We start from the raw sequence: 139,223 nt of genomic DNA on the forward strand, positions 1-139,223 counted from the left end.
GGCTGTATTAAAATCCATATGTGCGTAACTTGAGTAGTCCATTTGCTAGTATATATATATATATATATATATATATATATATATATATATATAATTATACCTCAAGAATTAGGTTACTTGAACTTTTACTGCAACTCTGAGTTTCATGCCTCTTGCGAAGCAATCGTCAGGCAACTGCCAGAAATAACGGTTACAATTGTAACCGTTATTTCTGGCAGTTGCCTGACGATTGCTTCGCAAGAGGCATGAAACTCAGAGTTGCAGTAAAAGTTCAAGTAACCTAATTCTTGAGGTATAATTATCCATAGCTCTAGCCCTGCTATTGAGCACTTTTTAGTAGATGATGATCTCATTCCGCTATTTTGGTTATATATATATATAAAACCAAATAAATGCGAATCTGCTTTCATCAGCTTCGATGTTGTAGAATTCTACCTCTCCATAACGAAAGATCTACTCGGACGTGCCCTCGACTTCGCGTCTAACTACACGACCATCTCCCCAGATGATCGCCAAATCGTCCTGCTTGCTAAAGAATCACTACTATTTAGCAATGGGACCTCTTGGCAGAAGAAAAATACCAACGGCCTTTTCGACGTCACCATGGGAAGTTATGATGGAGCGGAGACATGTGAACTAGTCGGCTGCTACCTCCTATCACAGCTTGCGACTATACCAGAAATTAACATCGGACTTTACCGTGACGACGGCCTTGCAGTTATAAACCAAACACCCCAAAAAGTGGAGAGAATTAAGAAACAGATTTGCACGATATTTGCCCAAAACAACCTCAGAATTACCATCGAGGCAAACAAGAAAATCATCAACTTTCTTGATGTAACGCTTGACCTGATAACCGGCAGATTCCGTCCCTATTCCAAACCAGCAACTACCCATCTATACGTACACAGCAAGTCTAACCACCCACCTTGCATACTACGAAACATCCCAGAAGCAGTTAATAAAAGACTTTCTGAAATCTCTTCTGACGAAGACATGTTTAACAAAGCCGCACCTCCCTACCAAGACGCGTTACACAAGAGTGGCTACACATACAAGCTGCACCTCACTGAACCGGAACCGCACCGACCGCAATACCAAACCAAAAGGCGAAGAAACATAATTTGGTTTAACCCACCATTTAACAGAAACGTTCAGACCAACATTGGCAGAGCGTTCATTAACCTTATTGACAAGTGCTTTCCAGTCACCCACAAACTGAGGAAAATTTTCAATAGAAACACCATTAAACTGAGCTACTCATGCACACCAAATATGAAACAGATCATAGACGGGCATAACAAAGCCACAATCAGGAACGCAAAAATGTCCGAAGATAGCCGCCCCCAAAGATTGTGCAACTGCAGGAACGAAAACGAATGCCCTTTAGGAGGGGAATGTTTGCAAAGCGAGGTCGTCTACCAAGCCACAGTCGATACCAGGGAAGAAACTGAAACGTACGTTGGCCTCACAGCGACAGATTTTAAGACTAGATGGCGCAACCACCAAATGTCGTTCAACCACGAGAGACGGCGAAATGACACAGAGCTGAGCAAGTACCTGTGGAAACTAAAGGAGAAGAGGGAAGACTATTCGATTTCATGGAAAATTATTGCTAGGGCTAGATCATATTCCAATGCCACAAAACGCTGCAATTTATGCCTCACTGAGAAATTTTTTATCTTGTCTTATCCACATGAAGCCTCTTTAAACAAGCGAAGTGAAATAATATCCAATTGTAGACATCGGCGAAAATATATTCTCAGGTATTCTTAACGCTATTATCGGCGCGCGCACGGTTTTCAAGATTTGAATTTTTTAAACAATGTCATGTGATCACGTTGCTGAGTTAGAGTTAACCGTCACGATGCCTCAGTGTGTATGGAGTTTAACCGATGAGTGGATCAACTTTTGTTGGTCTACGAAACAGGCTGTATTAAAATCCATATGTGCGTCACTTGAGTAGTCCATTTGCTACTATATATATATATAAAATCTGTAGACGAGGGAAACCCTAACCCAGTACACCCCAGGCCAAGTAATCATACTTAAATAAATGTTTCAAAAGAAAATTTGCTCTGAGCGGGATTTGAACCCACGTCCCCCTGTTACTAGTCAGGTGTGATTTTTTTTTTGTTTTTTTGTTTTTTTTGTTATTTCTACTAAGACAGCTCAATATGAGCTGTTTAATTACAGCTATCTTACATGACATGAATTAACTAGTTACTAACTGTTTTACATACAATCTTGTTTTATAGTGTGTTACGCTGTGTGGCCGTGGAGGTTGTCTTTAGGGACTTTACGCAACCATGACGGCGACGGCAACGAGCACGTGGAAAAACAAAAAATCTAATTGGCAGAACAATAGCTCAGCAGGTGCATTTTGAAACTTTGCACATTTCTTAGCCTTCCTATGCAAAACAACAACGAGAAATCGACAAAATTTGCGTCGTCTGCGAACCGAAACCGCGACGGCAAATTATTTTAATTTCCAGTTGGAACTCAACGCTACTTTTATACGTCATGCTTAAGTTGAGCTATGGCGCCGTATAAGACAGTAAGCTCCTGCAACCATTTTTGAAATTCTAACTAAGAGTAGAAATTCATTTTTTAATCGGAGTCTTCCTTGGCGTTGCCGTCCTGATTGCGTAAGGTCCCTTATGTACTTATGACTACGGTTGTTTATATTTGGAGGCTGAACCGGTCGTTGCTCACCCTGGCTATTATATCGTTTATGCACCATTTCTGTTTAGAAAGATGGATGGTGCCTCTGGCTTGTTTACCGACTTTTCGGAGTTCACTTTTTGCGGGGTTAATGAGGCGGCATTTAGGGTGGTTGGCGAAGTTATCTTTATGGTCTTTTAGGGTGATAAAGCTTGTAGTTTTGTGATCTGTTCCGCGCTGTCGTCGATTTTGAGCTCTTGGGCGATGAAGTTTGCTTGTGAGTCAATGATGTTAGCGGCGTCGGTGCTGGCTTTCTTGTAGGTGGTTGTGATGCTGTCCCTCTGGATTTTGTCGTGATGCGTCTTGTCAAGCTTGTAAAAGTTTGAGGTCTTGTCCGCAGGGATGAAGGCTTTTGTTGATTTTTTGATTTTGTTGATGTCTTCGTTGAGTTTGTTCTGGAAACTGTTATTGACGTTTCTAAACTTTATGCTGTGTACCATGTCGAGAAGATCTGCTTCAGACTTGTCTAGGTCGCTGTTCTGCGGTGGGCACTTCCTTGATTTAAAACCAAAATTATCGTTCTTTGCTGCATCGTTGTTGCTTTGTTCATCGCGGTCGAAGAAAAACGCTTTCCATCTCATTCGTTTGGTGACGCTTTCTACTTTCTCTATCAGTCTTTTCAAATAAATTTTCCTAGGTGGTATCGGTATGTTCTTAGTTGAATAATCGAAGCGGACTTGGTCCATCTTTGGGTGTCGCGGTTAGACTACTGTGCTCAAGTAGTCGTTTTAGAAGCGTTATAAATGTGAGAGTAGAGCCCACCTTGGCATAAAGTGCTCAATGCTGCATTAGCAGAGCTGGGTATACATTAGTTGAAGAATTAAAGAGGACGCATCGATTCTCTGTTACTCTGAGTTTCGCGCCGAAGCGCTCGTCAGACAGAGTTTTATTCAATAAAGAACATACCTCCTTATAAATAGTGGTTAATTAATTCGTACCAGCGGGTGTCGCGGTAATCTCGTGCGTGGGAAATTAACATCTCCTGCCCCTAACCCTGCAGGAGACGGGACCTCTATTTATTCGTCCCTATCGGAGAAGACCAGAATATCTAACCATTTCTTGATGTTATAGAAAGGTGGCATCTTCTTCTCAATTATTTTAAGACCTTGAGTGTTGGTCCGGCCGGGGCTCGAACCCTCGACCTCCCGCACAACAGTCCTGCGCTCTATCCATTGAGCTAACTGGGAGGCCAATGGCATTCTATGACGGTGATCAGCTGACATCATTTGATCTGATTGGCTAAGAAAGAAGACCAACATTGCGCAAGCTTGCGATAATGTGATTGGTTAAAAATGGATTTAATCCGCGTAAGTAGAAAACGCTCTCTGCTCTATACGAAATGAACAAAGTTTTTAGTATTGTATGCGCAGTTTCTCACGCCACGCGCGTTGCTTGTAGTTTAGTTGTTAGTTCAAATTTTTAAGCTAAGGATTTCGAGGCTAGCCTGTAAGAAGCATTAACTTCGAATCGTCACCGGATAGATCATCGTATGTAAATTGTTGTGGTCGTTGTTTACAAAAATACAAGGAATCTGGACGCACACAAGTTGTTGTGTTGTGTTTATTTTCGCCAGAGGTAGCTGGCCCTTACAAGTATATTGAAACGAGCAAAATCCTATACAGCAATCGCTGTGCAAAGGTAATCATTGTTCTTCGGAGATGGAGCACATCTCTTTTCCCTCCCACATCGGTGTAATCACAATTTCAGGCTCATCCTCTTCATGTTCGCTCACAATTTCCTTCTCTTTCCATACGTACTTTCCAATTTGCTCGCACCCCGAGTCGAATACGTACCTTCCTCGACCTCTTGGCTTGTTCTCTTCAAAATCACCCACATATCTGTGGTTTGAGTGAATGAGTTGGCCTTCCTCGTGCATTTTGCCTTGAAACCATCGCCCATCGTAGCGCGAGCCAGTTTCCTTGTATGTATAAACCCCTTGGCCGTGTCGACGGCCCTGGATCCACTCCCCTTCGTAAGTGTCTCCATTGGGGTAAGTGTAGGTACCAAAGCCACTTCGTAAATCGTTAATCCAGGACCCGTCATACTTGGAACCATCTGGATACAAGAACACGCCGTCACCATTTTTCTTGCCTTCCATGTAGTAACCTACGTACCGCGCACCATTTTTGAATCTTCAAGAGAGAAATATTTTGGTTTTAATCTCTGTAACCGTGACTGCCAATTAGACTCGAGTTGTTAAGGGAAGGCTTTTAACTTTGTGAGAGAAAGTTTCTGACTAACACGGAGTTCTCTGTTACCTCTTAACCCATCTTGGAGGGATGTAGACAAATTTACAGCCTTAAATATTTAAAGTAGATTTTTTTTTTTAACCTGCAGCCGGAAGTTGAAAGAAAAAATTTAGGATTTTATTTTGCGATGATCTGTTGATGTCTATGTGCGCGTCTCAAATTTCTGCACAAAAGTTCCCTATTCATTAACTTCCATTGCAAAATCTATGGTCTTGCAGGTCTCGTTGGGGTGGTTTTAGCTCCTCATCATTCCTAGAATTCGAATGAACTCAGTGTTTTCCAAAAAATTGTTTAATAACATGTAGTAACGACGTTCAGGTATAAGGTGTGGAGGCAACGCTTATATCTTAACAACTTGCTCCATAGCACGTACAGTAGTTAAGTAGATTACAACGAGAGGATTTCTTTTGTGGTTAAGATTAAGAATATGGCATGAATAAATGGCTCGCACCACTGCATTCTCTACTCATAATTTAATTAAAAACCAAGCACTTTAATAAACATTAGCCAATTCTTCCTTTAAAAGAACCCACAATTCCTCTATTCGCTCCGACGAAGGGCTAACGCTCGAAACGTCAGCTTTTGTAATCGTTACGGAGGCCAATTTACCATTTCAACTTAGTTGATATATCCAAATTATTTCGTTACTCCCACCGACGCAGCCCCAAACAGTTTCTTACGGAGTATTATTCATTGTGTGAGCTCTTGCGCATGACTGAACACAGCAGTGCGTGACAGTTTACAAATATTGAATTTTAAATAAACCTTGCGTGAATTGAATTTCGAAACATCGCCACTTCGCTACTATTACCTGCCTCTAGCATTAGAAAGCTACGCCTAATAACACTTATATCTTCTCCTTTCTCCCAAGAATTCTGTGTTGGTAAACAAGAAAATAATCTTTTCATGTTCTGCGACAGGAGAAAGATCAATTTCGAGAAAAACGGGACTTAACTGAAGTAGGAACCTTAACTGAATGTTGTGCCTGAATGAGCAATGCGACTCAGTGATATTTCTTGCACCTGGAAGTCACGATACCATTAATTAATCACCAAGTCAACATGTTCAATGTAAATATAAATATTTAGTTCAAAATTTTCAATAGAAATACAACTAATGAGTGGCAAAAATAAGATAAGAGAAAGCATTCGACCACGGCTGTGTACGTAGCTGAATGCGCCCGAGTTCGTAGATATTAATGCCCTTGGCCCTTATTATATTATTAAATTGCGCCTTTGCTTAGTATCGAAAGATGTTAATTTATTGCCACGCAAATATTATCTTCACTAAACAATCGCTTTTCTTTCATGCATCAAAGTCAATCCTGGCATAGATCAATAAGACCATCCATTGAATTTTTTCAACTTCGGTAGCTGAACGGAAGTTCAACTGACTTCACTGACGAATTATTTTTTGTCATCAAGAAAGGCAAAAGGACACCCTGTCAATTCTGAAAAATCTGCGATGTGAAAATATGACTACTTGATGCTAAAGAAAGGCCTATATTTCTACCTGTAAGTTCCGTTGCCATGTCGCTTGCCATTTTCATAATAACCTTCATATGTATCCCCGTTGGGAAGCTTCGCTCGCCCAAAGCCATGTCGTTCATCAACCTCGTTCCTTTCACCGTCATATTCTCCCAGATATGGCAGACCGTCGTCATCTGGAATCGTTTCCTCATCAGACGACATCTTTATGCGGGCAAACTTTGTTGACACTCAACTTTAAGCGTGAACCTCCGAGGTTAGAAATGGCGGTAGCAATGGATATTGTTGACTTCAACCGATTTCGTCTCCAAGAGATACAAATGAGCAGTCAGCCACGACATGATATCCTCGCGGTATTATGTTACAAATTCATGCGGTATCCAAATTCCTAGACCGTGACAAGAATTGCACGCGAGTGCGAGTAAGCTAAAATAGGACCGTTCGACGGTACCAGTTAAGACTGTTATACTCAAGAATTTTAGGCGTTAATCTCCTTCTTCTCCATGGAGGAGTTCCTTTTTCGGTACCACTGCGCGCGGCAGAGATAATATTGGAAGCAAAATTGTGACGTCAGTAAGTACAAAGGGGGAACTATGGAAAGTTGATCATTTTGATTACTTCGTGAAACAACCGACAGTATGGTCGCTACCACGGTGTTTTCGGTATTAATTCTCTTTGAGAATACCCAGAATGCTAATTATAACATAACCAAAGTAAAGCGCGCGCTCTGATTGGTCAATTTAGCGTCCCCCATTTGCTCAGGGTGTACGCTGCTGACGTGAGCAAATGCAAAGACTCTTTTTCCGCGCGCGCTTGTTTTTTCTGGTCACGTAAGATTTGTTAAATAAACGGGAACTCTTTAGCTACAATGTATCAATGTTATGTTATAAAACAAATGGTAAACACCACACCGTACACTATTGAGTTATGGATGCACTTGGGAGGTTTGCTAAGCACTCAAGAAGCTAGAGTCGCTCTCGGCTATCGCCTCGAGCGACTCTTACGCTTCTTTCGTGCTTAGCAACCTCCCGCGTGCATCCATAACTCAATAGTGTACGCTGTGGTGTTTACCATTTGTTAAATATGAATTGAACCAAAGAATGGGGCGAGTAACATGGTACCCCTTTTAACTTGTCCTGGGTTCACTGTAATTTGCGAAACGAAACGAAACGAAAATCTGTAATTTGCGAATCAGAAATATGTGTTTTGCAAAAAGGAAATCTGTTAATTGTGAAACAAGAATCTTCGCCGAAAACTCCACCGCCTGAAAGAATGATTCAGTCAGTTCACGACAAGTGTGGCTCACGGTGGCCGGATTGCACTCGCAGTCTATCAAATCACAATAACTAAGGCCGTAAGAAATAAAACATATGCGTGGTGTTCTCGGGGAAATCTCTACTACGTTCGCGAATAAATCAATGCGTCGTTTATGTGAAAGAATAGTTGCGTCATAAGGCCATACAGGGCAAATGTACTTTGAAATATTAGCTGGCGCTGTTGTTGCACTGTATAAAAGGTATAAGCAGCGTGCGTTGTTGAATGTTTGCAATGCGTGACAAGACACTTTCCAGAGCATGTTTCTAGATCACGTTTGCTAGGAAAATGGAACCGACTCAAGCTCTTTATTATTCTTGAAGTTCAGGTATGTTTACGATCTTTTTACGGATTTTCAGTATTTCACGAATTACAGATTTTATTTAGTTTCTTTTCGTTTCGCAAATTACTGTGAGGCTCGTCGTGGACAAAAGAATAATTGCTTACAGACATTATAAGATTATCATCCAAAGTTATATTGTGGCTGTGATTGGGGTTGGTGTAGAAAAGTGTTCATTTTTGGCGAAGCATCTCAGAAAGAGCTATCAGTCAACGGTTTCACGTGGGTTGCTTCGCATGTAAACCAGTGAGTCGGCCGTTGGGCATGAGGTGTCATCTCCGCCAATATTCTGTTTCAAATTCTGTTCTAAAAAACCTGTATGCTATTGCTTTTTATCAAATTCTTTTCTCAAAAAAGTACAACCGAAATTGGACCAACAGAATAGAATTTAGGAAGTTTGAACAGAAATTGAGTGAACAAAACGGAATTTAGAACACCCCAACAAAGCGAAACAGAAATTGGCGAAACAGAACGGAAATTGACGAGGTCTCTATTTCTATTCTGTTTTTCCGACGAACCGAGTGGAACCTGAGTAAGAGCCAGTTAAACATAATTTATTCTCCCGAGTCCCGCTCAAAGAAAATTTATTCTTGCCTGATGACCAGTCTGTTTACTGACCGTAAATTAACTATGTAAATAATATCGAGAATCCGCCGACAGTTGCAAAATTTTGTAATTCGTTTTATTCTTTCTAAAGGACCCTTTTAATGAACCTTTTTCGAAAATTATATCAAAAAGTTCTATGCGCTTTTTTTTCTCCGAAAAAGCGAAAAGTTCGAAATACGCCTAAGTGGCGTTGTCCTCCCCGTAAAGTAATGAAAAATGATACAACTTTGGCAACTTCGTTCGCTACAACGCGATGCAATCCCGTTTTTAAATTTTGTGTTCTAGCAGATGGTCCTTTTATCTCTTAAGAAATATTAATTTCTTGTTATTTTGTTACGTTCAAGTCTGAATAGTAACCCGTTGAAATAAAGTACGTTGAACGGCTGTCACGCAAGAGGTCAAAGCCAATCTTTCAACTTGGTCAGGAATGTACCAAATACACAACCTCTCAGGTTCCACTCGGTTCGTCGGAAAAACAGAATAGAAATAGAGACATCGTCAATTTCCGTTCTGTTTCGCCAATTTCTGTTCTGTTTTGCCTATTTCCGTTCTGTTTCGCTAATTTCTGTTCTGTTTTGCCAATTTCCGTTCTGTTTCGCCAATTTCTGTTCTGTTTTGCCAATGTCCGTTCTGTTTCGTCAATTTCTGGTCTGTTTTGCTAATTTCTGTTCTGTTTTGCCAATTTCTGTTTCGCTTTGTTGGGGTGTTCTAAATTCCGTTTTGTTCACTCAATTTCTGTTCTGACTTCCTAAATGCTATTCTGTTGGTCCAAATTATAACGAGAGAAGAGCTTTGTATCCGTAGCTTTACTATTAGCCTCTGAGTGCAGCTCCCAGAGAAAAACCGAACATTCTCGTCACCACACTTATTGAGCCCGTGATTCCTCCTCGCTGCAGTCAGTAACATCTCACTAAATGAATTTTTCTTCTTGTATCTGTAGTAAGTCAAGCAGCGACACCAGAAGTGAGATAGCGGGTAGTTTCCTCACAGAATTTCGACCGTCCAGTCCTGTTTCTAAATGACACGAAGGGCACTTTTGAGTAGTTTGTCCTTCAGTGGTCGGTTTCGAAGTAAACCATATGATCCTGCATATGGCTCTGTAGTATTCTGATGAAATCCCTCATTGGCAACCAATTTTCTATGGTCCTTCCCCCCTTAGACTGTTGGCGACGTGCGATCTCCCCTCCGTTCTCCCCTAAAAAGAGGGTCTCAATCATGTCAATGGGATGATCGATGGTAATTATGGCTAACGGTTAAAATTTTGGCCAACAAAGGCTAACGGTTGATAGTTTTTCATTGGGGTTGCCGACAAAATTTTTACGGTTAATTTTTTTTTTACGGTTAAAAATTTGTCAACTTTTACGCCTAACGGTTAATTTTTTTTGGCCGTTTTATGGCGAACGGTTAACCCGGTTGAAACCCTCTGAAAACCATGTGATCCCCCAAAATTCCTTTACCCCATTCCCCCCTCTCTTGGGCAATGACTGGTCCCTAATGCCTCTAGGACCGGAGACATTTATATCTTTACGAGTTAACATTAAAATGTTATTTGAAACAGATTTTCTGACTGATGTATAACGTCATATCAATTTTAAAGTTAAGGGGAGAGTCTGGTTACATTTTGCGCACAATTAAATTTGTATGAGTATTATTCAACCTATAAATAGCAGTAATATGCGACAGTCATTTAGGATTTTGATCACTGTTATTAGAATTAAAGTAAACTTCTTAAAATATTCGAAGTGATGCGAATAACTAGTTTCTTCGAAGCTTAAAAAGATAACGCAGATACATTTTGTACAAGTAAAATGGCCGATATGTTATGGCAAGGGCCTTGGAATAACCTACTTTTAGTAACCTTGACTTTTGATATATGCTTCTGAAAATACTGAGCGGCCTTGAAAAAGAAAACTGCGGCTGATATTACCAGAGATTAATGAGTGCAGTTAAATCTCTGAAACTCTGAGTTTACGAGCCGTTATCTGCACCGTCCCCTCTCCCCAGGGTTCCAACAACACCTACCCAATTCTTCACCGTTGAGTTTTCGGCCACCCGATAAATGTTGCTGTTGTTCTTGTTTTATTCAAAAAATTTCTTAGTTATTATTTTGATGTCTTAATTTTTCAGGCAAACGATCGACCTGAGTCCAAGAACCAAATTATAGTTAGTATTTGGGAACGAGTCATAATTTTTTGCCTGAGAGGGGTGGGTGGAGTTTATTTTGTGTCATAATAAAATTTACCTGATTTCCCAATTAGGTTCTGAAATACCCTTATGACCCCCTCCCCCCCTCCTCATCGGCAGTCAATTGGCAGCCAATTGTTATAGTCCCTGACACCCCTTAAAACCACGTGATCCCCTGCAAAATTCTCAGACTGGTTTTTATTCCTACCTATGCACACGGGGGAGTCATTATATCAGAAAACTAACGATTCCTAAAGGGAAAAATTCTGTAGCTTGCCGCTCTAGCAATTAGTTAAATGTTTCTGTTTTATTGATATTTTAAACACCGGCATTAATGTCAACAAGTCCCTTATTTTAACAAGATGACCCTATTTGACAGTTTGATGGAATGGCGAAATATTCTACAATGCAGAATGCCTTGTTGTATGATACAAAAGTCCAACATGAAAGGAAAATTACTATTATTAATACTATTGTAATCATTAAATAAAATAGATAAATATGTTTATTTGTTATCATTTCCAAATGATAACAAAAAAAAGTTATTGTTTGAGTGTCAATTTCTCACTATATTCTTGAATCATCTTTCTCTTGTGGAATAGGGTACTCATAAATATGTTGGATGCCAATCTTCCATGCATTTGGATATTTCTGATTTTGGAAACTGGTGGTCGATTTTGGATTTTGGACACTAGTGGCCAATTTCTGACTCTGGACACTACGGCCGATTTCTAATTTTGGACATTAGTGTTGGATTTTGGACTCAAGAGGTCGATTTCCAATTTGGGACACTTGTGGCCCATTTTTTATTATGATCACTAGTGGCCGATATGTGATTTTCGGACACTTGTAACCGATCTGTGATTTTGGACACTAGTGGCAGATCTGTGATTTTGAAGACTAGTGGCCGATCTGTGATTTTGGACACTTGTGATCAGTGAAAGACTCCGACAATTCTACTTTTCGATAAAAAAAAAAAGAACTCTGATTGCTTAAAACAGCTGAGAATCTGTGTTTCGTTTAGCAAACAGGCGCTTCCTTTCGATGACAGATATATTTAATTACAAGACTCGTGATTGACATTAATTCCATGCAGTGATTTCAAAGTGTTGGCTTATCATGTTTTAAACCAGTTTTCAGAAGAATCAATAAGAGAGAGAAGTCGTTTTTTATAGTTTGTTCGCTTACCTAAATCTACTAACCTGAATAGAGAAACCTGTTTTTACGACCCGCCACAGATTAAGTTTCCAGTCACGTTTTGTGAATGTTGATACGAGCATAAGACTTTATTTGCGTTTTTCTGATTTCGAATTACAAATGTAGTTCTTTTGGATCAATTGATTGGATTGATACAACCTCGTTCCCAGGGCCTTTCCCCTTAGTTGAGGGTGGAGTTGCCAACCCCCAAATAAAGGAAAAGGTCCTGGGAACGAGGTTGGGCGGATTCATATCATACGGTTTGAAGTGGTCGTCTGAGCTGTCGACCAGTTCCGAGTAAGGAAACAATCTGAATTACCGTGTTCCTGGATAGATGCTTTAGTGGACAGTAGCGAAATTGATACTTTTTTCTCGAATTGTTTTGACAAGGAGGAACTGTTGAAAATAGGCACCTTTTCTTCAAAGAAATGCTGTCCTTTTTCAGCTTTAAGGTGAAAAAATTTTTTGTCAAAAGCGCGAAAAGGGTACCTTTTTTACACTAAGAAATGATGTCATGAAAAGTGTGAAAAAAGGTACCTCTTTTGCAATATTGAAAAATAGCGTTTTTCACTTTATTGGAATTGACAACCCATTTAAAACCCTTCTGATGTCAGCTGTAGGCGCCATTTGATAAAAATATTTGCAACTCCTGACAGTAGCTTGTATTTCTCTCTTCGCTTCTCAGAAGTATTGAAACGCTTTTTGACTGACACCTGTCATCCATTGGAATTCACTTAGTACTCGTTCATCCGTCTTATCCCACATTTCGCTCAATGCAATCGCAGAATATCAAACATTCTTCCCGCATGCATTTGAAACAGAATGTTCCTAAAGAATTATCGTTACTTAACGAATTTCGGAAAAAAAGGGAAAAAGTCGTAAAACAAAATTTCATTTATTCTTGATAATTTTTTTTCCTAGAATTTGTTTGACGGACAAAATCGCCGCATCCCCACCCAGAGAGTTAGCGTCAACATCTCGTTCCAGTCTTTTCGCCGCTCTAATTCAACATGGCGGAATCGGCAGAAGAAGAGATCGATGTCGAAGATATTTCCGATTGTCAGCAAATATCAAATTTAAAAGACTTGGCTGACGACGATCATAAAGATAAGTGGTACGAAAACTTTTTTTATTATATTTTGTTTTACAGTGACTTTTTTTAGCATGTCTTCCATTGATTCGTGATATTATTGGTACCATATGTACAGTCGAAGCCAGCTAGAAGCTGTTTAATCTGTTTGTTTATACATAATGTGGGCTTTATATTTAAATATTGATTCATAACTTTATAGGTATGATAAGGACGCTAGCAATCAGAGTTTTCTTAACCCTTCTGGAAGCCCATTCTCTTCGGAATATTGCGATCCAAATTCGTGGCTTTTAGACACAAACTCGGTGAGGAGTTTACATTTTGTGTTTTTTATTTGATTTATGCAAGATTGTCAGTGTTTAAGCCATCGATCTTAATTTAATGAAATATTTGCAAATGGTGAACAAATGAAAGATTGATATTTCCGTAAAATCATTCGCTGAATTTTTGGGTCATGTTTGAGATTCAGTAATCTTAAATTGAATTGAATTGAAGAACCATCTTTTCCAAAATAGCCATTGTTATATTCTCGCGAGCCTCGAGTGTCTATTTCAAAACTCATATACGCAACAGAAAATGTACTCAGCAGGGCTTGACACTGACGGTAGCCAGTCATAGTCAACTAGCCACGGTACTAGTAGAGATTCAGTTTTGGCCAGTGGTTTTTTTATTTCTACTGGCTAGTTTGGCTTGTAAACAAACTGAAATTGTCGTAACATCTAAGATGTCAATAGCCACTTGGCTAGTAGGTTGAAAAGTTAGTGTCGAGCCCTGCGCAGCCATAAAAAATACAGTGTACAAATATATAAAGTGTTTAAGTTGAGTTCATTGGTTTGATTCTTTTGTTTATGACAAAATTTTGTTTACAGGGAATATTTTTTATTCAGAGTAAAATTGAACTCAGTGTAGTTGCATTTGTAACAGGTTTGGTCCTTGGATTCTTGTACTGATGACAAGAGTCGCTTGGCTATTGAGAAAATGATTCTGGAAGAACAGTATCCTTATTATAGGTGCTTAAAAATCTGAAGATAGTATCTGCTTATAGTTCAACGTACCAGATTTGTGGTACAGCCGAACCTTGATTATCTGCACCTCGATCATCTGCATTTCTCAATTATCTGGACTTTTCCTTTGGTCCCAATTTTGTCATGAATATTTATTGGTCATGATCATGTTCCATAGCCATACTCTTTTCAAAACTACAGCATTGAAAAGTGATTCGTAAAGGCACGTTTTTTTTGCTTTCAAAAAGAAAAGCCAGTGCTTGCATGTATTGTAACTAATGAAGAATGTTCAAATGAAGTCTGATTGGCTTAGAGTTGTATTGTTGCTAAGTGAGATTTCACACTCTGTTGGCTTGTTTGATGACCATTTTTTTTTAAATACAAATTTTTAAATGTTGTGTTTCACATTTAAGGCCCAGGTCAAACACCGCACTTCACATGAGCCGAACCTAATGACAGTTTGGGTCGACTCAAATAATTAAGAACGCCTGTTTGAGTCAAACGTCGAACTTAATTCAGTCGAACCGAACTGCTTGACCAAACAAATAACAAAAGCGGTCTTGTTGGTCAGTTGTTATTCAAGGTAAAGTCAAAATGGTGCCTTTTCCATGGCTTCTTTCCCTTCTCACCATTTACTCCAACAGCATGTGTTAAGCACTGTGTGCCTTGCTCGAGCAAACTTTCCAGCTTTCCAACCTGGAATATCATCATTTTCTTCTGGAAGTGAGCATTTGTTGCACAACGGCTCTCTGCAACGAAGGCAGCAATATTTTGTCGTGTTCAAACATGACATACAAGAATCTTCATCATCTTCAACACCAGTGTGATAGGCAGCCATGTTGGAAAAAAACTGTGAATGAGGTTCATTGATACATTTAAGGCTAATTCATCCATTAACATGACTTAACTTTGATTATCATTTAATTATGCGTTTGGTTCGACTCATGTGAAGATCGGCATTTGACCCAAAGTCGTTCTTCAGGCGTTCTTCATGGCTGGCCAGGCATGAAGAATGCCTCAGCCGCTCCAAATAAAGTTAGTCGAACTTAATTGGGTCAAACGCCGACCTACACATGAGCCTAATTCGTTGAATTAGATTCGGCTCATGTGAAGTACGACGTTTGACCCGGGCCTAAGTATCACTTTCTTAATTTAATCAGTTTTGTTCCTCATTATTATTCATATTCTGGATTATCCGGACCCTTGATTATCTGTACTATTTCATCAAGCCCCTACAAGTCCAGATAATCGAGCTTCAACTGTAGATAAGTTCTACTTAACCCTTTCATAACCAGAAGTGATTAACTTATAGTTTTTTCTAAACATGTCATTCTCCAACCGACAAGTAATGAGAAAAACCTAAACCATTTCAGTGAAAGGTTGTTTCCTGATTATCACACACAAACATCCCTCGACTAATAAAAAAAAAAAAAAAAATAAAAAAATAAAAAAAAAAAAACCACTTAGCTGGTGGGAGGAAGAGTGGATAAACTGGAAGAGTTAACCCATCATAACTCAACATCAGTATGCATATTTCTCCATACAGCGATTGCTGTAAATTTCCTAAGCTGCTCCAGGTCTCAACATTAATGGTAGCCTCCTAGCCACAGACTAGTACAAATTCAGTTTTGGCCAGAGGTTTTCGATTTCCACCAGCCAGTGTGGCTAGTTAATGAACTGAAATTGTTGTAACATCTAAGTTGTCACCAGCCACTTGGCTAGTTAGTTGAAAAGTTAGTTTTAAGCCCTGTGCTGACAAAAAGAGTTTGTTTAATTAATAATCAAGAGTTTCTTTAGTTGGTGATCATGCATTTCCTTTATTCCCTTGACCTTAACGGGGATTTCGTTAATTTCTGAAGTAGGTGTATATTGGAACATAAGTAGGCAGAAGACAGTTCAGTGGTAACAAAGGCAGATTTGTCGTCAGTCTTTCTCTTCTATCCATTCAACATGGCACACAGCAAACTGATTGTGTTGTTGATTGAATTGTTAGAACTCATTACAAAAATCACCCAACAACCAAAAGGGAGAAAAAATATCAACAACAAAAAAAACACCTTTATTGATGACTGCCTTTAGAATGTATTGAACGTTTTCCAAAAAACACGCAAAATCTGGGAGGTGAAATGGCTATAATGGTAGCTGGCTCCATTGTAAAGAGTAGCCGCTGGAGTTCACCTGGTTACCGGTTTCTTAAGCCTTGTCTACATGAGCAATTTTTATGTGGCAACTGTATGTGGCAATTTTCATTTGCCCATGTAGATGGCTCGACAAATACTTGTTGTTAATTTGCGTCAGTAATAATTTTGCACAGCGGTGATGCTCATGGAAAGGAAAAAGCAAGATGGTGAAAGTCAGAAGACAGGCCAGACGTGTTGCAGCTTTGGGTGCGTTTGTCACATTTTATGTGGCGTCTCGTCTACACGGACAATTTTTTTATGTGGCAATTTTTATTTGCCACATAAAACTAACACGCCAGCTTTTCAGCAAATGCAGTTGTCACATAAAGATTGGTCATTTTTCATCATCTACATTGGACAAATAAAAATTGCCACTTAAAAATTGCCATATAAAAGTTGCTCGTGTAGACGGGGCTTTATGAAATCCCTGCCTTAACCCGTTACACCCTAACATCAGTATGCATATTCTCCATACTGTTCTCCAGAGATTTCTTAAGGAGCTGACAAGGAGAATTTGTTTAACAATCAAGAGCTTCTTTGGTTGCTGATAATTTCCTATATTCTCATGACCTTAATGTTTAATTCAGGGGTAATATTGTAAGGAGAATTAAGAGGCCGGTCACTCTAATGGGTCTGAAGGTTAGGGGGGAGGGGAGGGGAGGGGAGGGGGGAGATGTACGGTTCTGAAGTAACTTGTTGTTTTGATAGAATGGACTTCAATTTTTTAGATATGAAGAAAAAAATGTTTAGCATGTAGAGTCTGTGGCTTGCATTGTAAATATTTTATTCAACCAGAAACAACCCAAATTACCTTCATTTTTCTTATTTTTTTTCCCTTTGTTCCAGGGAATGCAGACTTTTTAACATCCATGAGATGCTTCTTTTTGCTTATCCCCTATTGTTGTACAGTGTTACCCCTTAACTTGAATTATAGAATGTATGCTTACAGGTCAACACCAGTAAAACTGGAAGAAACACCACCAGGTAAGTCTTGTTATTAGTTTTGTTATTGACTTATAATCTGTTAATTTTAAGCAGGCACATAATTTCGAAGTAAGGGGTTTTGGTTGATGTTGGGGCAAGGACATTTATTTTAATTTTTTTTTTTTTCGGTTATTGTTAAAAGCCATTAATGTACAGCATTTAATCTTGTAGGGGAGAAGAAAAGGCAAACTTGTGTTGGAAGGTATCGAATTTATATATCTTATTAACCAAGCACAAGGGCCGTACTGGGAGAATATCGGCCCGAGGTCTTGACAGTATGGACCTTGCTGCACTCGGTCCGTACAAAAAAGACTGAGGGCCGATATTCTTCCAGTACAGTCCCGAGCAAGCTTGGTTAATAAGAGATTTATTATACAATTGAAGTTCAAAGGGACACAAGTGCGGTATCATTCGGGACCATTCAGGACAGTGCCCAGTTTAATTCTGAGAGAATATTGACCGGCATTAGAGCATTTTGATTGATTGATTTTAGTTATTGGCCCTCTAACTGCCTGATTTGTGTAATAAATTTGATTATTTACCATTATAAAACATGACAGATACTGCTAGATTGTGGTATAGATTTTTATTATCTTCTTTATTCATTCATCTCTGGCGTGTACAAAAAACTATATTTTCTATTTTTGCATAAATTAGCAAAGTACTGCTTTATCTATGCATTCTCATATCTAGATTTTTAAAAAGTTATAACAATATTCAACTTTTGATAACTTTTTGGAAGTTAATTACAAGATAAACCAATAGAGATTAACAATTATTGTAAATGTACATTTGTTTGCCTCTTTTTTTCTACAAGGAATTCAGATTCAAATGTAAAAAAAGGCATCACCAAGGTGAACCTCAAAAGGTACAAATTATAAAATTTTCGGACAATGTCAAGTATCAAAGTTATTCTAGGATATTCTGATTTAAATGTAACAAATAATAGTTGATGAAACTTTTCATCTTGGTGTTTTGAAGTTGTTGAATTTCATTACCACAAATATGTTGATCTTGTGCAAAAACTGGGCTCAGACAGAATCCGCTTTTCAGGCCTGTTTCAGGAATTTTTAGAAACAGTTACATTTTAAGGGAGCTGAACTTTGTGATCCTTGGAATCGTTAGGACATTGGGCCCTCCACATGAAGTAAAGTAAAGTCTGTTTACGAGCCTAGTGGCCCATTAGGCCGGCACTTAACTCCAGTTTCTGTAGCATGAGGTGACTAGGGGTATTTCTACTCCCCCCTGGATGGGATGCCAGTCCATCGCAGGGTTACCCCCAGCATTAAATTGCCGGTACCCATTTATACACCTGGGTGAAGAGAGGCACTGTGAGAGTAAAGTGTCTTGCCTAAGAACACAACACAATGTTCCCGGCCGGGGCTCGAACCCGGACCACTCGATCCAGAGTCGAGCGCACTAACCATAAGGCCACTGTACCTCCACACCCCTCCACATGAACAGGGCTTTATTTTTTTGAATTGTTGTATGTAGGGAGCAACCTTCAGCAACTCACAGAAAACCCTGGACAGTTGAGGAACAGGAACTTTTCGAACAAGGATTGGTAAATTTGATCTCAGTAATCCCCCCTTTTAGATACAGACAATACTATGAGAATTTGGTGCCTCATCAGCGTAGCACCTGTAGTTGATAATTGTGAGTGCTTAATCAAGTAATCTTTCATCCTTGTTTTTTCATGATACTTTGGTGTTTTTCTACACTCGCTTGCCGTGTGTCCAAATGTTTTATCTGGAGTATGATCTTTGCATTTGATGACTCACAAAATGATTTGATTCTGTAGGAATTGTATGGCCGAAGTTGGACAAAGATAGCAAGCATGATCGAAACTCGTACGGCTCTACAAGTGAAAAACTACGCCAAGCAGTATTTTAAACAAAAGGTACAATACCGCTCGCGTGCACCCGCTTGACGTGCGTGTAATTCCCACGCACTGCACGCGTGAAACACGCGCACTACGTGTCATTACACGCACCTGCCTGGAACAAAATATGCACACTTCAGTATAAATCAGTCCACTGAAACTACTTCAAACTGTATTTTTTCTGAGGTTATCTTTTTTTAAAAACATTTGTAAAACTACTAAAAAACTATTCTTCTAACAGACTTTCCGATCCATCTTCTATTAAGTTATCACCCAGAGCGCAAGCGGGAAGTTGTTTTTTTTTCTTTCGCTCCGCTGTTGACTTTGCGCTTCGCGCTTTGTAATCGTTCTACACTTCCTCGCTCAACCAAAAGAACACCGTTCCCTTTTATTTCTGCAGAATAAGACACTTGCGCAGTCAGTAGCAGCGAAAGAAGAGCAGTCCAATGAAACAATTTTCGTCTCTGAGGTACAAATACAGCAAGTCCTAGATGACAACATCATTTCAGAGGACGATCAAGTGATTCAATCGACAGCTGTCCTTCCTTCTGTTGTCGAGGAAAAAGCGCAGAATGAATCTGATGACGAAGACATCGAGGTGGACGTGGACGGATCTGATAGCGAACAGTCAGACATTCACTTAATTCCCGGTAATATTTGATATGAAATTTCCTGATGAAAGCAGTGTTTGTTTTTGGTAAAGGTAAAGATAAAGAATCCGATCCTACCGACGCGTCGGCCAACGCGTCGGTCGACTGTCAGCCGACGCTTTGGCCACCGTTTATCTTTATAACAGACAAGATGCGTCGGTGCTACTTCCCCATCTCCTGTCGTCTTAATCTGTTTTTGTCCCCACCTCCCCTCGTCCTAATCTATTTTTGTCCCCATCTCCTCTCGTCCTAAGCTATTTTTGTCCCCATCTCCTCTCGTCCTAATCTATTTTTGTCCCCCTCTCCTCTCGTCTCCATCTATTTTCTCCCCTCGATTTAATTTGCTCTCGTTCCCATTCCTTCCAATACAAATATTTTCTATTCGTAATGTCTCTCTGTCCTAATCTGGTCGCGTCCAGTCTCGTCCTAATTTTTTTACCCCAGTATTTCTCGTCTCAGTCTCCCCTCATGGTAATATCTTCTCGTTCCAGTCTCATCTCGTCCAAGTATTTCCTCGTCTCAATTTCCCCTTAACTCTTCGTTTAACGACATGTGTGAGACAGCGCTATTGAAACATTTACGAGCTTTTTTTAAGGTTACCGTGCACCTTCAGGGGTGTCTCGCGTGCAAGCGATGTAGCGCGTCCTGTTTAAACTGTAGATATCGAAACCCCTATATCAAATTAAAGCTTATAGGACTGGTTATCAGACTATACCAAAATTTTGAAAAAAAATGAATTGTCGAATTTTTCACGACTTCTAAATGCGAGCACCCGAATCACCTTTTAAGAGCTGCAAGTCAAGTTCGATTGCTCTCAAATTTTGACAGTAGCTAGTTTTACATATAAACAACAAATACGTGTCTCCGAATTTTTTATTTCTAAATACCTTTTTTTCAAAAGCGATTTTTGTACGATCACTCCAGGTTTTTTTTTAATCCTATCTCAAAAACGTTCTGTAACTTTTCACTGAAACTGAATATGGCAAATCGCAGACACGAATTTTAGCGCTTTAGCCCCGGAAACGGAGGAACACATTAAATAAACAAAAAACAATATTCGCTTTGACATATAACGTTCAAAAGGTGATTCGGATGCTCACATTTAGAAGTCGTGAAAACTTCGAAAATTAATTTTTTTTAAAAATTTTTGGTATAGTCTGATAGCGCGGAAGTCCTATAAGCTTTAATTTGATATAGGGGTTTAGATATCTACAGTTTAAACCGGACGCGCTACATCGCTTGCACACGAGACACCCCTGAAGGTGCATGGTAACCTTATGTTCAATAAATTCTCTTCGCTCGAAGGTCAAACAACATCATGTCCCGATGCTGTTTATTCAGCCCTTGTTCGCGCTGCGGAAGTGGAAAACCAACAGATTAGTTTGGAAGAGAATCCTGCCAATATTCCGCCAGAGAGTATCTCGCCGAACACTTCGAAAACAGAGGCCAGCATCTCTGCTATCGATGAGAGAAGTTCTCCGAATGTGGATAAAAAATCGCTCTCTGAAAATAGAGCATCTTCGTCTCTATCAAACTCATGCCTAGAAACGGCTTCTTTAAACAAAACTATACTAAAAGAAAGGATGACCCATGATGGTCGATGCTATGGTGTGGAATATGGAAACCATTTGCTAAATGAATGCGAAGAACAATCATTTTCTGAGAAGCAGTGTTTTCCAGACCGACTCGCTAAGAGCTTGAAAGTAATTGCGGAAAACGATAGTGTTCAAAATGAAAATACAGGCCCCTATTCTCGAGAGCCAGTCGCACGTGAAAAATCCAGCGATGTATCTGATAGCGGACTGAACACTGCATTACCTTCGATGGATGACATAGAATGGATAGCAGCGACAAGTAGCGAAGTGACCAGCTCTGAGTTGATAGACTCTTTAGAACGAGAGCAGCCTGGGGCTGACGCGACTTTAATTCAACCAATCACTATCGACAGAAGTGTTATACAAGACTTAGAGAAAGATCACAATATGGAATTTTTCATGGGGCGCGCTCTGAAAACACCAGAGCGTTATATGAAAATTCGTAATTACATTCTCGACATGTGGGAAAAAACTAAACCGAATTTCCTTTTCAAAACAGCCGTGCGAAGCGGGCTTCGAAATTGCGGCGATGTTAACTCTATTGGAAGGGTTCACGCATTTTTAGAAGATATTGGGGCCATAAACGAAGGTTGTTTCGATAGACCAGTCCCCCGCGTCCGACAGCAAGACGAGACCACAGATGCAAAGGTCAACGTTCATATGGAATCTTGGGTAAATTCACTCAGACCAAGAAGAAAGCGACAGAGGAATGAAGAGGGAGACTGGATCGACCCGAGTAAAGCTGAAGGGATGACGATACAGGTATAATGTAGTAGAACTCTACTGTCCGCTTCACGAATCTTTATTTAGTAGCGGTGGCTAATTAATTAGCACGAAAGGTCTGGGTTGGAGACCTGCTCGAGCCAATACGTTGTGTTTTTTGTGTTCTTTAGCTTCTAAGATGGCAGTTCGTTTGTTTAACTGAAAACCTTAATTTTCAGCACTTGTCTCCGGACGAAGAAGCTTCACCTAATGGGTCCCTAAACGAAAAGGGCTCCCCGTCGGTCCCCAGGAAAAGGCCCTCTCGAAGCAAACCCTCTTACGATCCATTCTTACTGGTTCCCTGCCGGAAGTTTCCTTCGCAAAGTGCGGTGCCTTTCGACGTTCACATCCAATCAGAGACCTTGGTGGTCATGGACACGCATGCGCACATGTCAACCACTGAGGTGATTGGTCTACTTGGAGGACATTACTCACATGACTCGAGGGTATTGAAGGTAAGTTGTCAGTTATGTTTCTTACTTCCGCTTACGTCGGGATTGAGGAACAAACTTGAAAACCGATCGATTATGTCTGTTGCGAAAATGGTCTCAACCGTTTATTCATTGTTTGCTTAAATAGGTTTCCAAGGCGATCCCTTGTCGTAGCTTAAGCACAGGACTTCAATGTGAGATGGACCCCGTATCTCAAACGCAGGCCTCTGAAGACTTGGCACTCAGAGGATTGGCTGTGGTGGGCTGGTACCACTCTCATCCAACGTTCGCTCCCATTCCTTCTGTGCGAGACATAGAAACTCAAGCAAAATTTCAGGTTACTTTTCCGGAGTATTCTTAATGTCATGAATTTGGTGGCGGTAGGTGGGTAGGTGGGTAGGTGGGTGGATGGGTGGGAGGGGAGAGGCAGGGAAGGGGTAACAACCCCTCCTAACTTTTTCCATCTTTTAAAGTAACAGTTAGCTCGAACTGATTTATAATCTTGAATAAAGGTAGTGTAACCTTTACGGCTCATTTAATGAAACAAACAAACGTACCTTAAGCACGTTAAAGAACTGTTTTACCCTGATTGGGAATACAACGACCCATACCAGGACTACAACATACGTTAACGAAGCGACTTCAAAATCCAAAAGCACGTGGTAATAAGTCACGTGATATTACGTAACGAAACAACCGGAAATAAAAATAACAAAACGGAATTAAAATGGTAGCCACAAGTAGTGGAACAGTAAAATGTTTGGGATGGAAGGGGGAGGGGGTAGGGAGAAGAGAAAGTTATGTCTTCTCTTCTTTTTGCTTCATTCTCTCGTCCTCGGTCCCCATGGGAGTCTACCTGCAGGGAGAGGCAGGTACTCCTTTTTGCTTCATTCTCTCGTCCTCGGTCCCCATGGGAGTCTACCTGCAGGGAGAGGCAGGTACTCCTTTTTGCTTCATTCTCTCGTCCTCGGTCCCCATGGGAGTCTACCTGCAGGGAGAGGCAGGTACTCCTTTTTGCTTCATTCTCTCGTCTTCGGTCCCCATGGGAGTCTACCTGCAGGGAGAGGCAGGTACTCCTTTCGAAGACCTGACATTGCTAAATGACATACATTTCGCAAACTCACTTAGATTAACGACTTCTCCTTCCAAAACCAGCAAAACGGGGTTGAAAAACGATGTTATGAAAGGGCATCAATCACCCCTCCCCTCCCCTGCCCTCCCCAACATAGACTCGATCCTTGACCGCCCAGCCAAACGTTTAGGGTCCAGTGGTGTAAAGGGCGAATAACGCTGTCCAACGGATAAATCCCTATCCAGTTGATAAGTGATAGCAAAACGTGCTGCGCTATTTACTGGATAGAGATTTGTCCAGTGGATCGCGTTATTCATCCTTTGAACAACCGGCGGGACCAGTGCATTGATTTAGTACACAACGTGATGTCTTTCTATCTCATTTCTTTTTTTTGTTTACAGGAATGGTTTGCTAAGGGCGGAGCACCTTTCATTGGAATAATTGTCAGCCCGTACAATTACAGCAATCTGTCCAACCAATCACAGATAAGATGCTTGACAATCAGTGACGAGTGGGAGTCGGCTGGCCAGTATAGATTGCCGTATCAGTTTGATTACGAGGTGTTCAGAAACGAGGCTGATGAAGATGAAACGGTGGAACAAGTGAGAAACATAGCAGACGACTACAGGAGATATCCATTGTGAGATATATTTTTGTTTTTTCTTTTTCAAACTGCATTTTCCGAGCTGAAACAACTTTACACTGTATGGAACTTTCTAGGATTACCAATTACAGATGATTTCATGAGAACAGGTCGTATGCAATACAGTTATTTGATAAAAATTTGTGTTGGGATTGTATTGGTGTAGCTATTTGATTGGTTTAGCTATTTGGTTGGTTTAGAAAACTCGCGCCACACTCTCAGCCAATCAGATGCGAACTGAAATCAATCTCAGCTTGGTCGCAGCATTTTCCCGCCCTTTAGCCTCTTCCTTCCTTTCACTTTGAGTTCTCATTGGCTCTTGAGAATACTTTCCTTTCTTCTGATTGGCTATCTGTTGCTTGCGCTGTTTTCTTTTGTTCTGATTGGCCGGTTGTGTCAACTTAGGTTTGCATTGCATTTACAAAATGCGCCCGAGTGAGATCTGTCATCACTTATCTCATTTTCAGCCGTGTTCAACTCAATAGACGATTTGGTGTATCTACAAACTTGGACCTTTTGGACAAGCTTTTAGACTCATTACACGCCCGTATAAGTGCTTCATCCGATGGCGCAAGAGACGCTTTCTTAACCAGGTTAAAGAACACGATCTCGGAGAATATCAAAGCTCATACGCCAATTTCAGACAACCAGCCGACAAGAAGCACTCCAGACGACTCGTAATGACCAATAAGAGAATTTTCAGATCGTTCCAGCGCGGCAAGTACTAAGAAAACGTTCGTGCATCTTGGCCAGTCCATTTTGCTTATTAATTTGAATATATCAACAAAGTTGAAATGGTAAATTGGCCACCGTTACGGTTATAAAAGCTGACGTTTGTTGATACATTCAAATTATTTCGTTACCCCCACCGACGCAGCGCTAAACAGTTTCTTTAGAAACTATCAGCCTTTATAGTTCACTACTAAATTTTCTCCGGTTCCTATTGGTTTAAATCGATCACGTGACGCGATAGTGTTCATCCGTGGAGAGACACTATCAGCCCATAGTGCCCGCTCGCGGAAAATACCCGGATGGATAGTGCCCGTCCGCGGAAAATATCTGGATTGATAGTACTCATCCGTGAAAAGTTTTGAATAGTTTGACGGCCGCGAAGTTAGGCAGATCGGAAAAACAGTGACTTTTCAATTCTGACAGGTATAACGTATTATTTAACCAATGTACGGTTGCAAATTATTGACATTTGTGAGAAGCTGTAGGCGCGGAAGAAAATTTAGTGGTTAACAATAAAATCAATAGAGTGTTTATGTCTCGGAACTATCGGTCTGATAGTTGCCCCTTGGAAATTTGATGTTGTTAAAACTAGCATATTTGTTTTAAGAACATCAAATTTCCATTGGGCAAATATCAGCCGATAGTTCCTCGACAGAAACACTCTATTGTTTAATTATTCATTCTGCCTATTGATTGGTTGAAAGTTGACAAGTGACAACGCTTTACTAATCAGATGCAAAATTGTAAACAATTCTTTTCTTGCGAGGCCGACCACTGGTCTTTGTGTTTAGTTCGTTTCGTTGATGATTATTATTTGGTATTACTAACACTATTATTATTACTTATCATTATTACTATTATTATTATTATTATTATTATTATTATTATTATAATCACTAAAAATGACAAAAATCATGTTAAAAGGCTTAAAATGTCTGATAAAAATCGAAGAAAAGCTATTGGATACACGCTTCGGTTAGTAACGATGATGACAACAACAATAATAATCATAATAATTCGGTTCTCTAAGATCAGACTCGTATCAGACCCAAACTAACTTTGATAACAAAAACGACCTAAATATAAAAATCGCGAAAGCAACTACTAGTTCGTATTGAAATAATTTCAGAAAACGTGCATCGAAATTATCCTTGTAAAAGTAAATTATTTTAAAAAAATATATGAGAAGGGAAATGACACTCCTACTCTAAAAACTGTAAAAACAAGTTTTACAAATGTCTAGCCTATATTTGCCATAGCATTGTCAATTATTATTATTATTATTATTATTATTACTACTACTTCTGCGGTTGATCATTTTAGTGTTTTGCTCTATTGTTCTTGATAAGAGTTTTTCCGTAGGTTTCATTGCTCTGTTCGTAATTAATCTAACAAAATTTTTACAAACCGTTAAGACACAGGTAAATTTTGTGACCACAACATTCACGGGTAACGGTCAAACTAACCTCTTTCGCCTGAACGCATTTGGAGACGATATTAAACGGTTCCCTATAACCAGTTTGAAGCAAATTCCTTCACATGTAATTTTTATCTTTGTTCACTGAAATATTCTCTTCTCTGCTAGGGTATATCCTTAATACTTCGGAGGATTTGTTGATCTTAACATTAGTTTGACTCATAAAGGAACGTGTTATGTAAAAAATGTTAAAAGAAATTTCATTGATGTAAATATTTGTGGTGTATAAATTCAATGCTTAAGAAATATCTTATTCGAAAATCTTAGATGAAAGGGGAAGTGTTCATCGCTTAGATTTTAAATATAATGATGGCTGTACATGATTGTAAATAGATATTTAAAGTCGAGAGAGCTATTTAAAGAAAGAATATCTGAATAAAAGATTGATCATAAATTGTACACCTACACACCATTCCAGTTGTAAGGGAAAAGGTTGATACTATGCTTTGTTAGACACAAGGATTGGAAAAGTTCCCTGTTTACGGGTGTAGCATCCCTATATTGTAGGAATTTTCTTCCCTCCCCACACATCCGAGCCGGCTTGTTTGTTTCAGTTTTTGGACTATGTTCGTTGTTTTCTCTCTTCTTTTTGTTTGTTTGTTTTTTGTGTTGTTTGTGTATTCGTTATTTGTCACAGAACGGTTTTTTGTGGTGCTATATCTTCGGATTTTCATTTTGTTCTGACTTTGTGTTAAATAAATGTATGAGAACGAAATTAAATATAGCGGACTTGTTCTAAGAGAATAATTTGTTCCCAAGCCTACAAAAAATGGAAAGAAAAAAAAAATGATTGACAAAAAAAGAGGCAGACCGGTTGTGTGTTGCTAATCTGATGCAACACTCTTTACCCGTTCTAAGTTTGTTAATTTGGAGTGACCCAGTTATTTCTCAGAACCTTAAATGGCAAAAACTGTTCGTTCCTCTGATCCCTTAAGAAGTTGAAGTCACTCTGTTGAATCTTTCCTTTCCTATTTCTTGTGCTTTTCGAGTCGACGTTGCTTGCTGATCTTGGACCCCATTCGACGTGAATTATCCCTTCCGCGACAAGTAGGAGGCCCGGAGGCAAAGAGACAGAGTGGTAGGTTGGCATTCTCTTCATTTGGGTGATTATTACGTTGCCCGTTTCTACTTCCGAAGTGTCGATGTGAGCAGAGCCCCTGGGTGTTGTTGACCGCGCTGGTACCCCAGACTCGGAGCCCAAATAAATACGTTTTCGCAGCCGAGTGAACATTCCAGCCCGCTTCTTCTTTTTCGTTTGATCGTCGGGAAAATGCTGTAACTCCTCCTGGCGATCATATGATTCGGCTTGTCCCCTGGGAACACTTCGTAGATTGTCGGAATTAAAGTGATAGGAATGTGAGAGCTGTTCACAACTGGGCGCTTTGTTCGTCGAAGGGGCGTTCTTCCCTTCGCTCATTGTAAAATTTTAATGAGAACCTCCTCCTAAACTGTCCCAAAATGTAATCCAAATGTTTCGTGACTCAATTTAAATTTTCCTTAATTGAAGAGTCCCCTCTAACTAATTCGATAGCCGCTAACTAATTAGTGGCCGGTAACTTTAAACTCAAAGGAATATTTTTTTTTTTAACTGAAAGAAAAAACGTTGACTTCATTTTCTTTGTAAAGTGGGGAGAGGTTATTCAAGTCATTTTTTCTTTGTTTGGTACTTGTAAAGTACTGTTAGTTTTCGCTGTAGCTTATATTTTCAAGTGGGTAGAGAGATCCAAGTCGCTGTTACAGGAATTGAGACTTCTTAAACAACTTACATGACGCTTTTCACAATCGTTGTAGCAATATGCTTTGATCGGTTCAGCAAAATGTACTTTCAAATTTGTCATATTTGAATAAATTGTTCCTAATTTAATTAGTGACCTTCGCGGTTAGAAGTCTAATAATATATTATCCTTGTAATGACGTTTGTAACCGTTTAAGCAATAATTGACTCTATTCATTACATCAATTAGCGGAAACATAAAGGATAATCAACGCCAAAAAAACAAGCTGTTAATTTTAAAGCAATTACTACTTCGGCTTGAGTTTCCTCCGAACAGAGAAGGCAAAACACAACGCTGTAGTTCGACGAACAATTTTGAAATAAACCACACCATCGAGATCAGTGTTATGTATAAAATTTCGGGGAAAATGTTCACTATTCGCTTGCACGTGCGTTAACAATGAGGTCCTGAAAAAATTAGTTTCAAAATTCTCCAAGGTTCGACACACCCTGGTTAAAATAAAAATGATTCACTAACATGTCAAGTCTAACGAAGGTTCGAGATGTCAACAACACACTGTATTTCAAACTGTTCAAATTTATTTGCGCGATGCGCTCATGCCTATAATCTGTTCCGGTTAAAACAGAAAATGTACTCTACCAACCATAATTGTTATTATTATCACCACTTTTAAGTGTGAATATGAGATTAACTCCTTACCGCGTTTTGAGATTTCAAACAGTGACTCAAATGATCGAAATTGTTTTCTAATGCGCTTAAATTAGACTATGGCGTCCAAATTTGGAACACAACTTGGTAAGTCACAGCGCTAGGTTCACAAACAGCTGCTCCTTTAGTTATTGAAAAAACTAATAATAATAATAGTAATAACAGATCATAATCGGCAGTTTTAGATGCCTCTCTGTGTAGCTTCTACCTATTCAAACAGATCAATGAAAATTGAAAACTTGATTACGTCAGAGGTAAGAGGTTACGTTGCTAAGCAAAGTGAAAAAAATGTTACCCTAGGTACTCGAATTTTGACCTTATTTGAAAACAACTCTCGAAAAGCGAGGTTACTCTTTGAAATCACAAAAAGCAGTAAGTTTCATAATTTCATAGATACTACAGGTTTACAAATAATCTGGTCTCTAGTGCATGCGTCCCCTTTAAACTACCATACAGTTTCCCTCACTAGAAGAGCTATCTTTTCGCTGGTACGTTCGTCGAAACTTCTCGTCCACATACACCAAATAATAAGTCCCTGGAAACAAATCTTCCTTTGAGCCTATCGGCGTGTAGCTATTTTTGTTATGAGTATGTTCGCGTGTTTTAAGAGTTTCAAGAAACTCGGCAGGCTCAACTTCTTTTCGGGACTCCAAGCGTGCGGGGATATCCTTCAATGACGTGATCAGTGTGTTCAGCGGAGAACTGGGCCCAAAATCGTCTGAGATTCGAAAGGAAAACATAGCTGACGCGAGTCCAGAGCCATAGGAGAACAACATCACTCGTTTGCCAGCCAATTCTTCAAGTGACTGGCTGAAAAAAAAAAAATAGCAGAATGGATAAGGTAGAGCGTGCAATCAGCCTCACAATGAAGATATGAACGAACAGAGACGCAGGAAAGTTTAAATAGCAAGTTAGTTGCTGGCTGCAATAATCATAGCCTGCTTTCAGGTGGTAGTTGGTGTGCGCGAGATTCAGGGCGACGAATATATGGGTCGCCATATTGAACGGATGGAAGATCTGGGACGAGTGAAAAGGCAAGGGGGAGGGGGGGAGGGAGAGCAAAAAAAAAGAAAACCCAATGTTTCTGGCAGTGACAAAGCAAGGGGGATGGGGAAGGGGGAGAAAAAAAAATGTTTCTAGAAGATCCTCCACCCGTCCAATGTGGCGACCGAATATATTCGCCACGCTGAATCTCGCGCATACCAACTACCACATGCAAGCAGGCTACAATAATCACTTACAGTCACAAGACAAATGGGCGAAGTAAAGCAAAAACAATACGATCCCAAATTTCTTTCAACTCCCTTGAAGTTACTGATATAACACCGGCCAATACCTGAACAAGAGAGACGCGAGACAACCATAAAGTGAAGGGGTGTACATATTTCCAACGTTACGAGAAATACACAACGAGGACGCCGTTTTCTTGTCGTAGGCATCTTTACTACACTTCATTGACGCTTTCTCAATTTCCTTGGCTTTGGCCTCGTCTTGAAACGTTTCTTCCAATTTGACATCTCTGTATACAAGGGAGATAAACAGGGAAGTAAGCTCTAGTTGATTGTTTCTGTTAACTACTGACTAGGCATGTCTGCTTGTCGTTGCACTGTACAATAAATGAAACAAAGTTTAAGAAATATACGATATTTTCTTAAAAACATATTTCGACACTTCTTCCGTCATCCTTAGCTCTAAATAGTCCTTTTCACAGTTGTGGGCTTGGTAGCCAAGCCTTTGAACAGGAGTGAGGCTAGGGGTGACCCTGTTGTGATAGAGACCTGTATCTAGTTAGCATGATAACAAAGAAATTTGCATTTGAAAAGCAGCAACATCTCTATCATAACAAGGTCACCCTTAGCCTCACTCCTGTTCAAAGGCTTGGCCACCAAGCCCACAAATGTAAAAAGGACTGTTATACAAAGTACAAAAGTTGAATTGCTTATGGTTAGAAAAAATGTTCATGGAATATTTTAAATTCAACTTTGTACCTTAGGACTGAAGATGACAGAAGAACTGTCGAAACACGGTTTTAAAAACTGTCGTTTGCCTTTTTAAATTCGCGACATATCTGCTGCTATCCATACCTTTTGGCAATAAAAAAAAAATTGAAATGAAACAGATAACGTAAAGAAAACAAATAAGAGAGAAGATCAATTTTGACGGCAGTCTTCAAATAATGAAAGATGTTATTCTCAAGAGGGCGCTTTGCGATGAAGAGTCGTAAAAACAAAATTAAATTAAGTACAACAGCCAATCAGAAGAAAGGAAAGTACCCTGAATAGCCAATGAGAACTCATAGTACAAACAAACAAACAAACAGCCTAAAGCGCGGGAAAACGCGGCGATCAAGTTTTACATCTGTCTTACATCTGATTTGTTGAGAGAGTGGCACGAGTTTTCTGGACCAATCACTGGGCGAAGTAAAGCAAAACCAATGCATTCCCGGATTCTTTTCGACACTTATTGAAACTTGCCCTATACTTCAGGTCCTAGTTGTTCGAAAGGTGGACAACGCTGTCCAACGGATGGATCGCTCTTCAGCGGATAAATGTTCACAAAACGAGCTGCGCCCTACACTGGATAGAGCGTCATCCAGCGAATAGTGTAATCCACTCTTCGAACAACTTGGGCCAGGTGTTCATGGTTTTATGAGTTTGACAGCGACATGTGCCAGTGACTCACCTAAATTTTGCCAAATCAGCAAATTTTTCTCCCAGTGATCTTTCACATCCGAAGTCAGAAACGAAATCCTGGAACATCAACCGTGCCAGTGATTTCTGTACGATACGACAGAATGGGGTGTGGAACACAGCATAATCAATATCATCCAAAGTGAATGATACCTTACGGCAAAACTGCTTTCCTTTCTCTTTGTACCTCTTGTAACACTGGTCCAGCGCATTAAAATAGCACTGTACTGAGAGTTTGCCATCAACAACAGGATATTCAGAGGACATATTTGGCTTGTAAAAGTCGTACACATGCTGCATGTGCACTGATCTCATTCCTGACGGGATGAGGGAAATGATAAAGCAGTCAGTTATAAAAACAATAATATAAATATATATCTATTGTGGGAACCCAGCTTGCCAGGAGGTTTTCACTGGGGCTTTCAAGCATTAATCGATTGCCTAGTTGGTTATGTAAAGATGAAATTAAAAAAATAGGTAAAGTAAAAAATTCTACAAAAATTGTTTAAAAATTAAAATTTAAAAAAATAATAAAAATAGAAATAAATAAAATTAAAGTAAAATATTTTAATTTTTGATTCTAGTATTATTAATTAAACAAAATTAAAATCAGCCCTTAATGTAATCACACTGTACAATGCAACTCTCCAAGGCAAATGACAAATTAAATAAATCCAATAAGAAATCAGCCATTAATCTCCTTAATTTCTAACTCTACATGGTACAAAAAAATGTTTGTAAAACCCCTTTATTTCTTTAATTTATGTTCAGTGTATTCAATTTCTATGACGAATTAACTGCTTCAATAAAAGCCTACAATATCGGACATTATATAACAAGCTGAATAATACAAACATTTCTATTGATGACAAACAAATAGATGATGTTGCTATTTAGTTTTTTTTATTTACATATTTAACAAATAGCTTCCATGTTTCTGCAAATTCTATGCAGTAATAGATCACATAAGATGCACTCTCACCAAGTTTCTTTTCCTTCCCTTTAGTGGATTTCTCTAGATCCAACTGTTTCTGGCAAATTAACAGCAACTTTCCCTGCATCTCCCTTCAATGGTATTCAATTATCTAGTCCTAAACCAAGACAGGGTTAAAAGTCACCTTACCTTGTTCCATAACAAGAGGAGCATTTGGTCCGACCAGCATGGCAATTGCTCCCGCTCCTCCAGTGCTGCGTGCATTGCCAGCTGCATATACAGCAATGTCAGCTGCAACAACAATGGCTAGGCGACCTGTTGATCAAACCAACAGTACATATGGAATGCCTTACCCCAACATGTGTGCAAATGAATTAATGAAATTTCAAAAGGACACTGTACATATTAAACAATAGCCACCATTCAGTGCAGAAATATGACAGGATATTTGTATGCAGGATTACCTGTTCTGAGCACAAACTCTCTATTTTAGTACCATGTGGAAGCCTTTTTCTAGTTACCATTTCTGCCAGTTTATTACATTCAAGAAAGAGTTGTAATATAACAATTACAAAACAAAAAACATAATAAATACTACCAGTATATACTAAGAGGGGGAGGGTTAGACAGGAAAATCTTTGGCTCAAAATCATTACATTGGATTAGATTTTAGGATTAGAACAAGAATCTCACAATTTATACAAAAAAAAGAAGCATTATTTTTTTCTCATTTCTGTTTTCCTTATGTTTTTGCAACAAAGTACTGTGAGTGCAAATTAGCCAGATGGCCTTTTTCCAGACCAGCTGACTTCAACTAATCTGGCACCACACATCAGTTTTTATTATGGTCTGCCAGAGAATTGCCTGTGCACAAGGCTAGACAGGTCATATGTTAAATTAAAATTAAGAAAAACACATAAAATTGGGAGATTAAGGAGGATCAATACTTGCTCTACTGAGTTGAATCATAATGATTTGTTCTAAGTTAAACTCCCAAGATCTGATGGTTAATTCTCTTCTCTTGCTAGTACACATATCCTTGTAAATGAGTTATGAGAATTTGGTGTTAGATCAGGATAACAACTTCTACTTGATAAGTTTGAGTATTCTCATTACCTGTCTGTTGGATAATGTAGGGATATTATAGGGAGAAGTTACAAGTTAATCACTTCTGGGAGTTGAAGAGTTAAATTGGGAGAAAATATGGCAATCAAGATACTTAACAATTATTTGCCAAAGGCAAGGTGAAAATCGTCGAATAATCCCCTCGACTTCGTCTCGGGGACAATATTCCCCGAACCTGAGGCAAATAATTGTTTTAGTACAATTTCAGAGCTGAACAACAGAGAGATATTTCTAAAATCATAACATTTTAGTACCATTTATTAACATTTTATTTTAACATTTTATATAAACCAAGTGGAGCGGTTTATATAGCATCATATAAGGAACCGCTCGACCAATCAGATTGCTGGAAACTCTTTGCTCGGCTCTGAAATTATACAAATAACTGCTATTGCTTTCATCACCCCTAAGCACGCATAAACAGCTTGCTGACAAAAAATTTATATTTTTAGTTTATGGAGTGCATACATTTCAGCAGAAATTGTGTACAAACAAGTTTGTTTCCTCTTCTGTAACAACAGCAAAATACCCTCCAATCTTGAATCAATGCAAAAGTAACACTTTCATCACATTGAATGAAATTACAAGGGAATATCACAGAGGGAATGTCCGCTGGTGTCCCTCTGTTTTAACTGGGATGCGTTCAGCCATGTGATGCATTTGAAAGCAATTGCATACCATCAAAAATATCAAATAGATCATAAGCACGCATATACACATAGATGCTGATGAACTGAAAAAAATACATTAATTTAATTTAATACTAAAATGAAACTGAAAATCCTGATTAGCAATCCTTAACTAATAGACCTTAAGCATGCCTATACACTTAGATGTTGATGAACTAAAAAAATACATTAATTCAATTTTATACTAGAATGAAACTTAGAATCTTGAATTACCATAATTTCCAGCCATTTACCCGCATGGCCAATCACCCACACAGGCCGATTATTGCATATGGTGAAAAAACAAGTCGACAGATTATTTGCACCAGTTGGTGGATAAAACCTGCACCCTAAAAGCAGAATTCACAACGTTTCATACTTGACAGAATGTGAATTCGTGGCCACATTTTGTGTGGGCAATCGTTCAAAGCCATGTTGACTTATTGACTTCTCAAAAAAAATCGATATCTCCGGTTCTACTAAGCCTAACAAGTCCCTTAAAAAATGGGAAAATTCTCTTCAGCTCAAGCTAGTGTTAACTGGAAATTTGTTACTGATGCGCCAGATATAACCGCCTCCCGGTTAGCTCAATGGATAGAGCACTGGACTGTTGTGCGGGAGGTCGAGGGTTCGAGCCCCGGCCAGACCAACACTCAGGGTCTTAAAATAATTGAGAAGAATATGCTACCTTTCTATAACATCAAGAAATGGTTAGATATTCTAGTCTTCTTGGATAGGGACGAATAAATGGAGGTCCCGTCTCCTGCAGGGTTAGGGGTGGAAGACGTTAATTTCCCACGCACGAGTTTACTGTGTGATGGATGTCCTCCCCTGGGGTGGGATGGGCGGGTTAGGATTGATTGTAAAGCGCTGTTGATCTGTCATTGTAAATAGCGCTCTATAAGTGATAAATTGTTGTTGTTGATATCCTTGGATCATTTTTGTCACCATCAAGGTTTTGCTTAGACGTGTGCAAATAAAAATTTGTTTGTCACACAACTAACCGTGCATGAAATAAACTCGAGTTGGCATCATGTTTTTGTGCTGCTTTGTGGAACTCTTAATACAATAAAATTCATTTGAGAGGTGGAAGAGCAGGCAGGTGAGAATTTTTTTTCAATTCAGCTACCAGTAGATTTCTAAATTGTCACAGATAGATAGATACCTTAGATAGATAGTTTCATTAAAAATCACATGGCAGCCAAATAAGGCTGAATTGCATGATTATTTACAATACAATACTGGCTAAAAATATAAATTATATTTAAAGAGCATATTGTTTTCAAGAATAATAAAAGGACAATACAGATACCTATTGTGAAATATGACGCAGTTCGCTATGTAGAAATGGAACTCTTTTTATTAAACTCTAAAATACGATCCTCAGTCTGACCTCTGCTGCCACACTGTGCATGCATGTCCATGTTACGTCACAACACTACACCTATTGTCTGCACGTGGCTGGTAATTACATCTGGGAGAAACACTTGGTGCGCATTATTGGGTTAACAAACTAAAGTTGATTTCTAAGATTATAAGTAATAAATTATGGTTCTTCAGTGGCAAAAAGTGATAAAGTTTGTGCTCGGTATTGGACACTACTGGTTCGAAAAGTTTATTACATTGCTTGATATGTCTATCCTTCAGTGAGTTTAGGTTAAACAATGATATAACAATGACATAAACCACACCTCACTATTACCTGCATTGGCACGTGCTTAATTAAGAAAAAATCAACAGATTACCTGTGGGTAAACTGCTGGAAATTACGGTAGCAATCCCGAATGGATTGCATAAACTTCCTAATACTGAATCTGAGAAGTCTAAAGAATAATTAAATTATCACACGCAAAGAATAATTAAATTATCACATGCAAAGAACAGTTCAATTATCACTTGCAATGTTTCAAGATTGGGGAATACTATTCAGGAAATATCAGCTGATGTTCCTGAATGTTTGCAGGGGCATATTTGGTCAAAAGAAGATGAAATAAAAATAATCAGCGATAGTCTTTGTTTGATCATCAATCACAATAACACACGCGCAAGTCCTTATAACTGTACTTATCTTCTATTAGGTAAGCTCAGTTGTTTCAACTTCGTCCCGGCAATAGCATAAACGTAACAGAGGCCTATTTAGGGTTTCCCGAGGCTTTTCTCATATTAAGTAATTTGCTCATTTATTTATTCTTAGCGGGACGGTCTCCTCGCTTTCTCTTGAAGCCATAATGCAACATCATAACAAAAGCTGTAATTTTTAAATTTGTGACCTTTGAATCTGTAAGGACTGCGAGTTGAAACCTGTCAACTAAGAATGAAATAATCGACCTTTGTACTTAATATAAGTCCGAAGCTCGAGCGAACAAATTTCTTTCTTTTAATTTCCAATGCTAAATAAATATAACACTCACCGTCCCACGAACTGCTTTCGATCCACGCAACTGAGTTAAACAGCGCTTGAGTACCACCATAACAAGCATTTGTTGTATCAATCCCTTCAATGTTTGTGTTCCCACTCTCTTCAAACAACTGCATTAAAACACTTTTCACAGATTTAGATTTGTCGATCAAGGTCTCTGTTCCAACTTCAAGCCGGCCGATATCGTTTGGATCGATAGAGTTTCTCTCCATCAGTTTGTGAACAACCGTGAGCGACATCGAGTTGATGTCTTCGTGGTCTCCACAGAAACCCATGTTTCGTTGCCCCAAACCAATCGTATATTTCCCCTTACTAACGCCATCAAACTCTTCCAATTTCTCCTGGTTTACACACGTAAAAGGAAAGTAAACCTCCATCGCAATAATGCCGACATTTTCTGGCCATTTTTGACCCGCTTCGGGGATGACACTTTCGACCGGCATTTGAGATAGAATTTGATGATTAATGGACATACACGTGTAGTCGCTTTTTAATATATACCGCTGACAAGCCTGAGATAAAAATAGATCTGTCGTCTTACTAGAGTCCAGAGCTCACCCATGGAACTTTCGACAACACTTTCGATTACCGCGTCTAAGAGATTATTATTTACTGTTAACAATCTCTTGCCGTGGCGTTATTTCAAGATTGAAAGAGGAAGATGCGAATTAAAAGAAATCGTAAGAAATAAACATTTCAAGTATTTTATCCGTGACAGTCTCCTCAGAAAAAAACGAAAGAGACTTACACCAAAAAGCAAAACTTCGTCAAAGAAGAAATTATCTCAGTTCTGTGTTTGTTTTCTGTTTACATACATGATAACTCAACTTACAGTTAAAATTTTGCATTTAATCACCTGCACCGTTGAATAACAGTTTATCTAGATCAAATTCTCTTTCATGGCCGGTTTCTGTGAAGAGTTATCTTAACTTATTGTCCACTGTGATGATATCGTGTCAGATGTAACCATCTTTACCGAGTAAATTAACTCTAAATGCTAGTTGGTACTTAAGTTTACCAATAGAGAAACACCTGGTTAAGACTCAAACCATTGTTTGGTAAAAAACATATATCTATGACAGTCTCGACAGCCACCTCGCCGCCTCGCTTTGCTCAAGGCCTGAAACCGTTTTTTGTGCCGTAGTGATAATAACCTTGTTTTTATCAAGGATCGTGCACATATACGTTTCATAACTGCAGTTCATATATATGTATTTCAGATGTTTGTTGTTTGATTTATCATCTACGGGTTTATGTCGAATTAATTTGATGGCCTGCTCCCAGTTGGCTTGTTAGCTCAATTGGTAGAGCGCTGCACTAGTATCGCAGAGGTCAGTGGTTCGAATCCCGTACAGGCCTGAATTTTTTTCAGGTCTGATTTTCACTATTGCTTAAATAGTGCTTTACTACGAAGGATCGTGCACATATACGTTTCATAACCGCAGTTCATATATATGTATTTCATATGTTTGTTGTTTAATAACCTTGTTTTGTTTGTCTGTTTGTTTCTTTTATTTACCTTCAATGATGATATTCAATTCACTTACTAAAAAACTATTTACACCTCGTCACTAACTGTTAAATAACAGTTTATACATATTATTAGAATAAATTAACTCTGTTTGAATAAAGATTGTTGTAAGAGTAATTCTTTCCCGACTTGGGTTTGATTAATGTAAGCCACACCTACGGCCTCCCAAAAAAGGTATTGTGACATGACAGCTCTGTTCCTCAGCTGCAAACACAGATTTTACAGAATGTGGAACACATAAGATAACGTAACGAAACTTGAAGAAGAAGAAGTCCGTTTATTTAGCTACAGAATGATTGTGATAACAAATTCAACAGAGGGTGGAACCCAAATGATGACTTTTCGAGAACTGTTATGCTCATCCACTCTGGTAGGTGGACTGGGGCAGATGTCAATTTATTTCTCAGCAACCAACATAATACTTTCCATTACAGCAATTCTTGGGAATTTTCTTATCCTTATTGCACTAAACAAGGAAAATTCTCTCTATCCGTCGTCTAAACACTTATATCGTTGTTTGGCTACAACTGATTTGTTGGTTGGTCTTGTTACCGAGCCTATTAATGCTATTTATTGGATGTCCTTAGCTTACCAACACTGGAGTATTTGTAGATACGCAAGGGACGCAGCTTACGTAACAGGCTACTCATTATGCGAAGCATCTTTACTGACGATGACGGCCATAAGTTTAGACAGACTTCTCGCCCTGTTGTTGGGGCTGAGATACAGACACTTTGTCACTTTGAAGCGCATGTATATCATTACAGCTATCGTTTGCGTAATATCTGTTGCCGTTGCATCTTTTTCTATTACACATACTCATATAACCCGGTGGTCTATCATGATAGTTACACTTTCATGCTCAGTGATCTCTATCGCTTCGTATACAAAGATTTTCCGCTCTCTAAGTCATCATCGGGTTCAGCAACAGCCGAGCCAACCAAATGCGCTGAACATGGCGCGTTATAGAGAAGCCTTGTACAGCGCATTGTGGGTGCAGTTAGCATTAGTTGTTTGTTATGCACCACAATTTATGGTTTTGCTTGTGATTACTCATAGTAAAACATATTCCTCATTTACATTCGTCATTTCTGGAATTGCGTCAGTTGTAGTGTATTTAAACTCCACCTTGAACCCGTTGCTTTACTCCTGGAAGATTAGAGGAGTGAGACAAGCAGTAAAGCAGACAATCAGACAAGCATTTTGCTGTCCATGGACCTAGATATCTTTCACTGGAGTCACACGTACATGTGTCGTGATGGTTACGAGCTTATAGTTTAACAAAATGACAGTCGAAAGTGCTGAAGAAAAGGAGATACTAACGGATAAGAGTAGAGTAACAAATATCTCTATTAATATAACTTGCTTTCCAATTCGCTTCATCCTCAAGAATTGAACTGGGGCAATTAAGCTCTGATGAAGCGAACATCTCGGCTTTAGAATAGACATAACCTTTTTCATAAGATGCAAGCCGCTCTTATAATAAAATGGGGCACTACTCAATTCTGTAACTTCCTTGTAATTTACTTCAAACATGGGAAGAGCTAGGACAAGTAAATATTTTTACATCGAATATTAACGGTAATTCTCAATGCCGCGAAAAAGTGACGAGATAACTGTATATAAATTCATGCAAATAAACAACGTTAGCCAAACGGAAGTTGAAATTTATAGTATTGTCTAAGTTTCCTCGCCATGTGAATTAGAAGAAAAGACCTATTAAAGGCTTCAGTATCAGCGAGGGAGGTTGTCGATTTTTATTATCGATCGCTTGTACGAAACAGACGAAATAGAAAGAGATAATTAAAAATGCTCTGAAAATTTAGAGAGGAACATTTTAATTACAACTGTTTATCACCTTTGAACTGAACGATATGGGAATTTTTGTTGAAGTTTCAGCATAAATTTCGATTTAAACTCAAGTAGGGGCAACACCTCATCAGATCGCTGAAAAAGAACATTTTGAATATCTTAATATTTTGATGTGAATGGCCACATCCATGATTTCATTTTATTAATCAAACTTTATCATCCATTTAAACAATTTTCCATCTATGGATCGATTTTCCATCTTCGTCTTCGATTAACTTCAATTTTCAAAATGGATTGTGAATTGGAAGACAGGAGAAGAATATATTTGGCGCTAACGATGTACAAACCGCATATATTGTCTAAAAAATGAACAAGTTAGAACGTTTTCTCATCGTGTTGTCAAATTAACATAAGAAAGCAATTAAATAACAGCTCCAGTAGACTTGTTTTGTTTTGTTTTTTTCAGGGGGGAACATGTTTCAGTTTCGGAAGAGAAAGGATAAATCAAGAATCGGAAAAATGTTAGAAGTTGAGAAAACGAATAAAGATGAAGATTGCGTGGACGTGTGTTGGTTTAGTTACGTAATATTTTGCACCTGATGTAGTTCTTTTGTTTTAAACATGTCCTGGTTGGACGCGAAAGGAAGAAAAAAAATGACTGTTAGATGTTTGCCAAGAACGAAATTTTTTTTTTTAAATTCTTTAAAATTATATTACATGGCATCTTAGTTTATAGATAAACTTTTCATAATTTTATACATCAGATTTAGAACGGCATTGAATTTTTTTCCTCAAAGATGTATCTTCCGTGTAATTTGAAAATTTGGTGGGAGTTTATATTTACGCGGATGTGAGATCTTTTGTGTTCTACGGTAACAAATATCTCTCCGATTCCAGATACCTGAAGTTTCTGACGGAGATGATGCGCTGGTGACCGATGTTCAAACAGTAGAACATAAACCTGAAGAAAAATTTCCAATATATATATTTATTTTCAATTTTGAAACTTCACCTTTAAAGAGAGCAGGGAAGCAGCTCGTAGACGTTTCGTAGGTGACGTGGATGTTTTGAATAAATCCGGAGAAAGAAAAGGGTCTTTAATTTTATTTGTGATAATACTAACAGAAACAGAAAATGAGCGGTTTTATTCCAAGGCTCTTGAAAAAAGTTAACTTTAATACACTAATGTAAACAATATTGGCCATTTTACTTTTACAATTTACACTTGCGCTACCTTTTTAAGCTTCGAAGAAACTAGTTCTTCAAAGTCATATCACGTTAAATTTCTTACAAGCGATAAGAATCCTAAATAACAGAATGCTAAATAACAGAATGCTAAATAACAGAATGCTAAATAACAGAATGCTAAATAACTTTCCTTTACTGATACCCATAATAGGCTGAGTGATATTACGATGAAAGGCAAATGACGAACTGCAGTGGTAAGAAAATTTATTTCAAATGAATAACTACTTCGAACTGATAAATATCGCCTGAAAGAGGGGGGACGAGGGGGGACGAGGGGGGACGAAGGGGGGACGAGGGGGTGTAGGGGAGGAGGAGGGAGAAGGAGGGGGAGGGGGGCAGAGAAATTTTGGGGCTCACACAGTTTTAAGGGAAAATGAAGGGGGAATCATTCTTGTCCCACAGAGTAAAATCGGGCGACTATACCGAATTGACTGCAAATGAGATGGGAGGGGAGAATCGATAGAATACTACCTAGGGTGAAAGAGTAATATTTTTTTCTTTTTTTTTTTTAATTGCGGCACGACCAAAATCTTCAATCCTCCTTCCCTCCACCCCCCTTCCACCACAGGCGATATATAATGACTGGCTCTCAATTCAGATTCAATTCCTCAATTGAGATTGGCGAATTGGTTGGTCTTTCAAAACAAAAACAATCTCAAACAATGATTAATGATCACTTGAGTCAGCAACCACCGCCACCGTCGCCACCTCCTGAGCCTCCTCCACCATCTCCGGAGCCCCCACCCCCACCCCACCCTGAGCCCCCACCCCTCGTAGAGGTGGTCCATGTCCAACCTGTAAGTAAGTAAGTAAGTAAGTAAGTAAGTAAAGGCTTTATTTAATGAGGGTAGCACTAAAATAGTAAAGAATACTAATAAACCAGTGGCCCTCCTAGCACTAAAAATATAATAAAAATATCAGAGATATTATAAACTATGGCTTAACTACATAAAAATGAGCTATGAAAATTACTGTTACAGAATAAAATGATTTAGAACCTGTTGGTCATTTAAAATGTTCTTCCTGAGTGATTTTTTAAAACTACTTAAGGTGGCCAGTTTTCGAGTTGATAGTGGCAAGGTGTTCCACGTTTTACATGCTGTCGTTGCAAAAGTTCTTCCTCCTTCCTTTTGACATTTGACGATCGGACAAGCTACATTAAAATTTGCATATCTGGTTTCTCGTGAGTGAGTTTCACTAGAAAGTTTCAGCAAAGTTTTTAAGAAAGCAGGTACATTTCCTTGTAACCGTTTATATACAATGGAGCTGTGAAATGATGGAAACAACTACTTTAATAAATGACACTTTAACTCTCTAAATCATATCCTGGTATATATAAATGGAAATGGTTGGGTTTCAGGTGACGTCACAAGCTTTGCTGAAGTTAGTGTCCGCCATGTTGGTGTCCCTCGGGTGTCAAATTTATGAATAATTAGTCGATTTCTATAGTGAAGCCCTCTCTCTTATCGCCGTATTATTTCGCCAACTACATGAATATCCAGAAAAAGAAAGCGATAAAAGTATCTGGCATTCATCTTAAGGTATCCCAGTGCTCTCTGAGTATGCCGAAAGCTTAGAGAGTTGGAAGGAAAGATGTTTGCAAAAGATATCGGTCATTGGGGTTGACCCTGCAAGCATACCAGCCGAGAAGTTCAGTCCAAAATGCTTGCCTCCTGTGGAAGCGTCGGACTTGCTGAGTTACCTCGTTCTTGAGACCAGCTTCTACACCAAGAAGCAGTTCAAGGCGTTCAAGAGTCTAGAGGCGTTTAATCAAATGGTGTCGGGATTTGTAACCTCAGTTGTAGGCAAAGTAATCGCCGGCAAGTATGCCGTGAGAGCACGAGTTTGGCATTCACAGCATATGAATGATCCTTTAGTGAACATTTGGGTCATTTCCGAAAACGATGGGACTATTTTGTCAGCCAATTGCTTGGAATGCAAAGCTGGACTGGCTGAGTCATGCTCACATATTGCGAGTGTTTTATTTATGTTAGAGGCAACTACTAGAACCCATGGCAAGCTCGCTGAGTGTCACGAAAACTCAGACACCGAAAACTCAGGTCCCTCGAAGTGTTCTCCAAGCTTCCGAAGTGCTCCATAATTCGATAGTGCATAGCATAAAGCATGAACCAATTTTTTTTATAATATAACCGGTGGAATAATGCAACAAATCCGACGCGAAAGACGGACAACAATATCAAGAGTGATTCTTCAGTGAAGCGAATCGTGATGGCGCTGATGCCGAGTCTTCTTTCGCGTTGTTTTTCTCTTTCTGCCTCATTTAAGAACTCTAGGCCAGGGGTCGCAAAATTGTCTTCGTTTTGGGACTGGTGGGCCGAGTCTCTGTTTGTATCCATTATTATCGCGAAATATTTAAGAATTTTAACAGAGCGACAACAAGGATCTGTGCGACGAAGTACAAAAAGGTAAACAAACGTCCCTTTCGCCTCGTCAAAATCACGCCACATTTTAATACTTTGGTGTTGGAGCGAGCGCATTTGATCCCGTTAACTGTGAATAAAAAGTTCAAAATTAACGGGAAAAATGGAGAAAATCTAAGCTAAATGAAGTCTTGTGTCACTCTAAAATGTTTTAATACTCAACCATCGGACGATTTTGCGAAACGTGCAACTTGCGGCCTTGCTTTTGCTGCTTCAGTTGGATCAAGACCCAAAAAGTCAAAATACACGCGGGATTACCAGGAGTGATCATGAGTCGAGTTTATCTCTTGAATTTTCGAGGAGTCTGAGTTTTCGGGGTCTGAGATGTGAGGTCTGAGTTTTCGGGGTGTGAGTTTTCGTGACACCCCAAGCTTACTTGCACTCAGGTAAAATGCTCATGGATTTTACCGACATAGGTCAATGAAGTGCCGTATGCGAGGGCTAAAGACATCGATTTCTCATCGGCTAAGAAGCTCAAAGAAAAGCTCGACCAAAAAATCGAGGATCTACAACAGCCGCAAGCCTCGAACCATACAACAACTTCTAGTTCCTCCTGTTCTTCCCCTTGATTTGTGATGATCTTAGTATAGCGCATTAGATCATATATATAATGAATTTTGCGCTATAGAAATGATAAAATTATTAAATTATTATACGAAAAAATCCTTAGTCTTTATGCTTTCCACTTTCGCTCGAACAGCCAACAATAATGCATAAAACCATCCCTTCTTTCTCACATGAACTCTTCGTTAGATACGGTTTGTTTACGCTCGAGGGTAAAGGTAACGAATCTGATCCAACCGACGCGTCGGTCGACACGTTGGCCGGACCTTATAGAAAGACTCTGCCTCGCTGGTACTTTCGCTTGGCTCCAAACTGCGACTCGTCGATCTCCACTGTTTTTCCTACACCTCCGATCTTCATGTCAGCGTTCATAATTTTCGTCGAACATACCGTTCGTAAGTCGCTCAGCGCACGGATCACTGTAGGCTTTGAAAGGCTAGTCAGTCTGGCGATGTTACTTCCAGAAGCCTTGATAGCCCACAGGAACATTAGATGAAGCCACGTACTCAGCGGGATGTTGGAACCTTCGAAAAACCAGGTTCGAAAAGCCAGGTTCGACAGCGGCTGTTTGTACAGCATCGGTGGTGTGTCGGTAGTGTGTTGGCCGACGCGTCGGTTGGATCAGATTCGTTACCTTTACCACGCTCGAGGGACACCAAGATGGCGGATAGTAACCGTTGCTAAGGTTTTGGTCACGTGGGTGAAACCCAAGGATAGGAATAAATTTAAACAACTTTTCAGAAAGTTTCGGGTTTTCCCTTTTCCTATTTTTTTTGCCTTTGCAAAAATTCGATGAACATTTCAATATTTCTTCGCATATTTTTCGTGATAGCGGTTGTTTCTTACGCGTTCTCTGGTAATTTTGCGCAGGAAAATGGCAGTTAATCCCCTCATGATCAAGCATGCCTGATCGCTTTGTTTGCTCTCTTAGACCTCTCGCGCCGTCGCATTGTTCGCCAGCTCAAATCTCGTGAGCTTGTGAGGTTTATGAGTGTCTGGTTGCAAGTTTCTCTAGATCTGTGGTTAGTTGAAATTACTAGATTACCAGATAACTGAAAGTACGTTAACAACGGAAATGGATGGTTAGAAGCCACCTCTATTTGCGAGCAACTCTTTTAAAGTTAAGTTTATTGTTGTGAAGAACGAAAAATACAACTTTCAATAAACGTTTATACCGACGAAATTTAGGGTGCAACTTTTGAAATCTAAGTAGCAACGTTTTTTATTTTTGCCAGTCTTTTAGCAACTTTTTGGCGATTCAGTGAGCAACTTTCCATTATTATGTTTACAAGCACAATCGGGACAGGCCTGTACCACCACTGCCCTTAGATGAAATGCTGGTCCGTTATCATAATGTATTTTTGCACAGCAGTACAAAAGCATCCATATCGAATTTGGTTTCGAAGACCACGAAGCATTAAAACAATAAAAACGAAATTACCATTTGATATTGGTCGCCGTCTGTCAGAGGAGGAAGAAAATCCTGACGATGGTGATATATTGTTTTCAGGTCGATTGTCTTCAATATACGAATACACCACCACGATGAAGTAAATCTGAAGGGGAAAAAAAGGAGATAATGAGGCAAGACCCAGGCCTTTATCGGTTTAAGAGTGGGTAGTTAATCGAGTAGGAGAATAAATAAAGCGCTGTTTAATAGAGAGTCGTAGTCCAAAACCAAAATAAAGGAAAATACCTTTTGCGAACTGATGAAAATTCAAAGAAAAAGTAACCAACTGCGTGGCGGAAAAGAGCGGGAAAATGGCGGGGAAACGCGATCAAGTGAAGGCTTTCTTTTGGCATCTGATTGGTTAAGAGAGTTGCGCGAGTTTTCTGGACCATTCACAGTGCGAGGGTGAGAAAAAAAAAAACAAAAAAAAAGACTCAAAAATTTCGGATTACTATCGATACTCAAATAAAAATTACTCTAAGACTGAAACAAACATACCGACAGCAACCATCCAATGCCATAAGGAATGAAGAAGACGGCAAACTGAAGCATAGAAGAAAATAACAACAATGTTCAGTTGGTTTGTGGAGAAACTTTCTACTGGTACTTAATAAACATTTTTGTTTCAGTTTACCCCATTCCAGACGACAATAAAAAATACGATCACTCCAAAATCGAAAAAGAGCTCGAACATGCTCCAGCCAAGCCAAGGATATGCCAGACGCTTTTCACCCTGAGACAGAAAAGAACAACGATCAGTGACGTTAACTTACAAATGAATAAATGCGTACATGAACCAATGAGGCTGAAGGTGACCTAGTTGGGATAGAGACCAGTATCTAATTTGCATGAAAACAAAGTGATTTACATTTGAAAAGCAGCAACGTTTGTATCATAACAAGTTGTTAGCCTCACTGTAAGGCTTTTGTACATTATGCTAGCATTTTTTCGAGCCTTTTAGTGAAGCAAAAGCATTGAGCATTATTCAAGCATTTTAGTGGCATTTTCCCGAAAATTAATTTTTTTCGAGAAAATAAAATAGAAATTAACTTTTTCCAGTCCCGCTTTTAATTCACGAAACAACCTAATACAGCTGAGTGGAGCTGGAGACTGAGGACAAGTCAGCGGTTTGACCTTTCGAGACTCAAAAGGCGCCATTTTTGTTTTCTTCGTGACCCGTGTAAGTTACACGAGTAACGAAGAAAACATAAACCTGTATACGTTGTCGTTACTTGCAACACTTGTACGTATGTGTAAACTTTCAAATTAATTTAAAAAAACCTTTGTATAATGAGCATTATCCGAGCATTTTAGTTACTTTTTTGGGGGAGTCTGAGCATTTTAATGGGAAAAATGGAGCATTAAGGTGGAGCATTTTAGTGGGGAAACAAAAGCATAATGTACAAAAGCCTACTAACAGTTCAAAAGGCTTGGCAACCAAGCATGTAACTGTAAAATGGACTATAATGACGATGGTCACACCGTAACAGGAATACGATTGGACCAGACTGGAATATTGATAAATGATATATAACAATGTAGGAACGAAAAAAACAACAACAACAAAAAAGAAACAAAAAAACACTAAGAGAAAAAGTGCAGTGAAACAAAGCTAATCTTCGTGCAATTCTGTCTTACAAAAGCCGGCTCACTTCAGTTGCATAATCTAACATCTAGTTCTACAATTTCTAAAAAAAGGAATTATTGTGAACCTCTAAGACAAATTTTACCATAGCCTTGAATCTTCTCTAATTATTTTAAGTAACATGCAAACTTTGTGTTCTTTTAAAAGAGAATTATAGTGTTGGACTTACCGAGCAAGTGGACCCCAGAAGCAACAGGTTCACCAACAGTGAGATCACTTTAAACGCGAGGTTGACATAAGCCAGTCTGGTGATCACTTTAGAGATGACCATTAAAAATAGTCAGTCAATAAAAGATAAAGGATATATAAGGGCTGCTAGGGGGATTCAAATTGATCTACCCTGTTTATCTGTGAAAGATACCACTTTGTCATTCGTATCCCTAGGTCAAATCAAATGTTTTATTTCCAGTATCATTGTCAAAGAAATGTTTAAACAAAAAACATCACTTAACGGCTGACTTTCGCTCAAAGTCATTGTCTTTTTAGAAAACTTTGTTCATTTCTGTCGAATCCAACTAGGATAAAGTTGGCAACATGAAAAGGCCTTTCATATAAGCAAAGAACCTACCAACTTCACATCATTTCTTAGCCGGGCATAGGTTCAAATTTAATCAGAGGAGTGTCAAGCTGAAACTATCCTTAGACTTGTCAAACCTGTTCCCCTGGCTGAAGTGAGGTTTCTGGCAGATATAATGTGACATAAGCTTCCCTGGGAAGGTACCTCTGGCAGAAAGTATGCTAGACATTTCCTTAGAATACTGTCGATTGAACGTCACTTCTACCGCGAAAGATCGCGGCAAGATAGTGATATGTTATTAAAGAACCACACATTTCGTTGGGCAATCTTTCAACTGCAGATATTTTTGTCCTAAGCAGTGTGTGCTTTCTAAAAAATAATAGAACAAGACAGAAGTAAGTTGTAATACCGAGAAAATGCTTTTTGCTGAAAGGCAAATCTTGGCTGAGTTCAACGGCGTTCTCCTCTAGTTGCTTATAAAATTTAATAGATTGACTTTCTCGGTTAATTGAGTATGCTGATATGATCTGAAATATAAAAAGAAAAGCAACAACAGATCAGATTTGAAGTATGACACCAAATCCATATTACGCAGATTGTCAATATCAGTCATCATAGTAAGTAAGTAAAATTTTTCTGTAACGCCGAATGTCAATGTTTGGTTTCCGTATCACTGTACTTGTCACGTTCGACTTAAAAACGTGAAACTAGTATTTAACAAGTACAGGATTGAATCTTATGAAAGCCTTAAATTTTTTTCAAGCGTAATTTCTTCGACTTCTTTTTTGCTCGCTCACCTTCCAGGATCATCATCTTTGCTGCGATAAATGAGTTGCAAATGCAACATCAGATTTTACGTTAGATCAATTTTAAAATCATACTGAACACAGTCTAGGCAAACAAATCAACATGAATGATCGTATTTGAGCAAGTAAAAGTTATGAAGTTTTCAGTTAATTTCTGCGTCCTGAAATGTTAGAAACGCGAATACCTTTGTGTTGACAGTATCATTTGTACCGCAAGTTATTTGTATGGTTGACAACAACATAATCGTTTTTGATCAGATAAAAACATTTTGGAAACCACGCTTTAAATCTTAATAAATATTTCAAGCGATGGAACGAACTTTACCGCGGTTAACCAGTCCGCTGTTGTTCGTGATTTTCTGTGGAACATAATGTTCCCAGTTTTTACGAAATCGCGAAAATCGTGAAATCAGGTAGACGGCTAATATATAAAAAGGAGAGGGATGTTTCAAAATTTGATATGATTAATCATAGTTCAAACTCACCAGGCCGAAGATACAAAGAATATTTACACCTGTTCGTAGACTGCAGCCGCAGCAACAAGTTTCCACCAAGACTGCCATTGTAGACAATAAGTCGAAATTACTCTTCTGAACGTCAGACTCAACGGAGGTGAGAGGTAGCTGCCGGATGCTTTTAAATCTTTCACTTTTAAGCGGATCCGTTCAAAAAAATTGCTCTATGTACTTTTCCGTGCATCTTGGTGATTTACTACCTACGTTGACAAATTTCCGGTGTCAAAACAAATTGAACGGTTGGATAATCACAAGCTTCCAGTGATTTCCGTATAAACCAAGGTCAGTAAAAATACAGCCAGGATTACGTCCCCATCGCTATATTTATGCCGCTATACAAGGTTTTCTGGAGAAGATTTCAACAAACTCAACTTTACAAGCGATTAAACTGGATTTCAGTTATTAGAAAAGTTACTTAGTATAAATTGTGTTACCGAAACTAACAAGTTTTAGTTCATCGCACTACGGGGACCTGCAAATAAACTTGAATAGAAAGAGGAAAATTATTCAGTCTCCGTCCAGAGCTGATTTTCGTGATTTAAGCGAGTGAATGTGGTACAATCAAAATATTTTCCCTGTTTTTATTGTATAAGAAAACCTTTAAGCAGGCCTGGTTGCATTCTTCTAAGTACTAAATTTAACACGATCATGGCGGTGAAAACCGTCATCATAACAAGCCCATGACGTAATGGTAGTGTTTGAAACGCAACAAAGGTTTTATATTGCTTTGTTTTGTTTTTTCCCTGTTTAATGCTACAGTTGCGTTCATTCAGCAATTATGTTATTTAACTTTACGCAGTAAGATAGGTAAAAGTCCTTTTCATCGATATGGTAGTCAAAGTGCGTTATCATGATTAATTGACCGTAGAGGAAGAAGAAAAATATCTTCGATCACTTTAATTTCAATTCAGACTTTCTAATAAATATATATTCTCAATTTTTTTTACTTCTCTTTCAAGAGGGCAGGGAATCAGCTGGTAGACGTTTCGTAGGTGACGTAGATATTTTAAATGAGTCCGAAAAAAGAAAATGGGCACTAATTCTATACCTGATTCGCTTCAGAGATCTAACTGCGCTTACTCTATGTTATTACTAACCGAAACATAAAAAATTGCCAGTAGCAAGTTTTCCAAAGAGTAGTTTATTTCATGGCTCTTGAAAGAAGTTAACCCTAACACCATAATAAGTCAACGATATCGTCCTTTTACTTTTACAATTTTTATCTGCGTCATTATTTTAAGCTTCAAAAAAAACTAGTTCTTCGAATCACTTCGAAGTTATCGCAGATTAACTTCAATTCTATTATAAGCTATCAGAATCCTAATTAACAGAATCCTAAATAACTTTCCTATTTTATTACTAATAATAGGCGGGAAAATGCCACGATAACTTTAAAATACATACACACGACGAACCATAGTAGAAAGTATTTCAAAAGACATTTTAATATTACCACGTATATAATTGCCCATCATTATTTATCGATTGGAGAGGGGTGGGGTGGGGGACAAAGGTATTGGGAAGTCCCATGGTTTTCAGGGGGAACGGAAGGGGAATCATTCGTGGCGACTGCACCGAACGGCTGCCAATGCGAGGGGGGGGGGAGGCGGGGAATCGATAGAATACTACCAAGGGTTGAGTCAGGTAAATCTTATTATGACCTGACCAAAGCCCTCCAATCTCCTTCTCCCTTCCCCCTCCTCCTCCCCTCCCCCCCACCCCCCCTCCCCCCCTTTAATTCGTCTCTCTATCATCCTCTATTAGGCCTATCCCGATTGTGTTCGGCTACTTTAATTTTGAGCAACTTTTTTGCATTTACAGCAACATCCGAAAAAACTCTTCTCCTCGATTCGAATTACTTGGTCTTTCAAAACAAAACAAACTCAGATGATGATCAGTGATCATTTTGGTCATTCACCTCCTCCACCACAACCTCCAGAGCCTCCTGCACCCCCACAACTTCCTGCTGAGCCCCCACCCGATGCAAATGTCGAGCCTGTGAATCGATGGAAAAAACGACTTCAATAAATCAAATACTTCAACTCCCTTAATCATATTCTGGTGTATATAAATGGAAATAGGAATAAATCTTAATTACAATTGGTAATTTTGCGCGGGAAATTGGCAATTAATCGCATATCTCTTCGAGCATGCCTGATCGCCTTGCTGCCCTCTTAGATCTCTCACGCATTCGCATCGTTCGCCAGCTCTATTAGAGCGGCCGCTATCAGGCCTATCCCGATTGTGTTCGGCTACTTTAATTTTTGAGCAACTTTTTGCATTTACAGCAACCTCGAGCAATTTTGCCTTTCTGAGCAATTTTCGAGCAACTTTTAGGCTTGAGAGCACATATCAAGCACGATAAAGTCAACGATTTCATATAAAACTTTCGATTTATGCAAATTTCTTGAATGTTTCTCAGGCCTATTATCTATTAGTATAATTTGAGAGCTGAGCAAAGAGTTTCCAGCAATCTGATTGGCCCAGCGGTTCCTTATTTGACGCTATATAAACCGTTCCACGCGATTTATATAAAATGTTAATAAAATGTTATGATTTTAGAAATTTCTCTGTTGTTCACTCTGAAATTATACTAAAACAATTATTCGCCTCAGGTTCGGTGAATATTGTCGAATAATCCCCTCGACTTCGTCTCGGGGATTATTCGACGATATTCACCGAACCTGAGGCGAATAATTGTTAAATATTAGAATGAATGATCAGCTAAAACGACGCACAGCTAAAACGACGCACGCTGTCTTAATTAACAATTATTCCACGAGAGCGTTGGATATGAGATGATAGATAGCCAACGATACGCGTAGCGCCGAGTTGGCTATAATCATGTCATATCCAACAAGCGCGAGTGGAATAATTGTTTTATTAAAAATGTTAAATTAAATTATTAAATTTTATTAAATTTTTAGCTCCCTTTTAATTTTAAACTGACACGTACGCTTACCATATTTGTAGATTATGGTATATTGGCTGATATGCCATAATGGCTAAGCCAATAAAAAGTCTTGAATTGCATTATCCAATGATCTAGTTTTTAATAAGTTAATTTACTTTCCATGAACGGTAATTGATGGTTAGAAGTCATCTTTATTTGCAAGCAACTCTTTAATTAAGGCTAAGTTTATCACTGTGAAGAACGAAAAATATAGCTTTCAATTAACGTTTATAAAAAAAAATCAACAAAATTAGGTGAAAATTTTGAAATTTAGCAACTTTTTGGAATTTTTGGCAGTTTGTCAGTAGAATGATTGTTGTCAATAGAATGTGTCAACATTCTACTGACAACAATCATTCACTTGACTCTGATGATGACTTCCGCACAGGTTGTCGAAACGTCAGTCACTACCATCGACAACAGTCCTTCTCAGGACTACACTCACCCGGACGATCACACTACACCTTCACTTTTGGCAGTTTCTTAGCAACTTCTTGGCATTCTAATCAGCTACTTTCCGGAATTTTGCCAGCACTATTGGGACAGGCCTAAACCACCATTGCCCTTGGTGAAATGCTGAGCGGTCCGCCTGACAGATGCTATCATAGTGTTTTATTTGCAAAGTAACACAAAAACATTCATATCGAGTTTGGTTTCGAAGGCCACGGAGTATTAAAACAATGGAAACGTGATTACCATTTGACTTTGGTCGCTGGTTGTCAGAAGAGCGAGGGAAACCTGATGATGATGACTGGAATTCAATGGTGGACTCTCCACCAGGTGGCTCTGGTCCATCGTTTTCTGTTTGTTCATTAAGTTCTTCAATATACCAACGCACCACCGCGATGAAGTAAATCTTAAACAAAAAAATAAAGCAATAAGGTAAGACCTAGGCCATCATTAATTTAAGAGTCGATATTTAATCGAGGAATAAGAGAATAGAGCGATCTTTAATAGATTGTCTTAAAACCAAAACCAGAGTAAAGGAAAATACCTTAAAGAGCTAGCGAGAATTTAAAGTAAAAACAACCAAACTGCATAATGAGCAGGAAAATGCGATTAAGTGCATGGAGGTTATTATTTTTATTTTTTGCATCTGATCAGTTGAGAGAGTTGCGCAAGTTTTCCAGACCAATTACAAAGCGAACTGAGGAAAAAACTTAGAAATTTTGGATTATTATCGTTACTCAAATAAAAATTTCTAAGACTGCAACAAACATACCGACAGGAACCATCCAATGCCGTAAAGAAGTAAGAAGACGGCAAACTGTAACACAGAAGAAAACAAAACTCATGTTCAGTATGTTTGTAGAGAAAATTTCTTCTGACACTTAATACATATTTTTGTTTCAGTTTACCCCTTTCAAGGCGCCAATGAAAAATATGATCACTCCAAAATCGAAAAAGAGCTGGAATATGCTCCACGCAACCCAAGGATATGCCAAACGCTTGTCACCCTGCGACGGATAAGAAAGACAATCAGTCATGTAAACTGACAAATGAATAAATGCCTACATGAATAAATGAAGACATTAAATATAAAATCATATGGATGATTACTGATAATTATAGTTATTACGATGATAGCACCGTAACAGAAATACGATAATCCATTTTACAGTTGCATGCTTGGTATCCTAGCCTTTGAACAAGTGTGAAACTAAGGGCGGCCTTGTTATGAACAACATTGCTACTTTTCAAATGTAAATTACTTTGTAATCATGCTAACTAGATACTAGTCTCTATCACAACAAGGTCACCTTTAGCCTCACTCCAAATCAAAGGCTTGGAAACAAAGTCACAGCTATAAAATCAGTGGCTTATTGAACCAGACTGAACTATTGATAAACGGACAAGGTAAGAACAAAAAGCAAAACAGAAAACGTTCAGTGAAACAAAGCCAATCTTCATGCAATACTGTCTTACAAAAGCCGGCTTCCTTGCAAAATCTGCCAACTAGTTTTAAACTTTATAGAAGAAGAATTATTATGAACTTCTTAGAAAAATTTTTAATCTTCTCCAATCATTTTGAGTAACATGCTAGATTTGCGTTCTTTTTAAAGAGCGGAACATAATGTTGGACTTACTGAGCCAGTGGATCCAAGAAGCAATAGGTTAACCAGCAGAGAGATGACTTTAAATACGAGGTTGACATAACCCAGTCTGATCATCGCTTTAGAGATGACAATTAAAAAAAAAATCAATCAGTCAATAAAAGATAAAAGACTAAGGGTATTCCATGGCTGCTAGAGGGATGCAAATTCATCTCCAATGTTAATTTGTGAAAGAAACCAGTTGGTCATTCGTATCGCAAGGTCAAATCAAATGTTTTCTATCCCGTATCATTGTCAAAAATGTTTAACGGCTCGCTTTCATAAAACCGAATAGCGTCGCTCAAAGTCATTGTCTTTTTTAGAAAACTTTATAATTTTTGTCGAATCCAACTTACGTAAAGTTGGTGACATGAGATGGCCGCTTCATATAAGGAAAGAACCTATTAAATATACATCATTTCTTAGCCTGGCATACCCACGAATTTAATTAGAGGAGTGCCAGGCTGAGCCATCCCCAGACTTGTCAAACCCGTTCCCCTGCTGGCTGAGGTGAAGTTTCTGGCAGATTTAATGTGACAAAGGCTAGGCTGGGAAGGTGCTTCTCGCAAAAAATATGCTTTTCGTTTCCTTGGAATACTGGTTGAACGTCACTGATTTCCACGACGCTAGATTCCCAGAAGATCGTGGCAACAAATCACACAATTCCTTGGATAGTTTTTCAACTGCAGATTTTTCTGTCCTACACATGTGTTCTTTCTAACAAATTTAACGGAACAAGACAATCTTTCACTACTGCAGATATTTTTGTCTTAAGCATATGTAATTTTTATAAAAAATTTAATAGAAAAAGACAGAAGTAAGCAGTAATACCAAGAAAGTGCTTTTTGTCGAAAGGCAAATTTTGGCTGAGTTCGTCGGTGTTCTCCTCTAGTTGCTTATAAACTTTAATAGCATAACTTTCTCGGTAAATTGAGAATGCTGACATGACCTGAAATATAAAAGAAAATCAACAACAGATCAGGTTCAATATGTCGAATCAAAATTGCGCTCCGACAAATCTTTAAGACTCTCAGAGGTAATTATCAATTCATTACAACACAGCTCTTCCCCTTCTTCCCTAAAGAAAAAGAGATCTGTAATTTTCATCTATATTTGGAAATATGCTGCAAATGCATCGTCATATTACTTCAAGGTGATAACAACGGGTTACCGCCTCCATAAGAAAGAAAAATCCACGCAGGAAAATCAATGCGGAAATATGTGTTCAGCGTTTATCATACAGCATCATTAACGTGACTGTTAGGCAAGTAAAATTTGTCTATATCGCCGAATATCAGTGTTTGATTTCCGTGTCACTGTAGTTGTCGCATTTTACTTAAAAACTTGGAACTCGTATCTAAGAGGTACAGGTTTGAATTTTATCGAAACCTGAATTTTGTAGGCTTCTTTTCTGCAATTTCCCTTTTTCTCGCTCATTCCACGATCATTTCTTTACATTTAACAAATGGTAAACACCACAGCGTACACTATTGAGTTATGGATGCACGCGGGAGGTTGCTAAGCACGAAAGAAGCGTAAGAGTCGCTCGAGGCGAAAGCCGAGAGCGACTCTAGCTTCTTGAGTGCTTAGCAAACCTCCCAAGTGCATCCATAACTCAATAGTGTACGCTGTGGTGTTTACCATTTGTTTTATAACATTACATTGATACATTGTAGCTAAAGAGTTCCCTTTTATTTAACAAATCTTACGCGACCAGAAAAAACAAGCGCGCGCGGAAAAATAGTCTTTGCATTTGCTCACGTCAGCAGCGTAGACCCATGGGCAAATGGGGGACGCTAAATTGACCAATCAGAGCGCGCGCTTTACTTTGGTTATGTTGTAATAATATATGAGTTGTAAATGTAGCATCTAATTTTACGTTAAATCAATTTCAAAACCACACTGAACGCAATCTAGACAAACCAATCAGCTTGAATGATCGTATTTGACCTTGTAAAAGTTATGAAGTTTAGAGTAACTTTCTCAGTCTTGAAACATGATTCAGAAAACACGAATACATGCGTGTTGACAAATATCATTTGTACCGCTAGTTATTTGTATGACTGGTAACACCATTAATGTTTTTGATCAGGTAAAAGCGTTTTGGAAATGATACTCAAAACTTTAAGTGATGGAATGAACTTTCGAGCGGCTAATTAGCCGCCGCTCAGTGTCTTTAGTTTAATTTCTGCGGAACTGAAAGTTCGCGGTTTTTACGAAATCGCGCCGAAAATCGTGAAATCAGGCAGTCAGCCAAGTTATAAAAGCAGAGGGATGTTTCAAAATATCAAAATAAATAAACATTCTCAAACTCACCAGGCCGAAGACACCAATAATCTGAACACCTACTTGTAGACTCCAGCCACAGCAGCAAGTTTTCACCATGATCGGAGTTGATAAGTCGAAATTACTATTCTGAACGTCAAACTCAACTGAGGTAAGACGTAGCTGTTGGATGTTTTTAAAACTTTCACTTTAGAGCGGATCCGTTTCAACAAATTCCTCTTTGTACTTTTCCGTACTGATATTGATAAATATCCCACGTTAGGGGCCGACCATTTAACTTTTGAGAGGGGGGGAGTGGGTAATTTTGAAAAAAAATTTCCTGCAAGCGCTTGTTGGAAGAAAAAAATTGCATGTAGCCCAAATTTAACAGAAAAAAAGAGCATTTAGAACGGAAAAAAATATCCTGTACAGCAGATTGCTAGAAAAATTTCTTCATGACCAGAAATCACCTACCCCCACCTCAAAAGTTAAATGGTCGGCTCCTTAAAACATGCAGATCATTGCTCGGTTGAACAATCAGTGGCTTGCAGTAATTTCCGTAAATTAAGGTTAGTAAAAATGCAGCCAAGATTGTGTCACCATCGCCTTATTTAGGCTTTACAAGGTTTTCTGGAGAAGCTTTCCTTGTAACTTTAACAAACTCAAGTTCGCAAGTGATTCTACATAACCTAGGTTGTTAGAAAAGTTGAATATCTAACCAGTATAAATTGTGTTACCGAAACTAGCAAGTTTTAGTTATCACACACCACGGCCACTTGTAAATAAATTTGAATAGAAGGAGGAAAAATATTCAGTCTTCGCCGAGAGCTGATTTTTGTAATTAAGCGAATGAATGTGGTACAATATTTTTTTGCCGTGTTTTTATTGTATACGAAAGTCAGTCTAAACAGGCACGGTAGCATTACATCTTCCAAATACTAAATTTCATGGCGATCACGGCGGTGAAAACCATCGTCATGACAAGTTTCCGATTCATTGCCCATGACGTAATGATAGTGTTTGAAACGCAACAAAAGTTTTGTTTTGTTTTACGTTTTTCTTCCCTGTTTAATGCTACAGTTCCTTTCACTCAGTAATAAAGTTATTTTACTTTACGCACGTAAGAACAGTAAAAGGCCTTTTTTTTTTGATACGGTAGTCACAGGGCATTGTATAGAATAACGTCGAGCAGGAGAAGAAAAAAATCTGCGATCACTTCTTATTCGTTCCTAGATACAAACCATTTTATAACATATCGCGGTCGCAATTCCGGGCTATTTCCGAAGGAGCTACTATGGTGAAAATTGTACATATGCATCCATAACCATACGTTTATGGATCGATTTTTCATTTTCGTCTTCGAGTAACTTCAATTATCATAACAGAAAGGGAAGATCAGACAAAAGAACAATTGCACCAGTGCACGAGTTGTATACATTGTTTCGCCGTATACATCGCAGCTTCTGTAATACGAAAATTTTGTAGAAGCTGATCATGAGTTTGATTTATGCAGATGGGAGTTCATTTGTGTTTTACGGGAACAAGTATCACTCCGATTCCAGCACAGGCGGCCCAAGCTCTCTTTGAGAACCGCACAAGGAACAAAATTTGCATATCGATTTATAAGGATTTGTCTGGGATTTTCTACAAGATAGCCATAGAGATAGTTAAAAGCGAAAATATTAAATAAAAATGGCTTACCTTATTCCATACGTGTGTTGCTTGCTCCTGGTGTCGTTATTTTATCGATTTCACTTGATTTAAGCGGTTTTTTTTAATCCTGGTTTTCTCTTAAATCAAGTGAAATCGGTAAAATAACGACACCAGGAGCAAGCAACACACGTATGGAATAAGGTAAGCCATTTTTATTTAATATTTTCGCTTTTAACTATCTCTATGGCTATCTTGTAGAAAATCCCAGACAAATCTTTATAAATCGTTATGCAAATTGTGTTACTTGTGTGGTTCTCAAAGAGAGCTTGGGCTGCCTGTGATTCCAGATGCCTGAAATTTCTGACGGAGACTGGCCGCTAACTTTTGCAGTGTTCTGTCCAAAAAGTAGAACGTAAGCCTGAAGAATGAATTCCAATATATATTTATTGTCATTCTTACTACATATGATTCGCTTCACAGATCAAACTGTACTGTTGATAAACGATAGAGGACCACCTAGTATAATAATGAATCGGTAAAAATATTTCCTCAATTCAAATAAGTTGGTCTTTCAAAACAAAAACAAATTGAAATAATGGTCAATGATCCCGTGAGTCAGTCACCACCTCCACAGCCACCACCCCCACAGTCACCACCTCCGGAGCCTCCTGCAGAATGCCCTCCACAACCTCCTACTGGGCCCCCACCCCATGTAGAGGTGGTCCATTTCCAACCTGTGAAATGATGGAAAATAAATCATAACAGTTCAACTCCCTTAGTCATATTCTGGTATAAATAAATGGAAAATGAATAATTAAGAAATAGGAATAAATCTTGATTGAAATTTTGATATAGTTAGCCATACGTGGCTTCGAGCCGACGTAACGCGCACTGTGACGTCTGGAAGAGCGAATTTAAGCCTCTAACACAATGGTCAAACGTCTGTACATGTGCTAACGTTGTGACGAGTCAGCGGCGTGCTTTTAAGCTGCCAGAACCAAGTTGCCTAACTCCAGTTACAAACAACCACATAAGCCAGTGACTCACTTTTTAAAGCGTAAAACTTCGATAAAGCTCAAAACAGAATGGTATATCAATAGGATATACCTGTACCTAAACAACTCTTGTGTTAGGAAAATCTCGAGTTTTCTTTTACACTCTTTTTATTGCCTTTCGCAAAAGTCGATGAACATTTCAATATTTCTTCGCATATTTTGCGTGAGAGCGGTTGTTTCTTATGTTTTGTTTGTTATTTTGCACGGAAAATTAACAATTAATCCCTTCAAGCATGCCTGACAGCTTTGTTTGCCCTCTTAGACCTCTCACGCATTCGCATCGTAGTGCCAGATTAAATCTCGCGAGTTCAAGTTGTGCCCGAGCGTTAGTGTATTCTTGCAAGTTTCTTTAGATATGTGGTCAGTTGAGATTACCAGATTGCAATAAAGTCAATTACCAAATAGAAAAAATGTAACATTAGTTTTTAAAAAGATCTCAACCGTTAGGAAGCAAAATGAACGAGTTAGTCATGAAATTGACAAAGCGCAGCACATTATTAAATCTAAGTTGGGACTACCGAGAAGCAAATCTAATGGACTGCAAGGCAGAGTAGTAATTTGAACCTGTGAACTCTAGAGATCAAAACTGCTCCATTTTGAAGGAAATACTTCAATTCGCCAGGCATTAAAAGAGTTCTTAAATGGAACTATCTATCTGCATGACTACGACTGGATAGAAAAGCCGTCTTTTAAAAGACCTGCTTATGCACGGAGCTTAAAGAGGCTTTTCAATTTAAAGCTAAGTTTGTTATTGTGAAGAACGAAGACTATGGCTTTAAATAAACGTTTAGAAAAAACATATCAACGGATTTAGGATGCAGCTTTTGAAATTTAGGTCGCAAATTTTTGTGTTTTGGTAATTTTTTTGCCTCTTGCTCGCATTCCAGCGAGCAAGTTTCCAGCATTTACCAGGACAATCGGGACAGGTCTAACCAATTTTGCCCTGAGATAAAATGCTAATCCGCCTGACAGATGCTATCTTAATGTATATTTGCACAGTAACACAAAAACATTCATAGCGAATCTGGCTTAGAAGGCCACGGAGCGCTAAAACACTGGAAACGTAATTACCATTTGACGAGGACGAAAATCCTGCACTTGTTCTTGAAGGACAATGGGAATTTGATTTGAATTTAGCGATGGAAATTCCACAACGTGGCTCTTGCTGCCCACTGTTTCCAGGTCGAATTGGATGTGCACGAAGGTCTTCAATGTACGAATACACCACTACGATGAGGTAAATCTGAGGGGAAAAAAGAGGCAGTTAATTGAAAAGGACAATGGAGCGCTTTTTTTAATAGTGCCTTAAGACTAAAACCAAAATAAAAGAAAATACTTTAAAGAGCTAGTAAGAATTTGAAGTAAAAACAGCCAAAGGGCGGAAATCAAGTGGGGATTATAACTTTTATCAGTTTTATTTAATTTTTTTTTTTTTTTTACATCTTATCGGTTAAGAGATTTGTGGGAGTTTCTGGAGTAATCACAGAGCGATGTGAGGAGAAAACTTAGAAATTTCGGATTACTATCAATACTAAAAATAATGATTAGAAACGACCGAAACAAACATACCGACAGCAACCAGACAATGCCTTTAATAAGTAAGAAGACGGCAAACTGTAGCATAGAAGAAAACAAACATCATCTTCAGTAAGTTTGTACAAAAAACTTTCTCCAGCTATTCAATACAAATTCTTTTTCAATTTACCCCATTCCAGACGAGAACGAAAAATAAGATCACTCCAGAATTGAAAAAGAACTCGAACGTGCTCCACACAAGCCAAGGATATGCCAAACGTTTGCAATTGTCACACTGAAACAGAAAAGAAAGGCAATCAGTGTTGTAAACTGACAAATTAATAAATGCGTACATGATTAAATGAATAAGTTAAATATAAAATCATATGGACGAATATTGATAATGATAGTTATGGCGTAACAGTAATAATAATAGTAATAATAATAATAATAATAATAATAATAATAATAATGGTAATACTAATAACCCCTTTATTTAAACACGATAATGTTTCAGAGCTGAACATATGAGCTTGTGCGGTCGTGTGTAAATCAAGTAAACTTCTGAATTAAATATTAAATTCAAATTATGGTTTTTTAGGAGAGAGGAAAACCGGAATACCCGGAGTAAAACCTATCGGAGCAGAGTAGAGAACCAACAAACTCAATCCACTTATGATGCGGGGTCCGGGAATCGAACCCGGGACACAGTAGTGGAAGGCGAGCGCTCTCACCACTACTCCAAGAAATACAATAGTCCATTTCACAGTTGCGTGCTTGGTTGCCTAGCCTTTGAACAAGAGTGAGTCTAAAAGTAGCCTGGTTATGAACAACATTGCTGCTTTTCAAATGTAAATTATTTGTAATCACGCTAACTATATAATGGTCTCTTTGACAACAAAGTGACCTTCAGTCTTGCTCCAATTCAAAGGCTTGGTAACTAAGTACGCAACTATAAAATGGCCTATTACACCAGACTGAAATATTGATAAATGACGTATGACTATGTAAGAACAAAAAGCAAAAACTAACAGAAAACGTTCGGTTAAACAAAGCCAATCTTCATCTATTTCTGTCTTACAAAAGCCGGCGTACTTGCATAATCTACCAGCTAGTTTTAAAATTTCTAAAGAAGAATTATTATGAACCTCTTAGAAAATTTTTAATCTTCTCTAATTATTCTAAGTAACATGCTAAAAATTCGTTCTTTTAAAAGAGTGGAATTACAGAGTTGGACTTACTGAGGCAACGGATCCCAGAAGCATCAGGTTAACCAGCAGAGAGATGACTTTAAATGCGATGTTGACATAACCCAGTATGATGATCGCTTTAGAGATGACCATTTAAAAAAAAAAAAAAAAAAAAAATCGGCAATCAGTCAATGATAAATTGAGGGTATTCAATGGCTGCTAGAGGGATGCAAATTCATGTACACTGTTAATCCGTGAAAGCTACCTGTTGGTCATTCGTATCCCTGGGTCAAATCAAACGTTTCGTTTCCCTAGTTATTGTCAATAAAATGTTTAACGGCTTGCTTTTATAAAACCGAATGGCTTCGCTCAAAGTCATTATCTTTTTTAAGAAACTTTACTAATTTCTGTCGAATCCAATTTAGGTAAAGTTGGCAAAATGAATAGGCCATTCATTTAAGCAACGAACCTATCAACTCCACATCATTTCTTAGACGGGCATAGGCGCGAATTAGATGAGTGCCAAACTGAGACTGTCCTCAGACTTGATAAACTTGTTCCCCTGTTGGCTGAGGTGAGTTTTCGGGCAGATTTGTTGTGACAAAAGCTAGGCTGGGAAGGTACTTCTCGCAGAAAATATGTTAAACGTTTCCTTAGAATACTGGCCGGTTCAACGTTACTTCTACGACGCTAATTTCACGAAAGATCGGGGCAAAAAAACTACACATTTCGTTGGACAATCTTTCAACTGCAGATATTTTTGTCTTAAGCATGTGTTCTTTTTAACAAATATAATAGAACAAGACAGAAGTAAGTTGTAATACCGAGAAAATGCTTTTTGCCGAAAGGCAAATCTTGGCTGAGTTCATCGGCGTTCTCTTCTAGTTGCTTATAGACTTTAATAGAATGACTTTCTTGGTAAAATGAGTATATCGATATGCCCTGAAAAGTAAAAAGAAAAGCAACAACAGATCAGATTTTATGTATCACACCAAATCGAAATTGCACAGATTGTTAACATCACTCATCGTATTTCAAGGTGATGACACCGGGATACCCCAGCCTAAAGAAAGAAAGAAAAACCCATACAGAAAAATGTCTTCGGCGCTTACCATACAGCATTGGGAAAGTAAAAATTTTTCTGTAACGCCGAATGTCAATGCTTGGTTTCCGTATCACTGTACTTGTCGCGTTCGACTTAAAAACGTGAAACTAGTATTTAACGGGCACAGGTTTGAATCTTATGGAAGCCAGTATTTTTTCAGGCGTCATTTCTTCGCTCACCTTTCAGTATCATTTCTTTATTTCAATAAATGCGTTGCAAATACGGCATCAGATTTTACGTTAAATCAATTTTAAAATCACACTGAGCGCAGTGTAGGCAAACCAATCTACTTGAATGTTCATATTTGAGCAGGTAAAGTTATGAAGTTTACAGTTAATTTCTCCGTCCTTAAATGTCAGAAAACACGAATACCTTCGTGTTGACAATATAATTTGTACCGCAAATTATTTCTATGGCTAGTAACAACATAATCAAAAACGTTTTGGAAACCATGCTCTAAATCTTAATAAATATATATTTCAAGCGATGGAACGAACTTTAGCGCGGTTAACCTCCGCTGTTGTTCAGACGGCTAAGGTATAAAAAGCAGAGGGCTGTTTCAAAATTTCAAATAATTGGTCATTCTCAAACTCACCACGCCGAATATACCAATAATCTTTACAGCTGTTCGTAGGCTGATGCAGCAGCAAAAAGTTTTCACCAAAACTGCCATTAATTGGAGGTGGTAAGTCGAAATTACTCTTCTGAATGTCAAACTCAACTGAGATGAGACTGAGCTGCTAGATGCTTTTAAATCTTTCACTCTTGAGCAAGTCCGTTCAAAAATTTCCTCTTTGTACTTTTCGTGCTTCTTAGTGGTTGACTACCGACGTTGACAAATTTCCGTCGTCAAAACAGATGGATTGGTTGGACAATCATAGGCTCCCAGTAATTTCCGTAAATAGAGTCAGTAAAAATACAGCCAGGATTACTCCATCATCGCTATATTTATGCTTTACAAGGTTTGCTAGAGAAGTTTTCAACAAACTCAATTTTGCAAGCGATTAATTAAATTTGATTTCAGTGTTTGGAAAAGTTAAGTATTTAGTGTAAATTGTGTCATCGAAACTGACAGGTTTTAGTTCATCACACACTACGGAAACTTGCAATATAACTTCAACTGAAAGAGGAAAAATATTCTTTTCAGTCTCGGCCGAGATCTGATTTTCGTAATTAAGCGAATGAATGTGATACAATCCATCCGCGTTTTTATCTTATACGAAAGCCCCTAGGTGGGCATAGTTGCACTACTTCTTCCAGGTACTAAATTTCATGGCGGACATGGCGGTGAAAACCAAGACGTAAGGGTAGAGTTTAAAACACAACAAAGGTATTGTTTTAATTTTTTTTCCCGGCTACAGCTGCTTTCATTCAGTAATAAAGCTATTTTATTTTACGCACGTGGAAAAGTAAAAGTCCTCTTCAATGATATGGTAGTCATGGTGTGTTGTATAAAATAACGTCTGGCAGAAGGAGAAAAAAATCTGCGATCACTTCTAATTTGTTACTAAATACAAACCATTTTGTGACATATCGCGGCACAGGCAGCCCAAGCTCACTAGGAGAAAAGCGGACGTGACTCTTACAGTGTTGAAAAAATGAGTGGGAGAAAAAATGTCTTGTTTTAAAATAAATTGAACTTACCTTATTGCCTTGTTGTTTTCTTTGTTTATTACCGGCGTCTCAGGCCCGATAAAAGTTTGTGTTTGGGAACAAATTGAAAGTGATCGAAGATTTTGAACACCAAGATATCGGTAACTCGTCGAAAACGCTTCAAAATGGACTGAGACGCTGGTAATCAACAAAGGAAACAAGGCAATAAGGTAAGTTCAATTTGTTTCAAAACAAGACATTTTTTGTCTCTTTTATGGCAAACCGATAACATCTCATACAATTCTTTATAAATATAAAACGTTGAGCAACACTGTAAGCATGAGTCACGTCCGCTTTTCTAGTGAGAGTCACGTCCGTGAACATTATACGCATACATCCATAACAATACGTTTATGGATCGATTTTTCATTTAACGATTTTTCATTTTCGTATTCGAGTAACTTCAATTATCAAAACAGAAAGGGAAGACAGGGGAACAATTGCACCAGCTGTATATATTGCTCGCGCCGTATACATTTCAGCTCGTGTAATACGAAAATTCTGTAGGAGTTTAATCTATGCGGGCGTGAGATAATTTGTGTTTTACGGGAACAAATATCACTCCAATTCCAGACGCCTGAAATTTCTGACGGAGACTGGCCGCCAACTTTTGCGGTGTTCTGTTCAAAAAATAGAACATAAGCCCGAAGAATGAATTCCAATATATATTTATTTTCAATTTTTCTATGTGATTCGCTTGACAGATCAACCTGTGAACCGTCATCATAACAAGCCCATGACGTAATGGATGTGTTTAACGCAACAAAGGTTTTGTTTTGTTTTGTTTTGTTTTTTTGACCCGTTTGAAAAATAGCTTTCATTCAGTAATTATGTTATTTTACTCTACGCAGTAAGATAAGTAAAAGTCCTTTTCATCGATATGGCAGTCAAAGTGCTTTATATCAAATGACCGTAGAGGAAGATGAAAAAAAATCTTAAATCACTTTCAATTTGTTCCCAAACACAACCTTCTATCTGCAGTTATTTGGCATCTTGGTCGATGGATTGAGGTTTAATAATTTTTTGCGTTCGGAGATCAGATTTTTTCTTAAAGTCATTTCTGGAGCGTGATATGAAAATTTTGTGGGAGTTTAATTTATGCCGGGATGGAAGATCATTTGCATTTTACGCGAACAAATATCTCTCAGATTCTAGATGCCTGAAGTTTCTGACGGAGACGAAGTGCTGATGACGACGTTTAAACAGCACCTGAAAAGACTTTCCAATACATATTTATTTTCAATTTTTTTACTTCTCTTCAAAGAGGGCAGGGAATCAGCTGGTAGACGTTTCGTAGGTGACGTGGATATTTTAAATGAGTCTGAAAAAAGAAAATGGGCATTAATTCTACACCTGATTCGCTTTAGAGATGTACCTGCGCTTACTCTATGTTATTACTAACAGAACATAAAACAGCAAGTTTTTCAAAGAGTAGTTAATTCCAAGGCTCTTAAAAAGGTTAACCCTAACACCATAATCAGTAAACGATAACTTTTACAACGAGTTCTTTGAATCGCTTGAAAGTTATATTTATCATACATGACGAGCTTTGCTCAAGAAAAAAATTCTCAGCAGGCATCGTAAACTGATGCCGAGGTTTGGGGAAGAAGGCGTTGGGTGGATGTCATCACATTAATTACACCACAATGTAATTATACAGATTAGCGCCCACGAATCCACGAGAGATACGCGATTGCGTGCGAGTTAAAGCGGGGTAATCTGTTGGCGATGCAAATGAAAATCATGAAATGAAATGAAGTTTGTTGTGCGGGTAATGGTCATAAAATACTGCGTTTTCTCTGTTTCTGCCTGTTTCCTTATAACGACATTTTTAATCGCGTAGTCTTTCAAAGATCCTTCCTTTTCACAGAAGAGGCAATACCAGCGAGGCGCCGTATTCGAAAAGCCTCTCTTTCGATTATTTAGGTATGATTCCTGCGCTTGGTTTGCCATAAAACAGTAACAAAAGATATCGCAATTTTCGTGTGCCGTACGACCTGAATAACAACCGTATCGAATTTCCAGTATTGCGTCACTTGGTGGATCGATCAGTGTTCACGCTTTGCGATCGTAGTACACGATGTTATTGTTTTGGTACAAAACCTGTGGCGGTCGCACGACTTGGCCTCGTATCCTGGTTAAATTCTTACCAATATTATAATATTAAACCTCGACGAGATATTTGATGTCGAAATGTCGAAAAGCATCATGTTTTCGATTTCGAAACCATTCGAAATGAAGTCATAGAGGCAGTCGGATTTTCGACGTGCGGCTTTCCACCGGCTAACTTAACCACGCAGAGTCTTTGCAGGATTACAAGTGCCACACTTGACCCTTGCAAGCATTGGTATCTACTTTTGAAAGAGGTATGTGACGTTCCTTTGCGTAAATATTTCATATGCGATGTATTTAAGATATTTCCCGACGAAATCCAAAGTGTGGCGACACGGGAACTTCAGCCGGCCAAGTCATCGTTCGGAGTAGTGGGGTTAGCCAGGATTCCCGACCTCGTTCACGTTGTGTTCACGTTCTGTCTAATAGCTGGTCTATCTTCTTCGTAATAAACAATCCCCGACGAACTTATTAAATCTGCGGGATTTATGACTGTCGTAAATCTGGTGAACTCCGCCACGCTAGACTTTGAGCCCGAAGGCGCGAAAAATTTATCTTTTGGCGCCAAACTCAGTCACGACTGCGAAGAGCTCGCTTCGTAACTTACCGAAAGATCAGCTAGAGTAAATTCCCTTGGAGTGGAACTGAAGAAGCTTCGAACACAGATTTCTCATCTCGAATCAGCATGGAGTCAATTTTACAGACCCTTTTTTCCACCTCAATGTTCGTACCTTGTCGCGGTGAGGTGGCTTGAGTGCCTCAATGACCAATTGCAATACAATGCCTTTTAAGAATTCAGCTTCAGTTGGTGGGCTGTATTTTCTGCAAGGTAGAGGCCAGACTAACACGGACTTTGTCATTGTAGTTATTGTTATGATTATTATAATTATCATTATCATTAATGATTTTGTTATTGTTATCATTATCTTTATGATTGTGATGGAATCATTTTCAAAATGAAATAGGCTGCTCAATGAGGATGGCATGCTAAGGCAAGTAGATTTTCATTTATTTACCCCCCCTCCCCCCAAGTAGAAATTCAAGTGTTTCTGATAGTTTTTCTCTTCAATAGATTGTTAGAATGCAGAAGATTTTCTAAGACACATTGTACAGAGGGCTTGTCTTAAGTAGTTGTTTTCTGATTCAAAACCACCTGCCTAGTTCTGTTTCTCTTGGGTAGTTAGTCCATGGACTGTTGTTATCTGATGGCAGAACTAACAGGTGGATCTGTTTCTCTTGGGTAGTCAGTCCATTATGGGCTGTTGTTATCTGATGGCAGAACCACCAATCTGTTCTGTTTCTCTTGGGTAGTCAGTCTATGGACTGTTGTTATCTGATGGCAGAACCAGTCCCTATTTTTTTCAGCTCTATGCTGTCAGTCTTTTATGGACAGTTATTTTTATCTGATGGCAGTTTTAGCTTGCTCTTTTTGTTTTGAAAAATGTGTTGCTTATGCTGTTTGTCACGTATCATCTGTTATTAGTCGGAGGCACTTTGGTCAATCAATGCTATCATTGTCTTCATTATTATTATAATTGTTAATTCAGCTGCTACTCTTCTCTCTTTGCCACAGGGCCCACTACAGACAGCACTAGCTTAATGAAGTCCCAAAACCTTTCACAATGAGCCAACTCAAGAATTGCAGTCCTGAACAGTTTTTGAGGTTTTCCTGGCTTTTCTTGAGATTATATTGTCTCAGTTTCAATTACTTGGATACTCATTCAGCTAGACTAACAATAACACTATTTTGTTCATAGATAAACATTGAAGTAATCATAATAGTAATATAAATGATAATAATAATGATTTGTTATTGTTATCATTATCATTATCTTTATGATTGTGATCATCATTTTCAAATTGAAATAGGCTGCTCAGTGAGGATGGCATGCTTAGGCAAGTAGATTTTCATTTAATTCCTCCCCCCTCCCCCCAAATAGAAATTCAAGTGTTTCTGATAGTTTGTCTCTTCAATAGATTGTTAGAATGCAGAAGATTTTCTAAGACACATTTTACAGAGGTCTTAAATAGTTGTTTTCTGATTCAAAACCACCTGCCTAGTTCTGTTTCTCTTGGGTAGTTAGTCCATGGACTGTTGTTATCTGATGGCAGAACTAACAGGTGGATCTGTTTCTCTTGGGTAGTCAGTCCATTATGGGCTGTTGTTATCTGATGGCAGAACCACCGATCTGTTCTGTTTCTCTTGGGTGGTCAGTCTATGGACTGTTGTTATCTGATGGCAGAACCAGTCGCTATTTTTTTTTCAGCTCTATGCTGTCAGTCTTTTATGGACAGTTATTTTTATCTGATGGTAGTTTTAGCTTGCTCTTTTTGTTTTGAAAAGTGTGTTGCTTATGCTGTTTGTCACGTATCATCTGTTATTAGTCATAGGGTGACTTTGGTCAATCAGTGCTATCATTGTCCTTAGTATTATTATTATTATTAATTCAGCTGCTACTCTTCTCTCTTTGACACAGGGCCCACTACAGACAGCACTAGCTTAATGAAGTCCCAAAACCTTTCACAATGAGCCAACTCAAGAATTGCAGTCTTGAACAGTTTTTGGGGTTTTTCTGTCTTTTCTTAATTTGTTTTTGCCCCAGTTTCAATCACTTGGATACTCATTCAGCTAGACTAACAATAACACTATTTTGTTCATAGATAAACATTGAAATAATCATAATAGTAATATGAATGATAATAATAATGATTAGATTAATGGAAATAATCATAGGAATTATAACCATCAGGATAATGAACATTATTTCTCTAACTATTGTAAATATTTTTATCATTATTATTATTATTATTATTATCATTATTATTGTTATCATTGTTATTATTATTATTATCATTATTAACATTATTATTGTTATCAATGTTATTTTTATTTCCATCATGAATTATTAGAGATGCTTGGAAAAAAATTATCTATAGTTCCCTCCAACTCATTATTCTTTCAGTTAAGTGAATTAAGACTTTGTGAACAGTTACTGCTTTATTCTGTCATTCCTGATGACCATAGAAATGGTGAAAGTCCACAGATATTATCCCTCTAAGAGTTTCTCCAGGGGTTTTTTTTTCCTCTGAATTTGGTTACAACAGAATGAAGGGCATCAGAGTATAGTACGCCCAGCTAGACATGAATTGCATTAATATTACAGGGTCATTTTGCTGTATTCAGGGTTTAATCTTAGCCTTCTACAGACAAGTTTGTTCCTCTAAATGCAAAACACATTTTATCGTTTTTTAAAACAAACTTACAAAAACTGCCAAGAAACAGCTACTAAATTTATGGAAACATGACGAACAAGTCAACTAGACTGTGTACTACACATCATTGAAATCACAGTATCACTTTAGGAACATAAAATCGCAAGGTCAGTTTCCCATTTTTAGTGCCTGAGAAAAGATCAGGCCACCAGATTACTTCAAATTCTCTGGTTGCTCGTCCATCTCAATTTCCAACAACCATTTTAGTTTACTGGGTGAGAATCGTCCTTGATTTCTTGCCCCATGCTCTTTAATTGACCGCCTGTAAAGCTTGTTGAGAGTTTAACAGCTACTACTTGCAGCAACCTCCATATTCCCCCGATAGCTTTTCTTAACTCTAATGCTACAGAACTTTGATGACTCAGACCAGAAATAACGTCATTCACTCAACCATCCCTGTAATAAAAAACTTTGGATTTTTCTCTCCATACAGGGGGCCGCAAATGTATTTTTACCCTCGCACGTTTATAACAGCATTCGGCATGCCTGCTAACAAAGCTTGGATGTATGTTTCAGGAACTTGGTATCTTTCAACTCGACACCATTTGCCTGAAACCAAAATAATAATTACGAAAGTTAAGAGATTATTTACTTCTGGAGTGAAATGTACTAAATGATTTGCCCTTTCTAACATAAACCTGAGTTATCAGGTTTTGTCAATCACAAAATTACACGCTGGGTTATTAGTATTCCTTGGGGACCTTCCTATATTATCATAAATATCTAAGACAAGCAGGTCATTTAGCTAGGTAATCTATGTTAAAAACCGCGCTGTACAGCACTTAGAATTATTTTCTTCACTCATTTTTCTGACACTGCAACTTCGCGTACTACGCAATTATTACTACGCAGTCATATCTGGTGTCCAATTGTGAGAAGAGCTTATTATTTTTGTTTTAGAGGTGAATTGCGATTTCTTGTATGTCCCCTATTTCGTCGAAGAAAAGCTCGAACAAATACTGAAAGTAATGAGTAAGTCACTATGAACAACTAGTGCAAAAGTGACAGCACTATCGAGCCAAACTGAGAACTGTTCTTTAATGATTTTTAACATGAACCACCAATTCTTACTATTTTTAATTTCTGCGTTTTAATAGACTTTGACATGTTCTTGAGAAGATATTAAATCGGTTAGCGCTGTTGTTCCCTTCTAAATTATTTTGGTGGAAGCGCCTCAGAAGACACTGGTTTAACTAAAACCATGTTAGGCGACGTTACATTTTGACTGCACAACCCGCAATTAAATTTAATTTTAACAGCTATTCGAGTGTGTGAAGAACGGAAAAGAGCAAAATTACATACCATCGGCCTTTCGATGCACGGACGAATTAAAACTTTTTTACAATTCCACTTATCCATTGCTTGTAACTGATAGACCTTGTCCTTATTCTTGCGGGAGGCCGTACGATCTGTCGTCCATTGTAGAACTTGGCAAACTTAGCGCACTCTGCCTCGAGCGCAACAATGTGATCTTTCGATTCGCTATCTCACTAGCGCAGTTGTTGTGTTGAACATGGACGAATAATACATCGCAGCGTGTCTTGTAAATAGCTAGAGATGCCATGCATGTTTAGGATAAGCGCTGAATATGGACGAGCGTTAAAGCCGCCACTGAAAAAGCACAATCGACCGTTTTTCATTGTAAGGATCAGGTCTTTCACACAGCTGTCAGAATTAAAGAGAGGAAGAACGTCGATCTCGCTCACCTCAGTAGCGAAGTACACCACGAGCGGCGACGATGATCAAACACCTGGAAGATCACCGTGGTGTCCCTCTACTCTTTGGTATCATAACCAAGAGCGAGCCCTTTCGACTTGTCACTAAGTTTTACGGTTTATAAAACAAAGGCCCCGCTCTACACAAAGCCTTAAAGAATGAAACACTAGAAAAGCTTGCTTAGCTTGAAATTATAAAAATTTCCTTTCTTAAAAATCGAAGATTTTCATGGTTTCCGTAACTTCGTATTTTTCCAAATTTCCTCTTTTACATGTTATGCTGTTTTGCATTTTCTTCAACGTATAATTTAGTTCAGCGTCGATCATTTATCATCCTTAGAAGAAAATATTCTGATCTTTACGTTTAACTATAAAATTGCTTCGGCTTACATTGTGCGCATAAAAGGAGCGTTAAATTAAACATGAGTTGATTCCACGCGAGGGTTTTACCTGGAAAAATGCCTGAACACGACAGACACCTACATTACCGCGTGTCCCTTTCTGGAAAACATTCGTGTTATGACAAGAAAGGTCAGCTTAAGGGTTTTGGGTTACCCAAACTATGCAATTTTGACGCCGAAAAGTGCCAAAAAGTAATTACAGAAACTTCATCCGCAACACCTTGAACGTGCTGTGGGCGCGAACTGAGATCTTCTCTTACAGTTAATAATTGCCAGGCGGAACTCAGATCCGGCTTAGCCTAATTTGCATAAATTTTTTTGGTGGGCAAAGCTCGTCATGTCAACTTTAATTATATTACAAGTGATCAGAAACCTAGACAACAGAATCCTTAATTAACTTAATTAACTTTCCTATTTTAATACCAATAACAGGCGGGAAAATACTACGATAACTTAAAAATGCACATGCACATGACGAACTGTAGTAGTAAGTATTTCAAAAGACATTTTAATTTAACTACTACAAATATGAATGCCCATCATTATTTATCGACTGGAGGGGGGTAGGGTGGGGGACGAAGGTATGGGGAGGGTTGCATGGTTTTCAGGGGGAACGGAGAGGGAATCATTCGTGACCAACAGAGTAAAATCGGGTGACTATACCGAATTGAATGCCAATGAAGGAGGGGGGCTGGAATCGATAGAATATTACCTACGGGGGGGAGGGGGAAGGATCATATAACTTTTATTGTGACATGACCAAAATGCTCCGATCCTCCCATCCAGAAGCACAGACGATAAGTAATGGCCGGCCCTCTGATTCCTCTCTATCATCCGAAAAAAAATCTTTTCCTCAATTACAATTAGTTTGTCTTTGAAGTAATGATCAATGATCACGTGTATCAGTCACCATCTCCACAGCCACCACCCCCACCGTCATCACCCCCTAAGCCTCCACAGTCACCAACTACTGAGCATGAACCTCCTGAATACCCCCAACAATCTCCTGAGTCTCCACCCCATTCTGAGCCCCCAGTCCATCTAGAGGTGGTCAGTTTTGAACCTGTGAAGGAAAAAAACGATTCAATAAATCAAACACTTCAACTCCCTTAATCATATAATCTTGATTGAAATTTTGATACATTTAGTGGCCCCTTCGCGGTTAGCAGCCGAGCAGGGAAAGCCAGCGCGTTTCTGGATCCGACTTAGCGCACACAGTGAGATCGGCGAGAGCAAAGTAAAGCCTCTCAACACAGTGGTCAAACATCTGTGCATGAACTAACGATCTAATGACTAGGCAGCGTACCTTGAGGCAACCTCGTTCCCAGGGTCCCTCATCTCCTCGCCCGCTCCAGGGGGCGGGAAGATGAGAGACCCTGGGAACGAGGTTAACTTTGAGGTTTTCAGAACCAAGTTGCCTCTCAACAGTTACAAACAGCCACATGTGCTAGCAAGTCTGAAACTTGTACCCGAGCAAGCTTTGTGTTCGAAAAGTCTCGAGTTCTCCTTTTCCCTATTTTTTTGGTTACCTTTTGCAAATTTCTGTGAACGTTTCAATATTTCTTCGCATATTTTGCTAGGCAGCAGTTGTTTTTTATGTTTTTTTTGGTAATTTTGCGCGAAAAAATTTAGTTTTTTTTATGCTACAAAGACAGAGTGCTGAAGTCGTATTAATAAGTCAGAAAAATGTTTGTTGCACATCGCGGGGGAAACGTAAGGTCACAGCGTTGTAGCTAAAGAAGATCGACATATATTGCCCTTAAATGAAATGCTGGTCCGTCGGCAGATGTTATCAGAGCGTATTTCTGCACAGTAACACAAAACAAATTTATAGAGAATTTGACGGAGCATTTAAATAATTGACGAAAACGTATTTACCACTTCCCTTTGGTTGCCGCCTGTCAGATGAGGAAGAAAATCCTGAACTTGTTCCCGGAGGATAATGAGTATTTGATGGGAATATATCAGTGGACATTTCACGATGCGCTTCTTGCTGTCCAATGTTTCCAGGTGGAAGTGGTTTTTGACGAAGGTGTTCGATAAACGAATAAACCACTACGATGGAGTAGATCTTAAGAGAGAGAGAGAGAGAGAGAAAAAAAAAGAGGCAATGAGGTAAGACCCAGGCAGCCAGTAGGAAGTTAATAAACCATTTCCGAATTACCTTTGGCCTCTTTTTCAAAACGAGGCTGGTGCTCAACTATTCGTATAAAAGTGAGTTCATTTGCATACGAATGAAAACTTTTTGTCATATGAAAGGATCAGTACTAGGACTCGCTTTGAAAAAGAGTTTAAAGGTATTTCGGAAACGGAATCTTGAACAGGAGAATAGAACGCTTTTCTATTGAAAACATTTAAAATCAAAGTAAGTTCGATGGCTAATAAGAAGAAAGGTAAATACCCTTAAGAGCCAATGAGAATCTTAAGTAAAAAAAAAAACAACAACCAATTGTAAAGCGCGGGAAAACGCGGGCAGCCAAATGGTGGTTGGTTTTAGCTTTGAATTTGATTGGTTGAGAGTGGCCCGAGATTTCTGGAATAATCACAGAGCGAAGAAAAACCTATGCAGTCTCGAATTACTATCGACACTCACTTGAAAATTAATTACTTCTAGACTGAAACAACTTACCGACAGCAACCATGCAATGCCGTAAAAAATTAAGAAGACGTCAAACTGTAACATAGAAAAAAGAATTAAAAAAACAGAAATAATGTTCAGTAAGTTTGTGGAAAAACTTTCTCCTGGTACTCAATATAAATTGTTATTTCCATTTACCCGACTCCAGACGGCAATAAGAAATATGATCAATCCAAGATCGAAAAAGAGCTCGAACATGCTCCAGCCAAGCCAAGGATATGCCAAGTACGCTTTACCCTGCAACGGAAAAGAACAATTATCAGTACTGTACTACATGAATATTTTCGCACGTGCTGATTGGTTAGTTCGAAAATAAATAGCAAGTACTATGTATTGACTTGGAGCAGCCGATGAGAGACGTTCGCCTGTCACGCGTTTAATTTCCGACCAATTTTCGTTATATTGAAAGAAATAAGCTATTTGTTTTTGGTATCTATGTGGTATATACCGCTTAACAGTTATTCACCGAAGTGGAGGTGGATAGTGAGGAATATTTACCGAGCCCCCGAACGCTAACACCCTGACAGGTATACAGGTAGAAAAGATTGAAATATTGATGAATAATACACAACAAAATAAGAAAAAAAACGAAACAAAAAGATACAGTTAAATGAAACAAAAACTTTTATGTTATAAACTATCAACTAGTTTATGTATTATTTAAAAAACGAGCAGCAGTGTTTTATCGGGTTTAAAAACACGAGGCGTAGCCAAGTGTTTTTAGACCCGGTAAAACACGTGCTGTGAGTTTTTTAAATAGCTTCAAAGACCCGTGCCTCTCTAGAGATTTTTCCAAACATTATATGAATGCATTAAATAGTTTCAAAAACCCGTGCCTCTCTAGGGAGTTTTCTAAAGGTAATTGGAATGCATTAAAAGTTAATTACATTCAGAGGGGAAAAGTGCTCCTTGTTTGACTGCTGTTAAAGTTCAGAAAGCTTTCCCTTGAGATGCCGCCCAAACGCGTGTTTCGAGAACCAAAAAATGCGAATTGTGTCTTCCAAAACTGCACAATTAATTTTGTGAACAATGGGAAATTGTAAAAGAACGAATTTCTGTTCTAACAAGAATTGATAAGGAAAATAAACTTTGTTGTTTACTGCGGTTAATGTTTTTGTAAGCTGGCTTTTCGGGAATAATTTGGTATTATAATTAACGTGATCTTTATATAAAGATCACAGTAATCATGTTTTCATTAATAACTCAGCGATGATTTCGTTGTTTATGAATTGTACCCCGATTTCCCCCGAGACCGAAATCAAAACCCTCTCCGGGCTTTTCAGAATGATCATTCTATACCGGCTATAAAGGTTCATACACGTGATCGATTTGCCTCGTGTGATGGGCTCACGGGTTTTTGAAGCTATTCAATGCATTCATATAACGTTTGGAAAAATCCCTAGAGAGGCTCGGGTCTTTGAAGCTATTTAAAAAAACTCGCAGCACGTGTTTTATCGGGTCTAAAAACACTCGGGTACGCCCCGTGTTTTTAAATCCGTTAAAACACTGCTGCTCGTTTTTTAAATAGTACCTAAACGAAGAATCCTTATGACGCACTAAGACAATTTTTATCATAATCTCTTGACCTTTAATTATTTACAGTTACATGCTAATTTGCGTTCATTATAGAGGTTCATTATAGTGTTGGACTTACTGAGCTACAGGATGCCAGAAGCCACAGGTTCCCCAAAAGTGAGATCACTTTGAATGCGAGGTTTACATAACTCAGTCTTTTGATCGCTATAGAGATGAGCATTAAAAAAAAAACAAAAAACAAAAACAAAAAAAAACCAAAAAACAAGTAATCAATGGAGGATAAAAGATTGAGGAAATTTAAGGACGCAAAGGGGATGAAAATTCATGCACTCTGTTAATTCGTGAAAGATACTGGCGTCACTCAAAGTTATTATCTTTTTCCATAAAACTTTAATTTCTGTCGAATTCAGCTTGGGTAAAAATGCCTTTAATGGTAAAAAAAGATCTTTTGAACCCCTAATTTGTTTATTAGCCGCACTTGGACCCGAATTTTCGAGAATGCCAAAGTATCGTCAAACTTGTCAAACTTTTTCCCCTTCAAGCTGAACTGAGCTTTTAGCTGGCAGATTTGAGAATTTTGAGTTGCAAATATTTTCATTGAAAACATGCGTTCTTCCTAACACATTCGACGGAACAAGACAAAAGTAAGCTGTACGATATACCGAGAAAATGCATTTTGCTGAAAGGCAAATCTTGGCTTGGGTCATCGGCGTTCTCTTCCAGATGTTTATAAAGTTTAATAGATTGCCAACTTTCATGAGAAATGAAATATACTGATGCAAACTGAAATATAAATAGAAAAAGGAAAAAAAGATCAGATATGATATAAATTGAGCTACTTGGAGTCGACCAACAAATTAAAGAAGCTTTATGAATTTTAAAACTAGGGTCAGTCATTTGTGATGAGGAATTAATGAAAGAGGGACTGCATGCTTCAAACATAATACATACTTGACCAATGTTAGCGTTTATACTATCATACAGCATCGCCAACGTGACTTTAGGGAAACAAAAACTGTATATATTGGCCTATGTCAGTGTTTGACTTTGAGTTCGATGTACTTGTCACGGTTTGACTTAAAAACGTACAGCTAGTATCCAAGAGGTACTGGTTCGAATCTCATCAAAGCGTGATTATTTTTTGTCAGGCTTCTTTTTTTCAATTTATTGTTCACTTACGAAGATTGCTTTTTTACTTCAATTTATGAATTGCAAATGTAGCATATAAATTTATTGTGAACAAGTTTAAGAAAACCACAGAGCACAGTCTACGCAAGCCAAACTGCTTGAATGATCTTTTTTCGGCCCAGTAAAAGTTATCAAGTTTACAGTTACTCGTCCTAAAATATCAGAGAGCGCAAATACCTTAGCGCTGCAAATATTATTTGTACGCAAATTATTTGTATGGCTAGCAACTACATGACTGTGTTTGAACAGAATACAACGTTTTGGAAACTATGCACCAGAACTCCTATAAATGCTTCAAGCTTTGGAACGAACTTCTGCATGGCTAATCCCGGTTCCGCTGTCGTTATTTTCTGCGAAATGGAAAGTTCGCGGTTTTAACGAGTCCCGCCGAAAATCATGAAATCAGGTAGTCGACTAAGGTATAAAGGCAGAAGGATATCTCAGAGTTTTATATGATTAATCATTGTTCAGACTCACCATGTCCAAGATTGCGAGAATCGTAACACCTGTACGAAGACTGCAGCCGAAACAACAGGTTTTCACCAAAACTGCCATTGTAGATGATAAATTGATGCTGTTGAAGTCCTAAATGTAATGACTTTCCTAAATGTAATAAAGTCCTAAGCGTAATAACATTGATCCTAAATGTAACAAAGTCTTAAATGTAATAACATTTGGTCCTGAATGTAATAAGGTCCTAAATCTGGGGTAGATCCAGGGGTGATTCGGTTGGTTCGGTCGAACCCCCTAAATTATCCTTCAAAAATCATGTTTCCAAAGACCTAGTTTTCAAAATCTCCCGGGGTAGCATGCCCTGGGGCAATTCTCCGAAACCCCCTTGACTAAGTCCTGGATCTGCCCAAGTAAATGCAATAACATTTGGTCCAAGATGTAATAAGCCCCCAATGCAATAGATTAACTGCGCTTTTGCATCCACATTGAGATGTTAAAGTGACAACTGTTGCATCAGAGAATCCTCTGATTAAAATTCATAGCGTATTGTGGGCTCGCTCGCTGATTTTAACTAGCGTCTTTTTTTCGCTGGAGACGTAGGCCGAGAAGCATTGGCTACAAACCTTCATACTGATGTGCTTTTGGCATCAAATTGACAGATCTCAAAACAATAGAACGCTGACCAATCCGGCCATCTTGACCGAACAGGCTTGGTCAAGAGATTTTATATTTTCGACAAGTAATTTTTCACGGAGAAAAATGCGTTTTCTCTTCAGTTATCACGGATAATTGAAAATAACCCCTTTATTTCACGTATCACGACTGGCATATCGTTCACGAGTCCTAGCCCGGATCACGTTTTTTATCACGATAAAAACAACCGATCACGTTGCGTAGACCCCGTTGGACATCATGTTGGAAGACTGTCGAAAGTGATGACGCAGGAATATTGGCAGCTGAAGGCTTTTGAAAATTCCCGCAGAATGTATACCTTCCTTGACATTAAAACTCAGTAAATGGTCTTCAATGCAACCCTTTGCCTCTATTTTAAGTTAGACTTTGAGAGATATTTCTTTTACCGCGCGAAAAGGTTGGAAAACGTTTTTGTTTTCCGCGATGAGCGATTGTCTCGGTATTTGGTTAAGATATTTGCTTTCTCTTTTCTGGTGTGACTGTTTTAAAAAGCGCATAAGATATCTCAGGTCCGTCTCACTAACAAGGGACATCGATCAGAAATCGACACCATGTAGCGATCTTTCTTGTCCTGTCAAGAAAGATGCAGTTTGCCTCGCGAACATTTATCACAGACATTAATAAACATCTAAATAGTGGTTAGTCTTGTTATATACCCACCTTGAAATTCAAGACTCTTGACGGCACACAGTGAGGCTGATTAGCGTAATAATTTATACAACGGAAATGCGCAGTTATATCACGAAATTCATCCTGAAACTTGCTCTGAGTGTTAGGAAGGCGACTAAATTAAATTGAATTTACGCTACGACCGAGTCTTTCTATTGTTTTTGAGAAAGAGAAAATGTGGCATGATGTGCCTTAGAAAGGGAAATTTCTATTCCTTAAACTGAAATTTCTTTATTGAATAATTTCTTAATTTATACCGTCTTACTCTGGGATATTTCGACTAAAAAAAACCTTAAGCAAGGAGAGAACTTAATTGGTACATTTTATCACATATTTCGTGATTATTCGATCAAAAACTTACACATCCCCCCGAATCGACATTGCTCATACCTCCTTATGAAACGGCTGTAACAATGCGCTGAATTATTTTCAGAATCGTCTTCCTGTTCGTCAAAACAACTTTCCCCTATACATTTCTTTGAGGCAACTTGCAATGTTCGCCCGGTGGCGATCTCAGAACCTTTTGCGCGTAACAGAAGGATCTAGTTATTGGCAACTCATCATGTTCATTCCCACCGAATACGCTGAAACATGACCTTGAGAAAAAACTGACAGAAATTGAAAGAAAAAATTGTGTCAAAACTTTTCAATCTTAGCATAGGTTTAAAAATGAGCTATTTATAAAGCAAAATTTATTTAAAAACTAAAAACAAAACGTTTTCGACACTAGGTCACCGTCAGGGTAAATACGCACCGTCTGCTAAATTACAAATTTTACATCCTTAGGTAATTCCCGAGGGGAAGAGTTGAAACTAGGCTTCCAGTGATTAAGCAGTATCACTAATATACAGATTTAGCCAAGCCTAAAAGTAGAGTTCCAGATAGTTTCTTTTCCAGCCTTCGTTTTATTAAAAATCCTTGGCGCAACCTGTCGAAGAGGTTATTCAAGGAAATTTAGGGGTCTGTTTGCGTGGGGGAGGGGCAAGGAGGAGATTGGCGGGGTCAGGAGCGAGGGAGGACCACAACTTGCAAAACGATCAACATGCATGTTAGTCAGCGGTACTTTCAAGCTAAAAGACGTCGTCGATGTTCCTGAGATTTTGAACGGACTTTTTGGAGGATAGGGTGTGTAATCTTCTTCAGATGTAGTGTATGAAGTCAGTATCCGTTGAAATTATATTCTATTGAGTGTGAATGATAATTTCAGTGTAAGAAGATTAGCCAAAATTGAAAGAAGCGACGGTAAACAACTTCGAGTTAAGATAGATTTTACTTTCGGCTTAGTCAATGAAGGATTTATAATAAAGCAGAAAGGTTTCGCTTTAATAAGAATCAAGAATGACTTGTTTATTTTGAGAGTCGAGAAAGAGAGCCAGCTGTGTTTGTAGCACAATAAACCCAAGAGAGTCGTTTAATTTTTTCTTTGTTTGGATTATATTGTCTTCTGCCGCTTTTGTGACTCTGTCGCAGACATTGTCCAAAAGTTACAAACAACCGCACAGGCGAGTAAGTCGTTGTATTTTAGAAGCACGGGAGCGTATTCCAAAACTGAACTTAAGAGTCTGAACCCGTGATTGATGCAGGTACTGGTCAGCGTTCTCTTCCTTTTTGCCAGCTGTCATTTAATTCCGTCAGTATAACGGTCTGCAGCCAATGCTACTCGACTTGCATATAGCAACAGGACTTCAACAGACGTTACTCTTGCCGGAACGTCAAACTTCACTGAACTGATTCGAGTATAGCTGGTGTATGCTTTTAAACCTTTGACTTTTGAGTGGATGCGTTTAAAACATCCTTATCTAAATTCCCTTAAATTCCCTATTCCTTTCCACCAATGAGTTACGTTTGCCCGTTGAGGCGAAAGAAAAGCTTGCAATCAGCGATTTAAAATGTGGATCACTCGTTGAAGCTAACCGTTTCAACTAAATAATTTGAATATAACAACAAAGTTGAAATGGTAAATTGGCCACCGTAACAATTACAAAAGCTGACGTTTCGAGCGTTAGCCTTTCGTCAGAGCGAATAGAGGAACTGTGGGCTGTGTGTGTTTTTAAAGGCAGAAAACGGAGCTACCTTATTGGTGGGAACATGGCAACGGGAAAAACATGAATAAATTAGTGGAATGAAAAGCGTTCGTTGATCCCTGTGAGATTTAGACTGCCGGTTGAAAGATGAGCTTTTGTTCAAGATTTTTAAGGCTTTCCGTGCTACTGTGACGAATCCGCGCCACAAAGGTGGGTGCCCCCTAACACAAACAAAACACAGAACATAAACGAGTCCGAGAACACACGCCACAATACAACTAAACGTAGGCCTAGAGATATTTATTATGCTAATAAAACAATAAAGCGACTAACAATAACGATAATACAATGATCTAATTAATTTACAGGAATACGCTAACTTAAACTACAGTACACTAAAACTATTTACAAGATTATTACTATTAAGATAAAAAAAAGGTTTTTTTTTTTAGTTCAGTTCGGTTGGGTTTCACCTTACGCCCGCGTCCGTGTTCTTCTCTTGTCCACAAATCACCACGCTCCACCAACAAACAGTGCCCTGCCAAACCAAACTCCCGTTTCTCCAACCAGGTTCCTGTCTCACCAGTTCTCAACTTTGCTCGTTTCCTTCGTTTCAACTTTGCTTCGTCTTCTGACAACTTTGCAGTTTTCAACTTTTTACTTCTCGTAACTTGACTCGCTCAGACTTGTTATTGAATTAGTTACTATCTCTTCTTCCTTTAGCTCACAGTCTGGTAGATTCTTTGCACACCCGTTCCCCCGCAAATGGTTTTCTACCGTGAAATGGAACGATTGTTCTGAATGAATTTCTCAGAAATGATACTGTGCCGAGTCTCCGTTGACTCAAATTTTTCCACGCTCTTCGCTCGTAACTCACAAACCTTCACCTCACTTCTTCAAAAAAAAAAACCACACCGTACCAAACCACCCAAATCCTTAAATACACATGGACGCAAGGTGCCCGAAAAGAATGAAGAAAACTATTTGATATACACAATAAAGGTTAATTACACAACAGTTTACACAAGTGAAGAATAAAAATTACGTAACAGATACAAATAATCACGAACTACACTGATCCTAAGAGAATAAAAAAAATAATTTACATTTAATAAATAAATTCCTAACACTTCCATGACACCTCCCCCCTTAAATAGCTATTTTTTGGGGACAAAAACCCAAAAATAGTGCTTAATTAAAGATTACATTAATATACTGTAGAGCAATATGAGGTATTTACGCCCTACTAAGGGCATCTACGTTACAATTTTGCTTACCACTCTTATGTTCTATTTTTATGTCGTACTCCTGTAAGGTAATGCTCCACCTTAATAGTTTCCTACTCTTGTCGCGAACCTGATTTAACCACACAAGGGGATTGTGATCCGTTTGCAGCTTAAAAGTGCGGCCATATAAATAATAGCGAAATAGCTCTACAGCCCAAACAATTCCTAAACATTCTTTTTCTGTGGTAGACAACTTTTCCTCTCTAGGCTGTAACTTTCTACTAGCATATGCTATGGGGTGTTCCTCCCCGTCCTGATCTTTCTGACTTAAGATGGCCCCAAGACCTCTATTTGACGCATCTACTTGCAAAATGAACTCGTCATTCCAGTGTGGTGGCCTCAAAACAGGGGGAGTCTGCATTGCAACTTTCAAATCCTGAAAAGCTGATTCATGATTAGTACTCCATTGAACCTTAGAGGGATTTTTACCCTTAGTGAGGTCGGTAAGGACAGCAGCCCGTTCCGAAAAATTTGGGATAAATTTCCTATAATACCCGATTAAGCCAAGAAAAGATCTTACCTGCTTCTTAGTTTCTGGTCTGGGATATTCTTTAATGGCTTGAACCAAAGCTGTGCGGGGCTGAATTCTATCACCTCCAACTCTGTGACCAACAAAATCGACCGTTGACATCGCGATCTTACATTTGGACGGCCTAGCATTCAGTTTGCACTCTCGTAAGCGTTGTAAAACCTGTTGGAGCTCAAAAAGGTGTTGGGGAAAAGATGTTGACGTGTCAACCTCGACATCATCAATGTAGGCATCTGCAAAATCTAACCCCTGCAAGACTTTCTCAGACATCATCCTCTGAAAGGATGCTGGAGCTGTTTTCATACCAAATGGCATAACTAAGAACTCATACAAGCCTTTGGTAGTAATAAATGCGGACTTTTCGATGGTAGAGGTCTCCAAGGGAATCTGCCAGTAACCTTTTGTGAGATCAATTGTACTAATGTACTTAGCAGAGGCAATCTTCTCAATCATACGTTCCATGGAGGGAATAGGATAAGCATCCATCTTTGTGACAGAATTCATTTTTCTGTAATCAACACACAGTCGTATTGTACCATCTGGTTTGGGAACAATGACAACAGGGGCCGCCCATGGACTAGTAGAATGGCGTATTATGCCCATTTCCAGCATATTTTCAATCTCTTTGTTAACCTCCTCCTCAAGTTTTTGAGGGACCTTATAAGGGGTGCACCTAATGGGTGGGGAATCACCCGTGTCGATTTTATGCACCGCTACATTGGTTAAATTTGGTTTTCCTGAAAATACATCAGAATACTCATGTAGCAAGTTTTTTACCTGTCGTCTTTGATCTTCCGTCAAATTATCAGAGATCACTACATCTTTACAAGTCTCATCGTGACCAAATGGGAAAACGTTGCTTTCGTGCGGCAGTGGCATCTCTGGGGACTCCGCCATTACTAAAGCAGCCATTTCATCACGGCTCTGCCATTTGCTAAGCAAATTAATGTGATAAGTGCGATGCTGTTTGTACATCTTGCCTGTATCAAGCTCATAATTCAATCCGTCCTCTAGTGCTCTAGTGACTTTGAAGGGTCCTTGCCATCTCATTTCTAATTTACTCCCAGGGGTGGGAGGCAAAACTAAGGCTTTGTCTCCAACTTCTAAGTGTCGTTTTGAACTATGAATATCATACAACCGTTTCTGCTTACCTTGGGCTTGCTTCAAATTTTCTTGAACAACTTGTTGCATCGTTGCAAGTCTTCTTCGGATCTCAAGGACATGAGTTATCAGATTGTCTTCTAAAGATGATCCTTCCGACCAAGTCTCCTTGATAACGGCGAGGGGTCCTCTCACCGTATGTCCATAAAGTAATTCAAAGGGCGAGTAACCAGTGGACTCACAAGGAATCTCTCTTGTTCCATTATGTTCTTCGGGAAGATATTTACGGTGCATCAGGAGGTCGTTAGTGAAGAAGTACCCATCCGATTCTTGTGGTGCCATTTTGGATGATTCCTTGCGTACTTTCTCGAGAGTCACGTCTGACTTCTGATCCGCTATCAGCTGGTTTCTGTCTCTATCTAGGATGTTTACTGGAGGTTTAACTTTACTAGGTTCTACTATCAAAGTATCACTCTCAGGATTCTTCTTACTTGTCTCTTCCTGTACCATGCCCTCAAATAACCTTTGCAAATCTCCTTCCTCTGGAGCTTCAGGCTTTATTTCTTTCTTCGCTAAACTCTTGACGGCGAGTGAATTTTCCCTGTCAATTAGCTCGTCTGCTTTCAATTGGGCTTCTTGTAATGCTTTCTGTCTCCTAGTCAACACGAAGGCCTCATCTCCACCAATGTCATCAGCTAGAACATTTCTCTCCCATTGGTCCAAAACATTTTGTCTCGACAGTGTTCTTCCAAAAGACGACCTGCCAAGTAAGCAATCTACGGGTAGCCTCTCCAACACTCCTACTAATTCTACGTGTTTACCTTCTTTGCTGTCAAATTCAACGTTTGCAAGTGGGACTGTAAGACGTTCTCCCGCAGCTGTTAATACTGTGATATTCTCCCCTGTGAAGGCTGTATTGTTTACATATCTTTTCTGGACTAGAGTCCTAGTACAACCAGAATCAATGACCATTTCTGCAATTTTCCCGTTTATTTTACCTCTAACATTGCAAGGAGGGAACTGAGATTGTTCTGACGTTAGGGGTGTCATACACAGGAGGTATCCTTGTGAAGGCTTCCCACGGCCCTTTCCACAGTTGAACGACATGTGACCTGGTTTACCACATTTGTAACATTTAATTTCAGGCCTCGTGGTTCTACGGGCTGGAGGGGAGGATGGTTTGGAGGGTCTTACATGGTATTGATCTTGTTTCTGTTCAGACAATAAGTTATCCGCCTTAACATCTGGCCTCTTCTTTTTCCCAAATTTCTCATAACTAGCGGTTGACATATACTTACCATCAACAAGTGGCCCTTTCCTAGATTGAACATGTAAATTAGCAAGGTTGCCAAGTTCTTCAGCAGTTTTGGGCTTTTGCTCCTTTAACCAAGCTCTAAGCTCAGGACTTACCGCATCAAGAAGTCGCTCCATCAATACCTGTTCAATTATCTTATCCGCATCACCAGTAGCCTCGGCAACAGCTATCCAGCGGCTGAGATACCTTCGGGTTCTGTTTCCCCACTGGACGAAGTCCTCGTCGGGCTTTTTCTCTGAGGTTCGAAACCTATATCTATAGTGATCTGCGGTTAACTGGTAGGCTTTAATAATGCTTGCCTTACTCTCGTGGTAATCCTGGCATGCAGGGTCTGGGATTTCTAAATAAATAGACTTAGCCTTTTCAGTGAGCTTGGGTACTAAATTACCAACCCATTCCCCCTCGGGTAAGGATTGCGCCCTTGCAGTCATTTCAAAAATCCGGAAAAAATCATCTATATCTTCACTCTCCCTCATTTCCCTGATTTTGATAAACTTGGGCCTTTTAACCTCATTGTCACTTACCTGTTTCCTTTCAAACTCCCTTACAGCAAATTCTTCCTTTTCAGCTCTAAGGTTTCTGAGTCTCTCCTCCTCTCGTACCAAACGCCTTTCTTCTTCTTGGGCTTTTTGAGTTTCAAACTCCCTTCTCTCCCTCTCTAATTCCCTTTCAGCCTGACGCCTTTCTCTCTCCACCTCCCTTTCTAACTCCCTCATTTCTCTGTGTTCCTGACTAATTCTCTTCCGCAGTTCTAACATCTGCAGCTCACGCTCTTGTAACTGTAATCTCTGCTCAAAACTAAGACCAGTCTCCAAAGTTTCCTCCGCAAGGTTTTCTTCTGGTGCATCGAAACTCTGACCTATGCGATCTGAAGTTCTGGGTTTGCTCGCTAAAGTCTTAACACCATCCTTAGGAGAAAAATGAATACCTCGTTTGATAGCCTCAGCTCTAAGATCTTTAAGGACCCAGGAATCATAGCCGATCGCTGCAGTAGCCATATTAAATAATCGTATACTATTACCTTGCGTGTCTCCTGTTGAGCTGTTTATGTAAACTGTTAAGGAGCAATCCCACTTCTGACACCAAAATATGTGACGAATCCGCGCCACAAAGGTGGGTGCCCCCTAACACAAACAAAACACAGAACATAAACGAGTCCGAGAACACACGCCACAATACAACTAAACGTAGGCCTAGAGATATTTATTATGCTAATAAAACAATAAAGCGACTAACAATAACGATAATACAATGATCTAATTAATTTACAGGAATACGCTAACTTAAACTACAGTACACTAAAACTATTTACAAGATTATTACTATTAAGATAAAAAAAAGGTTTTTTTTTTTAGTTCAGTTCGGTTGGGTTTCACCTTACGCCCGCGTCCGTGTTCTTCTCTTGTCCACAAATCACCACGCTCCACCAACAAACAGTGCCCTGCCAAACCAAACTCCCGTTTCTCCAACCAGGTTCCTGTCTCACCAGTTCTCAACTTTGCTCGTTTCCTTCGTTTCAACTTTGCTTCGTCTTCTGACAACTTTGCAGTTTTCAACTTTTTACTTCTCGTAACTTGACTCGCTCAGACTTGTTATTGAATTAGTTACTATCTCTTCTTCCTTTAGCTCACAGTCTGGTAGATTCTTTGCACACCCGTTCCCCCGCAAATGGTTTTCTACCGTGAAATGGAACGATTGTTCTGAATGAATTTCTCAGAAATGATACTGTGCCGAGTCTCCGTTGACTCAAATTTTTCCACGCTCTTCGCTCGTAACTCACAAACCTTCACCTCACTTCTTCAAAAAAAAACCACACCGTACCAAACCACCCAAATCCTTAAATACACATGGACGCAAGGTGCCCGAAAAGAATGAAGAAAACTATTTGATATACACAATAAAGGTTAATTACACAACAGTTTACACAAGTGAAGAATAAAAATTACGTAACAGATACAAATAATCACGAACTACACTGATCCTAAGAGAATAAAAAAATAATTTACATTTAATAAATAAATTCCTAACACTTCCATGACAGCTACCTAAGTGCAAGGAATTCGAAAGACCGCAGATTGCCATATGTTGCTTAGAATGATTAGGTAAATTAAAATGTCTAGTGACTGGTTTCGATGTGTCCTTGTCATTCCTTTCCACGTCTCGAAGGTGTTCTCGGAATCGGTCACCTAATCTCCTGCCTGTTTCGCCGATGTATATCGTTTTGCAATAAGTGCAAGTTATGCAATAGATTACATTGGCGGAGGTGCACGTGAAGTGATCGGTGATCTTAATGGATCGTTTAGGTCCCGATATTTTATCAGTGTTGTGAATGAAAGGACACGTTTTGCATCGTGCACGAGGACATTTAAAAGTGCCTAGTGGGTCATTAGTCTGAAAAGAACTTCTGACCAAAAAATTGCCTATGTTTTTGTCGCGTTTGAATGAAATGAGCGGAGGCTGCGAAAAGATAGTGCTTGTCTCTGGATCGTTTTGAAGTAATTTAAAGTTTTTAAGAATGATGAATTTAACTGAGTGGTTGTGAGGGTGAAACGTGAGAGTGAATGGAATGCGGTCGGAATCTTCCTTATGCGACGCTTGTAGTGCTGAATGTCGATCAATAACTTGAGCGCGGTGTTAACCCGCTTGAACGACAGAAACAGGGTAAACACGTTTATCGAAGAACTGGCACATTGACTCTGATTTGTGGTGGAAATCAGAGTCATTACTACATAAACGACGAAGTCTTAGAAACTGAGAAAAAGGAATGGAATGCTTAACGTGAGATGGATGCGAAGACGAATTTAACAAGTAATTATGCGAGTCTGTAGGTTTGTAATACACACTAGTGCATAAACCGTTACCTTCAATTGCAAACTTTGATGTCTAAAAAGGATAAACAATTCAGAGCCGGGTGAAAAGAATTGACTTCGGTTATGAATTGAGTGAGCTCCTCTCTGGCAGAGGAGGTAGCGCCGATACAGTCGTCGATGTAGCGACCGTAGAGTTCAGGTTTGGACCCGTTGTATTGGCTGAAAAATTGATGTTCGACAAAACCTACAAAAAGATTGGCATAGCTAGGTCCTATTTTGGTGCCCATGGCTACACCATTGGTTTGTTTGAAGAAGTTGTTTCCGAATGAAAAACAATTGAGTGTGAGTACTAGTTCGGCTAAGCGTAGTAGTGTTTCATATTTAGGTTCCTTAACAGTACGTTGATCCATAGTTAGTAGAGGGGAACTAACTATGGTTGATCAAAAAAATGTTTAAGGGCCAGAAGGCCTTCGCCATTAGGAATGACAGTGTAAAGAGACGTAATATCCATGGAGAAAAGAAGTTTGTTTAAGAACACACATAACCCACAGTTCCTCTATTCGCTCCGACGAAGGGCTAACGCTCGAAACGTCAGCTTTTGTAATCGTTACGGTGGCCAATTTACCATTTCAACTTTGTTGATATATTCAAATTACTTCGTTACTCCCACCAAAGCAGCCCCAAACAGTTTCTTTCGAAACTATCAGCCCTTTTAACAAAATGTGGATTACTCGTTGAAGCTAACCATTCAACCGGAAAACTCAAATGACTGTTTGGGCTTTCAGACAAATCGTAACATTAGTATCAGCTCCCCAAAGCTCTGACGCCAGCACCGACTTTCACATTGAAAATTCTAGTAATAATTAATTGAATAAGTGGAGTGTGAATTGGTCGGAAATAATATGCATGGTTTTAAATTTGAACCAGCGCACGGCGAAAGTTTCATTTGAAATTACAACCAATGTCATTCAGTCAGGCGAAAGTTTACTCTTCATTACAAACCATTTTGAAATAGCACAATTTCCAAGGTTTTATACAATAAAAGTATTTCATTTTTCCTGCGGCCGTTTTAAAATATCGAGAAATTAGAATTCAACCTTACTGTTGACTGTTTATTTAGGAAAAGAGAGTTTTCTTCATCGATAAAACGTAAATGTAAACCGTATACCACTAGTATACGGTTTATATTAAACAATTGGGGGGAAAAAGACAAAATGTATTGTCGCAGAAATTGTAGTTTCATGGTGGCATTTGAACTTCCTAAGGCCTCAATATTACGGACTTGGTAGATTTTTATCCCGCAAGAATAGCTAGTCTTCTGATGCCAATTAACTGCCAATGGGGAGAGGGAGAGGGGGTTCATAAAAAAGTTTTAGAGCCCAATGGAGAAATCCGGTAAATTTTATCATGACACAACCAAACCCCTCCCACCCCTCCCAGGCAAAATATTAGGACTCCTTCCTAAATACCAGATATTTAATTGGTTCTTTGAGTTAAAGCCCTGGGGAGAGGGGACAGAACGGATTTTCTCCGTTCTACGACTCGTAAATTCAGAGTTTCAGAGATCTACCTGTACTTAATCTATGGTAATATCAACAGCAGTTTTTTTTAGCCTCTATTTTCAAAAACATATGAAAATTAATAGTTAAGAGTACTGAAAGAAAATTATTCCAGGGTTATTTCCAATAATACCATAGTAATGCAAAACATATAGGCCACCTTACTTGTACAAAATGCATCTGACATGAATGAGACCCTCTTTTTAAGGGAGAACGGATCGGGGGGGATCACTCGTCACCAACAGAGTCCAAGGGGGAGGACCATAGAAAATTGACAGCCAATGAGAGGATTTCATCAGAATATAACAGAGCCTTATGGGGGATCACATGAATTTCAGCGGATCTCAATAGGGTTAACCCTAATCAGGTAGCTTTCATTATGACACACTCCTCCCCCCTCCCCCTCCCTCCTCCCCCTGGGAGATGGAAAGTGACTGGTACCTTAACCCTTTATCTTCCAGGAGCTGATTGTTAATTCTCCCACAATTCCTTGTAAATTAATAACGACAATTTAATGTCACATCAAGGGACATCAACTTCCACCTGATACGTTTTAGTATTCTCATTACTTGTTTGCTGTTTACATGTGTATCACTTTTGGGATTGATCATGAATGGGTTAACTCTACTTTCTATCGATCAGAAAAAATGTTCACTGCATTTGTACAGAGTTGAGCTCAGTTCGCGTTAGATGGCCTTTTAAATAGTTACAGATTGAAACGATGATCAATGATCACATACGTCGGTCACATTTTCTTTTTCTAGCAGAGTTTACACCGTGCCCATCTGGGATACTGCGTATGGAGGGGGTTCCATTGCAGCCTGTGAAATGACAAAAAAAAAACACTTTAATAAATATCGTAACTTGGCTCGCTCAATAATATTCTAATATGAAACGAAAATGAAAAATTAAGGAATAAGAATGACTCTTAATTGAAAATTTGATATATTTGTCTTCTCTGTGGTCAACTTGCGAGCAGGCTCTCATCGGAAGTGCGACACGAGAGGTGAGGACCGCACGTTTAGAGCCTGCGCACGCGAACGATGAAAGCGCGAGAGAGGTTCCCAAGCAGTATTCTAACAGACCTCTTGCGTGCCCAATTGGCCCGCCGGCCTCAACTCTTTTGTCAATTTTGTTCAGTAACACAAAAACGATTCTCAATGAGGAGATGGTCATGCAGTATTACGACAATGAAAATGTAATTACCATCTGAGTTTGATTGCCTCCTCGCAGAGGGCGAGAAAATCCTGCACTCGTTCCCGATGGATCTTCACGAAGGGCTTCGATGAACGAATAAACCACCACAATGAAGTAGATCTTAGGAAAAGAAAGGAGGACATGAAGTAAGCTCTAGGCCACCGTCAATTTACGAGTTAGAAGCTAGTTGAACAAGAGAATTGAGTGCTTTTTGATCGAGTGTGATGAAATAAAGTCCAAAGTAATTACAACTGCCAATCAGAAGAAAGAAATTTCTTTTAGGAGCCAACGAGAATTTAGAGTAAAAAAAGGGCGGGAAAAGCCAGACGACTAAGTCGTGCTTGGTTTTGATTTTGCATCTGATTGGTTAGTGGCGCGAGATTTCTAAACTAATCACAGAGCGAAGTAAGACAAAACCAATGCCATGTAGAATTTCTTTTGACTCTCAAATAGAAATTGCTAGAAGACTGAAACAGAACATACCGAAAGCAACCATTCAATGCTGTAAATAACTAGAAAGACGGCAAACTGTAACACAGAAGGAAATAGAAATCATGTTAAGTTTGTTGAAAAACTATCTACTAGTATTTCATCGAAAAAAGAAGTTTGTTTCAATTTACCCCATTCCAGATGGAAATATAAAATATCACCACTCCAAGAGTGAAAAAGAGCTCGAAGATGCTCCACCCAAGCCATGGAAGTGCCAAACGCATGTCACCCTAGGACGGAAAAGAACGAGGATCATCATTCGCGTAAACTTATGAATAAATAAATATCAACGTCAGCACTCCAATCTGCGACTGTTTAGGTCGCCATGGCAAGAGAAAAGGAAAAATCGGCGACTGAATTTCAAGCGAAAGGCGTCAATATTACGATTTGTTCGGCAGCCTTATAGCCAGCTCTGATAAACATTTTTGTTATTGTGTGTCTAAGATGTTCTGTTAATTTGAGATAATCGTTCGGGTACAATACTTTCAATGCCTTTCTGGTGCACGATTGGTCTAGAAAACAAAAGAAAACATCCCACGCAGTAAATAGTAAACTGTTCCTTCACATTTTCTCGTGCGTTGCAAGTTGCAAAAATATTTGAAGAATGATTAACACAACAGGCTGCATTTGACACGAAAATATGCTCGTATATTTAGCTTGGACAATATCCGAACAGATGATATCCATGGACAAATATCCATGCATATCATCACGCCAACTGCAGACCATTGTTTATAAAATATATAAAAATGTGAGAAAAAAAACGAACAATTGCAACTGAAACATGCAAAAACAATTCAGCGAAACATAGCCAATCTTAATTATGCATTTCTGCTCTAGAAACGTCGTTTTCGTTGGATAATCTGCATCCTCGGAGACCCAGGGGCTGTGGGTCGACTTTAAGTTAGGGCATGAAGAGCCCCTGGGGACATTGTCTTACAAGACTAGTTCCAAACGGTCACAGTCATTCTTCCATCTGATTGGTGCCAGAAAATCTTTGTGTTTTGCTGCCCAATCAGAGTAAAGTGTGCTTTGGAGTCCTTTCGTGTGTTGTAACATGTTTGTTTGGGCCGTGCGACGGAGATTTACTCGAGGTGAAAAGTTTTAGTCTCAGCACACAATGTAAGAGAAATCGATCAGATTGTCCGAGAAAATCTTACCGGAAATTATACTGAATGCTTTCGCAGGTATCACTAGAGAACGTGTTTTAAAGTTTGCGAGGTTTGTATACAACACGATGGTTGCAGTCATTGATATGTTGCTTTAAACGTTAAACGAGATTTAAGCTTAAATCGTTCTAGATTTTTTGCATAATTTGCTGTGACTGAAACTTTTCCAATCCCGTGAAGTTATTTCGTCGCACAGGCCACGCAGGTATGTCGAGCAACTGGTACTGGCGCAACTTTCTGTGCGTGCCAAAATCTAATCTGATCTTTGCTTGAAAATAAAGAAAAGCTAAGCGTGGAAACTTTTGCTTATTAGGTGTGGTTAGATGACCTTGTACTATTAAGCTCACCTTTGCATTAAAGCTCACCCGCCCTTTCCATCCAATATTTCTTGGTCTTTGGTTTTGTTTTTCCCATTGAAAGCAGCATCGGATTGATTCCCAATGATCAAAGGTAATTAACTTGGTCTTCAACAATCGACAGAAGAGGTGGAATGACAATGACCAAGGGACTAGAAGAGAATCCGTGGCCTTCCTAGCTCAAGAATTTCAACACTCTAGGCAGCAGTTGAAAGATTAAACTCTTTCCAAACCCCTTCGGTAACTGCCCGAAAAAATCTCTCCTTTCCACGATGTTCTCGTTAATAAGTTTTTGTTCAGATTTTAATAAGCTAACCGAAAACACAGCTAAGCTTTATCTAAGCTCTTGCTGGAGGTCGTCCACGAACTTAAGCCGTATTGTGAACGAATTTACTACAAAGCGAAGATTAGATATTGGCGCGCACAGAAAGCAGAAAGCTACATAGGCGAAAGCGCCAGTTGCTCGACATACCCGCGTGGCCCGTGCGACGAAATAACTTCACGGGATTGGCAAAGTTTCAGTCGCAGCAAATTATGCAAAAAATCTAAAACGATTTAAGCTTAAATCTCGTTTAACGTTTAAAGCAACATATCAATGACTGCAACCATCGTGTTGTATACAAACCTCGCAAACTTTAAAACACGTTCTCTAGTGATACCTGCGAAAGTATTCCGTATAATTTCCGGTAAGATTTTCTCGGACAATCTGATCGATTTCTCTTACATTGTGTGCTGAGACCGCGGTGACTTTTCAACTCGAGCAAATCTCCGTCACACGGCCCAAACAAATTAAACATAGCGAGAAACTGAGCTATTAGTCTATTTCCGTGTTAAAACACACGAAAGGACTCTAAAGTGCACTTCACTCTGATTGGGCAGAAAAACACAAAGATTTTCTGGCACCAATCAGATGGCAGAACGACTGCGACCGTTTAGAACTAGTCTTTGAAGACAATGTCCCCAGCGGCTCTTCATGCCCTAACTTGAAATCGATCCACAGCCCCTGGGTCTCCAAGGATGCATAATCTGCTGACTGGTTTTAAAGAATCATTATGAACCTCCGAGACAAATTTCATCAACTTATTTTCAATTACATGCTAAGATCACGTTCTTAGAATTAGAGACTTGGACGTACTGAGTTATAGGATCCCATAAGCATCAGGATGACCAGCAGTGAGATGACTCTGAATGCGAGGCTAGCATAATTCAGTCTGACGATTGCTTGATTTAGAGTTGATCATTAAAAAGATAAATCAATTAATCAGTCAAAACATAACCAGAAAACGAGAAAAAAGCTTATACTGCATGGGAGGGCACTCTTAGCGGAAAGAGGTTTTGACATTTTTTTATACTGACATTAGTTGAACATTCATTTAAGTTCATACAAGATCACGAGCAATTAATTCCATTGAATAGTATTTATTTAAGAGGCTAAAAAAGCCTACAAATCTCAACCGATTAATCTCTCAAATCAAAATAGTTTCGTTCCAAACGCGTGTCCTCTCTATCACATTTTAACGGCACAAGACAAAACTAAGTTGTAATACCTAGTAAATGCTTTCTGCTGTAAGGCAAATTTTGGCTGAGTTCGTCGGTGTTCTCCTCTAGTTCCTTGTAAACTTTAATAGAACGAACTCCTTGATAAATTAAATATACTGATCCAATCTGAAATATAAGCAAAAGCGCAACCACAGACCAGATTTAATGTACCACATCAAATGTAAATTAAATGAAGGATTGATTTTCAAACTAAGCTCAGTTATTTGTGACGAGGAATTAATGAAAGAGAGATCAGTAGCGTGTTTCAAACATCGAAACATACTGGATTGAACTCACCAGGCCTAACATTATGATAATCGCAACACCTGTGCGAAGACTGCAGCCGCAACAACAAGTTTTCACCAGAACTGCCATTGTGGAAGATACGTTGATGCTACTCTTACGAACGTCAAACTTAACTGAACTGATTCGAGTGTAGCTGGTGTATGCTTTTAAACCGTTGGCTTTTGAGCGGATGCGTTTAAAAATTCCTTATGTAAAATACCTTAAATTCCCTATTCCTTCCTGTATATCGAGACAGAATATATTAGCTCGTCGATCAATTTCTACTTTCTCATTTCCCATCTTGTTGACAATGTATTGTCTTAGTGAGAGGAATTTGCCTATTGTTTACTTCTAGTGGCTGGTCAAAAGGTTAAGTTGATGGAGATGTCAGAGAAATAAAACGTGCTACTGCTCTACCGTTGACTGTTGATACTTATAAATTTCCGGAGTCAAAACGTGCAGAAATTACCATCGTGCGGTAATTTCCGTAGATCAAGGTCAGTAAAAAAAAAGCTAAGATGATGTCACTATAGCTTTATTTTTGCTATGCAAGATTTCTGGAGAAGCTTTACCTACGATTTACATCATATTCAATCTTATAAGCGATTAAATTTGATTTTAGTTGTAATAAAAATATTTAGTATAAAGTACGTAACCGAAATGAGTAATCTCTAATTTATTACATCACGAGCACCTGTAAACAGATTTCAATCAAAACAGGAAAAAAAAATATTCCGTCTCCGCTCACAGGCAGCCCAAGCTCACTGCTAGAAAAGCGGACGTGACTCTTTAACGTGTTGCGCAACGTTTTATATTTATAAGAGTTGAACACCAAAATAGCGCTAACTCGCCGAAAACGCTTAAAAATAGCCTGAGACGCTCGGAATCAACAAAGAAAACAATAAAGCAATAAGGTAAGCCCATTTTATTTCAAAACAAGACATTTTTTTTCTCTCTTTTAAGGCAAACCGATAATATCCCTGCCTGTGCTCCGCTGAGAACTGATTTACTTAATTGAATGAACGTGTTTGCGGTTGGTAGTTTCAGTGCGTTGTATCAAATGACGTCTGGTGAGAGAAATAAATATTTCGCGATCACTTCCAGTCTGTTCCTCAATGTAAGATATTGTTTTGAATGACGCAAAAAGAAAGAGAAAGGTTGACCTTGACTCCTTGTTTTTTTTCTCTTTCGTGGAAATAACCGGTTTTTACTCACCAGTTAAGCCTGGCCATAATTAATGAGAGCAAAAATCTTGCTAACGATAACTGAAATTCTTGAAGACTCCTTTTAATTAGTTATCAACTATAGCGAGAAAAAAAGAAATTCGTGGTCAAATCACACCGCTCGGAGATTATAAGATTGCAAAGATCACTGGTGATTAAAAAGAGTTTCATGAATTATAATAACTGATGGAATAAGTAGAGTGTAAATTGGTCGGAAATAATATGCGTGATTTTAAATTTGAACCAGCGGGAAGCTAGAGTTTCATTTGAGATCACAAGCAATGTCATTTTTAGGCGAAAGTTTCCACTTCGTTACAACCGTGTTGAAATAGCACAATTTCCAAGGCTTTTATACGATAACAATAAGTCATTTTTCCTGCGGTCGGTTTGAAAAATTGAAACTGAAGGAGGATGCGATTTGAAGCCCCAAAAGAAAAAAATATTCACACCGTGAATAAATCGCACTGCGAAGAGCGAATCTAGCCTCTATTTTCAAAAACATATAAAAGTAAAGTCAAGTTTACTAAAAGTAATTTGAATATATCAACAAAGTTCAAATGGTAAATTGGCCACCGTTACGATTATAAAGCTGACGTTTCGAGCTTTAGCCCTTCGTCGGAGCGAAAGACGAAGGGCTCGAAACGTCAGCTTTTGTAATCGTAACGGTGGCCAATTTACCATTTCAAGTTTGTTGATATATTCAAATTATTTCGTTACCCCCACCGACACAGCCCCAAACAGTTTCTTTAGAAACTATCAGCCTTTATTCATTTACGAAAAGTATTTTATTCCAAGGCTATCGCCAATAATACCATAGTAATACAATGCATATAGGCCATTTTACTTGTACAAAATGTATCTGCGCTATCTTTCATTTTGAAGCTTCGAGGAAACTACTACTTCACATCGAGTTTAGACGTTAGTTTTAATTCTAATAACGGGGATCAAAATCCCAAATAATGTTGCATATTGCAACCAATTATAGGCTGAATAATACTACTTTAATTTTAAAGTTGATATAACGTTATCATATGATACACGATCCTCGCAGTAGATAGCGCTATTTAAGCAATAGCGAAAATCAGACCTGAAAAAAATCAGGCCTGTACGGGACTCGAACCACTGACCTCTGCGATACTAGTGCAGCGCTCTACCAATTGAGCTAACAAGCCAACTGGGAGCAGGCCGTTGAGTTGATTCGTAATAAACCCGTGAAAGTGATAAATCAGATACAATGAAATATATGAAGTTCATATATGTATGCGGTATGTATCTAATACCGCAGTTCTAAATATATGAACTTCATATATTTCATTGTATCTGAGTTATCACTTTCACGGGTTTATTACGAATCAACTCAACGGCCTGCTCCCAGTTGGCTTGTTAGCTCAATTGGTAGAGCGCTGCACTAGTATCGCAGAGGTCAGTGGTTCGAGTCCCGTACAGGCCTGATTTTTTTCAGGTCTGATTTTCGCTATTGCTTAAATAGCGCTATCTACTGCGAGGATCGTGTATCATATGTATCTAATACCGCAGTTCTAAATATATGAACTTCATATATTTCATTGTATCTGATAACGTTATTAGTTAGAAAACTTCCTTAAAATAACATTTTAAGTTAACTCCTAAAGATATAAATGTCCCCCAAAAGCATTCAGTAAGGGCCAACATTAGGGACCGATCGATCACATGATTTTCAGAGGGTTTTAATGGGGTTCTGACCGCTAGCTGTAAAACGGCCAAAAAATTAACCGTTCGGCGTAAAAATTGACAAATTGTCAAATTTTAACCACCAGTCGTAAAAAAGTAAAAGCAAAAAAAATTACTGTAAAAATTTAGTGTGGTTACTACAATGGGAAATTATCAACCGTTGGCCTTAAATTGGCCAAAATTTTAACCGTTCGCCGTAAATACCAATGATCTCCCCATTGACATGTCTGAGACCCTCTTTTTAAGGGAGAACGGAGGGGGGATCGCTCGTCGCCAACAATCTAAGCCGGGGGGGGGGAGGGCGGCATAGAAAATGGACTGCCAAAGTGTGCCTGCTTTGTTCAGTAACCGGCAAAAACATTTCTCAATGAGGAGATAGTTCTGCAGCATAAAAACAATGGAAATATAATTACCATCTGAGTTTGATTGCCTATACATACATATATACCTACATACATTTTATTGAAGCTCCCTTGACAGGGCTTTTCAGCCACAATATGCTAACTAAGACTAAATAATTAACAAGAAGAGTAGAACTAAGCGAGCTTGCTTCATCGTGATTAAAGGGATACTCTCCACCAAATTTTACCATTTACTTAAAATGTAGATCGTTTGCTAAAACAACTACTGGAAGAAGAAAAATAAGTTCCCTAAAACCTTTCATTCGCTTAAAATCCTTGGTGTAAAAGCGCAAAATTCACTCAATTCAAAGACCGGAAGTTGAGAGTAATATCCCCTTAGCATCAAAAAACCCTTGTAAAAAATGTATGCGTTTAGGCATATCTAGTACCTTGATGGAAACAGACTTAGAAACAGCGCAACAACAATGTACCATACACGAAGAAAGCCATAGTTTCTTTAAACAGATGCTGAGAATATGCATCAACACAAATCTTAAAACAAAAACAAGGTCAATGAAGCTGAACTAAAGCTTGGGTGAAAATTGAACGCATGATCATAATCGGTCGCACCCAAAAACAAAAAGATTACTTCACAGAGTGTGAAAATGCAATTACAAATTCAGTTATTATTAACTATTCGTGACAAGAGAATGAAAAATACACACGTGAAATGTTATATGTATTTACCAGCACGGTAAAGAATTAGATCCATTTCATCGTTGATTTCATCACGGTTTATACCAAGTCCTAAGGCTTGCACTTGCCTTGAAATATCCCCAGGACATTCACTGAGTTTTCATTGTTTCCACTGCACTCAAAAACTTCCCCTTTGGGGTTTAAAAAAGAAGAACTTTCCATTGTTCTGACCAGGATCTTTTCCTTCGCACGACGATATACAAATTTCCCTTACCGGGTTTTTGGTCGACGGCACAATTTTACTTCCGGTCACCCCTCCCTCCTGCCAAAAAAAACCGCAACAAACCAGCGAACAACAACAACAAACACATAAATCAATAAATAAACAAACAGAAAGAATGCCAAAATTTGGACAGGCATTAAGTAATGAATGTGAAATTTTATCGGCCTAAAGAAGACTTATTATATTTCTGGAGGAGAGGTGAATCAAAAATTACAACTTCGTAACTTCTAATGTGTACGCTAATGCCCCAGATCAGCGACGTATCTTACATGCAGGCCATCACTAATATCCAATAAACAATGAATAAAAAACAAACAAAGAAAGAAATCCAGGAAACATGAGTGGCTTCTGTGGACAAATATTAGGTTGCGTAAAACATTCAATGAAGCGCTTTTCGTTTGTCCTCTTTCAGTTCACCACTTTAAAACTGTCATAAAAGCGGATCAAAAGTCGTCCTTTTATTCCTCTATCCGTGATATATTGTATCAAAAATATCTAAAGAAGAGACAATGCCATTGCGACAATGTCGCTTTATTTGAAGCTACAAAAACAAACAAACAAAAAGCGCGAAAATCGCATTTGAAATCTACATCCAGTCAGCAGTTTTGCTCATCGCATATCCGGTCTACATACGTGTGGTCGTTAACAACATAGTTAGTAGTTAAAAATCGTTGTTAACAACGATTTTTTTGGCTTCTCAGCCATGCACCACGGAATTTACGGCTCGATTTATTCAAAGACTTAATTCAGAATCGTTGCAGACATGCAGTTGCTTAGCTGTGATCTTGATGCATCTAATAAACTTCCCGGATGGATTGTATCGATGAATTGTTTCGATACTCGACACACGACAGTGTTTGACCTGTTCGACTGTTTTTTATTCGGGTTAATGCATCGTTTTCTCTGGTATAAAAGGAGATGTTCGGTAAGGCTAGCCAGTTATATTATATTTGACCTTTCCGCTAGAGTCTGTGAAAAATTTTATCGAGAAAATGATGGAGAGAGGGAACTGAGAAAAGACCATACTATACAACAAAGGCATCCAGAAGAAATTTCTAAAAGTTGCAAGGTAGGCTTTATTTGAATTTATTTTTCATCAAATTCGTCGGTCAAAACCTAATCAATCAAATGTATATAGCAGATAAGATGACATAAAATACTTCTGAAGCTGATATTCTCTATCTAAAGCCTGTTTGAGCCAAATAATGGAGCCCTCAAAATTTCAAATTTTGCAACTTTTTGCAACTTGCCTCGGATGTCTTCAACACCCATTGCCAAAATATAACTTTCCCCAAATAGATTCTATGATATTTAGAAACTTCAATATCTGTGTAATCTCTGCTGCTAATTTGGTTGATGTGAAAAGAGAGCTTTCGGAGAAATTCCGAATATGGTTGTGCTTGTTTTTCCTGCTTGTCAAAATGGCAGAGAGGCAACGTAGTATTACGAGCATTGCCTTCTTGATCGTAAAACCCAAAATACTTTATCGGTAAATTCTATGGACTAGAAGAGTACCTCTACCATTTTTATGAATTTCATTTAAATTGGTTCACATACACCCGAGAACCAGACTCGTTTATTTTTACTTCTTGAGAGTAAATTTTATGGTTAAAACATAGACGTCAGGCTGACGTGATCAAGTGCGGTTACCATGGCATTTGTACCTTGGTCAACAATTCTAACGATATTTGATGACTAAGAAGATAAACTGTTTGCCTTTGATTGCCTTTTTAACGACGTTGTGGATGATTTTGCTCCTATTAAAACTTTTAAATCGCGGAGTCGACCTAACCCCATTATTACCCCAGAGATAAAAAGCCTAATGGGGACAAGAGATTATTGGAGAGCTCTCGCAAGAAACACCGATGATTCGCTCGCAGGGTCAGCCTATAAAAATTTCAAGAACGAGGCTAAGCGAGAAATAAAGATAGGTCGAATGGAATTCGTCCATGAACAGATCACAAATAACTTAAACAATAGCAATTGTCTTTGGAAAACAATACGAATGTGCGTACCATCGAAATTATGCAACCAACACAAGTCATACAGCAAAGACGACAAAGTTGTGGCAAATGAATTTAATATGAATTCTTTTCAAATTTTTGCCAAAATGCTAATAAACAAATTCAGTCCCTTATTTTTAAAGCAGATGACTTTAATCCAACTGAGTTTGTGCCACTAAACCATCCTATCTCTGAGCAGTTCCACTTTCGAACAATAACTGCTAATGAAGTTCAAGCAAATTTAATATCTATATTCCATCCAACAAATCTCCTTGTCACGACAAGATACCTATCAAAGTCTATAAAGATTGTTTATCTTCGATTCTTCCATCAGTTACTGATCTCATTAACACATCGCTTTCAAGCGGCGTTTTCCCTGTAGCATGGAAAATAGCAGAGGTTGTTCCAATTCCCAAGACTGACGACTATGAATTACCAAACAATAACCGTCCAATTTCACTACTTCCTGTCCTGTAGAAAGTATGTGAACGAGTAGTACACAAATAAGTTGACTCTTGTTTGACTTTCAAGGATCGACTGGCAACTACACAAAGCGGTAATAAGAAACATCATTCTACCAATCATTCTACATCAATCATCCACTCTAATGACTTTATTTTAAATGCTATGGATGATAAGGAACTTGCTGCCTCTGTCTTTTTAGATATGAGCAAAGCTTTCGATAGTCTGAACCATGATCTACTAATAAATAAACTACGGCAAATAGGTTTATCTAGCGAGGCGATTCTATGGTTCCAGAGCTATCTTTCATCCAGATACCAGACAGTATGTATCAATTAAGTCTGTCTGAATTTCTACCCATCTCGACTGGAGTACCACAAGGATCTATCTTGGGACCCCTGCCTTCCAGTGTATTTGTTAATGATCTTCCTCAATCATTGAAGAAATGTAAAGTAGACTCTTACGTAGACGACACAAAAATGTGCTTGTCCTTTAATGCAACAATACTTAACCTTGGTGTTTAAACAACTCACTCCTAATTGACCCTGATAAGACCAAACTGATCGTCTTCGGAACAAAGCAGATGCTGTCTCGTGTAGACGATTTCAAGTTATCGCTTCTTGGCAAGGAGCTGACTCCATGTGACTCTGTGCGTGATCTTGGAGTTTATGTGGACTCTCATTTGTCCTATCACGAACATATTTCAAAAACAGTGTCTTCTTGCGTATCCCGTCTTTGTCAAATGAATAGAGTTAATTAAACACGTATTCGATCAAAGGACACTCAAACTCGTAATTGATGCATTAGTATTTAGTAGGTTATTTTATTGTTCTTCTGTTTGGTCTAGTACCGCCAATAAGAATGTGAACAAATTACAATTAGTACAAAATTTTGCTGCGCGTATTGTTGCTAACAAGCGTAAGCACGATCATGTTAAACCTTTACTTAAAACGTTAAATTAGTTACCCGTCAAAGACCATTTATATTTTAGAGATGCTGTTTTGGCTTTCAAATGCATGTACATGTCGGAACTAGCCCCTGCATACCTAAGTGATAAATTAACTAGACGTAGTACTGTAAGTAGCCGGAAAACCAGAAATTCGCGGACGCGAAATATCCCTTTATTTAGGTCTGCTACTGGGCAGAAAACTTTCCTCTATAGGGCAGTAAACATATGGAATAATTTGATTTAAATAATAATGTTAAGTTATGCATTGATGTTAATAGTTTTAGGAATAAGCTTAGAGGGGCACTTTTAGACAAATTTAAGAGGAAGGAATGATATTTTAATTAATTCTAACCGTTATTTAGTAATTTGTATAATTATGTTTGTATCACTATAATTATGTTTTTTTTTTGTATTTGACGCTGAAAAGCCCTTTGGGGAAGTGGTCAATAAACATGTATGAATGTGTGTATGGCAACGACACACCTGCCAATCCAAATATGGCTGTTTTTGTTCATTCCCCTAGGTAACCCCAGGTATTTTAAAAACATTTTAATATCGTCTACTACGAATATAATTGCCTATCATCATTTATCGACTGGATTGGGGTGGGGTGGGGTGGGGGAACAGAAGTATAGGGGGGTCCTGTGGTTTTAAGGGGGAACGGAGAGGAAATCATTCGTGGCCAACAGAGTAAAATCGTGTGACTATACCGAATTGACTGCCTTTGAGGTAGGAGGGGGGCGGAAATCAATAGAATACTGCCTAGGGGTGAATTAGGTTAATTTTATTGTAACATGACCAAAATCCTCCGATCCTTCCCCCAGAGGCGCAGACGATAAAGAAGAACCGGCAATTTGATTCGTCTCTCAGGATCATTACAAAAAATCTTTTCCTCAATTCGAATTAGTTGGTCTTTCAAAATAAAAACCAATTAAAATAATGATCAGTGATCACGTGATTCAGTCTCCACCTCCACAGCCACCACCCCCACCGTCACCACCCCCTGAACCCCCACAGTCACCACCTCCTAAGCCTCCTGAATACCCCCCACAGTCTCCTGAGCCTCCACCCCATCCTGAGCCCCCACTCCATCTAGAGGTGGTGCATTTCGAACCTGTGAAAGGATGGAAAAAACCGACTTCAATAAATCAAACCCTTCAAATCCTTAATCATATTCTGGAACATAGAGATGGAAAAAGGAATAACTCTTGATTGATATTTTGATACATTTAGTGGCTTCTTCGCGGCTAGCTTTCGAGCAGGGAAAGCTAGCGCGTTTCTGGATCCGACTTACCGCAGACAGCGAGATCGGCGAGAGCAAATTAAAGCCTCTCAACTCAGTGGTCAAACATCTGTGCAGTGAGCTAACGATCTAATGACTAGATAGCGTACCTTGAGGCAACCTCGCTCCCAGGGTCCCTCATCTCCTCGCCCGCTCAAGGGGACGGGAAGGAAAGAGACCCTGGGAACGAGGTTAACTTTGAGGCTTTCAGAACTAGAAGTTGTCTCTCAACAGTTACAAACAGCCGCACGTGCTAGTAAGTCACTGTGTTTTAATAAAAGCAAAAAATTTTTTGGGTAAAGTTCAAAACGTAATTGTACATCAACAAGATACTTGTACCTGAGCAAGCTTTGTCTTCGAAAAGTCTCGAGTTGTCCTTTTCCCTTTTCATTTTTTGTTACCTCTTGCATATATCTGTGAATGTTTCACTATTTCTTCGCATATTTTACGTGACAGCAGTTGTTTCTTATGTTTTCTTTGGTAATTTTGCGCGGAAATTTTTTTTTTATGCTACAAAGACAGATTGTTCAAGTCGTATTAATAGGTTGGAAAATTTTTTGTTGCACATCGCGAGGGAACGGTGAGGTCACAGCGTTGTAGCTAGAGAAGAGCGACATACATCGCCCTTAAATGAAATACTGGTCCGTCGGCAGATGTTATCAGAGCGTGCTTTTGCAAAGTAACTCAAAAAAAAAATTAATAGAGAATTTCACTAAGCATTGAAATAATTGACGAAAACATATTTACCAGCTGGCTTTGGTTGCCACCTGTCAGATGAGGAGGAAAATCCTGAACTTGTTCCCGTAGGATAATGAGTATTTGATGGGGATGTGGCAGTGGACATTTCACGAGGTGCTTCTTGCTGTCCAATGTTTCCAGGTGGAAGTGATTTTTGACGAAGGTGTTCGATGAACGAATAAACAACCACGATAAAGTAGATCTTAAGAAAGAAAAAAAAAAAAGAGGCAATGTGGTAAGACCCAGGTAACCATCAATTTATGAGTGGGAAGTTAATAGGCCATTTCCAAAATAACCTTTGGCCTCTTTTTCAAAACGAGGCTGGTGTTTAACTATTCGTGTAAAAGGGGGTTAATTTGCATACGAATAAAAACGTTTTATATGAAAGGATGAGTACCAGCACTCGCTTTGAAGAAGAGTGTGAAGGTATTTCGGAAACGGACTCTTGAACAGAGGATAGAACGCTTTTCTATTGAAAACATTTAAAATTAAAGTAAGCACGATGGCCAATAAGAAAAAAGGTAAATACCCTTAAGAGCCAATGAGAATCTAGTCTCCTTCGCAGCCGTTGTTTGGGCTCGTCACGCAACGTTCCCTCCCCCACCAAGGGGAGGGGGCGTTGCGTGACGAGCCCAAACAACGGCTGCGAAGGACACTAATGAGAATCTTAGGTAAAAAAAAAAAAAAAAAAAAAAAAAAAACTAATTGTAAAGCGCGGAAAAACGCGGGCAACCAAATGGTGGTTAGTTTTAGCTTTGAATTTGATCGGTTGAGGGTGGCGCGAGTTTTCTGGAATAATCACAGAGCGAAGGAAAACCTATGCAGTCTCGAATTACTATCGACCCTCACTTGAAAATTAATTACTTCTAGACTGAAGCACAACTTACCGACAGCAACCATGCAATGCCGTAAAAAATTAAGAAGACGGCAAACTGTAACATAGAAAAAAAAAAAAAAAAACAGAAATCATGTTCAGTAAGTTTGTGGAAAAACTTTCTCCTGCCACTCAATACAAATTGTTGCTTCAATTTACCCAACTCCAGACGGCTATGAGAAATATGATCAATCCAAGACTGAAAAAGAGCTCGAATATGCTCCAACCAAGCCAAGGATATGCCAAATACGCTTTACCCTGCAACAGAAAAGAACAATGATCAGCACTGTACTACATGAATATTATCTCACGCACTGAATGGCTAATTCGAAAATGAATAGCAAGTACCATATATTCACTTGGAGTAGCCGATGGGACTCGTTCGCCTGTCACGGCGAGTTCAATTTCCGACCAATTTCCGTTATATTGAAAGAAATAAACTGCTTTGTTTTTGATATCCATGTGGTATATACAACTTAACAGTTATTCACCGAAGTGAAGGTGAATAGTGGTGGATATTTAGCGAGCCCCCAAATGCTAACACTCAAACAGGTATACAGTTGAACAAGATTGAAATATTGATGAATAACACACAACAAAATAAGAAAGAAAACGAAACCAAAAGAAACAGTTAAATGAAAGAAAACCAATGTTCATGTTACTTTGGCTTTTCTAAGCCAGAATATATCAACTAGTTTATAAATTTCTAAACGAAGAATCCTTGTGACTCACTAAGACAATTTTTATCATAATCTCTTAACCTCTCTAATTATTTAAAGTCACATGCTAATTTGCGTTCATTTTAGAAGTTCATTATAGTGTTGGACTTACTGAGCTACAGGATGCCAGAAGCAACATGTTCACCAAAAATGAGATCACTTTGAATGCGAGGTTGACATAAGTCAGTCTTTTGATCGCTTTAGAGATGAGCATTAAAAATAAAAAAAATAAAAAAATTAAGCAATGGACGGATAAAAGAGAGAGGATATTTAAGGGCTGCAAAAGGGATGAAAGTACAGGCACTCTGTTAATTCGTGAAAGATACCACTTAGTCATTCGTATTCTTAGCTCAAATCAAATGTCTTGTTTCCAGTATCGTCGGGGAAATATTGAAACAAACAGCATCATATAACGGCTAGCTTTCATAATACCGAATAGTAACGATTATAATGGATGTTCGATAGCTACAAGGGGAGACAAATTTCTGTACTCTGCTATATTAATTCGTACAAGACACCACTTAGTCATACAATCCATTCGTCAAATCAAATGTTTTGTCTTCAGTAATGGAATATTTAAACGAATGACATGCTTCATTTAACCGACTGGCGTCACTCAAAGTCATTGTCGTTTTTCGGAAACTTTAATTTCTGTCGAATCCAGCTAAGGTAAAAATGCCTTTCATAGTAAGAAAAGATCTTTTGAACCCCTCATCTGTTTATTAGAAGCACATGGACCCGAATATTTTTAGGAGTCCCAAAGCATCGTCAAACTTGTCAAACTTGCTCCCATTCAAGCTGAATTGAGCTTTCTGACAGATTTGAGAATATTTCAATTGTAGATATTTTCATTCAAAACACGCGTTCTTCCTAACACATTCGACAGAACAAGACAAAAGTAAGTTGTACTACCGAGAAAATGCTTTTTGCTGAAAGGCAAATCTTGGCTGGGGTCATCGGCGTTCTCCTCCAAATGTTTATAAACTTTAATAGATTGACTTTCTTGATAAATGATATATGCTGATCCAAACTGAAATATAAACAGAAAAAAGAAAAACAGATCAGATATGACATAAATTGAGCTACTTGGAGTCGACCGACAAATTAAAGAAGCATTATGAATTTTTAATCTAGGGTCAGTCATTTGTGGTGAGAAATTAATGAAAGAGAAACTGTATGTTTCAAACATAATAAATGCTTGACCATTGCCAGCGTTTACGCTATCATACAATATCGCCAACATGACTTTAGGGGGGAAAAAATGTTTATATCGGCATATGTCAATGTCTGACTTTGAGTTCACTGTGCTTGTCACGTTTTGACATAAAAACGTACAGCTAGTATCTCAGAGGTACTTGTTCGAGTCTCATCGAAGCGTGATTTTTTTTCAGGCTCCTTTTTTTTAATTTCTTTCTTTCTTGTTCACTTTCTTGTTCACTCATGTAAATATTTCAAGCGATGGAACGAACTTTTGCGCGGTTAATCGGCTCCGCTGTCGTTATTTTCTTCGGAACTAAAAGTTCGCGGTTCTTACAAATCGCGCAGAAAATCATGAAATCAGGTAGTCGACTAAGGTATAAAGGCAGAGGGATATCTCAGAGTTTTATATGATTAATCATTGTTTAGACTCACCAGGCCCAAGATTGAGAGAACCAAAACACCTGGGCGAAGACCGCAAACGCAAAAAAAAGATTCCACCAAGACTGCCATCGTGGATGGTTAGTCGATGTTACTCTTGTGAACGTCAAACTTAACTGAACTGATTCGAGTGTAGCTGGTGTATGCTTTTAAACCTTTGGCTTTTGAGCGGATGCGTTAAAAATTCCTTACGTAAAATACTTTAAATTCCCGTTTCCTTCCTGTATATCGAGACAGAATATACTAGCTCGTTGATCAATTTCTACTTTCTCATTTCCCATCTTGTTGACAATGTATTGTCTTAGTGAGAGGAATTTGCCTATTGTTTACTTCTTGTAGCTGGTCAAAAGGTTAAGTTGCTGGAGATGTCAGAGAAATAAAACGTGCTACTGGTCTACCGTTGACTGTTGATACTTACAAATTTCCGGAGTCAAAACGTGCAGATGAAACGATTGTGAAATTACGAGCGTGCCGTAATTCCCGTAAATCAAGGTCAGTAAAAATAAAAGCTAAGATGCTATGCAAGATTTCTGGAGAAGCTTTTCCTACGATTTTCAACATATTTAATCTTATAATTGATTAAATTTGATTTTAGTTGTAAAAAAAGGTATTTAGTATAAAGTGCGTGACCGAAATGAGGAATCTCTAATTCATTACATCACGAGCACCTGTAAACAGGTTTGAATAAAAACAGGAAAAATATTCCGTTTCCGCTGAGAACTGATTTACTTGAGCGAATTAACGTGTTTGCGGTTGGTAGTTTCTGTGAGTTGTATCAAATGACGTCTGGTGAGAGAAATAAGTATTTCGCGATCACTTCCAGTTTGTTCCTGAATGCAAGCCATTGTTTTGAATGACGCAAAAAGAGAAAAAAGAGGTGACCTTGACTCTTTGTCTTTTTTCGCTTTCGCGGAAAAAAACCGTTTTTATTTACCAGTTAAGTCTGGCCATAATTAATGAAAACCTGAAGCCTTGCAAATGGCAACTGAAATCCTTGAAGACTCCTTGCAATTGGTTATCTACTAAAGCGAGAAAAAAAGAGATTCATGGCCAAATCGCACCGCTCGGAGATTATAAGATTGCAAGGATCACCAGGTGATTAAAAAAAGTTTCATGAATTATTGCTGGCGAGCCCTAGCGAGGCAGCAGCCTATTCTTTACATTAGCGTGAACTGAGCCAAAATTTGTCGGATGCAAGATCGGAGACATGAGCAGTCGATTGCGTTTTTTATATCCGTGGTGCTTGTGATGACATCACGTAAATTACACCTGGAAATATCGATCGATTTCAAGCGTCAGACAGCCGTCCCGCTATGCTAAACGAGGTGCATTGTTAATATAGATGTCTTTAATTGCTTGTGGAAGTATTCATCAAGGTCATGAACGGTTTAGTGATGACTCTCGAGGAAGGCAAGATATATTTTTGTGTTTGGTTGCTCTATTATGTGAGCAATTTTTGTCGATTCGTAAACAGGAGGTGCCAAGATATCGATCAAGTCCTACTTCATGGAGATTGTTTTTTCTCAGTGTATTCAGCAGTGATGAAGTGTTAGGCAAAACACAGGAGGCCCAAGCTCACTACTAGAAAAGCGGACGTGACTCTTACCGTGTTGCGCAACGTTTTATATTTATAAAGGTTTGTATGAGATGTTATCGGTTTGCCTTCAAAGAGAGGAAAAAATGTCTTGTTTAGAAATAAAATGGACTTACCTTATTGCCTTGTTGTTTTCTTTGTTGATTCCTAGCGTCTCAGACCATTTTGAAGCGTTTTCGGCGAGTTAGCGCTCCTCTTCCCAGGGCTCTAACTCAAAGAACCAATTAAATATTTGATATTTAGGGCGAGTCATAATTTTTTGCTGGAGAGGGGTGGGAGGAGTTTTGTTGTGTCATGATAACATTTACTTGATTCCCCCATTAGGCTCTGAAATTTTTTTATGACCCCCTCCCCCTCCTCATTGGCAGATAAAATTCTGTATAACGCTGTCCCAGGAATTTGTTAAACTTTTGTGCCTTACTGTTAAAAACCGGGAATCATGTCAAAAAGTCCGTTATATTAAGGTCCTTGGAATTTAAAATGCCACTATGAAACTACAATTTCTGTAACGATACATTTTGCCTTTTCCCCCAGGAGTTGTATTGCTAAACAGTGGTATACGGTTTATATTTACGTTTTATCGATGACGAGAACTCTCTTTTCTTAAATAAATAGTCAACAGTAAGGTCAAATTTTAATTTCTCGATTTTTAAACCGGCCGCAGGAAAAATAAAATACTGTTATTTTAGCAGTTGAACACCAACATAGCGCTAACTCGCCGAAAACGCTTCAAAATGGTCCGAGACGCTAGGAATCAACAAAGAAAACAACAAGGCAATAAGGTAAGTCCATTTTGTTTCAAAACAAGACACTTTTTTCTCTCTTTTGTAAACCGATGACATCCCATACAAACCTTTATAAATATAAAACGTTGCGCAACACGGTAAGAGTCACGTCCGCTTTTCTATAAGTGAGCTTGGGCTGCCTGTGGGCAAAAATGCTTTCATTCGGAGTAAACTGCCAACTGCAGCTTGCTGGTCTCGGGAGAAAAGAGAGGAAGTTCTCAGTGAAGCCAACCTGCTTTTTGTCGAAAGCGACTTCAGTACCACAGGCAAATTATTCACAGTATTCTTCGCCCGTTGAGGCGTTAAATTTGATCTTTGAGTCAAACTCTCTGCCTGTTGAGGTGAATAATTCCACCATTGAGTTACATTTGCCCGTTGAGGCGAAAGAAAAGCTTGCAATCATAGATTCAATATGGATCGCTCGTTGAAGCTAACCATTCAACAAAATGCAAACTCAAATGACTGGGCTTTGACACAAATTAGTATCTCCTTCAAGCTCTGACGCCAGCACCCACTTTCACATGGAAACTTCTAGTAATAATTAATTGAATGAGTATAGTGTGAATTGGTCGGAAATAATATGCATGATTTTAAATTTGAGCCAGCGCACAGCGAGAGTTTCATTTGAAATCACAAGCAATGTCATTTCATGCGAAAAACAACCATGTTGAAATAGCACAATTTCCAAGGTTTTTATACAATAACAGTATTTCATTTTTCCTGCGGCCGGTTTAAAAATCGAGGAATTAAAATTTGACCTTACTGTTGACTGTTTATTTAGCAAAAGAGAGTTCTCTTCATCGATAAAACGTAAATATAAACCGTATACCACTGTTTAGCAATACAACTCCTGGGGGGAAAAGGCAAAATGTATCGTTACAGAAATTGTAGTTTCATAGTGGCATTTTAACTTCCAAAGACCTTAATATAACGGAGTTGTTGACATGATTGCCGGTTTTTAACAGTAAGACACAAAAGTTTAACTAATTGCTGGGACAGCGTTATACAGAATTTTATCTGCCAATGGGTAGGAGTAGGGGGTCATAAAAAAATTTCAGAGCCTAATAGGGGAATCAAGTAAATTTTATCATGACACAACCAAACTCCTCCCGCCCCTCCCCAACAAAAAATTATGACTCGCCCTAAAAACCAAATATTTCATTGGTTCTTTGAGTTAGAGCCTTGGGGAGAGGGAACAGTGCAGATTTTCTCCGTTCTACGACTGGTAAACTCAGAGTTTCAGAGATCTACCTGTACTTAATCTATGGTAATATCCACAGCGGTTTTTTTTTTTAGCCTCTAGTTTCAAAAACATATAAAAACTAGACGCATAGCTGCGTGAACTCGGGCTTTCAATATCGCACATCTGGAGTTATCTCGGTAGGGGACTGCCATGTTGCCATCGTTACTGACGTCACGCAAATTCGTCTTTGCCGGTCATGAGTAAGTCCACTTGTGATTATTTTTGTCTGCTGGAGGGTAATGAATGCTGTTATGGTACTAGACAACAATCAAAATAATATATCTTACCACGATAGGAGTAGGTTCCTACAGATGCCAAAGGTTGAAATTCAAGGACTTTTCAACGACTTTGAAGGCCAAGTTTTAGAAAATTGAAGGACCACTTTTGGAAAGGTTTGCATAAGCAATTTTAAAATTATTTAATGATATTTCTCAGCTTTTCCATGAAAGTACTGTAATTTTCAACTTGAAATTGCTAGAGCAAAAGCATTGCAAAAATCAAGCTCTAGTCCTCAAATTCAAGTACTTTCAAGGCGTTGAATTTTTCATTTTTAAATTCAAGCATCTTCAAGGATTTTCAAGGCTTTTACGAACCCTGAGTAGGTAATGTTTTTGCCTTTAACTGCAAGGCGAAGGGAATTTAATTGTCTATTGTTGGTACCGAGTCACAGTTTGTTGCCAAATGTTCACCCAAGGGAAGTTGTCAGAAATCAGTAGATTGAAGCAATATTACTGTTCAATAATTCATATTGTTTTTAATAGAAAATCTCTGAATATTGAATAGTGCTAATAGCCACAAGAGAAGCAGTGCTATTTACAGTTTTAGTATATTCAATTAGGGGTAATTGACTTTCAATGAATACCAAGAGGGAATACACATATTTTGACCGTTTTGTGGGTTTAAAATACGTCATTCGAATAACTGAAACAAGGCCAAATCAAAACCCTGTGCATTCACTATTATTTCTTACAAAATTTTCGAGAATTGCTTTGCTGTCAACTGAAGCAATATTTCTTCACTGTAATCACTTTTAGCATCTAAACTTAGTTCAGTTCCACAAACATCAACAGTTTTTGGCAAATCATCTGATGGTAAATACTTGTTTAAAGATGAATTTTCATATAATCTTCTGCCATACTGAATAATATTAGATAAGGTGTTTGAATTCCAATAACTACATGATTTTATTATGGAGTACCAGAGTGAATAGACAGCTACAGCACAATTAACATTGAACTTTCTGGTTTCACAGGCATGACTCTGAAAAAGGGTACCATTTTGAACTTTATAAATTTGAACCCCTTTCAACTCAAATATATCATTGTTATGTATACTCTGAAAATAATGTACTAAGTTATTCAGTGATGATACTTCAAGCTGCACAAAAGTAACTTGAGGATGGCTTCTACCACAAATATCCCGGCCTTGCATGAGAATCGAATATTTTCAAGCCCATGTTACCTTTACAATAGATAGCAACTGCAGTACACCCTATTGTCAAGAAAAATTGTTGAAATTTTCGGATATGTGATTGAAAGGCTCTAGCTAAGGAGATACAGTACCAATATCCTTCTATTGTAGCTTCTTGATGAACAATACCAGTGTAGCTCTCACTGTATTAAAGTTCATAGTCAGTCTCGAACACATTTAAAAGTGTGGGTAATTCTGTCTGCATTAAAAACGACTGTCTGGTTAACTGAGACAAACTTGAATTCAACTGATTTCCAATATTCATTATTGACATGTGGTCATTAACAGAATTGATCCCTTGTTTGTTATTGTAAATCAAAGAGCATAAACTCATTGCAACACAGTGTTGTCCTGAATTTTGTCGAAATACCAACTCATTAGCTTGGCTATATGGTGCCGTTATTGTTTTGCTAGGGTGAATGTACATTGGAGTAGGGCCTGGGTTTTTCTCACCATCTGAACTCAGTTGAAATTTACAATAGTTTGATGCGTGTGTCTGACTCTGATAAAGACACATGGGTCTATTACAAGTAAAACATTGATAAATACCGACTAGCTCTATACTTCAATTTGATTATCCTTTGCTATAACCTCACAGAACAATTCAACAAATACTTCTTCTCATGTTGTGGAACTTTATTTAATCCTGCTCTCTTCGTATTAAGCTTGCAAACATTCTTTGTAACTCTTCTAACCTTCACATTGCGACGTAGCCAAGAGGACTTCGGTACGCTTGGACGAATACGCTCATAAATAAATTCCTTCAGTTTACTGCCCTTTCTTCTGAGATGTTTCAGAGTAGCTTCTGGTATTCTACTGGTTCTCGATCACGTCTAAATACACGGTTGTGTTTAAATGTAAACATAATATGAGATAGCTCTTATTCTTCCATATATCTGCTATGGCCTTACTGCCTGGGGACAGGCGGCCAAAACGCACCTAAGCAAGATACTCCATCTTCAAAAACGGGTAGTCCGCTTGATGAATTTCTCTAAGTTTAATGTTCACGCTGTTCCACTTTTTATCTCCACCAATATTCTGCCTTTACCTTTAATCTACTTTAAAAATTGCTCTATCGTAATGCATGATGTCTATAACAAAGTCGTGCCATCTAACATTTCCGCTCTCTTTAGACCCATTAAAGATGCTCATGATTAAAACACACGATCTTCTATCGCTGGTAACATCTATATAAACTACTCTCGACTAAATCACTTTACGAATTTTTTTCCTCTATGGGCGCAAAAATTTCGAACTGTATTCCTGATGTTTTGAGACAGCTCCCAAAATGTAGTTTCAAGAAAAAATAGCCGAATCTTTACTTCAAATCCTTCTAAACCAGGATTCTTATCCTGATATTGATACATTAATAGATGAAACGACAAGAAACTAGATTTCGTTAAAATAAAGAGTAGTTTGAGCTTTTCCTGTTTTTAATTATGTGCTCGTGGCTTCGTATTTAGTATACCTATATTTTTGTAGTCACTTTTGTAATTGACATCTGTACCTTTGTAACTGTTATTTATTTTTTGTCTTTAGAATAATATCATGTTGATATGTAATTGACACGTTTCTCATACTACCTGCCTCGATTAGCTTCGCTACATTGCAGGTAGTCTTAATCTACAAGTTAAGTTGTGATTATAAATAAAGATGTTGTTGTTAATATAGCCGGTTTCGCTTGATATTCCTCTATAGAAGGTTCACTCGTTAAGTACCGCTCGTAAATTGATCTCTCGTAAAGTTTGCAGACCGATCAGTTCCCAAAACGCTCCACAAGTTTTTGCGTGGGTCTACCGCGAACGGTGTATGACTTTGTATATGTATTGGGCGTAATAGCCATCGAATTTCTTTAACGTACATCAAGCAAGGAATTGTCCACGAAGGCAGCCACTGCTTTTAACCATGCGCTCTAGGGTACATTCTACCCATGCGCTGTAGGGGAACTGCGTTTTGTGACTGAACGGCTGACTGAACGCAAAAAAAAAAACAAAACAAAAAAAATAAAGGAAGCCGAATTTAACGTGCAGATAAGACAGTGGTGAAATTACGAGCGTGCGGTGATTCCCGTAAATCAAGGTCGGTAATATAACAGCCAAGATTATGTCACGATCGCTTTATTTATACAATGCAAGATTTTCTGGAGAAGTTTACCTTTCTATTTTCAACAAAACTAAATCGGAGATTATACGATTGCAAAGATCACTAGTGATTAAAAAAATTTTCATGATTCATAATAACTGATGGAATGAGTAGAGTGTAAATTGGTCGGAGATTATGAGTGATTTTAAATTTGAACGAGCGCGCAGCGAGAGTTTCATTTTAAATCACAAGCAATGTAATTTCAGGCGAAAGTTTCCGCTTCATTACAACCATGTTGAAATAGCACAATTTCCAAAGTTTTTATACAATAACAATATGTCGTTTTTCCTGCGGTCGGTTTAAAAAATTGCAACTGAAGGAGGAGGAAACGATTTGCAGCCCCAAAAGAAAAAAATATTCACACCGTGCATAAATTGCACTGCGAAGAGTGAATCTAACCTCTATTTTCAAAAACATATAAAAGTAAACAGTCAATTTTACTAAAAGTAGTTCATTCCAAGGCTATCGCCAATGATACTATAGTAATACAATGCATATAAGCCATTTTACTTGTACAAAATGTATCTGCGTTACCTTTAATTTTTAAGCTTCGAAGAAACTAATTCTTCACATCGAATCAGTTTAAGACGATAATTTTAAAAAACGGGGGTCAAAACCTAAATAAATGTTGCATATTTCAACCAATTATAGGCCGAATAACACTACTTTAATTTTAAAGTTAATATAGCGTTATATATCATTTAGAAAAGTTCCTTAAAATAGCATTTTGATGTTAATTCTTAAAGATATAAATGTCCCCCAAAAGCATTAAGGGCCAATCATTAGGGACCGATCGATCACATGATTTTCAGAGGGTTTTAATTAATGAAGTTAACCGTAAGTTGGAAAACGGCCAAAAAATTAACCTTTCGGCGTAAAACTTGACAAATTTTAACCACTAGTCGTAAAAAAGTAAAAGAAGAAAAATTACTGTAAAAATTAAAAGAAAAAAAATTACCGTAAAAATTGTGTGGTTCAATCACAATGGAAAATTATCAACCGTTGGCCTTAAATTGGCCAAAATTTTAACCGTTAGCCCTAAATACCATCGATCACCCCTTTTACTTGATTGAGACCCTCTTTTTAGGGGAGAACGGAGGGGGGATCGCTAACAGTCTAAGGGGGGGGGGAGGTGGCATAGAAAATTTACTGTCAATGTGGGGATTTCATTAGGAAAACTACAGAGCCGTATGGGGGATCACATAGTTTTCAGCGGGTCTCAATGGGTTATCTTAACCGAGAAGTTTCATTAATTAAGACACAGCTCCTCCCCCCAAAGGAGAATAATGACTGGTCCATTGGATTCTACTCTCTCTAATCCGAAAAAAGAAATCTCTATATTTAATTCAGTTCACGTTAGTTGGCCTTCTAAACCAGTACAAATTAAAACGACGATCAGTAATCACTTGGGTAAGCCACTTTTTTTCTGCTGAGTTTACACAATTCCCTTCGGGGATACTGCGTATGTAGGGGGTCCCATCGTAGCCTGTGTAATGATGAAAAACAAAAACACTTAAATGAATTATTATAACTTGGCTCGTTAAATCATATTCTGATATGAAAGGAAAATGGAAAAGTGAGGAATAGGAATGACTCTTGGTTGAAAATTTGATATATTTATCTTCTCTGTGGTTACTCCTTGCTTTCACTTCCAAGATCTCATGAGAAATTCTCCCTGCGGTCTGCGCTACAATTCTTATGGTGTTCCTTGGAGAATTTGTTAGTGCATCAACTTGTAGTACCCTAGTTGATATTTTTGTCTATTCTCCTAACTTGTCTGCTTGATATTGTATATTTATTGTAAGGAGAAATTCTGTCTTCGTCACACATGAGAAGTTAAGGGTTAACTTGAGTGCAGGCTCGCTGACAGCATGGCACGAGAGGCGAGGACCACGCGTTCCGAGTCGGCGCACGCGAACGATGTGAGCGCGCGAGAGGTTCACGAGCAGCACCCTTACAGACCCTCTTGCGTTCCCACTTTATTCGGGAACACAAAAACATTTCTCAACGAGGAGATAGTCATGTAGCATTAAAACCATGGAAATGTAATTACCATCTGAGTTTGATTGCCTCCTGTCAGAGGGGGAGTAAATCCTGCACTCGTTCCCGATGGATCTTCAAGAAGGGCTTCGATGAACGAATAAACCACCACAATGAAGTAGATCTTAGGAAAAGAAAGGAGAACATGAGGTAGGACCCAGGCCACCGTCAATTTACGAGTGGAGAGTTTAGTGTATTAGAGAATTGAGTGCTTTTCGATCAAGTTTACTGAGTAAAACCAAATCCAAGGTAACCACGAGTTTTGCATCTGATTGGTTAGTGGCGCGAGCTTTCTGAACAAATCACAGAGTGACGTAAGGCAAAACCAATGCAATCTCGATCGAGTTTCTTTCGACTCTCAAATAGAAATTACTCTAAGGCTCAAACACAACATACCGACAGCAACCATCCAAGGCTGTTAATAATTAAAAAAACGGCAAACTGTAAGATAGAGGAAAACAGAAATCATGTTAAGTTTTTTGAAAAACTGTTTACTAGTATTTCATTAAAAAAAAAGACGTTTGTTTTAATTTACCCCATTCCAGATGGAAATATAAAATATCATCACTCCAAGTGTGTAAAAGAGCTCCAAGATGCTCCACCCAAGCCATGGAAATGCCAAACGCTCGTCACCCTGCAACGGAAAAGAACGATGACGATTGACGTTAACTAACAAATAAATAAGTATGAAAGTCAGCACTCCAAGCTGTTACTCTTTGGGTTGCCATCCCAAGTATAAAAGGAAGTCTGCGACTGAATTTGAAGCGAAAGCTCGACGATTTGACGATTTGTATTCGACAGTCATATGGTTAGCTCTAACAAACATTGTTTGATGGGTCTGAACGCATCACAAGATCGTGATACTCTCCATTTTTCAGACCTAACATCTAGTGTGACGAAAGCCTTTATACTTGAATTCAAGATGAAAAGGCGTTTTGATATAGTTACACAAGAGGGGATAAGTTTGTTTTTTCATAAAATCGTGCCAAAGAACACTGAAAAGAAAACATCCCATGCATCCAAAAATAAGCTGTTCCAAGACATTTTCCCGTGCGTTGCAAGCTGCAAAAATGTTTAGAGAATAATAATCCCAACAGCCTCCATTTGGCACAAAAATATGCTCGTATATTTACCTTGGATAATATCGGAACAGATGATATCCACAGACAATTATCCGTGCATATCATTGCACCAAATGCAGTCAGACTACAGCTGTTTGTATAATATATAAAAATGTAAAAAAAAAACAAACAAAGCAACTGAAACAGCAAACAAAGTCAATCTTGATTATGCATTTCTGTCTTAGAAAAAGCCGTTTCCGTTGCATAATTTTCTGACTAGTTTTAAAGAATTATTATGAACCTCTCAGACAAATTTCATCATAATGTTTTATCAAATTGTTTTCAGTTACACGCGAAAATTACGTTTCTAGAATTAGTGTGTTAAACTTACTGAGCTACAGGATCCCAGAAGCAACAGGTTCACCAACAGTGAGATGAATGCGAATGCGATGCCAGCGTAACTCAGTCTGATGATTACTTTATTAAGAGATAATCATTAAAAAAAAAAACAATAAATCAATTAATTAGTCAAAAGGTAATCAGAAAATGAGAAAGAACTTAGACTAGGACAATACTTTCTGCGGAAAAAGGTTTTGACATGTTTTTGAAAATGTATTGGTTGAACATTCATTTTCACACAGATCACTAGCAATTCCATTGAACAGTATTTATTTAAGTAGCTAAAAAACCACACACATTCCAACGATTGATCTCTAAATTGAAAATAGTTTCGTCCTAAACGCGTGCCGTATCTAATAGATTTAACGGAACAAGATAAAAGTAAGTTGTAATACCTAGAAAATGCTCTTTACTAAAAGGCAGTTTTTGGCTGAGTTCGTCGGCGTTCTCCTCTAGTTCCTTGTAAACTTTAATATCACTAAATCTTTGATAAATTGAATATCCTGATCCAATCTGAAATATAGACAAAAACGCAACTGCTGACCAGATTTGATGTACCACAGCAAATATGAATTGCCCTCTTTCGAATAAATTAATAAAGCAGTTTGAAGGAGGTTTGATTTTCAAACTAAATTCAGTCATTTGTGATGCAAATATTGTGCGTCGAACAGTTTCAAGCCTCAACAGCTCTCCCTCCCCCTTCCCCTTTCTCTCTTCATCCCCCTCCCCCATCCCCATTCCCCCTCGCCCTCCCCCCTCTATTAAACGAAATTAATGAAAGAGAAACTGTATGTTTCAAACATAATAAATGCTTGACCATTGCCAGCGTTTACACCATCATACAATATCGCCAACATGACTTTAGGGGGTAAAAATTGTCTATATCGGCATATGTCAATGTCTGACTTTGAGTTCACTGTGCTTGTCACGTTTTGACATGAAAACGTACAGCTAGTATCTCAGAGGTACTTGTTCGAATCTCATCGAGGCGTGATTTTTTTTCAGGCTCCTTTTTTTTAATTTCTTTCTTTCTTGTTCACTTTCTTGTTCACTCATGTAAATATTTCAAGCGATGGAACGAACTTTTGCGCGGTTAATCGGCTCCGCTGTCGTTATTTTCTTCGGAACTAAAAGTTCGCGGTTCTTACGAATCGCGCAGAAAATCATGAAATCAGGTACTCGACTAAGGTATAAAGGCAGAGGGATATCTCAGAGTTTTATATGATTAATCATTGTTTAGACTCACCAGGCCCAAGATTGCGAGAATCACAACACCTGTGCGAAGACTGCAACCGCAACAACAAGTTTTCACCAACACTGCCATCGTGGATGGTAAGTTGATGTTACTCTTGTGAACATCAAACTTAACTGAACTGATTCGAGTGTAGCTGGTGTATGCTTTTAAACCTTTGGCTTTTGAGCGGATGCGTTTAAAAATTCCTTATGTAAAATACCTTAAATTCCCTATTCCTTCCTGTATATCGAGACAGAATATACTAGCTCGTCGATCAATTTCTACTTTCTCATTTCCCATCTTGTTGACAATATATTGTCTTAGTGAGAGGAATTTGCCTATTGTTTACCTCTAGTAGCTGGTCAAAAGGTTAAGTTGCTGGAGATGTCAGAGAAATAAAACGTGCTACTGGTCTACCGTTGACTGTTGATACTTACAAATTTCCGGAGTCAAAACGTGCAGAAATTACAAGTATGCGGTAATTGCCGTAAATCAAGGTCAGTAAAAAAATAAAGCTAAGATGATGTAGTTTTATTTTTGCTATGCAAGATTTCTGGAGAAGCTTTACCTACGATTTTCAACATATACAATCTTATAAGCGATTAAATTTGATTTTAGTTGTAAAAAAAGTATTTAGTATAAAGTGCGTAACCGAAATGAGTAATCTCTAATTTATTACATCACGAGCACCTGTAAACAGATTTGAATAAAAACAGGACAAATATTCCGTCCCCGCTGAGAACTGATTTACTTAAGCGAATGAACGTGTTTGCGGTGAGTTTGACTAATGGTCGTGGGTAGTGGGTCGTGGGTACAAGTCGTGGGTCGTGGGTGTGTGCGGTTGGTAGTTTCAGTGCGTTGTATCAAATGACGTCTAGTGAGAGAAATAAATATTTCGCGATCACTTCCAGTTTGTTCCTGAATGCAAGCCATTGTTTTGAATGACGCAAAAAGAGAAAAAAAAAGGTGACCTTGACTCTTTGTCTTTTTTCGCTTTCGCGGAAAAACCGGTTTTTATTTACCAGTTAAGCCTGGCCATAATTAATGAAAACTTGAAGCCTTGCAAATGACACCTGAAATCCTTGAAGACTCCTTGTAATTGGCTATCTACCGTGAAAGCGAGCAAAAAAAAAAAAAAAGATTCGTGGCCAAATCGCACCGCTCGGAGATTATAAGATTGCAAGGATCACCAGGTGATTAAAAAAGTTTCATGAATTATTGCTGGCGAGCCCTAGCGAGGTAGCAGCCTATTCTTTACATTAGCGTGAACAAGCCAAAATTTGTCGGATACAAGATCGGAGACATGCGCAGTCGACTGCGTTTTTTATATCCGTGGTGCTTGTGATGACATCACATAAATTACACCTGGAAATATCGATCGATTCCAAGCGTTTACAGCCGTCCCGCTATGCTAAACGAGGTGCATTGTTAATATAGATGTCTTTAATTGCTTGTGGAAGTATTCATCGAGGTCATGAACGGATATATTTTTGTGTTTGGCTGCTCTATTATGTGAGCAATTTTTGCCGATTCGTAAACAGGAGGTGCCAAGATATCGATCAAGTCCTACTTCATGGAGATTGCTTTTTCTCAGTGTATTCAGCAGCGGTGAAGTGGTAGGCAAAAATGCTTTCATTCGGAGTAAACTGCCAACTGCAGCTTGCTGGTCTCGGGAGAAAAGAGAGGAAGTTCTGAAGCCAACCTGCTTTATGTCGAAAGCGACTTCAGTACCACAGGCAAATTATTCACAGTATTCTTCGCCCGTTGAGGCGTTAAATTTGATCTTTGAGTCAAACTCTCTGCCCGTTGAGGTGAATAATTCGACCATTGAGTTACATTTGCCCGTTGAGGCGAAAGAAAAGCTTGCAATCATAGATTCAATATGGATTGCTCGTTGAAGCTAACCATTCAACAAAATGCAAACTCAAATGACTGGGCTTTGACACAAATTAGTATCTCCTTCAAGCTCTGACGCCAGCACCCACTTTCACATTGTAACTTCTAGTAATAATTAATTGAATGAGTGGAGTGTGAATTGGTCGGAAAAAATATGCGTGATTTTAAATTTGAGCCGGCGCACAGCGAGAGTTTCATTTGAAATCACAAGCAATGTCATTTCAGGCGAAAAACAACCATGTTGAAATAGCACAATTTCCAAGGTTTTTATACAATAACAGTATTTCATTTTTCCTGCGGCCGGTTTAAAAATCGAGAAATTAAAATTTGACCTTACTGTTGACTGTTTATTTAGCAAAAGAGAGTTCTCTTCATCGATAAAACGTAAATATAAACCGTATACCACTGTTTAGCAATACAACTCCTGGGGGGAAAAGGCAAAATGTATCGTTACAGAAATTGTAGTTTCATAGTGGCATTTTAACTTCCAAAGACCTTAATATAACGGAGTTGTTGACATGATTGCCGGTTTTTAACAGTAAGACACAAAAGTTTAACTAATTGCTGGGACAGCGTTATACAAAATTTTATCTGCCAATGGGGAGGGGAAGGGGGTCATAAAAAAATTTCAGAGCCTAATGGGCGAATCAAGTAAATTTTATCATGACACAACCAAACTCCTCCCACCCCTCCCCAGAAAAAAATTATGACTCGCCCTAAATACCAAATATTTAATTGGTTCTTTGAGTTAGAGCCTTGGGGAGAGGGGACAGTGCAGATTTTTCCGTTCTACGACTGGTAAACTCAGAGTTTCAGAGATCTACCTGTACTTAATCTATGGTAATATCCACAGCAGTTTTTTTTAGCCTCTAGTTTCAAAAACATATAAAAACTAGACGCATTGCTGCGTGAACTCGGGCTTTCAATATCGCACATGTGGAGTTATCTCGGTAGGGGACTGCCATATTGCCATCGTTACTGACGTCACGCAAATTCGTTTTTGCCGGTCATGAGTAAGTCCACTTGTGATTATTTTTGTCTACTGGAGGGTAATGAATGTTGTTATGGTACTAGACAACAATCAAAATAATATATCTTACTACGATAGGAGTAGGTTCCTACAGATGCCAAAGGTTGAAATTCAAGGACTTTTCAATGATTTTGAAGGCCAAGTTTTAGAAAATTGAAGGACCACTTTTGGAAAGGTTTGCATAAGCAATTTTACAATTATTTAATGTTGTTTCTCAGCTTTTCCATGAAAGTACTGTAATTTTCAACTTGAAATTGCTAAAGAAATAGCATTGCAAAAATCAAGCTCTAGTCCTCAAATTCAAGTACTTTCAAGGCGTTGAATTTTTCATTTTTAAATTCAAGCATCTTCAAGAATTTTCAAGGCTTTTACGAACTCTGAGTAGGTAATGTATTTGCCTTTAACTGCAAGGAGAAGGGAATTTTTTGTCTATTATTGGTACCGAGTCACAGTTTGTTGCCAAATGTTCACCCAAGGGGAGTTGTCAGAAATCAGTAGATTGAAGCAATATTACTGTTCAATAATTCATATTGTTTTTAATAGAAAATCTCTGAATATTGAATATTGCTGATGGCCACAACAAGAGAAGCAGTACTATTTACAGTTTTAGTATATTAAATAAGGGGGATTTGACTTTCATTAAATACCAAGAGGGAATACACATATTTTGACCGTTTTGTGGGTTTAAAATACGTCATTCAAAAAACTGAAACAAAGCCACATCAAAACCCTGTGCATTCACTATTATTTCTTACAAAATTTTCGAGAATTGATTTGCTGTCAACTGAACCAATATTTCTTCACTGTAATCACTTTTAGCATCTAAACTTAGTTCAGTTCCACAAACATCAACAGTTCTTGGCAAATCATCTGCTGGTAAATACTTGTTTAAAGATGAATTTTCATATGATCTTCTGCCATACTGAATAATATTAGATAAGGTGTTTGAATTCCAATAACTACATGATTTTATTATGGAGTACCAGAGTGAATAGACAGCTACAGCACAATTAACATTGAACTTTTTGGTTTCATAGGAATGACTCTGAAAAAGGGTACCATTTTGAACTTTATAAATTTGAACCCCTTTCAACTCAAATATATCATTGTTATGTATACTCTGAAAATAATGTACTAAGTTATTCAGTGATGATACTTCAAGCTGCACAAAAGTAACTTGAGGATGGCTTCTACCACAAATATCCCGGCCTTGCATGAGAATCGAATATTTTCAAGCCCATGTTACCTTTACAATAGATAGCAACTGCAGTACACCCTATTGTCAAGAAAAATTGTTGAAATTTTCGGATATGTGATTGAAAGGCTCTACCTAAGGAGATACAGTACCAATATCCTTCTATTGTAGCTTCTTGATGAACAATACCAGTGTAGCTCTCACTGTATTAAAGTTCATAGTCAGTCTCGAACACATTTAAAAGTGTGGGTAATTCTGTCTGCATTAAAAACGACTGTCTGGTTAACTGAGACAAACTTAAATTCAACTGATTTCCAATATTCATTATTGACATGTGGTCATTAACAGAATTGATCCCTTGTTTGTTATTGTAAATCAAAGAGCATAAACTCATTGCAACACAGTGTTGTCCTGAATTTTGTCGAAATACCAACTCATTAGCTTGGCTATATGGTACCGTTATTGTTTTGCTAGGGTCAATGTACATTGGAGTAGGGCCTGGGTTTTTCTCACCATCTGAACTCAGTTGAAATTTACAACAGTTTGATGCGTGTGTCTGACTCTGATAAAGACACATGGGTCTATTACAAGAAAACATTGATAAATACCGACTAGCTCTATACTTCAATTTGATTATCCTTTGCTATAACCTCACAGAACAATTCAACAAATACTTCTTCTCATGTTGTGGAACTTTATATAATCCTGCTCTCTTCGTATTAAGCTTGCAAACATTCTTTGTAACTCTTTTAACCTTCACATTGCGACGTAGCCAAGAGGACTTCGGTACGCTTGGACGAATACCCTCATAAATAAATTCCTTCAGTTTACTGCCCTTTCTTCTGAGATGTTTCAGAGTAGCTTCTGGCATTCTACTGGTTCTCGATCACGTCTAAATACACGGTTGTGTTTAAATGTAAACATAATATGAGATAGCTCTTATTCTTCCATATATCTCCTATGGTCTTACTGCCTGGGAAAAGGCGGCCAAAACGCACCTACACAAGATACTCCATCTTCAAAAACGGGTAGTCCGCTTGATGAATTTCTCTAAGTTTAATGTTCACGCTGTCCACTCACGCTGTTCCACTTTTTATCTCCACCAATATTCTGCCTTTACCTTTAATCTACTTTAAAGATTGCTCTATCTTAATGCATGATGTCTATAACAAAGTCGTGCCATCTAACATTTCCGCCCTCTTTAGACCCATTAAAGATGCTCATGATTAAAACACACGATCTTCTACCGCTGGTAACTTCTATATAACTGACTACTCTCGACTAAATCACTTTAAGAATTTTTTTCCTCTATGGGCGCAAAAATTTGGAACTGTATTCCTGATGTTTTGAGACAGCTGCCAAAATGTAGTTTCAAGAAAAAATAGCCGAGTCTTTACTTCAAATCCTTCTAAACCAGGATTCTTATCCTGATATTGATACATTAAAATTAATAGATGAAATGACAAGAAACTAGATTTCGTTAAAATAAAGAGTAGTTTGAGCTTTTCCTGTTTTTAATTATGTGCTCGTGGCTTCGTATTTAGTATACCTATATTTTTGTAGTCACTTTTGTAATTGACATCTGTACCTTTGTAATTGTTATTTATTTTTTGTCTTTAGAATGATATCATATTGATATGTAATTGACACGTTTCTCATACTACCTGCCTCGATTAGCTTCGCTATATTGCAGGTAGTCTTAATCTACAAGTTAAGTTATGATTATAAATAAAGATGTTGTTGTTAATATAGCCGGTTTCGCTTGATATTCCTCTATAGAAGGTTCACTCGTTAAGTACCGCTCGTAAATTGATCTCTCGTAAAGTTTGCAGACCGATCAGTTCCCAAAACGCTCCACAAGTTTTTGTGTGGGTCTACCGCGAACGGAGTGTGACTTTGTATATGTATTGGGCGTAATAGCCGTCGAATTTCTTTAACGTACATCAAGCAAGGAATTGTCCACGAAGGCAGCCATTGCTTTTAACCATGCGCTCTAGGGTACATTCTACGCATGCGCTGTATTGGAACTGCGTTTTGTGACTGAACGGCTGACTGAACGCAAAAAAAAAAAAAAAAAAAAGAAAGGAAGCCGAATTTATACTTCGGGCGTCTCCTTCGGAAAGCCCGAGTAATTAACAGTCAAGATTACTCAAAAGAAGTTTTTTTCAAGGCTATTGCCAATAATACGATAGTAATGCAAAACATATAGGCCATCTTTCTTGTACAAAATGCATCTGACATGATTGAGACCCTCTTTTTAAGGGAGAACGGATCGGGGGGGATCACTCGTCACCAACAGAGTCCAAAGGGGAGGACCATTGAAAATTGACAGCCAATGAGGGGATTTCATCAGAATACAACAGACCCTATGGGGGATCACATGAATTTCAGCGGATCTCAGCAGGGTTAGTCTTAATCAGCAACCTCGTTCCCATGGCCTTTGCCCCACCCCCAACTCCACCCCTAACTAAGGGAAAAGGCCCTGGGAACGACGTTGTCTAATCAGGTAACTCTCATTATGACGCAACCCTTCCCTCCTCCCCTTGGGAGAGAGATAGTGAGTGGTACCTTAACCCTTTATCTCCCAAGAGCTGATTGTTGATTCTCCCACAATTCCTTGTAAACTAGTAAGGATAATTTCATGTTACTTAGTTCTTAGTAACCGAGCGGGAGGTCTGTATGGGAGAATCTCGACCGAGGTCGCCAGTACAGTGACCGAGGTCAAAATTCTCCCATACAGACCGACCTAGCTCGGTTACTAAGATGTTTATTATATGGCTGTGTCTAAAAAGCAACGGAACATTATATTCTTTGCAACTTTTTATTTTAGACCAGTCTCGATGCCGGTCTAGATGGGAAAATCTAGACCGCTTTCAATATTGATTTCAGCCAATCACATTCGTGAACTCGGTATTTCCCAGTCCTCATATCAAACTCACGGGGTACAAATAGTCTCTTACTGAATTTCGTGACCACGCCCACTTCATCGGCCCACTCAAATCGAGTGCGATTTTTGGATGTTATATCATCTTGCCGACTCTCTGTATAAAAAGTTAACAATGTACCACCGAAATATTGAACTAAAATATCATGGCTTTCCATTTTGTGTATTTTCGTAGTACAAAGTAAAGATTTTCCCTCGTCATTTTCACCTTTTCCCGAGCGGGTCCGTCAAAATTAAGTAGGCGTTCGTGGTCAAAACAAGACCGAGCAAGGAGTCTTGGGTGATTTCTCTCTTACGCAAGCGAAAATTGAAAATGTACCGCCAAAATCAAAGAGAGGAACAAATTTTCTTTGTTTTGCTATGTAAATTGTCGAACAAGGAGCAGATTGAACCTTGTCAAATGGCTAGTCAAAACAACCACACCTTCCTCCTTTTGCTCGTTTCCTGTTTTATAAACGTGAAAGCAGTGGGAGAAGAATCGGGTAGCTCGGAAAGCGCTTCACCATCGTTTACTTACGAGATAAACAAGTAAGATTTGTAAAGTTATTTTCCGAAAGAGTCGGAATAAATACATTTTTTTCAGGTTAGATTGCTGTTTTTACCCTAAACGTCGTCCAATAAGTTTTTGTTGCAGCCTACTAATCTATACAATTTCGAAGGAAAATATTCAGATGCTTCACCGTCCCCGAAGGGGGTTCTCTCCTGGTGTACGGGTTCACAAGGGAATTACCATTTTTCTTTCTTTGTTTAGGAGCTATCGGTTAGCTATTGTGTATTGTTTGGTCTCTTGTATTGGCTCTTGTGAACCGGTACACGAGGACAGAACCCCGAAGGGTCTCCACTCATCGAAGCGTGTACTGTAGCCAATGTAGTGAATTTTCAGTCTCTTGTTGGGTTTGTCAACCTCTGTGACTTCAATATCATACAATTTTGTATCTTTTCTCTGTGAGATGACCTTTTTAACAGGGGTGTATGCTGAGTATTCGTTGTAGAATCGCTTTGGTTCTCTTATCTCTCTCTTTGGCTTGTCCGCCATTTTGAAAATTTGCTCAGGAGGGGATCTGGGTTAGCGGCCGCGCCAGGCTGGAACCGACTAAAACAAATGTCCATCGCAGTGGGGAAACAGTTAACAAATGGTAAACACCACAGCGTACACTATTGAGTTATGGATGCACGCGGGAGGTTGCTAAGCACGAAAGAAGCGTAAGAGTCGCTCGAGGCGATAGCCGAGAGCGACTCTAGCTTCTTGAGTGCTTAGCAAACCTCCCAAGTGCATCCATAACTCAATAGTGTACGCTGTGGTGTTTACCATTTGTTTTATAACATAACATTGATACGTTGTAGCTAAAGAGTTCCCTTTTATTTAACAAATCTTTTACGCGACCAGAAAAAACAAGCGCGCGCGGAAAAATAGTCTTTGCTCACGTCAGCAGTGTACACCCATGGGCAAATGGGGGACGCTAAATTGACCAATCAGAGCGCGCGTTTTATTTTGGTTATGTTATAATTTGATATGGTGAGACACAGCCGTACAATAAATCAAGATATCAACTTCTACCTGATAAGTTTTAGTATTCTCATTACCTGTTTGTTGTTTACATGTGTATCACTTTTGGGAGTGATCATGAATGGGTTAATTCTGCTTTCGATCGATCAGAAAAAAATGTTCACTGCATCTGAACAGAGTTGAGCTCAGTTAGCGTTAGATGGCCATTACAATAATTACAGATTGAAACGATGATCAGTAATCACTTGGGTTGGTCACATTTTTTTCTTGCAGAGTTTACACCGTGCCCTTCTGGGATACTGCGTATGGAGGGGGTCCCATTGCAGCCTGTGAAATGAAAAAAAAAACGACTTTAATAAATTATTATAATTTGGCTCGCTCAATGATATTCTAATAGGAAAGGAAAATGAAAAAGTAAAGATTAGGAATGGCTCTTAGTTGAAAATTTAATAAATTTATCTTCAGTGGGATTAACTTGCGAGCAGGCTCCCATCGGATGTGTGACACGAGAGGCGAGGACCTCGCGTTTCGACCGGCCAGACGCGCGTGAACGATGTGAGAGCGAGAGAGGTTCCCAAACAGTACCCTAACAGATCTCTTGCGTGCCCAATTGGGCGGCCGGCTCCAACTCTTTTGTAATTTTGTTCAGTAACACAAAAAAAATTCTCAATGAGGAGATGGTCATGTAGTATAAAACAATGGAAATGTAATTACCATCTGAGTTTCATATCCTCCTCGCAGAGGGGGAGAAAATCCTGCACTCGTTCCCGATGGATCTTCACGAAGGGCTTCAGTGAACGAATAAACCACAACAATGAAGTAGATCTTAGGAAAAGAAAGGAGGACATGAAGTAAGCTCTAGGCCACCGTCAGTTTACGAGTTAGAAACTAGTTGAACAAGAGAATTGAGTGCTTTTTGATCGAGTGTGGTGAAATAAAGTCCAAAGTATATACAACTGCCAATCAGAAGAAAGAAATTTCTCTTAGGAGCCAACGAGAATTTAGAGTAAAAAAAGGGCGGGAAAAGCCAGACGACTAAGTCGTGCTTGGTTTTGATTTTGCATCTGATTGGTTAGTGGCGCGAGATTTCTAAACCAATCACAGAGCTAAGTAAGACAAAACCAATGCCATGCCGAATTTCTTTTGACTCTCAAATAGAAATTGCTAGAAGACTGAAACAGAACATACCGAGAGCAACCATTTGATGCTGTAAATAACTAGAAAGACGGCAATCTGTAACACAGAAAGAAATAGAAATCATGTTAAGTTTGGTGAAAAACTATCTACTAGTATTTCATTGAAAAAAGAAGTTTGTTTCAATTTACCCCATTCCAGATGGAAATATAAAATATCACCACCCCAAGAGTGAAAAAGAGCTCGAAGATGCTCCACCCAAGCCATGGAAGTGCCAAACGCATGTCACCCTAAGACGGAAAAGAACGAGGATCATCATTCGCGTAAACTTATGAATAAATAAATATCAACGTAAGCACTCCAATCTGCGACTGTTTAGGTCGCCATGGCAAGAGAAAAGGAAAAATCGGCGACTAAATTTGAAGCGAAAGGCGTCAATATTACAATTTGTTCGGCAGCCATATAGCCAGCTCTGATAAACATTTTTGTCATTGTGTGTTTAAGATGTTCTGTTAATTTGAGATAATCGTTCGGGTACAATACTTTCAATGCCCTTCTGGCGCACGATTGGTCTAGAAAACAAAAGAAAACATCCCACGCAGTAAATAGTAAACTGTTCCTTCACATTTTCTCGTGCGTTGCAAGTTGCAAAAATATTTGAACAATGATAAACACAACAGGCTCCATTCGGCACGAAAATATGCTCGTATATTTAGCTTGGACAATATCTGAACAGATGATATCCACGGACAAATATCCATGCATATCATCACGCCAACTGCAGACCGTTGTTTATAAAATATATAAAAGTGTGAGAAATAAACGAACGATTGCAACTGAAACATGCAAAAACAATTCAGCGAAACATAGCCAATCCTAATTATGCATTTCTGTTCTAGAAACGCCGTTTTCGTTGCATAATCTGCTGACTAGTTGTAAAGAATTATTTTGAACCTCTGAGACAAATTTTATCATGATGTATTATCAAATTATTTCCACTTACATGCTAAAATCACGTTCTTAGAATTAGGGAGTTGGACTTACTGAGCTACAGGATCCCAGAAGCAACAGGTTCACCAGCAGTGAGATGACTGCGAATGCGATGCCAGCATAATTCAGTCTGATGATTGCTTTATTTAGAGATGATAATTAAAAAATGAAATCAATCAATTATCAGTCAAAAGATAATCAGAAAATGAGAAAAAAGTTTAGACTGGGATGGTACTTTTTATATATTAGTTTAACATTCATTTTCACACAAGATCATGAGCATTTCCACTGAACAGTATGATTTATTCAAGAGGCTAAAAAAACCCACACATTTCAACGATTAATCTCTCAAATAATATTAGTTTCGTTCTGAACACTTGTCCTTACTAACAGATGTAACAGAACATGACAAAAGTGAGTTTTAACACCTAGAAAATGCTTTTTGCTGAAAGGCAAGTTTTGGCTGAGTTCGTTGGCGTTCTCCTCCAGTTCCTTATAAACTTTAATAGAATGAGCTCCTTGATAAATTGAATATGCTGATGCAATCTGAAATATAAGCAAAAGAGAAACCACAGACTAGATTTGATGTACCACAGCAAATATGAATTGCCCTCTTTCGAATTAATCAGCAGAATGAAGGAGGGTTGATTTTCAAACTAAACTCAGTTATTTGTGACGAGGAATTAATGAAAGAGAGATCGCGGTTTCAAACATCAAAAACATACTGGATCAAACTTACCAGGCCTAATACTGCCAGAATCGTAACACCTGTGCGAAGACTGCAGCCGCAACAACAAGTTTTCACCAAAACTGCCATTCTATATGATCAGTTGATGTTACTCTGGTGAAGCTCAAACTTAACCTAACTGATTCGAGTGTAGCTAGTGAATGCTTTTAAACCTTCGACCATTGAGCGAATGCGTTTAAAAGTCCTTATCTAAAATACCTTGAATTCCCTATTCCTTCCTGTATATCGAGGCAGAATATACTTGCTCGTCGATCAATTTCTATTTTCTCATTTCCCATCATGTTGACAATGTATCGTCTTAGGGAGAGGAATTTGCCTATTGTCCACTTCTAATAGCTGGTTAAAAGGTTAAGCTCCTGCAGATGTCAGAGAAATGAAACGTGCTGCTGGTCTACGTTAACTACTGATATTGACAAATTTCCGACGTCAAAACGTGCAGATGAGACAGTGGTGAAATCACGAGCGTGCGGTGATTCCCGTAAATCAAGGTCGGTAAAATAACAGCCAAGATTATGTCACGATCGCTTTATTTATACAATGCAAGAATTTCTGAAGAAGTTTACCTTTCTATTTTCAACAAAAGTAAATTTTACAAGCGAATAAATTTGATTTCAGTTGGGAAAAAAGTATTAAGTGCGTAACTGAAATCAGCAATCTCTATTTATTTCGCATCACGTGCACCTACAAACAGGTCTGAATAAAAATAGGAAAAATTGATTTATGCAAGCGAATAAACGTGGCTTATTTAGATTTTTTCCGTGTTTGTACTGCACACGAAAGCCTCTAAGCTGGTTGTTGCATTGCTTCTTCTAATCGTACGAATATGTAAAACAAAATTTCATACGAACATGGCGGTGAAAACCATCGATATTAAAAGTTTCTGCTTTTATTCGCACAACGCAATGGTAATGTTTAAAATGCAAAAATAGGTTTTTTTCCTGTTCAATGTTACTACTGCTTTCATTCAGTTAGTTATTTTACTTCACCTACGTATTAAAATTAACAGTCGTCTTCACTGATGTGGTAGCCCCAGCCAGTTGTATCAAATGACGTCTGGTGAGAGAAATAAATATTTCGCGATCACTTTCGCCATTGTTTTGAATGACGCAAGAAAAAAAAAATAGCTGACCTTGACTCTGTTATTTGTTTCTTTCGCAGAAATAACTCTTTTTCTCTCTTCGGTTAAGCCTGGCCATAATTAATGAAAGCAAAAATCTAGCTAATGACAACTGAAATCCTTGAAGACTCCTTTTAATTGGTTATCCCTGAACTAAAGCGAGAAAAAAGGAGATTCGTGGCCAAATCGCACCGCTCGGAGATTATACGATTGCAAAGATCACCGGTGATTAAAAAAATTTTTATGATTCATAATAACAGATGGAATGAGTAGAGTGTAAATTGGTCGGAGATTATGAGTGATTTTAAATTTGAACGAGAGCGTAGCGAGAGTTTCATTTTCAATCACAAGCAATGTAATTTCAGGCGAAAGTTTCCACTTCATTACAACCATGTTGAAATAACACAATTTCCAAAGCTTATGTACAATAACAATATGTCGTTTTTCCTGCGGTCGGTTTAAAAAATTGCAACTGAAGGAGGAGGAAACGATTTGCAGCCCCAAAAGAAAAAAATATTCACAACGTGAATAAATTGCACTGCGAAGAGCGAATCTAACCTCTATTTTCAAAAACATATAAAAGTAAAGTAAAGTTTACTAAAAGTAGTTCATTTCAAGGCTATCGCCAATGATACTATAGTAATACAATGCATATAGGCCATTTTACTTGTACAAAATGTATCTGCGTTACCTTTAATTTTTAAGCTTCGAAGAAACTAATTCTTCACATCGAGTCAGTTTAAGACGATAATTTTAACTATAATAACGGGGTCAAAACTTAAATAAATGTTGCATATTTCAACCAATTATAGGCCGACTAACAATACTTTAATTTTAAAGTGAATATAACGTTATATATCATTTAGAAAAGTTCCTTAAAATAGCATTTTGATGTTAATTCTTAAAGATATAAATGTCCCCCAAAAGCATCAAGGGCCAATCATTAGGGACCGATCAATCACATGATTTTCAGAGGGTTTTAATTAATGGAGTTAACCGTTAGTTGGAAAACGGCCAAAAAATAACCTTTCGGCGTAAAACTTGACAAATTTTAACCACTAGTCGTAAAAAAGTAAAAGAAGAAAAATTACTGTAGAAATTAAAAGAAAAAAAATTACCGTAAAAATTTTGTGTGGCTCAATCACAATGGAAAATTATCAACCGTTGGCCTTAAATTGGCCAAAATTTTAACCGTTAGCCGTAAATACCATCGATCACTCCATTGACTTGATTAAGACCCTCTTTTTAGGGGAGAACGGAGAGGGTTCGCTAACAGTCTAAGGGGGGAGGTGGCATAGAAAATTTACTGTCAATGTGGGGATTTCATTAGGAAAACTACAGAGCCCTATGGGGGATCACATAGTTTTCAGCGGGTCTCAATGGGTTATCTTAACCGAGAAGTTTCATTAATTAAGACACAGCTCCTCCTTCCCCCCAAAGGAGAATAATGACTGGTCCCTGGGATTCTATTCTCTCTAATCCGGAAAAAAAAATCTCTATATTTAAGCCAGTTCACGTTAGTTGGCCTTCTAAACAATTACAAATTAAAACGATGATCAGTAATCACTTGGGTAAGCCACTTTTTTTCTGCTGAGTTTACACAATTCCCTTCTGGGATACTGCGTATGTAGGGGGTCCCATCGTAGCCTGTGTAATGATGAAAAAAAAATTAAAAACACTTAAATAAATTATTATAACTTGGCTCGTTAAATCATATTCTGATATGAAAGGAAAATGGAAAAGTGAGGAATAGGAATGACTCTTGGTTGAAAATTTGATATATTTATCTTCTCTGTGGTTATTCCTAGCTTTCCCTTCCAAGATCTCATGAGAAATTCTCCCTGCGGTCTGCGCTACAATTCTTATGGTGTTCCTTGGTAGTGCATCAACTTGTAATACCCTAGTTGATATTTTTGTCTATTCTCCTCACTTGTCTGCTTGATATTGTATATTTATTGTAAGGAGAAACTCTGTCTTGGTCACACATGAGAAGTAAAGGGATAACTTGAGTGCAGGCTCGTTGACAGCATGGCACGAGAGGCGAGGACCACGCGTTCCGAGTCGGCGCACGCGAACGATGTGAGCGCGCGAGAGGTTCCCGAGCAGGACCCTAACAGACCCTCTTGCGTTCCCACTTTATTCAGGAACACAAAAACATTTTTTAACGAGGAGATAGTCATGTATCATTAAAACCATGGAAATGTAATTACCATCTGAGTTTGATTGCCTCCTGTCAGAGGGGAAGAAAATCCTGCACTCGTTCCCGATGGATCTTCACGAAGGGCTTCGATGAACGAATAAACCACCACTATGAAGTAGATCTTAGGAAAAGAAAGGAGGACATGAGGTAGGACCCAGGCCACGGTCAATTTACGAGTGGAGAGTTTAGTGAATAAGAGAATTGAGTGCTTTTCGATCAAGTTTACTGAGTAAAACTAAATCCAAGGTAACCACGAATTTTGTATCTGATTGGTTAGTGGCGCGAGCTTTCTGAACAAATCACAGAGTGAAGTAAGGCAAAACCAATGCAATCTCGATCGAGTTTCTTTCGACTCTCAAATAGAAATTACTCTAAGGCTCAAACACAACATACCGACAGCAACCATCCAAGGCTGTAAATAATTAAAAAAACGGCGAACTGTAGGATAGAGGAAAACAGAAATCATGTTAAGTTTTTTGAAAAACTGTTTACTAGTATTTCATTAAAAAAAAAAGACGTTTGTTTTAATTTACCCCATTCCAGATGGAAATATAAAATATCATCACTCCAAGTGTGTAAAAGAGCTCGAAGATGCTCCACCCAAGCCATGGAAATGCCAAACGCCCGTCACCCTGCAACGAAAAAGAACGATTACGATTGACGTTAACTAACAAATAATTAAGTATGAAAGTCAGCACTCCAAGCTGCTACTCTTTGGGTTGCCATCCCAAGTATAAAAGGAAGTCTGCGACTGAATTTGAAGCGAAAGCTCGACGATTTGACGATTTGTATTCGACAGTCATATGGTTAGCTCTAACAAACATTGTTTGATGGGTCTAAACGCATCACAAGATCGTGATACTCTCCATTTTTCAGACCTAACATCTAGTGTGACGAAAGCCTTTATACTTGAATTCAAGATGAAAAGGCGTTTTGATATAGTTACACAAGAGGGGATAAGTTTGTTTTTTCATAAAATCGTGCCAAAGAACATTGAAAAGAAAACATCCCATGCATCCAAAAATAAGCTGTTCCAAGACATTTTCCCGTGCGTTGCAAGCTGCAAAAATGTTTAGAGAATAATAATCCCAACAGCCTCCATTTGGCACGAAAATATGCTCGTATATTTTACCTTGGATAATATCGGAACAGATGATATCCACAGACAATTATCCGTGCATATCATTGCACCAAATGCAGTCAGACTACAGCTGTTTGTATAATATATAAAAATTTAAATAAAAAACCAACAAACAAACGAAACAGCAAACAAAGCCAATCTTGATTATGCATTTCTGTCTTAGAAAAAGCCGTTTCCGTTGCATAATTTTCTGACTAGTTTTAAAGAATTATTGTGAACCTCTCAGACAAATTTCATCATAATGTTTTATCAAATTGTTTTCAGTTACACGCGAAAATTACGTTCTTAGAATTAGTGTGTTAAACTTACTGAGCTACAGGATCCCAGAAGCAACAGGTTCACCAACAGTGAGATGAATGCGAATGTGATGCTAGCGTAACTCAGTCTGATGATTGCTTTATTAAGAGATAATCATTAAAAAAAATCTATAAATCAATTATTCAGTCAAAAGATAATCAGAAAATGAGAAAGAACTTAGACTAGGACAATACTTTCTGCGGAAAAAGGTTTTGACATTTTTTTGAAAATATATTGGTTGAACATTCATTTTCACACAGATCACGAGCAATTCCATTGAACAGCATTTATTTAAGTAGCTAAAAAACCACACACATTCCAACGATTGATCTCTCAATTGAAAACAGTTTCGTCCTAAATGCGTGCCGTATCTAATAGATTTAACGGAACAAGATAAAAGTAAGTTGTAATACCTAGAAAATGCTCTTTACTAAAAGGCAGGTTTTGGCTGAGTTTGTCGGCGTTCTCCTCTAGTTCCTTGTAAACTTTAATATCACGAAATCCTTGATAAATTGAATATGCTGATCCAATCTGAAATATAGACAAAAACGCAACTGCTGACCAGATTTGATGTACCACAGCAAATATGAATTGCCCTCTTTCGAATAAATTAATATAGCAGTTTGAAGGAGGTTTGATTTTCAAACTAAATTCAGTCATTTGTGATGCAAATATTGTGCGTCGAACAGTTTCAAGCCTCAACAGCTCTCCCTCCCCCTTCCCCTTTCTCTCTTCATCCCCCTCCCCCATCCCCATTCCCCCTCGCCCTCCCCCCCCCTTTATTGAATGAAAGAAAGATCCAGAACTGAAAATGATATTGCTGAATCACTGTACTTGCTAAAACGTCCTTGCTCCGGTGCTCATGTTTTCCAGTCGATATTCTTCAATCGATATTCCTTATTTTTTCATTTTTCTAGTTACTTTTTTTGACCACTTACATGAGTCATACTCAAATTAAACATTTTAGGCAGATTTTCTAAACGCTACATCTTTCTTCAGTGATAAGGATAACCAGAGACAGTGTTTGTATCGCGATGAATGTTCTAAATCATTGTTTGTAATCTCTAAGCTACCCCGGAAAAAGGAATACAAAATAAAAACAGGAAGATAAAACGTCATATGTAAATCACGTAAACTTTTCCCAAGTTATTAAGGGATAAAGTGGTAATCTTTGCCTTCAAATTCACTCCAAAATATGCTCCTACAGATCACTTATCGAGTTACTGTCCCCTTAGTGACGTCAGTATGTGCTGTTTACAACGTGTTTCTCTGATGACTCTTGTGAGGAAGACGAAAGGTCGCGTCATACCAACCACGAGGTATTCTTTTCGTGGTTTCAGTTTCTTCAGTTGAAGCTCACTTAAGATAATCTTTTCTTTACATGAATAATATTCGCTGGTCAAAATACGATTTCTCTTCTTAGATTATGATCAGATTCCTTTACAGAACGAAGAACCCGAATAACTTTGCCTCGCTCCAATCATGAGGTTTCTAGTCGGTGGGTAGCACTCAACATATATCGAAGAGGTACACGTTCCAGTCTTACTGCGCTGAAGTTATTTTCTGCGCGACTCAAGGTTCGCGCTCTCAGCTAGCGTAATCGCGAAAATCGTTAAATCAAGAAGTATTTGGGTTTGAAAAGGAGAGTGTGTCCGAAATTTATAGGATTAATAACGGCTAGAACTCACCAGTCCCAAGATTGCGAGAATCATAACACCCGCACGAAGACTGCAGCCACAGCAACAAGTTCTTACCAAAACTGCCATTGTAGATGAAAAGTCAAAAATATACTTCTGAACGTCAAGCTCCGTTAAACTGGTTCAAGTGCGACGGCTGGATGATTTTAAACCTCTTACTTTTGAGATCTGTTTAAAAATTCCTTTTAGTAATTTTCCGTGCATCCTGGTGGTGAGAATTTGTTTCCTATCGACACTGACAGAATTTAATCTCGTCGATCAATTTGTATTTTCTCATTTCCCATCTTGTTGACAATGCATTGACTAGCAAGTTTTAATCACTTCTGGTGATTGGTTAAAAGGTTAAGTCTACGAAGACAAAAAAAATGAAAATTGTAGTTGTTAGAGAAGAACTGATTTTTAAATTTTAACTTTCAGTTCATTAAACGTCACGTGTACGGTGGAAAAATTTACAGTCTTTACTGGAAACTAATATGCGGAAGGGAAAGAACGTGGTGCCGTTATAAATTATCCCGTGTTATTGTATACGCATGCCTCAAAGCAAGTAATTTTATAACTCCTTCCATTCGTAGAACCAGATAAAACTGAATTTAAGATTAACATGGCGGTGAAAACCATGAGAATTGCACATTTATTATTAACGGTAAATTGTAATTTATCGACAACACGGAAACGTCTAAAACACGAAAAGCAGCTGTTTATCTTCCTGTTTAATGCTTCGATAGATTTCATTCATTACTTTGTGCACGTATACTATGGAAAGTAAAAGTACTCTTCATTGATATGTTAATCACAGCGCTTTGCCTCAAAGGACGTCTGACGGAGGCAAGGAAAAAAAAACCCGCTATCACGTTCAGTTTGTTCGCAAATGAAAGACACATAAATATCTTGATCTTGACTTAAAGTTGACATTTTTCTTTCCCAGAAACTACCAGGTTTTTTTTATTCACTGGTTAAGCTAAGCCATAAATAATCATTGGAATGCTTACAACCTTGCTGATTAACCGAATGAAAGTCTTTGGAAACCTATCAAGAATCATTGTAATTGATTCTGAACTAAAGCAAGAAAAAAAAAAGCGATTCGTGGATAAATCGCATAGTTCAGAGCAAATCCGGCAGATTTCTTAGATCACTGGTGATTTCAAATAAAATTAATGTAGAAAATAAAGGTAACTGATAGAATAAGAGGAGTGTAAAGTGGTCAAAAATG

General features: G+C 38.4%; 13 protein-coding genes and 3 long non-coding RNA genes across 24 annotated transcripts; 5 read left to right on the forward strand and 11 right to left on the reverse strand.

Annotated features, from left to right (window-relative positions):
- Window positions 1–4,266: 4,266 nt before the first annotated feature.
- Window positions 4,267–6,815, reverse strand: LOC111339882 (radial spoke head 1 homolog). The gene is made up of 2 exons (XM_022946608.2): window positions 6,486–6,815; window positions 4,267–4,856 (listed from the first exon to the last, which is right to left on the reverse strand). The coding sequence occupies exons 1-2, from the start codon at window positions 6,662–6,664 to the stop codon at window positions 4,367–4,369; spliced, it is 669 nt and encodes a 222-aa protein (XP_022802343.2). The 5' UTR covers window positions 6,665–6,815; the 3' UTR covers window positions 4,267–4,366.
- Window positions 6,816–6,873: 58 nt separating this feature from the next.
- LOC148720794 (uncharacterized) lies at window positions 6,874–10,279 on the forward strand. Its single transcript, XR_015993090.1, has 2 exons — window positions 6,874–7,033; window positions 9,661–10,279. It is a non-coding gene; the product is annotated as an uncharacterized LOC148720794 (long non-coding RNA).
- A 2,790-nt stretch (window positions 10,280–13,069) lies between these two features.
- Window positions 13,070–27,010, forward strand: LOC111339883 (deubiquitinase MYSM1). 2 transcript variants are annotated; one of them, XM_022946609.2, is made up of 14 exons: window positions 13,070–13,215; window positions 13,394–13,496; window positions 14,116–14,186; window positions 17,310–17,359; window positions 17,531–17,561; window positions 18,177–18,227; window positions 18,854–18,923; window positions 19,161–19,259; window positions 19,642–19,891; window positions 21,197–22,248; window positions 22,428–22,703; window positions 22,828–23,016; window positions 24,153–24,391; window positions 24,862–27,010. In XM_022946609.2, the coding sequence occupies exons 1-14, from the start codon at window positions 13,112–13,114 to the stop codon at window positions 25,073–25,075; spliced, it is 2,799 nt and encodes a 932-aa protein (XP_022802344.1). In that variant the 5' UTR covers window positions 13,070–13,111; the 3' UTR covers window positions 25,076–27,010. The 2 variants fall into 2 exon arrangements, with proteins under 2 accessions (XP_022802344.1, XP_022802346.1); XM_022946611.2 differs by lacking the exon at window positions 13,394–13,496 and having other exon boundaries at window positions 13,105–13,215.
- Window positions 27,011–28,899: 1,889 nt separating this feature from the next.
- LOC111339869 (hydroxymethylglutaryl-CoA synthase 1) lies at window positions 28,900–37,354 on the reverse strand. The gene is made up of 5 exons (XM_088738361.1): window positions 36,876–37,354; window positions 32,861–32,986; window positions 31,730–32,054; window positions 30,384–30,566; window positions 28,900–29,857 (listed from the first exon to the last, which is right to left on the reverse strand). Exons 1-5 carry the CDS (start codon window positions 37,324–37,326, stop codon window positions 29,488–29,490), a joined length of 1,455 nt encoding a protein of 484 aa, XP_088594487.1. The 5' UTR covers window positions 37,327–37,354; the 3' UTR covers window positions 28,900–29,487.
- A 619-nt stretch (window positions 37,355–37,973) lies between these two features.
- LOC148720795 (histamine H2 receptor-like) lies at window positions 37,974–40,789 on the forward strand. The gene has a single exon (XM_088738628.1). It carries the CDS (start codon window positions 38,707–38,709, stop codon window positions 39,634–39,636), a length of 930 nt encoding a protein of 309 aa, XP_088594754.1. The 5' UTR covers window positions 37,974–38,706; the 3' UTR covers window positions 39,637–40,789.
- Window positions 40,790–41,382: 593 nt separating this feature from the next.
- On the reverse strand, window positions 41,383–49,595 carry LOC111339868 (uncharacterized). Of its 2 annotated transcripts, none has more exons than XM_088738630.1 (7): window positions 49,383–49,592; window positions 48,501–48,618; window positions 47,744–47,829; window positions 46,564–46,662; window positions 46,428–46,472; window positions 45,921–46,035; window positions 41,383–42,269 (listed from the first exon to the last, which is right to left on the reverse strand). In XM_088738630.1, the coding sequence occupies exons 1-7, from the start codon at window positions 49,458–49,460 to the stop codon at window positions 42,157–42,159; spliced, it is 654 nt and encodes a 217-aa protein (XP_088594756.1). In that variant the 5' UTR covers window positions 49,461–49,592; the 3' UTR covers window positions 41,383–42,156. The 2 variants fall into 2 exon arrangements, with proteins under 2 accessions (XP_088594756.1, XP_088594757.1); XM_088738631.1 differs by lacking the exon at window positions 41,383–42,269 and adding an exon at window positions 42,293–42,740 and having other exon boundaries at window positions 49,383–49,595.
- A 1,548-nt stretch (window positions 49,596–51,143) lies between these two features.
- Window positions 51,144–56,972, reverse strand: LOC111339880 (uncharacterized). Its single transcript, XM_088738629.1, has 7 exons — window positions 56,775–56,972; window positions 55,290–55,407; window positions 54,453–54,538; window positions 53,724–53,822; window positions 53,588–53,632; window positions 53,062–53,221; window positions 51,144–51,408 (listed from the first exon to the last, which is right to left on the reverse strand). Exons 1-7 carry the CDS (start codon window positions 56,841–56,843, stop codon window positions 51,323–51,325), a joined length of 663 nt encoding a protein of 220 aa, XP_088594755.1. The 5' UTR covers window positions 56,844–56,972; the 3' UTR covers window positions 51,144–51,322.
- A 1,828-nt stretch (window positions 56,973–58,800) lies between these two features.
- On the reverse strand, window positions 58,801–64,009 carry LOC148720796 (uncharacterized). The gene is made up of 7 exons (XM_088738604.1): window positions 63,837–64,009; window positions 62,961–63,078; window positions 62,188–62,273; window positions 61,137–61,241; window positions 61,001–61,045; window positions 60,503–60,674; window positions 58,801–59,110 (listed from the first exon to the last, which is right to left on the reverse strand). Exons 1-7 carry the CDS (start codon window positions 63,912–63,914, stop codon window positions 58,992–58,994), a joined length of 723 nt encoding a protein of 240 aa, XP_088594730.1. The 5' UTR covers window positions 63,915–64,009; the 3' UTR covers window positions 58,801–58,991.
- Window positions 64,010–64,064: 55 nt separating this feature from the next.
- LOC148720797 (uncharacterized) lies at window positions 64,065–66,394 on the forward strand. Of its 2 annotated transcripts, XR_015993239.1 has the most exons (3): window positions 64,152–64,571; window positions 64,929–65,064; window positions 65,599–66,394. It is a non-coding gene; the product is annotated as an uncharacterized LOC148720797 (long non-coding RNA). The 2 variants fall into 2 exon arrangements; XR_015993238.1 differs by having other exon boundaries at window positions 64,065–65,064.
- Window positions 66,395–66,628: 234 nt separating this feature from the next.
- On the forward strand, window positions 66,629–70,185 carry LOC148720798 (uncharacterized). Its single transcript, XR_015993237.1, has 3 exons — window positions 66,629–67,260; window positions 67,972–67,998; window positions 68,580–70,185. It is a non-coding gene; the product is annotated as an uncharacterized LOC148720798 (long non-coding RNA).
- Window positions 70,186–70,228: 43 nt separating this feature from the next.
- Window positions 70,229–80,165, reverse strand: LOC111339879 (uncharacterized). Of its 4 annotated transcripts, XR_015993235.1 has the most exons (9): window positions 79,564–80,162; window positions 78,235–78,360; window positions 77,232–77,352; window positions 76,688–76,773; window positions 75,172–75,270; window positions 75,025–75,069; window positions 74,274–74,466; window positions 71,582–73,458; window positions 70,229–70,828 (listed from the first exon to the last, which is right to left on the reverse strand). XR_015993235.1 is itself a non-coding variant. In XM_088738601.1 (8 exons), exons 2-8 carry the CDS (start codon window positions 78,310–78,312, stop codon window positions 73,298–73,300), a joined length of 783 nt encoding a protein of 260 aa, XP_088594727.1. In that variant the 5' UTR covers window positions 78,313–78,342; window positions 79,564–80,165; the 3' UTR covers window positions 70,229–73,297. The 4 variants fall into 4 exon arrangements, 3 of the variants coding, with proteins under 3 accessions (XP_088594727.1, XP_088594726.1, XP_088594728.1); XM_088738601.1 differs by having other exon boundaries at window positions 70,229–73,458; window positions 78,235–78,342; window positions 79,564–80,165; XM_088738600.1 differs by having other exon boundaries at window positions 70,229–73,458.
- Window positions 80,166–89,604: 9,439 nt separating this feature from the next.
- LOC148720799 (uncharacterized) lies at window positions 89,605–95,421 on the reverse strand. 2 transcript variants are annotated; one of them, XM_088738608.1, is made up of 7 exons: window positions 95,244–95,418; window positions 94,955–95,072; window positions 94,543–94,628; window positions 92,014–92,112; window positions 91,877–91,921; window positions 91,403–91,513; window positions 89,605–91,017 (listed from the first exon to the last, which is right to left on the reverse strand). In XM_088738608.1, the coding sequence occupies exons 1-7, from the start codon at window positions 95,319–95,321 to the stop codon at window positions 90,967–90,969; spliced, it is 588 nt and encodes a 195-aa protein (XP_088594734.1). In that variant the 5' UTR covers window positions 95,322–95,418; the 3' UTR covers window positions 89,605–90,966. The 2 variants fall into 2 exon arrangements, with proteins under 2 accessions (XP_088594734.1, XP_088594735.1); XM_088738609.1 differs by lacking the exon at window positions 91,877–91,921 and having other exon boundaries at window positions 95,244–95,421.
- Window positions 95,422–103,661: 8,240 nt separating this feature from the next.
- On the reverse strand, window positions 103,662–109,796 carry LOC148720800 (uncharacterized). Its single transcript, XM_088738603.1, has 7 exons — window positions 108,144–109,796; window positions 107,424–107,541; window positions 106,624–106,709; window positions 105,952–106,050; window positions 105,806–105,850; window positions 104,928–105,120; window positions 103,662–104,012 (listed from the first exon to the last, which is right to left on the reverse strand). Exons 1-7 carry the CDS (start codon window positions 108,219–108,221, stop codon window positions 103,858–103,860), a joined length of 774 nt encoding a protein of 257 aa, XP_088594729.1. The 5' UTR covers window positions 108,222–109,796; the 3' UTR covers window positions 103,662–103,857.
- A 6,900-nt stretch (window positions 109,797–116,696) lies between these two features.
- On the reverse strand, window positions 116,697–120,308 carry LOC148720801 (uncharacterized). Its single transcript, XM_088738606.1, has 7 exons — window positions 120,130–120,308; window positions 119,279–119,396; window positions 118,876–118,961; window positions 117,959–118,057; window positions 117,820–117,864; window positions 117,437–117,547; window positions 116,697–116,869 (listed from the first exon to the last, which is right to left on the reverse strand). The coding sequence occupies exons 1-7, from the start codon at window positions 120,205–120,207 to the stop codon at window positions 116,819–116,821; spliced, it is 588 nt and encodes a 195-aa protein (XP_088594732.1). The 5' UTR covers window positions 120,208–120,308; the 3' UTR covers window positions 116,697–116,818.
- Window positions 120,309–128,520: 8,212 nt separating this feature from the next.
- LOC148720802 (uncharacterized) lies at window positions 128,521–131,753 on the reverse strand. Of its 2 annotated transcripts, XM_088738610.1 has the most exons (7): window positions 131,553–131,753; window positions 131,242–131,359; window positions 130,868–130,953; window positions 130,015–130,113; window positions 129,878–129,922; window positions 129,404–129,514; window positions 128,521–129,016 (listed from the first exon to the last, which is right to left on the reverse strand). In XM_088738610.1, the coding sequence occupies exons 1-7, from the start codon at window positions 131,628–131,630 to the stop codon at window positions 128,966–128,968; spliced, it is 588 nt and encodes a 195-aa protein (XP_088594736.1). In that variant the 5' UTR covers window positions 131,631–131,753; the 3' UTR covers window positions 128,521–128,965. The 2 variants fall into 2 exon arrangements, with proteins under 2 accessions (XP_088594736.1, XP_088594738.1); XM_088738612.1 differs by lacking the exon at window positions 129,878–129,922.
- Window positions 131,754–132,427: 674 nt separating this feature from the next.
- On the reverse strand, window positions 132,428–138,166 carry LOC148720803 (uncharacterized). Its single transcript, XM_088738613.1, has 7 exons — window positions 138,005–138,166; window positions 136,730–136,847; window positions 136,329–136,414; window positions 135,412–135,510; window positions 135,272–135,316; window positions 134,889–134,999; window positions 132,428–134,325 (listed from the first exon to the last, which is right to left on the reverse strand). The coding sequence occupies exons 1-7, from the start codon at window positions 138,080–138,082 to the stop codon at window positions 134,275–134,277; spliced, it is 588 nt and encodes a 195-aa protein (XP_088594739.1). The 5' UTR covers window positions 138,083–138,166; the 3' UTR covers window positions 132,428–134,274.
- Between the last annotated feature and the right edge of the window lie 1,057 nt (window positions 138,167–139,223).

Source organism: Stylophora pistillata, chromosome 11 (genome assembly GCF_964205215.1).
Source record: "Stylophora pistillata chromosome 11, jaStyPist1.2, whole genome shotgun sequence".
Taxonomy (NCBI): domain Eukaryota; kingdom Metazoa; phylum Cnidaria; class Anthozoa; order Scleractinia; family Pocilloporidae; genus Stylophora; species Stylophora pistillata.

Excerpts from the sequence above, each read along its gene's own strand:
- LOC111339882 (XM_022946608.2), bottom strand. The coding sequence starts at position 6,664 with ATGTCGTCTGATGAGGAAACGATTCCAGATGACGACGGTCTGCCATAT. Across the intron at positions 4,857-6,485 it reads CATGGCAACGGAACTTACAG|ATTCAAAAATGGTGCGCGGT; the intron begins GTAGAAATATAG and ends TCTCTCTTGAAG.
- LOC111339869 (XM_088738361.1), bottom strand. The coding sequence starts at position 37,326 with ATGCCGGTCGAAAGTGTCATCCCCGAAGCGGGTCAAAAATGGCCAGAA. Across the intron at positions 32,987-36,875 it reads CGAAAGCAGTTCGTGGGACG|GTCGCCTAGCCATTGTTGTT; the intron begins GTGAGTGTTATA and ends TTTGATCAACAG. Across the intron at positions 32,055-32,860 it reads TCCTCTTGTTATGGAACAAG|GAATGAGATCAGTGCACATG; the intron begins GTAAGGTGACTT and ends TCATCCCGTCAG.
- LOC148720796 (XM_088738604.1), bottom strand. The coding sequence starts at position 63,914 with ATGGCAGTTTTGGTGAAAACTTTTTGCTGCTGCATCAGCCTACGAACA. Across the intron at positions 62,274-62,960 it reads CGGCAAAAAGCATTTTCTCG|CGATCATCATACTGGGTTAT; the intron begins GTATTACAACTT and ends TCATCTCTAAAG. Across the intron at positions 59,111-60,502 it reads ATTTTCGTCCTCGTCAAATG|GTTGGAAATGGACCACCTCT; the intron begins GTAATTACGTTT and ends ATCATTTCACAG.
- LOC148720801 (XM_088738606.1), bottom strand. The coding sequence starts at position 120,207 with ATGGCAGTGTTGGTGAAAACTTGTTGTTGCGGTTGCAGTCTTCGCACA. Across the intron at positions 118,058-118,875 it reads TTCTGGGATCCTGTAGCTCA|GGTGACGAGCGTTTGGCATT; the intron begins GTAAGTTTAACA and ends TTTCCGTTGCAG. Across the intron at positions 117,865-117,958 it reads ATATTTCCATCTGGAATGGG|TTTGCCGTTTTTTTAATTAT; the intron begins GTAAATTAAAAC and ends TCTATCTTACAG.
- LOC111339868 (XM_088738630.1), bottom strand. The coding sequence starts at position 49,460 with ATGGCAGTCTTGGTGGAAACTTGTTGCTGCGGCTGCAGTCTACGAACA. Across the intron at positions 47,830-48,500 it reads CAGCAAAAAGCATTTTCTCG|TGATCACCAGACTGGCTTAT; the intron begins GTATTACAACTT and ends TCATCTCTAAAG. Across the intron at positions 46,473-46,563 it reads TTATTGTCGTCTGGAATGGG|TTTGCCGTCTTCTTCATTCC; the intron begins GTAAACTGAAAC and ends TCTATGCTTCAG.
- LOC148720800 (XM_088738603.1), bottom strand. The coding sequence starts at position 108,221 with ATGGCAGTCTTGGTGGAATCTTTTTTTTGCGTTTGCGGTCTTCGCCCA. Across the intron at positions 105,851-105,951 it reads TCATAGCCGTCTGGAGTTGG|TTTGCCGTCTTCTTAATTTT; the intron begins GTAAATTGAAGC and ends TCTATGTTACAG. Across the intron at positions 105,121-105,805 it reads GCATTGCATGGTTGCTGTCG|ATCTACTTTATCGTGGTTGT; the intron begins GTAAGTTGTGCT and ends TTCTTTCTTAAG.
- LOC148720799 (XM_088738608.1), bottom strand. The coding sequence starts at position 95,321 with ATGGCAGTTCTGGTGAAAACTTGTTGTTGCGGCTGCAGTCTTCGCACA. Across the intron at positions 94,629-94,954 it reads CAGCAGAAAGCATTTACTAG|CAATCGTCAGACTGAATTAT; the intron begins GTATTACAACTT and ends CTCTAAATCAAG. Across the intron at positions 91,922-92,013 it reads ATATTTCCATCTGGAATGGG|TTTGCCGTCTTTCTAGTTAT; the intron begins GTAAATTGAAAC and ends TCTGTGTTACAG.
- LOC148720803 (XM_088738613.1), bottom strand. The coding sequence starts at position 138,082 with ATGGCAGTTTTGGTAAGAACTTGTTGCTGTGGCTGCAGTCTTCGTGCG. Across the intron at positions 135,511-136,328 it reads TTCTGGGATCCTGTAGCTCA|GGTGACGGGCGTTTGGCATT; the intron begins GTAAGTTTAACA and ends TTTTCGTTGCAG. Across the intron at positions 134,326-134,888 it reads GAGGCAATCAAACTCAGATG|GCTACGATGGGACCCCCTAC; the intron begins GTAATTACATTT and ends ATCATTACACAG.
- LOC111339880 (XM_088738629.1), bottom strand. The coding sequence starts at position 56,843 with ATGGTGAAAACTTGCTGCTGTGGCTGGAGTCTACAAGTAGGTGTTCAG. Across the intron at positions 55,408-56,774 it reads TTATTGGTGTCTTCGGCCTG|GTCATGTCAGCATTCTCAAT; the intron begins GTGAGTTTGAGA and ends TTTATATTTCAG. Across the intron at positions 54,539-55,289 it reads CGACAAAAAGCACTTTCTTG|CGATGATCAGACTGGGTTAT; the intron begins GTATTACTGCTT and ends TCATCTCTAAAG.
- LOC111339879 (XM_088738601.1), bottom strand. The coding sequence starts at position 78,312 with ATGGCAGTTTTGGTGAAAACCTGTTGTTTCGGCTGCAGTCTTCGTACA. Across the intron at positions 77,353-78,234 it reads TTCTCGCAATCTTGGACATG|TTTGCATCAGTATATTTCAT; the intron begins GTGAGTCTGAAC and ends TTTATATTTCAG. Across the intron at positions 76,774-77,231 it reads CAGCAAAATGCATTTTCTCG|CGATCAAAAGACTGAGTTAT; the intron begins GTATATCGTACA and ends TCATCTCTATAG.
- LOC148720802 (XM_088738610.1), bottom strand. The coding sequence starts at position 131,630 with ATGGCAGTTTTGGTGAAAACTTGTTGTTGCGGCTGCAGTCTTCGCACA. Across the intron at positions 131,360-131,552 it reads TTCTGGCAGTATTAGGCCTG|ATTGCATCAGCATATTCAAT; the intron begins GTAAGTTTGATC and ends CTTATATTTCAG. Across the intron at positions 130,954-131,241 it reads CAGCAAAAAGCATTTTCTAG|CAATCATCAGACTGAATTAT; the intron begins GTGTTAAAACTC and ends CTCTAAATAAAG.
- LOC148720795 (XM_088738628.1), top strand. The coding sequence starts at position 38,707 with ATGATTGTGATAACAAATTCAACAGAGGGTGGAACCCAAATGATGACT.
- LOC111339883 (XM_022946609.2), top strand. The coding sequence starts at position 13,112 with ATGGCGGAATCGGCAGAAGAAGAGATCGATGTCGAAGATATTTCCGAT. Across the intron at positions 17,360-17,530 it reads ACTGGAAGAAACACCACCAG|GGGAGAAGAAAAGGCAAACT; the intron begins GTAAGTCTTGTT and ends TTAATCTTGTAG. Across the intron at positions 17,562-18,176 it reads AGGCAAACTTGTGTTGGAAG|GAATTCAGATTCAAATGTAA; the intron begins GTATCGAATTTA and ends TTTTTCTACAAG.